Genomic DNA, 127919 nt, shown 5'->3' with positions numbered 1-127919 from the left:
GGATCCAGCGTTGCTGTGAGCTCTGGTGTAGGTGGCAGACACGGCTTGGATTGGCGTTGCTGTGGTGGTGGCAGAGGCCTGCAGATAAAGCTCCAACTCAACCCCTAGCCTGCGGACTTCTATATCCATGGGTGGAACCCTAAAAATAAAAGAAAAAAAATATATATATATATCATTAATCTTCTGGCTGACCTCCAGCTCCCCAAAATGAACATAGTTTTGTGTAATTTTTGGAAAGTCACACTCTGAAATCCCAACAGGTATCCAGAACCAGAGTTAGACACCCTGTGTCATTGGAATTAGGAAAATGAGTCAGGCCTCATTTTATATATGATAAAGTTGAGGGGGGGAGGGGTTCTATCTAAAACACTAATTCATCAAGAGGACTGCTTCTAGAGGATTCAGAGGTTGCGAGGACATCAGCTAACATGTTATAATAATAATCTAGCAAGACCTGGTAATGGCCTATATTCATATAGGAGTGGCACTTTGGCTGGAGAGCTGTGGGTGAGATCAGGAGATGGTAGGAGGTAGACTCAACGTGACACGATGCCTGATTACCTGTCGTGGGGACAACGTGGCGGGAAGAGAGAAGTTTCTGTGTTGCCAACCTGGATATTTTCTTGGTGTGTGCACGCAGGGAAGAAGAATCTCCAGACTCAAATGGAGTGAAAAGAAAGAAGAGTTTATTGAGAACAGAAACGCTGTCCGTGCAGCAGGGTGACTGCCCGACAGGGAGAGCTGATGCCAAGCTCGTGGTCATGTCTGTTTTTCTAACCCAGGGAGAGAGGAGAGTCTTTCACAAGCCAGGGAGTGGGAGATGGCACCTGCTGACCTGCTGATTGGTTGGGGAAAGAGGGGCCTTATGATGCACTTGCAGGTTGGTTGGGGCATTAAAGGCCTTAGGCCGGGTGAGGATTGGCCCACATACCTTTACTAGTAGGAGGCAGGAAGGAGTAAGCCAGGTTGCTCAAGGCAGGGGAAGGGGCATTGCAATGAGACCGGTGAGGTGATGATAAGGGTTTGGTCCTTCTTGACCAGATGCTTTGAGTTCAGTCTCCTTGAAGGGGCCTGGAAGTCCCTTGGCATTCCCATTGTACTCAGTGATTAATGAATCCGACTAGGAACCATAAAGTTGCAGGTTCGATCCCTGGCCTCACTCAGTGGATTAAGGATCTGGCGTTGCTGTGAGCTGTGGTGTAGGTCGCAGACATGGCTTGGATCCCATGTTGCTGTGGCTGTGCTGTAGGCTGCAGCTACAGCTCAGATTCGACCCCTAGCCTGGGAACCTCCATATGCCGAGGGTGCGGCTCTAGAAAAAGCAAAAAGATAAAAGGGGGGGTCTTGAAATCCCATCAGACATGGAGCCCCAAGTACCCACCAGGGTGGGGCAGGCAATGATACTCAGCTGGGCAGTGTTCTCCTGGAGAGGCCTCTGTGGTCTCCAGGGGAAAATGTAGGATTGGCAGCTAGTTATAAAGGCCTTATAAACAGAAAAGGGTTTGTAATACAGCAAGAAAAGCCCTGTGGGGTCTTCCTGGGGCTGGCCCTTCCCCCACATCCTCTGCTTTAGCTCCTTTCTGAAGTACTGATGCACAATTCCTGAGTTGTTTTACAAACATGAAAATCCCCCACCAAATGGTAGAGTTGCCATGAGCTGTGGTGTAGGTTGCAGGCACAGCTAGGATCCTGTGTTGCTGTGGCTGTGGTGTAGGCCAGCAGCTGTAGCTCAGATTCGACCCCTAGCCTGGGAATTTCCATATGCCAGGGTGTGGCCCTAAAAAGACAAAAAAAAAAAAAAAAAAAAAAGAATTGTACACGAGCTGATCACAGACCTTGTGACACCCGGCCCCCCCAATCTGGCTTTTTTTTTGTCTTTTTTTTTTTGGATCACACCTGCGGGTATATGGAAGTTCCTGGGCCAGGGATCAAATCTGAGCCACAGCTGCAGCAACTCCAGATCTACAACCTGCCAGCAATCGCCACGCCTCCAATGGTGACCCGAGCCACTGTAACTGGATTCTTGTCACTGTGCCACAGTGGGAACTCCAAGAAGAGGTGGAATTTTAATAAAACTGCCCACCAGAAGCAACTGGATAACTGTGGTGTCCTTGAATATTTTGGCGGATTCAGATGATAACACTGATCTTTCTAGAATTTCACAAATGTCTTTTTCAGACATGCTCTTTGTGTGTCATCTGCAATTCTTATCTTTCCTCCTCTTGTAGTTGCCTTTTCAACTTTTGTGGCCTCGTAGCACATCTCCCCAGGGGACAGCTGGAGCCTGTACACCACGGGAGCTGGTTGGGAGGGAGCCAGGCCTGCAGTCGCTTCCCAGTCACTCCCAGGGCTTCCCAGATCATGCATCTCCGTGGTGCCCAGTTCTCTCTGGCTGGCCACCTTCTGACTTTTGTCTGCTTGTAGGCTTTTTTTTTTTTTTTTTTTTTTTTTGCTTTTTAATTTTTTCTCTCTTTGCTCAGGGCATGTGGAAGTTCGGGGTCAAGAAATGAACCTATGCTGCAGTGGGGACCCAACCGATGCAGCAACACCACCAGATCCTTAACCTACTGCGCCACAAGGGAACTCCTGTTTATGGGCATCTTAATCTAAATGGGAGATAAAAGAAGTCTTAGTCTTTTTTCTTTTTACAACAAAAAAATTATAGAAATAAATTATTTTATCTTATTTTTGTCTTTTTAGGGCGCACCCGTGGCGTGTGGAAGTTCCCGGACTAGGGGTCGAATCAGAGCTACAGCTGCCAGACTATGCCACAGCCACAGCAACGCGGGATCTGAGACATGCCTGTGACCTACACCCCAGCTCATGGCATCACCACATCCTTAACCCACTGAGCAAGGCCAGGGATCGAACACACATCCTCACGGATCTTAATTGGTTCCTTAACCACTGAGCCACGACGGGAACTTCAAGAAATAAATTTAGGAGTTCCCGTCATGGCTCAGTGGTTAACGAATCCCACTAGGAACCATGAGGTTGTGGGTTCGATCCCTGGCCTTGCTCAGTGGGTTAAGGATCCAGCATTGCCGTGAGCTGTGGTGTAGGTTGCAGATGCGGCTCGGATTCTGAGTTGCTATGTCTCTGGTGTAGGCCGGCAGCTACAGCTCCAATTCGACCCCTAGCTTGGGAACCTCCATATGCCTTGGGTGCGGCCCTAAAAGGACTAAATAAATGAATGAGTGAATGATTAACAGTGAGAAAGGGTTTCCTAGACAGAGTGATGTTTGCAGAAAGGGCCCTCGGTTGGGAGACCCGGACTCCGTAATTACCAGTAGTAAGTCTTTGTACGATTGTGGCCAATTTAACACCATTTTGTTTCCTCACCCAGAGCCTCCCTCATTAGGGAGGATTATCTAGGTGGCCTCTTCAAAGTGAGTTAGGGTATTTGGTTCTTTTGGCTATGTTTTCTCTGTGCTCAGAGGTTACAAAGGCATTTAGATTGAGAACAAAAAGTTTAGAATAAATCCTAGGGCCTCTCAAACACACACTTCCTTTTCTTTTTTTTCTTTTTTCTTTTCACACGTGCAGCATATGAAAGTTCCCAGCTAGGGGTCGGGTCGAATCAGAGCGCAGCTGCCAGCCTATGCCAAAACTTGTGGCAAAGCCAGATCCTTAACCCACTGAGCAAGGCCAGGGATTGAACCCGCAGCCTCATGGACACCATGCCAGGTTCTTCACCTGCCGAGGCCACAATGGGAACCCTGAAACATGTACTTCTAACATGCACTAATCTTTACATCGCACACATCTCATTATGGAGCACATTGCTTCAAGGACAGATGCATGCTAGATGCAAACTGTTATATATAGATAGATAAACATCAAGATCTTACCGTAGAGCACAGTGAACTATCTTCCATATCCTGTAATAAACCATGATGGAAAAGAATATGAAAAAGAACATATATAACTCAATCACTTTTGCTGTATAGCAGAAATTAAGACAACACTGTCAATCGATTATACTTCAATAAATTTTAAAAGACGAGAAACAAGCTAGAAATAGCCCAGATCACTTTCTGGCCCTTTATCACCTCCCTGACTGTTATAATTCTGAGAAGAAAGTAGATCTACGAAAAGGCTAGAAGGAGTTCCCAGTGTGGCTCAGTGGGTTAAGAACCCAACAGTGTCCGTGAGAATTCAGGTTTGATCCCTGGCTTGGCTCTGTGGGTTAAGGATCCAGCATTGCCTTAAGCTGCGGCGTGGGTTGAAGATAGAGGATTAAAGTAAAAGCAAAAGTTTTCATAAAAAGGCAAAGTCAACCCAAAGAACAAGTTAAACTCCATTACAATAAACTGTACTCCCTCTACAAATAATGTGGTCTTAGAATTCATTCCTAATGAATTCGTAAGAGAGCATCCCTCCCCCATCACAATTCCTAGCCGAACTGCAGGAGGTACCGCACACACACCATCCTCTACAACCAGCCTTCTAAGCGCCTATATCTTTTTAAACATAGCAATTTCGTATTTGACCTGAAATGGATGACTGAGGTCTGACATTTTGAACGCGAAGGGTTCATTTTGGATGTCTTCGCTCTTTCCTTTCTTGCAAAGTGAAATTATAAAAAAGAATGGTGGCTCAACCGTTCCTATGACTTTAACAAGGAGAAGTTTTGGGGTCAATTCTACTCTCCATTCTTATGTCATTATCCAAGTTACCTCGTTTGTTTATGTATTTATTTCTCAGCTTTATTGAAAAATAATTGATAAAACTTTTCTTTTTTTTTTTTTTTTTTTTTTTTGTCTTTTGTTTTTTTAGGGCCACACCTGTGGCATATAGAGGTTCCCAGACTAGGGCTCAAATCAGAGCTGTAACCGCCTGCCTACACCACAGCCACACCAATGCAGATCTGAGCCGCATCTGTGACCTACACTACAGTTCACAGCAAGGCTGGATCCTTGACCCACTGAGCGAGGCCAGGGATCAAATCCGCGTCCTCGTGGATACTAGTCGGGTTCGTTAACCACTCAGCCAGGATGGGAACTCTGATAAATAAATTTTAACGGAATGCTTTCTTCCCACAAAAGCCATATTTATGGTAAAATAAAACCCTACAGTTCCTTACAAATCTTTTTTTTTTTTTTTTTTTTTTTTTGCTTTTTATGGCTGTACCTGCAGCATGTGGAAGTCCCCTGGCTAGGGGTCGAATTGGAGCTGTAGCTGTCAGTAGACACGACAGCTACAGCAATGCCAGATCCAAGCCACATCTGCAACCTACACCACAGCTCACGGCCACACTGGATCCTTAACCCACTGAGTGAGCTAAGGATTGAACCCGCATCATCATGGATACTAGTTTGATTCATTACAACTGAGCCACAGCAGTGGCTATTTTTTTTTTTTTTTTTTTTTTTTGTCTTTTTGCTATTTCTTGGGCCGCTCCCGCGGCATATGGAGGTTCCCAGGCTAGGGGTCTAATCGGAGCTGTAGTCTCCGGCCTACACCAGAGCCACAGCAACTCGGGATCCGAGCCGCGTCTGCAACCTACACCACAGCTCACGGCAACGCCGGATCGTTAACCCACTGAGCAAGCGCAGGGACGAACCCGCAACCTCATGGTTCCTAGTCGGATTCGTTAACCACTGCGCCACGACGGGAACTCCCAGCAGTGGCTTTTTTTTTTAGCAACATCTGTTGAGTGAGTATTCTACTGTTTTCCCCAAGAAAGGAAAAGTAATAGAAGCAGTGGGGTTAATAAGGACTAGAGTGTGGAGAATAGCCGTGCAAATTAATTCTGAAGTTTAGGTGTTTAGCTTGCTCATACCATCCACTGAAATGTCTAAAGCTTATTTAAATTGGTACTGTTGGAGTTCCCACCGTGGCTCAGTGGTTAACGAATCTGACTAGGAACCATGGGGCTTGCAGTTCAATACCTGGCCTCGTTCAGTGGGTTAAGGATCCAGCATTGCCATGAGCTGTGGTGTAGGTTGCAGATGAAGCTTGGATCCCATGTTGCTGTGGCTGTTTTGTAGGCTGGCAGCAATGGCTCTGATGAGACCCCTAGCCTGGGAACCTCCATATGCCATGGGTGCAGCCCTAGAAAAAGCAAAAAGACAAAAAAAAAAAAAAAAAAAAAAAAAGATAAATTGGTACTGTTGTAGTTTGTGCGTGTAGATTGGAAAAAAAAAATTACAGACTCACAGCCAAGTGAAAAGAAAAATAAGTTTATTGAGCTAAGAGATGCTGCTAGCCCAGTGGGACAATCAGTGATAATCAGGGGAGAGCCAACCTGAGTGTGCGGTCCTGTCTCTTTTTATAGCCCAAGGAGAGAGGAGAGGTCTTAAGACAGACCTGCCGACCTGCAGATTGGTTGGGAAAAGAGGGGTCTTCGGATACACTTGTTGGTAGGCTGGGGGTGTATGCTGTGCCTACAGGGGCAGGACGAAGAGGGGGCCACATATTTTTCCTAGTGGGGGGTAGGAAGGAGTAGGCCAAGTTGTTCAAGGTTGGGGAGGGGGCGTTTGGAGATGGAGGGGGTGGAGCAATAAGGGTCTGGTAAATCTTATCTTGGCCAGAGGTTGTTTTTTGTTTTTCATTTTTTAAGGGCAACACCCACGGCATATGGACATTCCCAGGCTCTAGTCCAATCAGAGCTACAGCTGCTGGCCTATGCCATAGCCACAGGAAAGCCGGGTGTGAGCCGCATCTTCGACCTACACCACAGCTCACGGCAACGCCAGATCCTTAACCCACTGAGTGAGGCCATGGATCGAACCTGCAACCTCATGGTTCCTAGTCGGATTCCCGCTGGGCCACGATGGGAACTCTCAGAGGCTTTTTGAGTTTTATCTCCTTGGAGAGGCCCTGAAGTCCCACAGGTACCATCCAAAAACTCAGAATCAATTGTTAATTTATAACCTCTTGGGACTGAATAGACACTGAGCATTCCAGGGTAGGGTGGGTTTCCTTATCTGTGCTCCTGGTTTGGGGAAGAAACTGGCATTGTCCAGGGAAGTGGTGGCTGCAAGCTGGTGCTAAGAGCCCCTGCACCCCAGCATCAGCAGCTCCCTTCATCTCCATCAATGCGCTCACCCCTCTCTCTTCACCCACCAGATTCTTTGTGATTCCCATGACCTTCTGGTTTTCAAGATCCTTTGGCTGCCTGAGAGGCCGGGGAGGCACACCCTGATTTTCCCTTTCGGGTATTCGAAGAAGGTAACTTGGCTCAAGGCTCTCATTTAAGTTGGGAGAAGTGAATATACCTTAGTACCCCTTATTGAGTTTCACTTTCTGTGGTCAACATTCATCTGAATATATTACATGAAAAGGTCCAGAAAGAAACAATTCTTGAGTTTTAAATTGTGGCCGTTCTGAGCAGCACCATGAACTCCTGGGCTGCCCACCCCATCCCTCCCAAGACGTGAGTTATCCTTTTCTCCAGTGTATCCAGCCTATTAGTCACTTGGGGGACATCTGGGTTACCAGATCGACTGTCAGAATACTGCAGCACTTATGTTCAAGTCACTTTTATTTTTCTAAAATGGCCCCAAAGTGCAAGAGCAGTGATGCTAGCAATTCAGAAATTCTCTCATTATGTCTAATTTATAAATTCAATTGAAGTATGTATGTATAGGAAAAAACACAGGATATATGGGGTTCAGTACTATCTGTGGTTTCAAGTTCTTAGAACATATCCTCTGAGAATAGATGGGGACTACTGTAGTGGGTTTTTTTGTTTGTTTTTTTGCTTTTTTAGGATGAAATTGGTGGAAATCTCTCAATATCTCATAGTCTAGGTTTATAGACTGAATTTGTCATCTTTAGGCAAATACCTCTTGGTCTCTTTTTCCTTCTTTGTAAAAGACAGTTGGGTAAGACCATCTCCAATCAAGTTTCAACTCTCTAGAGCATCTTCTTTTTTTTTCTTCGGGCCACACCCATGGTACATGGAAGTTTACAGGCTAGGGGTTGAATCAGAGCTGCAGCTGCCGGCCTACACACAGCCACACGGGATCCAAGCCATGTCTGTGACCTACACCACAGCTCAGGGCAATGCCGTATCCTCAACCTACTGAGCAAGGCCAGAGGTTGAAACCATGTCTTCTTGGATACTAGGCAGGTTTGTTATTGCTGAGCCAAAACGGGAACTCCTATCGTATCTTCTTATATTGTTTATTTACTCATTTGATTCTCACAATATTATTATTATTATTTTTTTGTCTCTTTAGGGCCGTACCGCACACATGGAGGTTCCCAGGCTAGGTGTGGAATTGGAGCTATAGCTGCCAGCCTACACCACAGCCACGCCAGATTGGAGCTGCGTCTGTCTGTCTGTGACCTACATCACAGCTCACAGCAACGCCGGATCCCTAATGCACTGATTGAAGCCAGGGATCGAACCTGTGTCCCCATGGATCCTAGTCAGATTCGTTTCCGCTGAGCCACGATGGGAACTCCTGATTCTCCCAAACTTATGAGCAGTGCAGTTACTGTCTTCATTTTACAATTATACAAAGTGCCACTCAGGTTAGGGGAGTTGCCCAAAGTTCAAGAGAGAAAGGAGACACAGCAGGAACGCTATTTGTCCTTCCTGCATCTTTTTGGGTGGACAAAGGAAGATGCAGATAAAATCATATACCCATTTAATCAAAGGTTTATTCAATGAAAGTATGTATAAAAACTTACAAATCTGAGAACTCAACTATACATGAAACAGGATGACGGGATATTCAGTTTTTAACATACACGTACAGCACAGTTATTAACTGCTCTTCCCTTTCCCCTTCGGTCCTTATTTTTGGCTCCTATTTTGTCTTGTGAGACCATTCTGTTATTGGCCTAAGGGAAGATTAATGGACAACGTTTATGCTTTCAGGCCAATGGAGGAAATTTCAGGTGTCGGGAAAAAATTTGGATACTGTAACATCAAAATTCAGAGTTTTCCCAAAGAGCAATTAAGGTTTTTGTCCTGATTTCTCTTGGCCATTTCTAATGCCTCCATGAATGTTGCCAGTGAACTATTAGCATTGACGTTTAAAGTCATTAAAGTTACTCTATCGGCTCATAGCTTCCCCTGTAAGATGCATTTCCTGCATCCTTTGTCCTGCGCACACACACTGATTTAAAAGCAGCTAACTGGTGCTAAACAAATTTACCACTGGCAACTGCTAGAATGGCATGTCGTTTTCTATTCAGAAAGACAACCTACAGAACAGTACTTCCAAATCTGATTTTTTAAAACAACCAACAAATTTATCAGAAACGAAAACACAGTGTTTTGTTGTTGTTCAACTTCGAAAAAAGCCAGCAATCAGATAAGGCATGTGCATTCATTCACCTGTTTACAGCCGGTATCCACACATTTTCTCTTCCAAACACACAAACTCACAGCTTGTCATGTTGTATCCAAAAATTCAGATTGCCATCACATTATTACTTTTTCCTCTTCTGTGTTTTGTTCAAGTAGATTTCTTAACTAATGATTTTTCTTGACTGGACATAATCTGAAAGGATGCATTCTGAAATAAGATACCTGGAGGATAAATACTAAGAACATGTTCTTGGGTTTCAAGTTTCCCCACACCTGGAGATTGTGCATAGTCCCGAGCCCCGCTGTATTTCTAAGAAGCATGCTGTGTTTCCAGACACTATCTTTCTGAGAAGGAAGACTTATTACCCAGGGAAAGTCATAATTTTAGCTTGGTTACCAAATTGCATTCGCGTGGTTTTGTTTGGTTAAATACCCTTCATTAGTTCCAAGGATGCTTTTAAATAATCGAAAACCTCTCAAAATCTGAGTTTATAAGTACTACTGACCATTATCTTTCCAATATCCCCTGAATTAAAGTGAATATGTTCCAGGTTTATGATGCACAAAGCCTTTCCGGAGGAGGGGGCTGGGGACGGCGCGGGGGAGGGGGGGGAGGGGCCAGGGACGCGTTCGGCTCATGCCACGTGGAGAGCTACAGTTCTGGATTGGGGGAAGGGAAGGAAGATAGTCTGTGTTAAAATGACAAGGTTTTTTAAAAAGATAAGGAACATTCAGTCTAACAACACGGTTTCCTGTTCCTTTTTGATGGAAGCTAACACCGGGTGGTCGGGTTCCGTCACTTCCGAGTCCCCACTGCCCAGGAGAATGGACCGCCCCTCGTCCAGGGCGAAGACGTCCGAGTTCTGGTTTTGGCACGAATGTTTAACCACCTCATTGGGAGTCGAGAACGTTTTGTCACACAGGTTGCATTTGTAGGGTTTGTTCGTCTGCACCAACAGGTTGTCCATCTGGCTCCCTTCCTCGAAGGTGCACAGCTCCAGAGTCTGCTTGTCCACCATGGTGTACGTGTCTATGCTCTGGTTGAGGCACACGTGCCGGGCCGCCTGGTTGGCCCTGCAGAAGCTCTTGTCACAAGTGCTGCATTTGAAAGGCTTCCCGGTGTGTATGTACATGTGCTCCCTCCAGTGGCTCTTCTGGATAAACTTGCGGCCGCAGATGGTGCACTCGTATTTGCGCCGCTTGACCTCCCGCTCCTGGTCCGCCTGCTCCAGGTTGTCAATGTCCGCGATGTCCGAGGGCGGCGGCGTCTCCGAGTGCGGCTGCCCGTCGATGATGGGCGAATCCGAGATGTGCTGCAGCTCGCTGTCGCTGATCATCCCCGCTTCAGGCACTTCCATGGCGTCTTTGCCCAGGTCCGCCGTGGTGCTGCAGAGCGACAGGGGCACGCGGCTCTCGCCGGGCTGGCTGGCTGGGAAGGGCACCCCCGTGTGAATCTGGAGGTGCTCCCGCAAGCTGCTCCGGAGCGTGAAGCGCCGCCCGCACAGGTGGCAGGCGTAGTACTTGGGGAAGCTCCCGTTCCTCTTCATGATGCTCGGCTTCACGTGGGCTATGGTCAGGGATGCGGGCTGTTCGTCAGAGGAGGAGGCTTCCAGGTTGGTCTCCTCCCCGGGGGGAGGCGGGGGGACGGGCGTGGAGACGAGGTCGGGCGACAGCGAGGTCTGCAGCGGGTCCGAGGGGGTCATGTGAGTCCGATTCACCTGGGTCAGGTTTGCAGGCAGCTGGGAGAGCTGCGAGGCCTCAGGCACCTGTTCCTGGCTCATCCTGGGGGGTTGCGGCCGGGCCTCGCGGCCAAGTTTGTCAGGTGCCGAAGCAATCTTGGTGGCTTGTCTTAACTGATGATCTGCAATCTGAATGCCATACAAGGAGGAAGCCAGCGGGAAAACTTGGTCGGGATGAGAAAAGGCTCCTTGGCTGGCCAGGCTGGCCTCCTGGATCAGCGGGTAAGCATGCAGAAACTTGATCCCCTGCTCTAATCGAACGGGATCGATTAGCTGCGGCGCCATCTTTCCCGTGTACATCAGATGCAGCAGATAGCTGAAGATGTCTGGCTGGATGTCAGTGGGTTTCAAACGGACACACTCACTGCAAGAAACAAGTACAACGCCTGTAAGCGAAGGTCAGCCCATGTCTCAAATGATAATATAAAGCCTGAAGGAAAAATGGGGAACTTACAAAGTCAAATGCAACAACATCTCCCATATCCCCTGTTAGTGTCATAAAACTGAATGGAATACTCGAGAACGGTAACGGGAACCTAGGTAATTTAACTTTGATCCTATTAAGAACCAGAAGAAATACATAAATATATGTTAAAGGTCTGAGAAAGGAAAATTCATGTTAAAAAAATGTGGCATCTTAACTCATAGACTTTTTTCAATTGAAGTATAGTTAATTTACAGTGTTGTGTTAGTTTCTAGTGTCTCATAAACTCTTGAAGCAGTTTTTCTCATAGTAATCCATGTAAAATTATATCATATACAAGACATTTTATGTTTTTCTTTTTTTGGGGGGGGGCAGTGCGCCCACAGCACATGGAAGTTCCCAGGCCAGGAACCACAACAGTGACAATGCTGGATCCCCCACCTGCTGCACCACAAAAGAACTCCAGCAGATGTTTTAAGTTAAGAGTCAAGCAATATATCTGTTTAGCCAGGTTCCTCATTTATAAAATAACAGGGAGAGTTCGACTAGTGCCTAAGAGCAAGACCACAAAAGTGAGAAAAGAAAAAAAAAAAAAACCACCACCTTGTTTTGCTAGTGCTATGCAGCCCCCTGCTCTTTCCAGCTTGGAGGTGGAAGCACTGTAGACAGGGGAAGAACTGGGAAGGCAAGCCACGGTCTAGCGTGGATGGAGTCAGATCACGATCCCAGTATTGCTGGTTTGCATTAAAAGCAGCTCTGAGACAACTCGGTTCCTTGTCAAATCTAATCATTCTCATCACTGGAACTGCAGCTGGGATTTATAGGTATTATTAGCTCAGTTAATTGCCATTAATTCTCATTTCACAGATAAGGAATTGAGGCTCAAAGGAATTTACACCTTGCTCAGTGGAATTGGGATTTAAATCTAATTTCTAAGCAGAGAAACTGAGATCCTTTGGAGCATTAAAACAAACGCATCTGCCCGTGTCAATGTGCCAGATTCAGTCATTCCCATTTGACAGATATGGGAACGGAGGTCCCAAAAGTTAGTTGATTTATCTGAGGTACCTAAAGCAGTTGTGGAAAACCGATTTTGTAACTTTTAGATGTCAGTGTTTGCAGCATTCCAGAAACATCATCCCAACTCAAGCAGCAATAAGAAAAAGGCCCCAAGAACTAGCCTTAGACCACGAAAAAGGGCAAAAGTTCTAATGCATCATTATAAATCAGTGATACCTACTTCCATATTATGAAGTATATGTGCTCTCACCCCCAAGTGAATACACTCTTCAAAAGACACACCTTCTTTGAATGCCTTTAGAAGGTATAATTTTTTTTTTTTTCTTTTTTGCCATTTCTTGGAGGTTCCCAGGCTAGGGGTCGAATCAGAGTTGTAGCCGCCAGCCTACGCCAGAGCCACAGCAACGAGGGATCCAAGCCACATCTGCAACCTACACCACAGCTCAAAGCAACACCGGATCCTTAACCCACTGAGCAAGGGCAGGGACCAAACCCGCAACCTCATGGTTCCTAGTCGGATTCGTTAACCACTGCGCCACGACAGGAACTCCTATAATCATTTTTGATTACACCACTTATTACTGATATGACCCTTTTGGGCCCCTTTAGCTGTTTATCTTATTAACAAACATTTTCCAACATGCTAAAACAGTAACAGAATACCCCGCTCTTCTAAATGAAATATTTTATTCGGATGAAAAAGGGGGGGAGGGAGTGACTAATAGCAATTGGTGCCAGAACAGATTCAAGTAATTCCTGCACTGCGATCAGTGTGTGTCTATGTCAAGCCATATTTCAGATGAGTGCACACGAGTATGGACAATGTCTGACTGCTGGAAAGTATGGGAGCCAAAGACTAAAGATCAAACGTAAAAAACGGGCACCCCTTTGACAGGACACGAGGAGGAGTTTATGCGACTCCTGTTTTTCAAAAAGACACACAGATCATTCCTGTCTTTATTTGGAGTCTTTTTATGGTCCTTTTAATTATTTATAGTCCTTTAAATAGAAATGCAAATGCAGGTGATCTTCCCTTTAAGCCTGAGGTCAATGCCAAGGGAAATAAATGTGTGTACAGAACATATTTAGATGCCGGGAGGGAAATCCAATATTAACATAAAGCTTCAGGGATTAGGTGTGGTGAAGAATACTTTTCTCGAGGTCAACAGGCAACTGCAGATTGAAGACTTGGCCTGGCCCTGGAAAGAGATCTTTCCAGGGCCAGGCCAAGGCCTAGGACACGGGAAAATCATAGGCCTTTAGAGATGCAAATCACCCCAGGAGACCACAGGGCACCTTTTGTTCTTCGGGGATGGAATGTTCCTCCAGGCAGGGTGGGGGTGGGGGTGGGGGAGCGTGAGCCCCTCTGCCCCCAGGGAAAAGAGAGGGGAAGGCCAGAAACCCAAGGCAGCGTCCAAGAGAGTTGAATACCAAGTGGGGCCCCTTGCCAGAAAACCTCTGCTGCAAGTTTTATAATTTGCCCTTGTTTGTTATTGTATATGTTATCCTCTGTCTATTGGCTGAGGACAGAAGTGACTGGACATAAACCTCTCAAAGTTTAAAGAACTACGTGTAGTTTCTGATGGCAAAGGAGGGACAAGGCTGCCTATACTTCAGGCTTAGAGGAGACTGACTCAGGGGCCCTCGGAGGTTTCTGGACACCAACTTCTCTTGATTTGTTCATCTTCATTTCTTCCCCCCTTAAAGCGAAAGCATATAGACACACTAAGATGCTTAAAAAAGTTAGTTTAAAAAGCTCCTTCTGGGAGTTCCCCTTGTGGCTCAGTGGTAACAAAGCCAACTCAGATCCATGAGGACGCGGGTTCAATCCCTGGCCTCATTCAGTGGGTTAAGGATCTGGCATTACTGTGGCTGTGGTGTAGGCGAGCAGCCGCAGTTCGATTCCAACCCTAGCCTGGGAAGTTCCATATGCCGCAGGACCTAAAAACCACCCCCCCCAAAAAAAGAAAAAAACAAAACAAAACAAAAAAACCGCAACTCCTTATGTCATGTTCCAGCCATGGCTATCCTTGGTGTCCTCCCGCCCCCCAATAGCTAGTCCTTCTGTCCATTCCTTAGCTCCATCCGGGCCACTCTGGTCATTTCCAAGTCCTCTGGGAAGGACATCTCTCTCTACAATGTAAGTACACCTAAGTGGTTTGATTTGCAGGTGTCTGTTTGATGTAACACTCTCTTTTTTGGCCGTGTCTGTGGCGTGTGGATGTTCCTGGGCCTGGGATCAAAGCCGTGTCACAGCAGTGGCCAGGCCAGATCCTTAACCAGCTGAGCCACCGAGGAACTTCTGACGCAACAATTTGATGGAGGAAAAATATAGTTTTAGCGTAGCTACAGGCCCTTTGTATAAACTTTCCCGGTCATTTACATTTTCAAACTTTGCTGCACTTTTTTGCATTTTCGAACTTTTTCTTCAAGTAAAAGATAGGCTTGAGAGATTTGAAAATAAGGGATTTAAAGATAATGTTAGACATTGTCAGAGGCTGTGTGTAGCAAAGCTATCTTTCAGTCGCTTTATTTTTGAGCACTCCAAGCCTGCAGTCCTGCAGGATTTAAAACCTTTACTTGAGTGGGGCGCACAAGACAGAGACATCTAGTGGTGCAGACATAAAACACCCTCTAAACTAAGTGCAAAAAAACTGTGTTGGTCTATTTCTACAGTAGCCAGCAGTTCATGGTGCCTTGCAAAAACAAAAACAAAAACAAAAAAACCAACCAAAAAAAACAGCGCTGGATTAAAAGCTTGGCTCTGGTGCCCGGTATTAGCTCTTCTTCCCAGGTGGGCTTGGCCTTGGCAGCCCAAATGGCACACGCCAGCTTTGTGGCAGTAACACAGCGTAGCTTCAACTTGAAGCTCCTCACTCCACAGATGCTGAGTTCCTTTGTTAGAAAGGTATTTATTTACCTACTGCTCTACACTTTAGTTTCCTGCAGCTATTTAAAACTCGCTACCTTGTATTTATTCCTCAAAAGGAAAACCTGTTCCTTTGCAAGACAATGTAATTTATTGTGTGGAGACTTCAAGTGCCCATTAGCTGCCCTGTCTCTGACAATGAAAGCAAAGGGAGCACGTTTAGGGTCACAAGATAAAGCCACCTCCGCCTGCCATGAACCCCATTAATCCCCCATTCTGCCCCCCTCGACATTTATCAAGTGGCCATTAGGTACAAATCCCCAAACTACTGGCTGTGCTGTTCAAGCACATCTGTAAAACCCAGTCTCTGCCCTTGGGCATCTTATAAGCAGGAGGGGCGGTAACGATGCAAATTACAAAAAGGGGAAAGGACATTGCTCTCACAAAGTCATATGAATAAAAGTGCTGTGACATGTGATCGGATAACTACTTTTGATCACTTCAGGTCACCTGACTGTTGGGGGGGTGATCGTGGAAGAAGGGATGCGAACTAGTGGGCAGAGAGCCAGTGACTTGGGGTTCAGGTGAGGGGTGGGGGTGTCCGGAGGGGGTGCAGTCAGAGACAGGCCGGAAGGTGGTCAGGCCCCAAGTCGGCAGGGCCTTGAAAGACAGAATGAGGCATCTGTGTATCTTTTGGTGGGTTTCCTCTAGGTTTCCGATCAAAGGAATAACACAATCTGGTAGGTTTCCTATCAAAGGCACATTCCACTCAAAGCAACGCTTGGGAAATGGAAGTGAGAAGGGAAGGAAAGAGCTAACGTGAAAGGTAATTGTGAAGAAAACACGATTTGGGGAGTGATCAGATTGATTTTGGAGAGCTTTTCAGTAAGGGTTACTCGAAGATTAAAAAAAAAAAACAAACCATAGGGAAGTCAGGAGGGACTTCGGGGAAGACTCCATTCAGTTTTAGACATGCACGTGACATACAAGAGGATTTTCAATTCTAGATGTCCAGCAGGCAGCCTGGGGCCTTGGGAGACAGAGTGCTGGAGACAGAAAGATCAAGGTCAGAGCTGTCAACTGGTTCCCAGCAGAGGGAAGATCCAGGAAAAGATGAGCATCCGTCAGGAGAGGCAGAGAGAAAGTAGCGTGGGGACCAAACCCCCCAAAACTGCAGAAGGCAGAAAAACAAGGGGGTCTCAGAGTTATCAGTATGCAGATGACAACCCTTAAGAAGGAAGAAGACCGTCGCAAATGTTGCCGAGGACAAGGGCGACAGAGACTGGGAGAAGAGCAGTGGTTCCCGCAAGGATGGAGAGGTGGCCTCTGAGGAAGGATCTCAGTGGAGTGATGGGGCGGCGACCAAGTGCCGATGGATAAGAAGAGTGAGGGATGAAGGAAAGAGAGGCAAGGCCGTGGACCATTCTTGGAAGAGCTTTCGTAGTGAAATAGAGAAGCAGCTTCATAATGCAGGTAGACAGCCTGTCAAGGAAGTGCTGAGCCTTCACGGGCAAGGCGGCCGTGGAGGCAGGAGAAGAAAATGACGAGTAGAGAATCAAGAGTAAGGAGTAGGATCTGGAAGCATGAGGACAGGAGGAAAGACTGTTTCCTGAGACAACCAGGGACCTTTTCTCCAAGATCGAAAAGAGATGGGAAGAAAAAAACCTGTCAAGATACGGAGACTGAGAAGTCTTAAGAGAGAAAAGAAGGAAAGGGGGGGAATTGATGCCATCAAGCTTCTCATGAGAGGACAAGGATAAATACCACCAGGAGGGAGGAGACTGGGGACAGGGGCTGGCGGACAGAGAGGAAGGGGTTAATGAGGTGGCGCAGCTGCCTTGGTGGTGGACCTGATCCAGCGACCTTGCAGGTGACACCCAGTGTGCAGGTGACGCCCAGTGAGGACATCGGAAGGTGGAGGGGCTCCTTGGGGCAAGTGAGGTCTCGGGGAACGGGGGACCCAGGAGCCTGGGGGGAGGCGGCGAGAGGCATGGTCCTGATGAGGGCAAAGAGCAGGTACAGCAGGAAAGAGGGTCACGGAAGTTCAGAGTCTACAGGCATTAGAGTATATCAACCACATTAGTTACCTGGTCTGATGGACAAACAACATCTTAAAGTAATTGGAGAATGAAGCAAGAACTGATTTGTGTGCCTTGAAGTACACATCGCCGATGGCAACCGTGCAGTCACACAGGAAACCAAACTCTCGCTGAGCGTTTAACTGTTGCAGGAGAATAAGTCCATGGTTGGCCAAATCCATTTTTTAAAAAATCTGCAAAGCAAACAATTTTTCTTTAAGAAAGAGGATTCACAAATAAGTATGTGTCCTTTCATAGTCACCAACAGTAATGACCTTGGCTAACATGTCAGGTGCTGCTAGAAAGGTTACATGCGTTCACGCCGTCTTCACGACAGCCCTCTGGAGCGGTTCTGTCGTTCCGCCCATTTTACAGATGATGAAACTCCTGGTGACTCTGGGGTGTGCAGGATTTGCCCGAGTTTACACAGATGGGAAGTGGAAGAGCCAGGAAATGGACAGGAGCAGTCAGCCCTGGAGACAGCAAACATTCCTGGATCATTTTGAGTCAATGCAAATTCTCAGGATCCATCGGAAGTTGTCCAGCCTTCCACAGAGGTATGTAAATCAAGGTGCTGGGGTGGGGCCACAGCAGGGCAGGGTGAAGGTCTCACTAAGCGTGGGCACTACTCCAGCTCTTTCTGTGGGGCTGGGGCTGCCCCTGGCGGGGCTGTAATGACCCCCACAAGGTGTGGACACAGGATGGTAGTTTGCCTGGGTCCTCGAGCCAGAAGATAGGGAGGCAACATTTAAATCTGAATGTTCTGACTCCCAAATTCCCAGCTCTGTGTTCCTCATACTTCACTCCAACAGAACTGCTTGGCCTCTATCCACTAGCGGGTGGGGGGGGGCTGCCTCTGGGGGAGCCGATGCAGCAAGTCAATAAACTGCTCCTTCCCCACAGCGTTGATAAAAGCTCGACACACACAGACCAACATTACACTTAACAGTACACTTAGGGGGAGAAAGGGATTTTTTTTCCCCCTGAAGATTGCGAATAAGGCAAGGATGTCCATTCTCACCATTCCACAGACTACTACTGGGTGTTCTATCCATTGCAATAAAGCAAGAAAGGAAATAAAAGACATACGGACTGGAAGGGAAGAAATAAGAATCCACAAAACCTCCTGGACGTATTAAATGATTTTGGCCACAGGACACAAGATAAACATAAAAATCAACTGTAGTTCGCCATACTAACATTGAACATGCGGACGCTGTAATTAGTACTGCATCATCTACAATGCAAAAATGAAATACAAAGAGGTAAATCTAACAAAACATGTGTAAGACTTAGATGGTGAAAACTACAAAATGCTGATGAAAGAAATCAAAGAAGATCTAAACAAATGGAGAGACACAGTGTATTCATGTTTAGGAAGACAACGTAACAAAAATCGCTTTTTCTACATCGATATATGGGTTCGAGACAATTCTTATGAAGTCTCAGCAACGTTTTCTTTGTAGAGAGAGATGACAGTATTTTAGATGTTTGTGTAAAGGTAAAGATGCCAGATATCTCAAACAGTCCTTTAAAAGAGTCATAAGGAAGAATCAGTCTACCCAATTTTGAGGTGTTCTGTAGCTACGCTATTCAAGCCTGTATGGTACCGACAGTGATAAACAAACAGATCAATGGAACAGTACAGAGAATCTACGAGTGGACCCACACAAATATGTACAATTGATTTTTGACAAAGGAACAAAAATAATTCAGTGGAGAAAGAAAAGAATACTTTTTTTTCTTTTTTTGGTTGTGCCCACAGTATGTGGAAATTGCCCTGGCCAGTGACCTGAACCCTCACCACAGCAGTGACCTGAGCTGCTGAAGTGACAACGCCTGATGTCCCTGACCTACTGCACCACAAGAGAACTCTCAGAAAGAATAACTTTCAACTAGTGGCACTCAGTCTATGAACTTCCATAGACACACACACATGAAAGGAAAAAGGAAAAGAAAAGAACCTCGATCCAGTCTCATACCTTATATAAAAATTAACTCAAAATGCATCACAGACGCCAATGTAAAACACCAAGTTATCTTTTGGGGGAAAAATGGGATAAAATCTTGGGGAATCTAGGATTAGATGTAGAGTTTTAAAACTTGACATCAAAAGTACAGTCCATAAAAGGAGAAACTGGACTTCATAAAAATGAAAAACTTTCATTCCGAGGAAGACCCGAGGGAGAGGATGAAAAGATAAGCTAAAGGCTAGGAGAAAAAAAATTGATAAAGGACTAGTATCTAGAATATATAAAGAATTCTTAAAACTTAATGGTAAAAAAAACAGTCAAATTAGAAAATGGGCAAAAGACCTGAAGTGACATTGCACCGAAGAGGATGTACAGATGGCAAATAAACACATGAAAAGACACATCATCAGTGATTAGGGAAAAGCAAATTAAAACCACAATGTGATTTCACTCCATGCCTATCAGGTGGCCAAACTAAAAAATAACAATCCAAAGCTGGCAAGGATGCTGAGAAACTGGACTGCTCAGACCATTGCTGGTAGGAATGTATGTGGATATTCACAGCACCTGTATTCCTAGGTCAAAAACTAGATGCAACCCAGATGCTTCAATGGGTGAACAGTCCTTTGAGGGTGAACAGTTAAAAGCACAGTGTGGAGTGTTCAAACCACAGGAAACTACTGAGCCTCAACATGAAATGATCTACAGATACGTGCAACAACCTGGGTGAATTATGTCCTCAAAGATTACATACTATATGATTCCATTTATATAACACGCTTGAAAATTACAGAAGTTCCCTGGTGGCTCAGTGGGTTAAGGATCTGGCACTGTCACTGCTGTGGTGCAGGTTTGATCCCTGGCCTGGGAACTAAGGTTGGAGCCAAAAAAAGGACAAAGATGAAGGAGAAATTGAAAGAAAGAAAGGAAGAAAAAAGAAAGAGAAAGGAAGGAAGGAAGGGAGAAAGAGAGAGGGAGGGAAGGAAGAAGGAGGGAGGGAGGGAGGAGCGGGCTCTGCGTGAAGGAAATGCCCTCCAGCCCAGCTGCGTGCAGGTCACTCAATACCCTGCTTGTGACGGTGCGGGTCTGTAAGGGGCTTCGTTAGAGGAAGCTGGGTAAAGGGTACAAGAGCTCTCTCTGTATTATTTCTTGGAACAGCATGTGAATCTACAGTTAACCCAAAATAAAAGAAGTTAAAAACTGGATAACTGTAATGCGACTGTGGAGAAAGCATTACCAATAAGCTTAGAAACAAACACAGACACACACCACCCATCGATCCTCACTTAGCTCGTGCTCGATTCCTCACCCTCCTCCCTGCTCTAGGGATGAGCTGGCAGATTCAGAAATGTGCCCCAAAATAAATGTACAAAGTGGAATACTACTTTAGGAGACGGAGTAGGTCACAGAGCAAGACTCCAGAACGTCCGCTTGCCTGTCTTCTACCAAGAGCTGTATCCAAGTCTGGGAGGCGCTAGAGCCGCCCGTGTCTGCAGTGATGGGAGCGTGACGACCTGGACTGCAGTCTCACTTGCAGGTGCCCATTGAGGGCCTGGATGGGAACTTGATTCCCCAGTGCTTTCCACGTAAGCCAGGGAAGGCGAGGGCACTAAGATCAGGAAGAAGAGACAGAGAAAAGGCATCGGGGCTCTTTGATGTTGTTTGTTTCTTCCTTTTTTTTTCCTTTTTTTTTTTTTTAATGGCCATACCCACGGCAAGGCATGAGGCTTTTGATGAAGCCAGGGAGGCTGCCAGGTGGCAAAGTAACCCGGATCACAAAGAAATACTGCTGTAATCTGGCCTCCACTAGGATACAACCTAAGAAACTTGTCTTCAGGTTTATCTGAAAAGTGGCAGAAATCTTCCTGTTCCATCTTTGCTAACCTGCCTTCTCTACAAGAAGTCCAACACCTTTTCGAGTACACCGGGCTGAGCTGCTTTCTCGTGATCTCTGACTGATCACGAGCACGTTCACGCAGCGTCAGGGGTCACTTGCTAAGGACAGTAACGCATTACTATTTATCTCTTGATGGTAATGACAAGTGGCTATTATTTATGGAGTGTTTACTATCAACTGCTGAACTACTTGAGGTATTGCTCCCCAAATTTTACAAAGGAGGAAACAGGCTTAGAGAGCTTGTCCAAGATGATAGGATACATAAGTATGAGAAGTGAGATTTAAACTGGGGATTTCGTCTGATTTGTTGGAACATACTATGTGCCAGTACGTTTATTTAAATTAATAGGAAAATAGGTTACTGGGTTTTTTTGTCTTTTTGTCTTTTTTTTTTTTAGGGACACACCCACGGCATATGGAGGTCCCCAGGCTAGGGGTTGAATCGGAGCTGCAGCTGCTGTCCTACACCACAGCCACGGCAACGCAGGATCCGAGGCACATCTGGGACCTACACCACAGCTCACAGCAATGACAGATCCTTAATCCACTGGAGCGAAGTCAGGGATTAAACCTGCATCCTCACTATTTTTTGTCTTTTTAGGGCTGCACCTGCAGCATACAGAAATGCACAGGCTAGGGGTCGAATAGGAACGGTAGTTGCTGGCCTACACCACAGCCACAGTAATGCAGGATCTGAGCTGCATCATCTGTGACCTACGCCGCAGTTCACAGCAACACCGGACCCTTAACCCACTGAGGCCAGGGATCGAACCCTCGTCCTCATGGATCCTAGTTGGGTTCGTTTCCGCTGAGCCACGATGGGAACTCCCCTAATGGCTACTTTAAAGTGTATACTTGTTATAAGAGATTGAAATATTACCGACACACAACAGTTAGTTGTTCCTCCACCCCCCCACCACCCTCCACACTCTGGCCAACGTGGGGTATTATCACTTTTTAAAGAATCTCTGCCAATATCACTTTTTATCTTCTACGGACTTTATGCTAGACTGAGGTATATTTTTATTTTCTCTTGTTTCTCTTCATGAGCTGTGCCCATTTTCTATCAGTTTCTTTTTATAACTTAAGGATTTGTAAAACCATTTATATAATAAGAAAATGAGCCCCTTTCACATATGTTGTGAATATTTTTCTTTCTTCTGCTTGTTTTACAGATATTTTGACATATAATTTGTACCAAACTTATCAATTATAGGATGATTCTGAGGTTTTTGGTTTTTACATTAATGGTATACATATGTGTGTGTGTGTGTGTGTGTGTGTGTATCTCCTCAGTCCAGCAAAATGTATGGCTCTCCCTTGTTCCGTAAACAAAGTATTTTATTCAGACTGTAAGAATAGTCACGATAAAACTGCAAAATGTTGCTTTTTTAAGAGAGTCTACTAGTTATTTTAGGATCTCAATTTAGGAGCATCTAGAATAGGAAATGAAATGAACACGTCTTTCAAACATAGAGGGAAGAACACATGTCTGGAATCTGAGAAATGGAAAAACCAAATGAAAGGAGGAAAAACAAAGAAAACATGTCATCGGGCTCAAAATTCACATGAGGGGGAAAAGCCCCATATACATCAATTTTTAAAAACCTTACTTTAGAGACCAAAAGACCTTTCTCAGGGAGAAAAAGCCCCCAAGGTTCTTACCTATGTGAAAGAGCCTGAGAAATGGGGGGGTGGGGGGGTGGACTGGGCCTTCATTCTACCCCGAGGGCATCTTGGGGAGCTCCGCCCCTCCCCGGTGGGGCTGACAGGACTGCCTTTTCCCGCGGCCCCCTTGGCGGTCACTTCCAAGAGGCTTGACCTGCTGTGGGCTGAGGCTGCACGTCTTCCGGGGCTGGCCCCGCTCCAGGCTACCCACTCCTTAGCGGGAATGGAAGTGGCCGTCTGCTCTTCCCACCGCCATCGACTGCTCACCCCACCAACCACATCACCCCTTCAGCCCTGCCCACCAAGGTCACCGAGGACCTCGTGTTCCCCAGCCCTCTGGACAAGTGGCTTCCTCTCCTCTCTGTGGCATCTATGCCCTTCCTCCTGCTCCATAAGTATTCGGGCCAGGCTTCCAGGTTTGCTTCTCACCTCTGGCTATTCTATTTTCATCCCCGTCAAGGATTCATTCCTTTGGCTGATACTTCTCTGCTTTGGTCCACAGCCCACGTCTCACCTTGCAGACTCTCTGGGGTGATCCGGTCCATAACCATGTGGCCGTCCCACAGGAACCCTAATTTCAGTCCAGGCCAAACAACTCAAATCCCCAAAAGGCAATACAGGCCATCGACACAAACCTGTTCTGTCTGTACCCCCGGCTCAGTGCATGAGCCACCTTCCGCCTCTCGACCAAGCTGGGAACCCAGCTCCCCTTACACTGATGCCATCAACTTACACTCTCTCACCCCAAGCCTTCACTCTGTCTCCCGACTCATCGAATTGCCAGCTCCAGCCTCTCTAATCCATCACATGGAACAGCCAGAACCTTCTCGTCAAAGGGCAAATCTGATGTTACTTTCCGGCTGAAAACCCTGCTGTGATGCCCCACCAGCTTCAGGATCAAACCCAGATCCCTCAGTACGGCTCCCAAGGCCCCAGGTGACCCGCGCCTGCTCACTCTGCACCCCATACCTCAGTGCTAATCGAAACTACTGGTTTGCAAGGTAAGATTTTAACAATATTGTTAAGACATAAAATGCTACGTCTACGTGAATTAATTTTTTTCCAATGCTATGAAACCCAAACAAAATACAGGAATAAATTTAACATTGCAATGGATGCTATATAGCCAACTTTTTTGCATAATCCCTAATTTGACAATTTTCTTTAATCAAAAAATTTTAATTCTTAGTTGATTTTATTTTGAGCAAATATGAATACACATAAAAACTTATACTAATACTTGTATCATCTGTTAAAAAAAAAAAGAAACTATTGGAGTTCCCATCGTGGTGCGGCGGAAACAAATCCGACTAGGAACCATGAGGTTCGGGTTCGATCCCTGGCCTCGCTCAGTGGGTTAAGGATCTGGTGTTGCCATGAGCTGTAGTGTAGGTAGGTCACAGACGTGGCTCGGATCTGGCGTTGTGGCTCTGGCGTAGGCCAGCAGCTACAGCTCCGATTAGACCCCTAGCCTGGGAATCTCCCTATGCTATGAGTTCGGCCCTAAAAAGGAAACAAACAAACAAAAAACCTGGGGGTCCAACAGAGTGTGGCTCCCTCTATTTTGCAAGACATAAAAGAGTCACATACCTGGTAGGAACAGAGGGCTTTTCAACATAAAAAGTAGATAGGACATAACAGTAGTACTATATTCAACATATGGAAAAATAAATTGTTTTCTAATGCAAAAAAATCACAACATAAAATTTTACTTTATAACATTAAGTTGTACCTAATTGTTTTCTTTTTTCTCTTTCTTTCTTTCTTTCTTTTTTGCTGCACACTTGGCATGCAGAAGTTCCCAGCCAGGGATCAAACCTGAGCCGAAGCAGTGACAATGCTGGATCTTTAACTCCAGCTAACTGTTTTCTTTCTTTTCTTTTCTTTTTTTGTCTTTTTGCCTTTTCTGGGGCCGCTCCTGAGGAATATGGAGGTTCTCAGGCTAGGGGTCTAATCCGAGCTGTAGCTGACGGCCTATGCCAGAGCCATAGCAACACGGGATCCGAGCCACATCTGCGACCTATACCACAGGTCACAGCACACCGATCCTTAACCCACTGAGCAAGGCCAGGGATTGAACCCACAACCTCATGGTTCGTAGTCGGGTTCGTTAACCACTGCGCCACGACGGGACTCCAAGCTGTTTTCTTGATGTGAGTGTGTCAGGTGCTCTTTACCAAGTGATTATCAAGCGTCTCATCTGTTCTCAAGTCCATGTATTATCAAAAATCCACTTTCATTTTGAGTATGTTGATAAGGGAGACAAAATGATGTATTTCATTTATTCTGGAAACTCTGGATGAACTGAGATAAACTGCAGTTTTCTTTGCCCGAAGGTCCTGAGTACCCAGGCCTTTCTTGGGCTTCCAACAGACCATCACACTCACTGCTCAGAGGCCTCCCTCTCAAAGACGAGCAGCTTGGGTACCTGACTTCTACTCACATGGTCAAGAGCGGGGGCCTGTTTCTTTTGTTTGCTTTTTGGTTTTTTTGTCTTTTTATGGCATATGGCAGTCCCCAGTCTAGGGTTCAAATCGGAGCTGTAGCTGCCAGCCTGCACCACAACCACAGCAATGCCAGATCCTTAACCCATTTATTGGGGCCAGGGATCAAATCTGCATCCTCGTGGATGGTGTCAGACTCCCTTCCACTGAGCTGAGATGGAAACACCCAAGGGGCCTGTTTGAAACTGGTCTTGGAACTCTGTGCAGGACATCTGAATGTGTCACTTGCCAAGGGACGACCTACCACCTGTCCCTCCCCTAGCTCTATTTGTCCTCTGCAAAGTTTCCCTGACCCTCAAGACTGGAGGGTTGTCTTGCTTCCAGAGATCTATGAACCTGCCGGATGCTTCTAGAAAGCTGGCACTGAGTCTTGTTTATCACATCACTTTTTTCCATGTGCCCACCATATTGCCTGATGTTCAATATTTGTTAAATAAATTAATAACCATATGTTTAGAGGAGAAGAGTGTTGAGTTCTAGTCGGGGGTTAGCCCCTGACTAGCTAGGTGATTTGGAGTAAAAGTTCAACTACTATTTTTCCTAGATTAACCTAAAATTCTCATCAATTTAATGTGTGCATTTTGGAAAAATTTTTCTGTTTTAAAATGTTACCTTGTATTTTTCTTCATGCTTGAGTAATTATGTTCTGAACAGTGCTTTATAGTTTATAATAATCCTTTTTTGGGCCCTGCCCACAGCTTGTGGAAGTTCCCAAGCCAAGGATCCAACCACACCACACCACAGCAGCGATCTGAGCCACTGCAGTGACAATGCTGGATCCTTAACCTGCTGCATCACAAGAGAACTCCTAATTTATAATACTCCTGATCAACACCATGTTTTCTCACTATTGGTATATTTTCTTACTACTTAAAAATTTAAAAAATTGGGAGTTCCCATCAATGGCGCAGTGGTTAACGAATCCGACTAGGAACCATGAGGTTGCGGGTTTGATCCCTGGCCTTGCTCAGTGGGTTAAGGATCCGGTGTTGCCCTGAGCTGTAGGTCGCAGGTGTGGCTTGGATCCCGCGTAGCTGTGGCTGTGGTGTAGGCCGGCAGTTAGAGCTCCCATTAGACCCCTATCCTGGGAACCTCCATATGCCATGGGTGTGGCCCCAGAAAAGACAGAAAGACCAAAAAATAAAAAAAATTTTGGCTGCACTTAGGGCAGGCAGGAGGTTCCAGGCCAGGGATCAAACCTGTGCCAGAGGAGTGACAACACCAGATCCTTAATACCACCAAGTCACCAGGGAACTCCTATTTTCTTCTTCCTCTTATTTTTTTTTGTCTTTTTGCCATTTCTTGGGCTGCTTCCGCGGCACATGTAGGTTCCCAAGGTAGGGGTCTAATCGGAGCCATAGCCACCGGCCTACGCCAGAGCCATGGCAACGCGGGATCCGAGCTGCGTCTGCAACCTACACTACAGCTCATGGCAACACCAGATCCTTGATCCACTGAGCAAGGCCAGGGACCAAACCCGCAACCTCATGGTTCCTAGTCGGATTCGTTAACCACTGTGTCACGACGGGACCTCCCTTCTTACTATTTATTACATCATTAATTATATTAATTAACAACCACAGCATTAATAATAAATGACCCCTTATATGTCAAGGATGAATTGGCTTCCTTCCAGAAGAAATTTTGACTGAAAGCTAAGTTATGTAACTTGCCCACATGCAGGGCTAGCTCTTAAGAGGCAGATCTAGGATGTGGCTGTGCATCTGCTGAGAGCTTTCTGAGGGGTCCGGCTCAGCGGATATAAGTATGCAGAATGCACAGAGTTTAGGGTATAATCAAATAAGTACACAAAATTTATAGTAGCCAACTCTGATAAGACCTATCAAAGAAAAATATAAGAACTACGAGGTCATAAAGCTGGGGTCTAATTTGGAGTCAGGAAAGGTGTGTGTGAGAAAATGCAAGTTGAGCAGATATTTAAAAGAGGAAGAGAGTTAACTGGGCAAAGACGGGAGTATTACAGGCTGAGGCATCAGCATGTGCAAAGGCCCTAAGGTCGGAGGGGCAAGAGGCAGCCGAGGCACTAAAAGAACATCAATGTGGCCAAAGGTCAAAGGGCTGAAGAATGAGGCAGGGGAAGCTGGAGTCCCAGGTCTTGTTAAGGATCCTGGTCAATGTCTCATGAGCAAAAGGGAGCCACCAAAGGGGATCTGAGGCAGGGTGACACGACCAGATGCCTACAGTGTAGAAATCATTCGAAGCTGATCTACATGATCTGACGGGGCAGCTGCAGGACTAACCCACTTGTGGGTGGTGGGAAAGGGGTGGGCAAGGGGAGATGTGTTAAAAGTGGTTGAGCGGGGGAGTTCCCACTGTGGCCCAACGGGCTCAAGGGCATCTTGGTAGTTCTGGGACACAGGTTTGATCCCTGGCCTGACACAGTGGGTTACAGATCCGGCGTTGCCATAGCTGTCGTTCCAATCTGATCCCTGGCCCGGGAACTCCTTATGCCATGGGGTGGCCAAAAGAAAAAAAAAAAAAGTGGTTAAGAGGGGAGGTCTTCCGTGGTCTAGAAGAGAGATGACAGGCTGGGGGGTGGTGATGAAGATGGAGGGGGAAGGACAGTATTTGAAAAACAGAAGATTAAAAAAATCAACAGAACTGGTTGGTTGGTGGATTAGATGGAGAAGAGGGGGAGATTAAGTTGTACTAGGTCACCCTTACATGTCTAACTCGTGTAATTAGATAGACAGTGGGGATCTCCACCAGTGAAGGGAACACAGACAAAAGGCCAGTTCTGTCGGGGAAGATCACAAGGTTAGGTCCCGGCATGCTGGGGTTTTTTTTTTGGTTTTTAAGGGCTGCACCTGCAGCATATGGACGTTCCCAGGCTAGCGGTCTAATTGGAGCTGGAGCTGCAGCTGCTGCTGGCCTATGCCACAGCCACAGCCACGCCAGATCCAAGCTGCCTCTGCAACCTACACCACAGTTCATGGCCACACTGGATCCTCAACCCACTGGCTGAGGACAGGGATGCAAACTGCATCCTCATGGATACTAGTTGACTTTGTAATCTGCTGAACCACAACGGGAACTCCAGGCGTGTTGGGACTTAGATACTCTGCAGACACCTGGGGAGGGAAGAAGACTATCTGTTGGTCATGCTGGTCTGGACTGTGACTTATGCCATCTTTGGAGTCTTTGGAGACGCCAGGTGTGGGTGACTGCACATCCTTAAATCATGACGTAACAGTTGAGAGGTTAAGACTGTAAACTACCAGGCATCCACTGAGCCCTGGTCTTCTGGGTGGAACGTTCATGCTCTTTCCACTATGCTACTTGCTCTAAAGATCGATCCTAGGAGTTCCCGTCATGGCTCAGTGGTTAACGAATCCGACTGGGAACGATGAGGTTGCAGGTTTGATCCCTAGCCTTGCTCCGCAGGTTAAGGATCCGGCGTTGCCGTGAGCTGTGGTGTAGGTTGCAGACTCAGCTTGGATCCCGCATAGCTGTGGCTGTGGTGTAGGCTGGCGGCTGTAGCTCCAATTAGATCCCTAGCCTGGGAACCTCCATATGCCTCGGGTGTGGCCCTAGAAAATGCAAAAAGACTAAATAAATAAATAAAATAAAGATCGATCCTAAAGCTCTTTGCAGAGGGCTGACAACCTGACAAGAAACTGAAGACTTATATGAAACCCCCACCCATTCAACACTATCTATGGAACTTAAAAAAATCATTTGTTGTGTCTAAATCAGAATAGTGCGCAGAGAGGAACTTGAGTAGAGACAAAGAGGGGAGCCAATTCTTAAAGGTGGGATTTCACAGAATGTCTTCGTTATGTATGTGTATGTGTACAGAGTGGTCTTTTGCTTAAGTGAATTCAGAGCGTAAAAGACAACGTGTTGAAATAAATAAACACTTTCCAGGAGTTCTCGTTGGGGCTCAGCAGTAATGAACCCAACCAGTATCCATGAAGATGCGGATTCGATCCCTGGCCTTGCTCAGTGGGTTAAGGATCTGGTGTTGCTGTGAGCAGTGGTGTAGGTCGCAGATGGAGCTCAGATCCTGCGTTGCTGTGGCTGTGACAGAGGCCGGCAGCCACAGCTTGGATAGGACCCCTAGCCTGGGAACCTCCATATGCCATGGGTGCGGCCCTAAAAGAAAAAAAAAAAAAAAAACTTTCCAAAACCAAATATAAATGATCCCTTATATTATTTAATGCTTTGGCTTTTATCTTCACCACTGCTTCCCCCTCTGAAGATGGGAGACTACCGAGCTGTCAAGTGTTTTCAGCTGCCAGCACAAAGCCCATGGTGAGTCCTATGTAAGTGACTCATCTTTAGGAACGGGACGAATATAATCACATTATATTTTGACAACCCAAGTTTCTCCTTCACTTTCTGTATAAGAACAGGAGACCAAAAACAGCTTTTGGGAATTGATGATTCATTTTTTAAAGATAATAGCCCTTCTAAGATACTAAACACCACTTAGACTACCCATTTCAAGGGCACTAAAAGGGTCCTCTGAAGTCCTTGATTTTATTTAAGTAAAGCATAAATGAATACTGTAATGCACAAGACATATCGGTAACAGAAAAAGCACTACCCACGAGTTAAGATTGATTCTTCCAAGTAGTTCAGACCACTTACCAGGATGAAAAAAACTGCTTTTCCAATTAGTATTATAAATAATTAATACTTGAGGGCCATAAAGTAAACTTGAGTGAGGCTGGTTGTTTGAATTTTAATATATTTTAAAACTGTATTTCAAGGCTAGGAAATGTATCTTAGTTGTGGTGACAGATTGGTATATTTTTCTTAACACTTCTTTAGCCAGTCCTCCTCCATCATAATTAGAAAAAGGACAGATACACGAACCAATGGCGCATATTTTGACTTTGGAAAGCACTGCATTCTGCAAAAGATTTGTCTTTAATTGCATTTTGCTTAAGTTAGCATTAAAATTAGTTTTAGTTTCTGGATATAATTTGAGGTCAGAAGAGGGCAGTTCAGGGATGATTTAGGTGACAAGAAGAAGCAGGTCAGAGATTTATGGCTAATAAAGAATTAAAATTAAAGTGATAATTCTAAAGGTATTATCAACAAATCTATGTGTGACCACACAGCAAATTTAAAACCTAATCTAGAGTTCCGTCTGCAGTGTAACAATGATAGAACCATAGTTGCTTCGATTTTTTGGTTAACGATCCTTGGTGGTGTGGTTGGCGTGTGGTGTTGTTGGTTGTGTGTGGTGGCTGGTGTACAGCGATGACCTGGAATCATAGGAAGCGCCAAAAAAAAAAAAAAAAAAAAAAAAAAAATAATAATTCAAACAAAAGAATGTGCTATATAGATGATATAAAAATCTAAAAAATAAACAACATTACAATGAAAAAAAAGTCCATGTATCTACTCAGTCTAACCGAAATCATTCAGGGTTCTCAAACTTTTTGGTATCACATTCTACAATTACTGAGGACACCAAAGAGTTTTCTTTACATGTGATATAATTATTGATATTTATCACATTAGGAATTAAAACTGAGAAACTTAAAAATATTTATTTTTACAGCATTCTTTTTTCTTTTTTCTTTTTTTTAAGGCTGCACCTGCAGCATAAGGAAATTCCCAGGTAGGAGTCCTTATGGATACAACTTGAATCCTTATGGATACAAGTTGGGTTCATCTCCATGGAGCCACACTAGGAACTCCTGTTTGTTTTAAACTAATTGTATTCAATTTATTTTTGTCGTTGTTGTTTTTGGCTGCACACGTGGCATGTGTAAAATCCCAGGCTGGAATTGAACCCTAGACGCAGCAACAAAGACCTGAGCCACGGCATGACAACATTGGATCCTTAACCCCCTGTACCACAAGGGAACTCCCTTAAATATTTATTAATTCAATCAGATACAGCAACAAATAAGCCTATTGCATGCTAATAGAAATAACACTTTTTTTTGTGTGAAATATTATATTTTCCGAGTTCCCGCCGTGGCGCTTAGTGGGTTAACGATCCGGCGTTGCCGTGAGCTGTGGTGCAGGTTGCAGACGCGGCTCGGATCCCACGTTGCTGTGGCTCTGGCGTAGGCCGGTGGCTAAGCTCCGATTGACCCCTAGCCTGGGAACCTCCATATGCCACGGGAGCGGCCCAAAGAAATAGCAAAAAGACCAAAAAAAAAAAAAAAAATTATATTTTTCAAAATAACAACAACAAAAATACTGAAGTGGCATTTTTTAAACATTTTTACAAATCTCTTTTATAGAAGACAATTGAAGTCTGCATGTACCCTGCTTCTCCATTTACTCTGTTGTGATATGTGTTTTGGTTTTAATGCTTACGAAAATTTAGTCTCACCCACATACATATGAGAAAAAAAAGCATTTTTAATACTTAATAGCCTTTTCACGTAACTGTGGATATTCTTCTTTGATACTACACCCAAACTTGACACGTATAGTTTCTTCAAGGTTGGCTGTACGATCTAAGTACATCAATGAATGCAATTTTCCTACTTTATTAGAGTAAAATTCATTCTGTCTCTTGCACTTTGAATGGTTCTTTTTTTACCTATGCATGACTTTTAGCATTGTCTGTTGGTCATTTGGAAAATGTCAGCTCACTGACTTAGGCTGACACATTTTGCCAACAGTGAAAAAGGTCAATAACAACTTAGCGTCATTCTGAAAACAGCTCTGACCTCTTGGAACCCCGGAAGGGTCCTGGGATTCACAAGGGACTGTAGCTCACACTTAGAATCCCTGTTCAGAATCACTTTGGAGACTTGGAGAATCTATTTTTATTTTTTAGTCTTTTTACTTTTTCTAGGGCCGCTCCCACGGCATATGGAGGTTCCAGCTAGGGGTCTAATCAGAGCTGTAGCCGCCAGCCTACGCCAGAGCCACAGCAACAGCAACGTGGGATCCTAGCCGAGTCTTCGACCTACACCACAACTCATGGGAACGCTGGATCCTTAACCCACTGAGCGAGGCCAGGGATTGAACCTGAAAACCTCATGGTTCCTAGTCGGCTTCGTTAACTGCTGTGCCACGACGGGAACTCTGAGACTCGGAGGATCTAAATGATGAGGTATGGCATAGGAGACCAGGTACCCACTTTGACATTATTCTCATGATTTTGATGTTTCCCCTTGCTCAGTGCAGAACCTAGGGGACCTGGGGAACCTAGTTGTTTAAATATTTAAATGATATTTAAGGGAAACTGTTCACTAACACTTATCGTAAAGTAGTTATTTGTGTTTGCTTCTCCCCCCAACCCTGCCCGGGGAATATGGAAGTTCCCAGGGCAGAGTTTGAACCTGAGCCCAGCTGCAACTAAGGCCTGATCCTTAAACCCACTGTGCTGGGCAGAGATTGAGACCTCTGCACCAACCCAAGCTGCTGCTTTGGATTCTTTCTTTTTGAAACTGAAGATGGCCAGATCTACTTTTATTCCATCAAATTGAGCAAAATTATTTATCTATTTATATCAAAGCATAGCTGATTTCAGACCCTTAAGCTACTGTGCCAGGACAGAAACTCCCACACTGAGCTTTCCCGACCTGAGAATGTCACTTGATACATATCTCATGCAAATGAGCTGGGGATTATGCGTTTGCATATAAATACCAGCCTCAGGAGTTACCTTGTGGCCCAGCAGAAACAATCCCTCTAGTATCCCTGAGGATGCAGGTTTGATTGCTGGCCTCGCTCAGTGGGTGGGGATCTGGTGCTGTGAGCTGTGGCTTAGGCCAGCAGCTCTAACTCCAATTTCACCCCTTGCCTGGGAACTAACATATGCTGTGGGTGTGGTCCTAAAAAGCAATAAATAAATAAATACCAGCCTCAAACTTGGCCTTTGTATGAAAGAGTGAAAGAAAGACAGAAGAAAGGAAGAAAGAGAAATAAAAAAGGAAAAGAAGGTCCTAGATGTCTTAGATTTCCAACCTCGCATAAGTGTTCTAAACGGACTCCATCTCTTAATGGCATATCAGCACTGTAAAACATTGAATCTTATTTACTGTGGATTCAAAGTAATATTTAATTACATATATATACATTTTGTCTTTTTGGGGCAGGAACTCTCTAATTACTTATATTTAATTTGCTCATAAAAATGATAACTTATTTGAGAACAAAAAATGTATTAATGTTAAATTTTGTGGAGTTCCTGTTGTGGCTGAGCAGTAATGATCCTGACTAGTATCCATGAGCATGTGGGTTCAATCCCCGGCCTCACTCAGTGGGTTAAGGATCCGATGTTGCCATGAGTTGTGGTATAGGTGTAGATGCAGCTTGGATTCCCTCATAGCTGTGACTGTGATGTAGGCCAGCAGCTACAGCTCTGATTCGATCCTAGTCTGGGAAATTCCATGTGCTGCAGGTGGGGCCCTAAAAAGACCAAAAAAAAAAAAAAAAAAAATTGTTTTTACTTTGGAAAAGTAAAAATCCTCAATTCCTTTTTTGGTTTTCAGGGTCATGCTTTGTGACCCAAAGATCATAAGGAAGTAGGAAAGGTGGCAAACACCCTTTTTGTCAGGCGTATTTTGAAATTTATGGTAAAGAATCCAGCTGACCAGCAGTTCACTATGATGCCCTGGCGCCAAGCTAACTACCCAAAGTTTCAAAGGTACTTCAGAGAAAGGTGAGTGGGTCTAGGGATGAAACAACAAGAGACAGGAGATGGCGGGGGAGTCTCCAACTCCAGAGCCGCTGATCTCAAGCCAATGCCACATACTAGGCTTTGATGCCTCCTTCACTCCCTAGCTCCACACCAGTGCTTCTCAAGCTGGGGAAAGCATATTCCCTTACACAGGAACGTGTATCTTCTGGGAGGGCTGGGGAAAATCAAATTTTATGTAACAATAAAAATTTTGTATTACAAAAGTGCAGATTTTGGAGGATAGTGTAAAGAGCATATTAATCATTAAGATTAAAAAACAGGAGTTCCCGTCGTGGCGCAGTGGTTAACGAATCCGACTAGGAACCATGAGGTTGCGGGTTCGGTCCCTGCCCTTGCTCAGTGGGTTAACGATCCGGCGTTGCGTGAGCTGTGGTGTGGGTTGCAGACGTGGCTCGGATCCCGCGTTGCTGTGGCTCTGGTGTAGGCTGGTGGCTACATCTCCGACTCAACCCCTAGCCTGGGAACCTCCATATGCTGCGGGAGCGGCCCAAAGAAACAGCAAAGACAAAAAAAAAAAAAAAAAAAAAAGATTAAAAAAACAAGAAGAAACTGTCATCATGGTAGCTTTTATTCTATGACCTAAAACATGCTTTATTCTCTACTGCTGGAGTATTTCAGTGGAAGGGTTTGAAGAGCACCAATTTTTTACACCCTCTTTGAAAAGAATTTTTAAAAATGGCAAGTAAGCAGTTGGACTGTGCGACAGGTTTAGGGGTGGTTTATCTGCTGCCCTTTAACAGGACTCCTCCACTACTGACCATTTGCGGCACTCATACCACTGGTGTGCTTTTTACACTCTGAGATCTTGTGACGGTTTCAATTAACAAGTCAATTCTTTGGCTAGAAAATAACCTTATGCAAACCACACATTTATTAAGTGAGAAACGCCTAGTATAAAGTATGAAGGAATGTAGCATTAGTCATAAACTTCCTCCTTAAAAACTACCGTTTTACAGTTTGAAAAACACCCTGGACACACACCCAGATTGCTTAGAATGCAAAATAAAAATTTAACAATTAATGTGTAATAAATCATAAAAACGAGGGTTTAAAATGCCTTAATTCTGATTTTCTATTACAATTTCAGGCTCCTAGGACTAAAATGCTGGTGATGTTTACATAGTCCAGGGACCCATCACAGTCAACATAGATGGTCTGTCCTAGAAAGGACAGGGCAGCCCATTTAAGGAAACCCAGAGCCCCTTGGAGTTCTGTTTGAGTCTGTGATTCCGATCTCCTTAATGCTTTACTTTTAAAATAACCTATGAAAATGAATCGACTTGAGACTCACACACCATTGTATGATGAAGAGCTAATGAACACTGCAGCGGGGTGGGTGTGGGGAAGGAGCGTGGGTTATTTCCCTAAGGCGTAATTAGGAGTTCAGCAGTTGAAGTTCTTGCAGTAAATTGCGTAGCAATAACTAACTGCATTTTCACCCTGTCCAATCACTTTCTTGCCCACTCTGCTGCCCTTGCTTGCTTTATTGCCCTCTTAATTCACTACCAGCTAAAAGTGACAAAAACCGTGCATCCTAAGCATCTTCTGCATTACCAGTTCCCTTTGCAGCGTTGTTTAAAAATTGATGATTTGGGGGTCTGGCTACAACGAGAAAACGACTCGGCCCCGGGAAGCAGCTTTCCTGATCCCAACCTCCCCTTCGCGGAGCCCTATGGGGGTAAAGGACCGCATCAGCCGGGAGCGCGGCTCCGAAGCCGGTCCCACCGCCCAAGGCCAGGCAGTCAGAAACCACAGCGCAGCTCTGGGTTGGCCGGGGCCTTATCGGAGGAGCAAATCGCCCAAGGAGCGGAAGCTCGAGGCCGCCGGCTCAGCGAGCCCGGAGCCGCAGCGGGCAGCCCAGACAGCGCCCAAGAAGGCCCGCATCTTTCCCCTCCCGCGGGAGGGCAGCCCAACGGCCGCCCTGTCAGCCCCGCCCCGCCCCCGCCCCAAGGGGCGGGGGCCGGGGTGGAGCCGGCCGGCCCGGCGGGGGCCTGGCGAGCCGGGGCGCCGCACCCCCCGGCCCCGCCCCCATCCCCGAGGGGCTGAGGGGAGAGGAGGAGCGACGCACTCGGGGCGCGCTGCACGCTCGCCGCTTCCCTCAGTCCCGCGTGCGCGCGCGCGCTCGCCCCAAGTCCCGCGGAGTTTAACACAATGCCGACGCCGACGCCGTGCGCAACGCCCCGGCCGGCGCAACTGCTCCGGCGCCGGGGCGGGGGGTGGCCAGACAGGGCGAGGGGAAGAGCGCGCGCGAGAGCGGGAGACAGCGCGAGACCCGAGGAGGCCGGAAGCGCGCGTGCGCGCCCCCGCCCGCGAGCGGGGAGGCGGAGCCGCAGCAGTAGCGGCAGCAGCTGTAGGAGCCGCTGCAGCTGGGAGAAGCGCCAGAGAGGCCGGGCCTGCTCCGGTCGGACCGGATCCCTCCCCTCCCCCTCCCTCTCCGCTCCCCTCCCCCAAACCCACTTCCGCAGCTCGCGGCCTTGCCGCCGAAGAAGCAGCGGCGGTAGCAGCAGGAGGCGGCGGCGAGGCGTCGGAAGGATTACGCACCTGACGGGCCCGCCTCTCGGGGCTCCAGCGCGGGACACTCACCGGCAGCCGCCGCTCGGGACGCGCTTCGCGGTGGCGGCGGGAAGGGAGGGACCGGCGACGGGGAACGGAACGCGAATCGCCCCCCTCCCCTTCCTCCCTCCCTCTCTCCCTCCCTCCTCCCCTCCGCTCCGCCGCCCGCCCTCTCGGCTTCCGTCCCCTCCCCCTCCCGCAAGGCCCCGGATGGAGCCGCCGCCGACTCGCCGCCGCCTGGCTCCGGGGGATGGTTTTGTCAGGCAGCCAGAGCCCCGGCGCCAGGCGCCGCCGCCCCCGCCCCCACGGGGCGCTCCTGCCCTCGCTTCCCAGAGCCGGGTCCCCAGGTGGTCCGGGCTCTCCGCCTGCCTTCACCCGAAGCCCCGGGACGGGGGTCATTCGTCTTCTTTGTTGCCACCGTTGCTGCCGGAACCGTTTGCGAGCTCCGGTGGCCCCCGCCCCTCCTCCGTCTTTCCGGAGCCTGGGCCGGGGGCGGCACGTGGGCACCGGCCCCGGGAGGCGGAGGCGGTGCGTGCTTACCTGTCGTCGGTGCTGCTGCGGCGGGGGGTGTGGAGGAGGCACCGCTGGGTAGCCTTGGCTGTGCTCTCCCCGCCGCCGCCGCCTCTGCCTCTCGCTGCTGCTGCTGCTGCTGCTGCTGCCGCCGCGGTCGGTGTCTCCGGCGCGGCGGCGGCGGCGGCGGCGGGGCTTTTCCTGTCCGGTTACGTTAAGGTCACATGACCGAGAGAGCGGAGCGACTAGTGCAAAGAGGCTGAGAGCGGCTCCCGCCGGGGGGAGAGGCGGCGAGAGAGCTGTGGCGGCAAGAGCCCCCTCCGCCCCCCCAGCCGCCTCCCCTCCCCCCGCCCGCCTCCGCCTCCTGCTGCTCTGCCGCCGCCGCCGCCGCCGCCGCCGCCGCCGCCTGCAGCACTAAGTACACTGCCGCTCCCACCCAGGCTCCGCTGTCTGCTCCAGCCAAACTTCTGCAAACCATGTGCAGCCGAGGCGAGGAAACTTCTCTCCACCTATTGGGGCTGGAGGCTTGAGTCCTAAGTCCCATGTTTACATAAAATGTTTAGGTAGGACTATCCTGGAGATGCTCGGAGAAGGGTGGAGAACTACTGCTTGGGTCCTTCTGCAAGCCTCTGCTTGACATCTCTTGGCCTACACCTTTGTATTTCTGTTTCCCGTGTTAGCATAAGTTTTAGCCTTAAGTCCAGAATTGGAGTGGACCTGAGAACCAGGTCGATACTTGTAAATCGCTAATACCTGTTTATCACCAGTGGGAATTGAGCAGTCTACTGGAGTAGAAATGCTTGTTTGTGTTGTATGGAAAGGTAGAAGTGCTCCTTAAGACTAGTTGGTTGTGATGTAAGACGTTTCTTTTAGGTTTGAATGGATGCATATTTCAGTAGTTGGATTTTAGCTTATGAAACTTTGGTCCAGAAAAAATCTAAGTCTGCAAAGCATGTTTGTTACTTATGAACAATTTATATTCCTTTTAAGTTTTGGTCTCTGCGGTACTCTTAGAGAGTGGATTCTAGCGTTGGCCATTCTGTTGAATTTAGAGGTCCTGAAATCTTTTAACAGGAAGGTCCTAAACTTTGGTAACATGGCAGGCATGGGGCTTAATCGTCTTTGAAGGCCATTCTTAACATTTTAAGGTTTACTTTTGCGTTGTTGTCGTTTTGCTAGAATTTATATCTTTAGAAGTATGATTTAGCCCTTCGAAGACTGCATTTAATGATTTACTTATCTAGGGTTTTGAAGACTTAAAAAAGAATATGGCTTAATTTGTAAAGAAATGAAGGCAGCAGTTCCCCAGCTCCTCTGCTTTTAAAGCATGGTGTCTTGGTTATAAGGGCCTTGATTTGATGTGGAACCCATTTTGGTTTACATAGCACAGTGCCCTGGCACATAGTTGACAAAATACTTAAGGGAAACTTACTATCTTAAGACAGTTTAACATGCAGAAGTGTCACTGCTAAAAATCGAGTGTGATTTGGTAATCTGCTTGTACCTGTGGCTAGTGATGACTAATTTCTTCTTGTCTGAAAACAAAATAAGCAGCCGTGTAACTTTAGTGGTCTAAGAGCCAATAGATTTAGTACATACCTGCCTTGAACTTTCTTTTTTGATCAGCTAGATAAATGACTTGTTGAGTGTTAAATGCCTGCCTTGCAAAACCAAATGTCGACCCCGGTATAAGTATTTCTGGTGCGGTATGACTAAAACAAAGTTGGCCATCAGACTGGCAGGCCAGGTTCCTTGGATTGACTCTGCAGTTGAGATCTGTTTCATTAGGAAACTGAAATGATTTTGATTGGAGGGACATAGTTCGAGATCTAATTCTTTTAGACTCTGACTCTGAACTTTTAAGTTTATGGTCTGATGAGTACTTACATGGAGAGTGAACTGATTTAAGAGAAACTAAAGGAAAAATTGGGCAAACTAATGCTAAAGTTTTAGATGAAGCCATTGGGCAGAAACATGCCTCTGTGTCTTGAGTATTTGGCCTTGAGTCAAAGTAATTATGCTTATTCTTATGAATAAGTTTCCCAGTACCATACTCTATATATAGTTGTGTAGAAATAAAGCCAGGATTATTCTTGAAACTGAACCTTTATTAGAGAAGAAAGCTGTCAGGAGCATCTAGGTCTTCTAGAGCTCTTGCTCTTGAATTTAGAACTGGACTGCTTTGCTTCTAGTTCTTTCAAGGCCTAATTGTGTGTACTTGGTTTTTGCTAAGTATGCCAATTATTTTGATTTTTAGTCACCCTTATCAAGTACTAGCATTATAAGTAATGCTATACAAATTTTATCTGCTTTCTACAACTGATTGAAGTAGAAACTGACAAATATGTAAAGGTTGGGGAGAAAACTCAGTTCTTGCTGAGGGATAGTAGCCTATGAGGTAAGTAATAAAAAAAAAAGTCATCTGTTTAGTGTTTCCATACTGATTTATTTGCAGTTTGCAGTTTGAAAATAAATTTGGCAAATTAGGGTTCCAAAAATAGTTTCACACATTTTACCTCAAAGAAAATCACAGTGTGAGCGAATGATCTGAGTAGATTCATCACGTTATACATAAGTATTCTATAGAGTCTTGTGTTGCCGAAAGTTTTGTGCAACCAGAAAAATAGGCACTTGCTTATGTTCTGAAGAGCACAGTTCAGTGAGGCTTGGACAGTGGGTAGAAAACAATTTAAGAGTATTGTATGTAACTTTTTTATTCTGACAAAAATTTGTGTGTGCTCAGGTTGAAGATGGAGTTTCCTTTAACATTGTTGATGAAAGTAACAGTAAGAGGAAGTAATACATATGGGTAGATCCCAAAGTAGCTTTTTCACTACATAACTTTTTTTTTTTTTGTCTTTTTAGGGCCTTACCCACGGCATGTGGAGGATCCTAGACTAGGGGCAAATCGGAGCCTACGCCACAGCAACAGCAACACAGGATCCGAGCTACAACTGTGATCTACGCTGCAGCTCATGGCACCGCCGGATCCTTAACCCATTGAGTGAAGCCAAGGATCGAACTCACTACATAACTTTTGGAAGGATGTCCTATGACATGTCCTGTAACTCTTGGATTGGGAAAAGGATGTGCTTTTTTTTTTTTTTTTTTTTTTGTCTTTTTGACATTTCTTTGGGTCGCTCCTGAGGCATATGGAGGTTCCCAGGCTAGGGGTCTAATCGGAGCTGTAGCCACTAGCCTACGCCAGAGCCACAGCAACGCAGGATCCGAGCCACGTCTGCAACCTACACCACAGCTCACAGCAACGCCGGATCGTTAACCCACTGAGCAAGGGCAGGGACCGAACCCGCAACCTCATGGTTCCTAGTCGGATTCGTTAACCACTGCGCCACAACGGGAACTCCCAGAATGTGCTTTTTTACATGCTAGATCATGCTAGGTTTTTAAGTCTAGGGTAGATACCATGCCTTCTGTGTTTCATAAAACCATATTTAACATAGAGGAAAAATGTATTTTTGAGTGTTTCTCTTTTGTTGTTTTCCTTAAAAGTTTATTGAAAATGTTTATTGCATAGTTGGTTGTTATTGAGATTATATTCCTTCAAGGATTCCTTTTAGGGATTTTTTTTTCCCCCCTTCAGCCTGTCTTGTGGCCTTTGGAATTTTCTGGGCCAGGGAGCGAACCACACCTCTGTATTGACAAGGCAGGATCCTTAACCTGCTGTGCCACAGGAGAACTTTTTTTTCAGGGTTGCACCTGCAGCATATGGAGATTCCCAGGCTAGGGTTTGAATTGCAGCTACAGCTGCCGGCCTACACCACAGCCACACCAACATGGGATTCCAGCCGCGTCTGCAACCTACGCCACAGCTCACTGCAATGCTGGATCCTTAACCCTCTGAGTGAGGCCAGGGATCGAACCTGTTTCCTTATGGGTACTAGTTGGGTTCATTGACCGCTGAGCCACAATGGGGACTCCGGGAGTTTTTTGTTTTAAATCTATTAGTGTAGGCTGGTAGGTTTCAAACCTTTTAGGTTGTGATTCTAAGAAATATATGTTATTAGGAGTTCCTGTTGTGGCTCAGTGGTTAACGAATCCGACTAGGAACCATGAGGTTGCAGGTTTGGTCCCTGGCCTTGTTCAGTGGGTTAAAGGATCCGGCGTTGCCGTGAACTGTGGTATAGGTCGCAGACGTGGCTCGGATCCCGCGTTGCTGTGGCTGTGGTGTAGGCCGTCGGCTACAGCTCCAATTAGGCCCCTAGCCTGGGAACCTCCATATGCCGAGGGAGCAGCCCTAGAAAAGGCAAAAAGACAAAAAAAAAAAAAAAAAAAAAAAAGTGTTATTAAATGCTACTTGGTATACACATATTTGTAAGGTTGAAAAAACTTTGAGGTAGTAATGTTATTTTGAATTGTATACTCTATCTTTTGTAACTTTTTATTATTTGCTAGGTTTTTAAAAAAATTTTATGGCTGCACCCATGGCATATGGAAGTTTCTGGCCAGGGACTGAATCCGAGCCAAAGATGCCTTCGCCACAGCTGCTGCAATGCTGGATCCTTTAACCCACTGTACCCGGGCCAGGAATCAAACCCAAGCCTCCGCAGTGACCTGAGCCACCATGATCAGATTCTTAACCCATTCTGCCACAGCGAGAACTCCAAAGATTTACTAGGTTTTCTTTTTTTTTTTTTTCTTCATTTTTTAAAAAATAGCTTTAAATTGATTTTATAAATCACAGATGGGTTAGGGTCCACAGATTAAAAAACACTGGTATATTCATTTTTAGTATTAGTTGCTGTTACAAATTACCCCAAAACTTAGTGGATTAAAACAGTGACCATTCAGTATATCTCAGAATTGCTGTGGGTCAGGGAACCTGGCAGTAGCTTAGGTCGTTTTGGGTCAGTCATGAGGTGTTTTTTATGTCAAGATGTTTACTGAGTTGGAGGCTCTCTGGGGCCCACACTCCAGCAGGTTAGCGTTCAGCAGTTCTCAGTTCTCCACTGGGCTTGCGTGAGTGTCCTCACCACCTGGTGGCTGGCTTCCCCTAGAGTGAGTGACCCAAGCAGGAGCAAGGAGGAAACCCCACTGCTGCTGCCACATGCTGTGGGTTCACAGAACCTACAGCCAAGGGGAGAGGCATCAAGCTCCATGTTTTGAGGAGAATCAAAGAATTTATGACATTTTAATAACTTCCATGGCCCTATATTTCCTGTTCATGGATGAATTAGGATTGAACCAGAATTCATGCTGAATCAATCTGTAAGTAATTATATCAGCTAATGACATTTTTCCTCTGAGGGCATCTAGTCTCCTTCCTCAATCTAAAATGAGAAAACAGGCATATAAAAAAGTTAAACTACACAAGCCCATTCAGTTTAGGAAAACTAAGCAGATTTTCTCTTGTTTTTGTCATGAATAATCTGTGTGCTGATAGAGATGAGAAAATTGGCTGGTGATTTTTTACCCCAATCTTTTCTAAAGTTAGAGTGTTGGACTTTTGTTAGTCTTCCAGTGTGCAACCTGCTACATGATAGTAGTTATACTTTCTATTTTTTGGCCTCTGGATGATGCTTGATGTCTTATGAATTTGCAGCCTCCTCATACAGTACCCCTGCCCCCAAATGATTTTTAAAGGAAACAGAAAATGTGCTTATGAAATGAATGTTTTTAAAATTATTATTATTTTTTGTCTTTTTGCCATTTCTAGGGCCGCTCTCGCGGCATATGGAGGTTCCCAGGCTAGGGGTCTAATTGGAGCTGTAGCTGCTGGCCTACTCCAGAGCCACAGCAACTCGGGATCCGAGATGTGTCTGCAACCTACAACACAGCTCACGGCAATGCCGGATCTGTAACCCACTGAGCAAGGCCAGGGATTGAACCTGCAACCTCATGGTTCCTAGTTGGATTCGTTAACCACTGCACCACGACGGGAACTCTGGGAACTTCTTTTAAATGAATTTAAACTACTCTTAGCTCCATGTGCTGCCTCTTACACTGACTGTAAGATTGGACTGTGTTAACGTTTCCAAGACCTAAAAGTAGATAACTAAAAGATAATCAGGGTTTGAGTGTACGGAAAACTACCATGTTTTTTGCTGTGAGATTTTCGTGGAAACTTTGGATCTAGAAGCCTTTGTTCTAAGACTAGCTTTGGCCTACTGGTACAGGGAGCAGGGTGAGTCTGACGCTGGTGATGTGAGTGAAGTCAGGATAAATTTCTGTGCCCTGCTGTGATGTTTCTCTTCCTTCCTTCCTTTTAAATCCATTAGGCTTTGCGGAGTAGTAGGTGGGGGCACACTTTACCATCTTACATGTTTTACAAAATTGAATAATGGCTGCTTATTTCTTAGACTGCGTTCCAGTTTCTCTTACCACTAGGACACCTGACAGTTCCATTCTGCCCTGAAGCACTAGGTTTACGTACTTAGGTAGTTACCCTCCTTCCTTTGCTATTTATTTGTCTACCTGTATAATGTATCCCCCATCCCACTCTAAGATCCTTACAAGGACTTCCTTTCATACATACTGCTGGTACTCAGACGCTTACAGAATTGAATACTATCTCCCATTAAAACTGAATGACGAAATAGTGTAGAAAACCTTGGGATATAGTTGCAGGTGGTGGAGATGTTAATACCTATCTGTTCTTCAGATGCTCACAGTCCAGTGGGGAACACAATATACACTTAATACCCAATTTGGTCTGCAGTACACACGTGCAGGGCGGTGGTGGTATAATGCAGCTGGTGGTGAATCTGAATTTTGAAGGCTGTTGTGGATGTTTGAAAGATAAGACATGGTCTTAGGACATGTTTGAGATGGAGCCTTTTTCAGTTTTACTCCTTGACTATATATGTCTACCTTGAGTTGTTTTACTGTTGGCAAGTTGCCATCATGGTTGCTAAGTTGCTTCTTTCTGTGGCATGCACTTTCTTGTTATTTCTCTAGAGCTGTGCTGTCCTGTTCGATGGTGTCTAGCCACATGTGCCTAAGTTCACGTCACACTGACCACATTGTGCTTCAGTAGCCTCGTGGGGTCAGAGGCCACCGTACTGGACAGCACAGATATTACTGAACATTTCTGTCGTCACAGAAGGTTCTGTTCACAGTGCTGCTCCAGAGTCATATTTTGTTCATCTGCACATTTTCATGTTATCTGCAGTGTTACATTAGGAATAGAGTGAGTAAACTTAATAGCTTTCTGACACTGGGAAAGACATTGGTTGGCATGTATGAATAGACGGGAAAGAGCCTAGGATATTACAGTGGTTAAAAATACAGCCTTCGTTAAGTTCCTATTGTGGCTCAGCAGTAATGAACCTGACCAGTACCCATGAGGATGTGGATTCGCTCCTTGGCCTCCCTCAGTGGGTAAAGGATCTGCTGTTGCCCTGAACTGTGGTATAGGTTGGAAATGAGGCTCAGATTTGGTGTTGCTATGGTGTAGGCTGGCAGCTTCAACTCCCACCCTTAGTGGGGCCCTAAAAAGCAAAAAAAAAAAAAAAAAAGCCTTGGGGAGGGGGAGGGCCGTGGGATGGATGGGGAGTTTGGGGTTGGTAGATGCAAACTATTACATTTGGAATGGATAAGCAGTGGGGTCCTGCTGTATACAAGTACAGGAACCTATGTCAATCTCTTAAGTTAGAACATGATGGAGCATAGTATGAAAAATAATACATATATATATGTATATATGTATGACTGGGTCACTTTGCTCTAGAGCAGGAATTGAACATTGTAAATCAACTACTAAATTTTAAAAATAAATAGGCTTTGGAGGCAAATTTCCTTTGGAATCATGTTCTTGTGGGCCAGTAGGTTTTGGGCATGTTAATTAACCTCTGAGCCTGTGTTTTGTTTTATTCAAACAGGGATGATATTTATCTCACAGGGTTGTGTATTTAAAAAGTGGAGAGTTCCTCTTTTGGCTCAGTGGGTTAAGAACCAGACGCTGTCTCTGAGCATGCAGGTTTGATTCCTAGCCTTGCTCAGTAGGTTAAGGATCCAGTGTTGCCGCAAGCTGGGTGTAGGTTGCAGACACGGCTCAGATCCCGCATTGCTGTGTCTGTGGTGTAGGCTGGCAGCTGCAACTCTCATGCAACTCCTAGCCTGGGAACTTCCATATGCCGCAGGTATGGCCAAAAAAAGAAAAAAAGTGTAAGGGGCCTTAGCGCAGTACTATAGCAAGTGATAGGATCATTAATATATTTAAAAAATAATCACTAATTTAAAGAAGTTTTTAGGGTTATCTTACAGTAACATTAACTTTATTTTTTTTGTCTTTTTAGGTCTGCACCCAAGGTATATAGAAGTTCCCAGGCTAGGGGTCCAATTGGAGCTGTAGCCGTCCGCCTACACTACAGCTTACAGCAATGCTGGATCCTTAACCCACTGATTGAGGCCAGGGACTGAAGCCGCATCCTCATAGATACTGGTCGGGTTCACTACCACTGAGCCTTGACGGGAACTCCAAAATTAACTTTTTTGTGTGTACAGGTCTGTGAACTTGAATATAGGTGTATATTTATGTAACCACAACGGGATATAGGACAGCTCTGTCACTGCAGAAGACTTCCTCAAGCTGTCCTTTACTTACCTCCTCCCACTCTTCGCTGGCAGCTACTGAGTGCTTCACTTGCTGTCTTTTCTAGAATGTTATGTAAGTGAAATCATGTAACATGTAGTCTTTTGAGACTGGTCAGCCAAGTTGCGTGAAAGAGTCATAAAACGTTGTATCAAGGAGTTCCCGTCGTGGCGCAGTGGTTAACGAATCCGACTAGGAACCATGAGGTTGCGGGTTCAGTCCCTGCCTTGCTCAGTGGGTTACAGATCCGGCGTTGCCGTGAGCTGTGTTGTAGGTTGCAGACGTGGCTCGGATCCCGAGTTGCAGTGGCTCTGGCATAGGCTGGTGGCTACAGCTCCGATTGGACCCCTAGCCTGGAACCTCCATATGCTGCGGGAGCGGCCCAAGAAATGCCAAAAAGACCAAATAAATAAATAAATAAAATGTTGTATCAGTAAATAGCACAACTCATTTTTAAAGACATTAATTTTGAGGAGTTCCCGTCGTGGCACAGTGGTTGACGAATCCGACTAGGAACCAAGAGGTTGTGGGTTCGATCCCTGGCCTCGCTCAGTGGGTTAAGAATCCGGCGTTGCCATGAGCTGTGGTGTGGGTTGCAGACGCGGCTCGGATCCCGCGTTGCTGTGGCTCTGGAGTAGGCCGGTGGCTACAGCTCCGATTAGACCCCTAGCCTGGGAACCTCCATATGCCGCGGGAGCGGCCCAAGAAATAGCAAAAAAAAAATAAATAAATAAATAAAATAAAGACATTAATTTTGAAACACTATTTCTCACAATAAATGGTGGTCCAAATTTTTGCTTACAGAATTGTGGTTGACTCACGGTTTTTTTGTGTGAAAGTGAAATAACTGATGAAATTTATAGGGGAAAACTACTTCCCCCAGTTAATATGTGTATATATCAACTTGTTTTTCTTTGTGGAGATGGTTGACCATTGGTAGGGGAGGTTCCTGGTTTTAGTTTTTATTAAACATCTGTAGAGTTGCAGCAGGGTCCTGATTTGAAAAAGGTGGCTGTTTCAACATTATTAATTTCTAAAATGTAGTCTGAAGATAGGATAACAGCTGGCCGCTTTGCCCAGGACTTCTCCAGGTTAACTCTGAAAGCCTGGCTGCTCCAGGAAATATAGGATATAAAAGAGCATAATGAAGAAAACTTGAGGATTCCAGTTCATCAGGTATTAAGAGTGAATTATCAGCCAAGTATTTGTTACTGGTTTGTTGCCCTCTTTAAGTCTTCATTTGAATGAGTTTAAGAAGCACTCTAGTCTGTATTTTTTTGTTAGCAATATTGTAAAAAATTGTGGTAAGCAAATTTGCAAGTTTCATGTGTAGGAGCTCAATTAAGTCAAGTTTATACTTACAATCTCTTGAGTTTTGCAGTTCAGATAATACTATCTAAATCTGAGGTAAATTTTAAGTTTTTGTTGAATTAGCTACTGGGTTCCCCGTTCTGATTTTTTTTTCATGCCATCTCTTCTATAGATTTCTTTATAGGACATCTCTATAAGCAGATTACTTATAAGCCGTTAGCTGCCGTCCTCAGTAGACTGTAAACTTCACGGAGGTAGAGAGGCCTTTAATGTCGCTGTATCTTGGAGCCTGGAAGAGCACATTCTATGGATGAGTACTTGCTGAATTGCATGAAAAAATGATTGCTTCTGTGAGTAGGTTTTTAGTCCTCAGTGCTTTCCAGCCTATTACAAATTTTGGGGATGTAGAAACATTTTGTTTGTTTTAAAAGAAATATTTAAATCTACGTTTTTTTTCAAATTGTGCAGGAGTGAAAATATAGTCTATTTGTTAACCCTCTGTGAGTGAAGCTCCCTCAAGGAATGGGAATTTGGACCTTAATTCTTAAAATGGCAATTCTGAAGCAGTGGAGAGAGCCCTAAAAAAAAAAAAAAAAAAAAAAGGATTTGGATTGGAGGTATTTGTAAAAATTTCTCTACTTCTCATCCTTATCATCTTCTCCCAACACATGTGACACACGCACTTTGTAAAGGCGGGAGAGGAAAGGATGAGGAGATGGGGTTGGAGAAAGAATTGAGTCACCTGGGATTCAGTACTTAGTACATTAAATGGAGGTGCTAATGAGTTACTTAAAATCTGTATCTATAAACCTGAATACAAGCCAGTAAGTAGGCTCTAACTTGGTGGCTCCCAGAGTTTAGTGAGGGGAAGGACTTCGGGGAGAGCTGTGAAAACCATTTCTCAGCTGCAGCTCAGAGGTTCTAGTTGTGGCACACAGGACTCACCACTAACTGGTCACCCAGGTAACCTGCTGACGCTGTTGCTCTGAGGACCATCATTTGGAAAAAACTGCTCTAAGTGGTAGAAAGACAATTAAAAATAAGTGAATGTGATTACATTTTGTCAAAAATAACACTGCCTGGTATGTGTAAACTGGGTAGAGTTTAAAAGGCCTTTTGGGGGTTCCTGTCGTGGCACAGCGGAAATGAATCCAACTAGGAATCATGAGGTTTCGGGTTCGACCCCTGGCCTCACTCGGTGGGTTGAAGATTTGGTGTCATGAGCTGTGGGGTAGGTTGTAGATAGGGCTTGGGTCTCGCATTGCTGTGGCTCTGGCATAGGCTGGCAGCTGTAGCTCAGATTAGACCCCTAGCCTGGGAACTTCTGTGTGCCATGGGTGTGGCCCTAAGAAGCAAAAAAAAAGGCCTTTTTGTTGTAAATCAACTACACTTTAATAAAAAAATAAATTAATTAAAAAGGCCTTTGGGGGCTTACACTAAGAGTCCATTCATTTTATTTTATTTTTTATAGGGCCACACCTGTACCATACGGAAGTTCTCAGGCTTAGGGGTCGAATCAGAGCTGCAGCTGTCAGCCTACACCACAGCTCACAGCATTGCCAGGTTCTCAACCCACTGAGTGGGGCTAGGAATCAAACCCACATCCTTATGGATTTTAGTAGGGTTTGTTACCACTGAGCCACAGTGGCAGCAACACCAGATCCTTAATCTACTGTGCTGAGCTGGGGATCCAACCCATTCCTCTACAGTGACCTGAGCTGCTGCAGTCAGATTTTTAACACACTACATCATAGCTGGGACTCCTGTAATTAACTATGTAAGCTCTCAGTATTCTGGTATAATGTTTTGGTCACTTTGTTCTTAGAGAAGTGGTGATTTTGAAAAACTGTTTTGCTTGTATTATACCTAATTTAGTATAAAAAATTCTTTTCTGGGAGTTCCCTGGTGGCTCAGTGGATTAAGGATCAGTGTTGTCACTGCTGTCAGGTTCAGTCTCTGGCCCTGGACTTTTGCATGCTGTGGGCGCCGTGAAAACAAACCAGCTCTTTTTCTGTAATTTGAATTGAAGCTTTTATCATAAATTCAAATACTTGAGAAAAGTGTAATTTCTGATATGTGTTCATATTTTAAAGCTATTTTATCTACCTTTAATATTCACCTCTTAGTAGAATGTAATACTATAATGAGTTGAGGTTCCACTATGATCCATTTAAATGTAAGTAAATGAAGTGTAATGTTCCCTTTTCTCCTTGAAAACTCTGTGTGTCACACTTCCCCTACAAAATGTTATCCTTACAAATTTTTATGATTGAAGGTCTTATCCTTTTGGTCTTTGTAACATAGCTGTATATATATTGAAATATTAAATTTTAATTTGCCATGACCCTAAAGCAGTATGTGTGTTCTTTTTGTTGTTAACGGAAATTTTATAATGATACAGTTGATTCAAACAACTGTGTGGATTGTACACATTGATACTTGGAGTAACATTTTATTGGGAGAGCCCCTTCTTAATAGGTGGGGATAACATGGTTTCCATTAAAGAGATTTCATTAACCAATATTTCTTTTCTTTCTTTTTTGCTTTTTAGGGCCATACCTGCAGCATATGGAAGTTCCTAGGGGTCAGTTCTGAGCTACATCTGCCAACCTACACCACAGCCACAGCAACCTGGGATCCCGAGCCATGCTGTGACCTACACAACTCATGGCAATGCTGGATCCTTTACCCACTAAGCGAGGCCAGGGATCGAACCCGCGTCCTCATGGAGAACTAGTCAGGCTCGTTACTGATGAGCCACAACAGGAACTTCCAACCAGTATTTCAGATTGTCCTTGTTTGGTTTTCTAAAGATTTAAAAATACAGGTTAAATATATTCAAAGGTTTTAAAATAGAGTGGACCAAACTAAGATTGAAGATGGGTGCGATGCCTTCTGTACATTGTGAGAGAGGAAAATGGGAAAGAACAGGCTTGATATGCTGCTTAGAGGTGTGTGTACAGGCAGAGCAATTTTATGAAGGTGCTTGTGGAACTTGAGCTAGAAAGCAGTTCTCGAACTATCCATGCCCACATGCTCTTGGAAAATCCTCAGGTACCCTGGTATAGGGACCTGGGATAGAAGACTGGTCCTGGAAGAACTACAGTGCCCTTCACGACGTCAGGATGTGTACCATCACACTGCTCCAGAAATAAATGAGTGTCATCAGTGAGGGTGTAGATGAAGTGTGTTAGGTTGGCTGAATACTGTGTAGCGGTTAGGCTGTAAACTGTCCCAATTCAGAACAGTAATACTCTGGATATGCATATAATGCATGAGAAAGTAGAGCATTTAAATTCCTTGTGGTAGGGATTATGCATAAAAAGGCAACAATAAAAAGGACTTTTTAAAAAATAATTCAAGATGGTAAGCCTGTAAACCAGATATAATGGAGAAAAAAAACCATTAAAAAAGATGGTAAGCCTATTAAAGTCTTTGTAGTTAGTGTTTTGTAATTTCTCTAAAGAATGAGAAACTAAAAAAAGTGCCTCTGTGAAGTATATTTGTATATATAATACAAATATATATAATTATATTATGTGAAGACTATTTTGAATAACTTGGTAGTGAAAGGATGGAAAGGAGTTGGGAGAAGCAGGTGAAGGATCCCTGTCACTGGGGCAGTGCCAATGAATTAATCAATGAACAGTAATCTTAAAAAACAAAACAATGGAAAAAATATTGGTTAATAAAGGTGCCAGTGAGCCATCAGGTTCAAATCATGCCATCTAAAGTAGGTACACAAAAGTTCATTTTCGCCATTATCTTATTTTACATGTATTTAACACTTTGGAGTTGTATGGTTCTCTTAGGGCCAAGATTGAGATTGCCTGGGAACAGGTTAGGAGTAGTGTCCGAAATCTAAGCCGTCCAGATGTAGTAAGTGTCTCTGTCTCAATTTCCCACATGCTAAGATTATCTAAAGTTCTTTAAAATACAAAATTAACATTGTCCTTTGAAAATGTCAGTGTTGTGGGAGTTCCTGTTGTGGCTCAGAGGGTTAAGAACCCAACTAGTGCCATGAGGATGCTGGTGTGATCCCTGGCCTTGCTCAGTGGGTTATCTGGCGTTGCTGAGGGCTGCATCACAGATGCAACTCGGATCTGGCGTGGCTGTGTCTGTGGTGCAGGCCAGCAGCTACAGCCCTTGATCCCTAGTCTGGGAACTTCCATATGCTGCAGGTATGATCCTTTTAAAAGCCAAAAAAAAGTGTAGACCTTGGAGTTCCCGTCGTGGCGCAGTGGTTAATGAATCCGACTAGGAACCATGAGGTTGCGGGTTCGGTCCCTGCCCTTGCTCAGTGGGTTAACGATCCGGCGTTGCCGTGAGCTGTGGTGTAGGTTGCAGACGCGGCTCGGATCCTGCGTTGCTGTGGCTCTGGCGTAGGCTGGTGGCTACAGCTCCGATTTGACCCCTAGCCTGGGAACCTCCATATGCCGCGGGAGCGGCCCAAGAAATAGCAACAACAACAACAAAAAAGACAAAAAAAAAAAAAAAAAAGTGTAGACCTAAATGCCAAGTTCTTCATAATTTTTATTCAAGCAGCAGTACATTTAGGAACTGAAAAAGATCACTAACAAGTTCTTGATTTAAAAAATTAAATACCTATTAAAAGATCTCTCAACAGATGCACATTTATTTTTGATTGTAGAACTTGAGTATCTCTTGCAATGACACTTCGCCTTCGGTCATCACTTAATCACAAAAAATACTCGTCCCAGCTCAAACATTACCTTACAAATAAAAAGTGGGCTTATTACTTCCATGGCAAATCATTGGTAGAAACTAAAATGACTTTTCCAAGATTATGATTAGTGAAAAATGCTGAAGTATGAGTAACTATTTGTCCATCTTACAGGGCAGGAATTCCTGTTGTGGCTCAGGGGGTTATGAACTGGATTAGTATCCCTGAGGATGCAGGTTCGAACCCTGGCCTTGCTCAGTGGGTTAAGAATCTGGTGTTGCTGAGAGCAGCATCGCAGATGTGGCTTGGATCTGCATTGCTCTGGGTGTGGTTTAGGCCAGCAGCTGAAGCTCCAGCTCCAATTCAGCCCCTAGCCAGGGAACTTACATATACCCAGGGTGTGGCCCTAAAAAGAAAAGAAACCAAAACCTATCTCACAGGGCAAACTGCAGATCTGAGCACAGGTGCTTGGTTTTGGGCTTCTATGTTATATATTCACAGCTACAACTTTCTTGAAATGCCATCTTTTAAAAACGTGGAACTTTTCCAATAATCATCTAGAATGCAATTACAAAATACTGCAGCAGTCACTTGAAGCTTGCTTCACTTCCAAAGAGACTTAGTATTTAGGACAAAGTCATGCTCTTTTCCGCCAAGTTATTTTCACGAAAGTTACCCACCTCTATGGTGATAAGGATGACAATCATCCATTCTAGACGGAGAGTCCTCTTCTCCGTCAGGTGATTCCGCATCAGATCTGTTAGCTCCATGCAATGCTGAAGCTTTTCATTCATGACCTGCATTAGAAACAGAGTATCCTGTATATTTAAACAAATCACTTAATAAAATAACACACTTCAAAATTCTAAGTTTGAAACAGGTATAACAATGAAAAATCATCCCTTCGATTCTTGCTCCTCCGCCCTCTCCCCCAAAGGCAACCTCCCTCTGTTACCTGCCTCATTCCTGCGAATCCATCTAGAGACATTTTGAATGCACAGATTTGACTGCAAGAAATACTTTGCATACCAAAGCTCTTATATTCATAAGATTTTGATGGAAGATCTAAAAATAAAGTTTTTGAGCCCTAGTTTTTCATTGCTGCCCTTGGATTTTCAGTAGTTAATAAAAACAAACTTGAAATACGATTCTTTTAACATGGCCTTGAGATGACAAAAACAAAACTTCAGAAGCTGTTTCATTGTGGAAAATCCTGAACACAAAACTTGGCCTGCTGCACACTCACCACTAGATGGCACTGCTTGACTGCAGAGGTTCTGCCTTCTGGCGCCCCACAAGCTGGTTGATGGGGTTCATAGATAACAGAATCTTTGAATTTAAGACTTGACTATGACCAATAGCAAGATATATGTCCTTAATCTCTGTATCTCTCTCTTAAAATAGTTTCTGGACTCCCCTTAACTTAAGGTCAGTGGAAACTGGAGACAAATCAGACACACGTTTGGGGACTGACTGAAGTAGTGTGATTTGATTTTGCAAAGAGCATTGCCCTGCCCTACTAACACGAGCAAACACATGGAACCACACTGATAACCTGTATTCACCCATGTTTCCAGACTTTATGGACACCTTGTAGTTTCTGACTCATAGAAATGCTCAGAATAGTGCCTCTTTCCTTTTTTTAGCGCTGCACCTGCAGGTGAGTTTCCAGCCCAGGGGTCAGATTGGGGCTGTAGCTGCCGGCCTACCTCTCAGCCAAATCTGAGCTTCATCTTTGACTTACACCAGCGCTCACAGCAATGCTTAGATCCTTAATCCACTGAGTAAGGCCAGGGATTGAACCCGCAATCCTCCATTTCCTTAGCACCCAACTTCTCCTTAGCCTGCCTGCCTTTCTTCCTTCCTTCCTTATTGCTTTTTAGGGCAGTGCCTATGGCATATGAAGATTCTCAGGCTAGGGGTCAAATCCGAGCTGTGGCTGCTGGCCCACACCACAGCCATAGCAACATGGTATCGGAGCCGTATCTGTGACCTATACCGCAGCTCATGGCAATGCCAAGCTGCAATTCGACCCGGAACTCCATCCTTAGCCTTTAGAAATTGCAGATATTACCAGAACTCCCCTGAAACTTCCAGGTGACTCCTCATCAGTAAATCTAGCACTTTTTCTTGGTTAGATTCTAAAATCTCAGTTAATTCAAGCATTTGACACAACCTTGAAATGCACACTTCCTGTGGCTTTTTCTCCCTAAGTTCTGCCTCCGACCCTCATTCTTTTCCTGAGCCTTGTCGACCTCCCCGGTCTGTAGCTGACATTCTCAGAGTGGTGATCCGTCCCTTCTGTCCCCAAGCTCTGCACTCTGCCTGCTTGGTCCTGTCCACTATCACAGACGCTTCCTGGGTCACGTCCATCCCACCATCACTGCTGTGGCACACATGTGCCAACTGCAGTTAAATTCAAAGACGTTACTTGGAAATGTTTACTTTAGAAGGAAGCCATCAGTGCCAAAATGGAAACCCGTGTGATGTGAAAAGGTGTTGGTTATGCAAAGCTGAGCTTGATGCCTGTGAAAGTGCGAGATTACACAACAGAGGGCTGGTCAGGAGCCACTGAAGCCCAACTAAGAAGCATGTCTCGACACTGAACATCGCTCCTCGACAGTTACTGCTTCAAAGGCTACATGTTACTTCAGGGTCCACGTGTTACCTAAGTTCATCTCATGTGCCAGTGTATATGTTGGGAAAGATTGATTTAAACCACTATTTTTTGCTAAGTCGCAAATATAAATGCTTAGTCTAGATTTCTCCTCTGCCTGAATTTTGAGCTGCCTACAGAACACCTTGGTTTCTACAAGCATCTTAAAACGAGCATTTCTCAAACTACAGCTGGCAGCCTGTTCGACGCTATCCCTCTTCTTGGGTCTTCAGCTCAAATCAGGTCACACTGTCTGCTCGGTCACCCAGCACAGAAAACTTTGCTTATCCTTGCCGTAAGGAGTCTTGGATCCATTCTCTCCTTCCCATTTCTTAGCGTACCTGGTAGGCCTTCATCAACTCTTCTGTTTCTTTGTTTCTAGCTGTGCCTGTGGCATGTGGAAATTCCTGGAATGATCTGAGCTGCCGCAATGACTCCACCAGATCCTTAACCACTGCACCACAGAACGCCCGTCAACTATTTGTTACCTCTTAACAAAATCGAAGTCTGTTTGGCTTCTTTTGGTAGTCGTGATGGGGGTGGGGTTTCCTTCCCTCCCCGCCCTGCCCACTGGTACCAGAGTTCTCAGCCTATACAGGATGGATCATGTCACTTCCCTGCTGACACCATCTTACCAGTGCCTTCACAAGAACAGAAAACAACGCTGGATCATTCAGTCTGATCACACTTTCATTGGTGGCATCCTCTTCAACCCTGAAGGCAAGGTCTTCTCGAAACCTTCCTGCTCCCTCTTCAGCGCTCCCTCAACACTGCCGTCTCCCTAGATCAGAACTCACTTTATTCTGCCTCCCAGCCATCTGCTCCCTGCCCGGCCCCTTTCCCTCCTGCCTCCTTTCTTTTGGGGAGTTACTCTTCTACTGTCTCCTCCAACCATGTGACGCTGCCAATCATAGTATCAATGCTCCTGTGGCACAGAGCCCCCCCCACCCCCCCCACTGCCCCCAAAAAGCCCGAGGGGAGAGGGGTCAGTACAGTCCAGATGCCAAGGCTGGTTGAGGCGTGGGCACACTGCCCAGTGTGAAGCCGCCAAGGCAGAGGGTACTGTATGCCTGGGTACCCCCCCTCCTCCCTCACCATGCCCTCCCCATCTCAGAGAATGCCACCGTGAAGGGAAGGATGTGGCCAAAGGGCACAGAAGATGCTGAGGGTCTGCGTCTGTGCGGCAGACATTCCTTGTTCCTCTCAGTCCCGTGAGGATAAATAAGATCATTGCAACTGCCTGAAGGTCAAGTGTGAACCAGAGCGCCTCAATTAACAGGTGCTTCCTCTCCCCTTTAGCTACAGAGTCATGTGTGTTTCATGCACACGGATGATGGGGCAGAAGAACACAGGGACAGTGTCACTGATGTGCTGAATGTGAGGTAGGCTCTCAAGAGGCAGGTGCCGGGAAGGACAGGTGGGGAGCAACGCGAGACGACGGCAAGCAGAGGACACCGCAGGGAGGCAGCAGAGACAGCGGAAACCTTGCACGTGAGCTTATAAAAGCTAAGCTAGGACCCCGTGTGAGAGGTACCGTGGACCAGACGTGGCCGAAGACCGATCCCCCCAAGATATTCGCATCCTAGTCCCTGGGCCCCGTAACTGTCACGTGGCAAAGGAGAAGTAAGATTGCACAGGAACTGAGGTTGTTAGGGAACCGATTATCTTAAGGAGGAAATCCCAGATGATCTGGGTGGGTCCAGCGCCATCACAAGGGGCCTTAAACGTGGGAGTCGCAGGCAGGAGCGCTCAGAGTGATGCAATGCCAGAGGGAGGAAGGGGCTCTGAGCCAAGGGGAGTGGGCGTCCTCTCAGGGCTGGAGCAGCCAAGGAAACGGATCCCACCCAGAGCCTCTGGAAAGGAAGGGCGCCTGCCAGCGCCTTGAGTTGGGCTCGATGACTCCCATGCCAGACTTCTGACCCCCAGAACTGTAAAACACTATATTTGGGTTAAGTCAGCTGTGGTAATTTGCTGCAGCTGCAAAATAAACAAATATGCCGCATGAGAATGTCGGACATTTCTTCCGCAGGTGAGAGAGTCCTTTGTTCAGTCTTCCAATTTTTCTCTTTTTTTTTGCTTTTTAGGGCCACTCCTGAAGCACATGAAAGTTCCCAGGCTAGGGGTCGAATTGGAGCTGCAGCTGCTGGCCTACACCACAGCCACAGCAATGCCAGATTCTTTACCCACTGAGGCCAGGGATTGAACCCGTATCCTCATGGATACTAGTCAGGTTCATTACCACTGAGCCACTACAGGAACTCCAGTTCTCGTTTTTTGTGCTATCTGTAGTGCCTGCATTGTGGTTTTTTTGGCTGGGCCTACAGGATGTGGAAGTTCCCCCACAAGGGACTGAACCTGTACCACTGCAGTGACAATGCCTAATCCTTAACCCGCTGAGCCACCAAGGAACTCCTGCGAGGTTAAATTCTTCTAACTCCTTCTAGACAGTCTTCACACAATCCAACTAGTCTTAACTGCCTTTGGGATGCTAAGAAAATAACTCTGAGGCACAGTTTAAAAAAAAAAAAAAAGGGATGCTCTGAGAAATGCAGATTGGGAACTTGGGGAGGTATGCTTTGTAACTCACGTGGAAGATTTACTACCGAAGGGATGTCTCAGAGTGACGTGGGGGAATGAAATTGAAGAACAATTAGTTGTAAAGACTGGATGGAGCCAAGTAACCCACTGTGGGAAAGAGAACGGGGCACCTGTGCTACCCGGACAGCTGCAACGGAGCATGAGCAGCTGAGCGGTGCTCCACGAAATCTGTCAGGTGCCAAAGAAATTCCCAGGAGCAAAAACCTTTCTTACAGAATACGTTTTCAGAAACAAAAACGTCCAAATCTGTCCCCTAAAACTCAAGGCCCCGTGGCGATCATGCACAGGAGCGTTTACCTGCTAGAAGTCACGGGGTCCGCAGCTCACCCTCCGGGCCTGGTGGACCTCCTGGACCTCCAGGCCACCTCCCCCTCCACCCCCGGGTTTAAGGAAGGGGAGGGGAATCTCATGAGCACAGCTCCGATTTCACACAAGTCTCTTTTTCCCTAATACCTGCTACTTCTACTTTTAGCTACCTTGCCCCAGTTCCTAACAGAATCCAATAAGGAAGAGGTAGAAATATGTAATTTACAATCCACCCCTCCCATGGCCACACCTGCAGGCACGTGGAAGTTCCCGGCTGGGGATCCAACCCGCACCCCAATAGAGAACCCAGCTGCTGCAGTGACAACGGCATCCTTAACCACCAGGGAACGCCTACAAAGATAAGTGAAATGAAACCTGAATTTTAGCCTCTAAAAAGCAATTACAGTGGATTTCCAGGGACTGCTGGTACTATGGATTGACTGTGTCTTCCCCAAATTCAATGCTGGAGCCCTAAGCCCGTGTGATGATATCTGGAGATGAGGCCTCTGGGAGGTGATCAGGTTCGGACAAGGTCTACGTTAATGGCTTTATAGGAAGAGGTAGAGACCCCAGAGGGGCGGGAGAGCTCTCCCCGCTGTCCAGAGGGCCCTCCCCCAGAACCCAACTGGCACGTCATCGGATCATAAGGACCCCGACGACGAAGCGAGTGAACTGCCATACCAATTTACAGACTTTTGTTGTTCCTTTTTAGGGCTGTACCCACAGCACATGGAAGTTCCCAGGCTAGGGGTTGAATTGTAGCTACAGCTGCTGGCCTATGCCACAGCCACAGCCACGGCAACGCAGGATCCGAGCCGCATCTGCGACCCACACCACAGCTCATGGCAATGCTGGATCCTTAACCCACTGAGTGAGGGCCGGGATGGAACTCACATCCTCATGGATGCTAGTCGGGTTCTCAACCCGCTGAGCCACGACAGAAACTCCTAGACCTTTATTTTTGTTCTTCAGGACACTACCGGATTTTCCACTTGTTTGCTGTACTGATTGAGTGCAAAGCATGCATTCTCCCATGTATGAAGTTAAGTATTCAGAAGTCAGCAGTACCCTAGTGCATATAGTGCACATAAGATTAAAAAAAAAAAAAAAAGGAATTCCTGTCGTGGCGCAGTGGGAATGAAGCTGACTAGGAACCTTGAGGTTGCGGTTGGATCCCGTCCCTCAATGGGTTAAGGATCTGGTGTTGCCCTGAGCTGTGGTGCAGGTCGAAGATGTGGCTTGGATCCTGCGTTGTCGTGGCTGTGGTGTAGGCTGGCAGCTGTAGCTGTTATTCAACCCCTAGCCTGGGAACCTCCATATGCCTTGGGTGCTGCCCTAAAAAGCAAAAAAAAAAAAAAAAAAAAAAAAAAAATTAAAAAAAGATGCCATGGAACTGACCTGTTCCAGCACGCTTCCAGTTTGGGGACTGAGCGAACCCTGCCCAGCTGCTCCCTGGGCTGCAGAGTCAACTTGCCAACTCTGCACTGAGGAAGCCTCTCCACTCACTGACTCCAGCGAGCCCCACGGGGCCCCCCAGGCTGTGCGCTCCCTCTGCTCGAGCAGAGCGAAGACGCAGCGGCACATTCTCTGCTTCCCCTTCCTGTCTGGTGCTGTGATCCCTGTCCCGCTAGGTGATTACCTACCTCACTGCACTTCTATGTTCCTTACCGATCCTGTTGTGACATTTCTCATCTTCAGCTGGGACTTCGATGTTGAATTACTCAATTCTTGAAAGACATGCCTGTCTTTGTACATCTCCTCCTCTGGACCACACGCACCGCACGTTTCCTGCTCATGCCACCACCACCAATGCGACCACGGCTGCCTTCTCTCGCTCCTCCTGTCCACGAGGGACATGCGGAGGACACCAGAGGCATCAGTATCAAAGCATACTGTGATCTGAGGGAGGACACGGGGGCGGGGCTGGGGGAGAGGAGGGGAGGGTGCCCCAGAGCACACTTGCCAAGCAGCTGCTTTATCTTGGTTATTGCTCAGCCGCTGTTACTGACCTAACTCAGCACGGCAGGCTGGTTATCAGAGCAGGTCTGCCTCTGCTTGGCGGCAATCATCTCTATACTGCATCCCAACCACTAGGCTTCGACCAGGTGTCTTCATTCCAAGAGAAAATGCAGAGACATCCAAGAGCTCTAACTCTCGAGCCCTCTCAAACTGCCCCAGCAAATACGGCTGCTCATCAAGGTTGGTGCTTTTGTCTGCTGTCACTAAAGAGTTCTCACAAGAGGCTTTATTTTCAAGTTTTCTTTGCAGCCGACTTTGCATACAATAAAATGCTCTTGTTTTCATCCTAAGGATATCCCATGAAGACGTCTGACAGGTACACACCCATGTAAGTGGCACCACGCCATTTCCAACCCCCAAGTGCTCTTGGCCCCTTGGGAATCTACTGCCCTTCCCTCCCGCCCCACCCCCAAGCCCTAGGGCATCACTGAGCTCTTTTCTGTAACTAGAGATTACACCTGCCTTTTTAGAACGTCCTATACATGGAACAGCATGTATTCTTTCATGTCTAGGTTTTTTTCACTCAGCATAATGATTTTAATATTTACTTGTGTTGTTGCACGGATTGGTAATGAATTGTTTTTATTTATTTATTTTTCCGTCTTTTGTCTTTTAGGGCCAAACCTGCAGCATATGGAGGATCCCAGGCGAGGGGTCGAATTGAAGCTACAGCTGCCGGCCTACACCACAGCCACAGCAAGACTGGATCTGAGTTGCATCTGCGACCCGTACTGCAGCTGGTGGCAACACTGATCCTTAACCCACGGAGTGAGGCCAGGGATCAAACTTGAGTCCTTATGGACACTGTGTCAGGGTCTTAACCTGCTGAGCCACAGTGGAAACTCCTCTTTTTATATTCTTAAAAGGGTCTTTCAAAGAGCAGTAGTTTTAGTTTTGAAGTTCAACTTAAATTCTTTCTCCTAGGTTCATGTTTTTTTTTTTTTTCTTTTTGTCCTAACAAATGTTTGTCTTTCCCAAGGTCATATGCCTTTTTCCTCTATTTTCTCTATAAGGTTTTATAATTTTAGGCTTTGTATTTAAAAGGTCTCTGATTCATTTAGAAATGCTGTGAACTGAAGGACAGGTTCATTGTTTCACACAGGGCTCTCCAACTGTTCTAGACACTTGTTGAAACGATTATCACTTTGTCATTGAGTTTTTAATTTGTCAAAATCAACTGTGCATAAGTGTACAGGTCTATTTGCGGACTCTGTTCTGCTGCATTCATCTACGTGTCTATTCTTATACCAATACTCAACCGTCTTGATTACTGGAGCTTGAGTTACTACAAGTCTTAAAAACCAGATAATAAAAGTCCTCCAACTTTGTCCTTTTTTCAAAATCACTTTGGCTAGTTTAGGTCCCTTGCATTTCCATTTTAAAACCAGCTTGTTAATTATAAAAAACAAACAAACAAACAAAAACCTGCGGGAGTTTTGATTGAGATTGTGTCACACAGCTCAATTTTCAAAAGAAGTAATAATATTGAGACTTCTGTTCTATGAACATGGTATACGCCTTCAGGTATTTAATTTCTCATCCATGTTTTTTTAGTTTTCAGGGTAGAAGTCTTTCTTATACTTAAAAAAATTATTCCTAATTAAAAACTTGTACCCTCGACAATAGCATCAAAATTCAAGGTTTTTTTTTCTTCTTCTTCTTTTTATGGCTGCACCTATGGCATACGGCAGTTCCCAGGCTAGGGGCTGAGCCGGAGTTGCAACTGCAGGCCTACGTCACAGCCACAGCAGCAATGGATCTGACCACATTTGTGACCTATGCTGCAGCTTGCAGTAATGCCAGATCCTTAACCCACGGAGATAGGCCAGGGATTGAACATGCATCCTCACAAACACTATGTTAGAACCTTAACCCACTGAGCCATAATAGAAACTCCTCAAAATTCAAGTTTCTGATGCTACCGTCAAGGGTATTTTAAAATTTCATTTTCCAATTGTTCACTGATAGCATAAAGACAAAAAATTATTATTATTATTTTTAGCTTTTTAGGCTGCACCCGTGGCATATGGAAGTTCCCAGGCTAGGGGTCAAATTGGAGCTGTAGCTGACAGCCTACCCCACAGCCACAGCAATGCCAGATCCGAGCTGTGTCTGTGACCTACACCACAGCTCATGGCAACGCTGGGTCCTGAACCCACTGAGAGAGGCCAGGGATCGAACCTGTATCTTCATGGATACTAGTGGGATTTGTTACCATTGAGCCATGATGGGAACTCTGAAAAAAATTATTTTTTATGTACTGACCTAGCATCTTGCAACCTTGATAAATTCACTTAATTAGTTCCAGTAGTTTCCTTGTAGATTCTTTAGGACAGTCTATGTACAAGATCATGGTGTCTGAGAATAAATCCAGTTTTACTTCTTCCTGTGGATTTAAAGTCTCGGGGCTCTAGCTAGAGCCACCACAAGGGACTGGTGCCTTGTTTGGATGGCACTGAAGAGGGCTTTCTCCACAGGTCTAGGGTGTCAGAGACCAGGTCAGCATCCGATTCCTCCAACTGCTAATGTCCTACAGGAGTATAGATGCCAATCCCTTCATGGAGGGACCTCACCTGAAACTGGCCTAGAAACTGGAAGAAAGAGTAGACACAGCCATAAGGTGGAAGAGGGTGAAGATGGGGCTTCAACAACCCTCTTACTCTCACTGACATCCTTCTCATGCGTGCACCCGATCTTAGCCACAAAATAGGTGACCGTTTGGTTGTCAAGGTACTTTTCACTCAAGGAGGTGACCTTAGCAGTAGACTTGACGTCAACAGTTCCAACTTGAATAGTGAGGACAGACAGGTAAAAAAGGCTGCCCTGCAGGTCAAAGATCAGAACGTTTCTTTTGGCATCAAGTTTGCCGAGGCCTTGGCTCACTGATGATTCTGAGCACAGTGACAACGGCAGTGGTGGTCAGCAGGCACTAACAGCACGATGGGCCAGATGCTGGAATTACCCGACAAGGATGTCAAAGCAGCCATCACTGGAGTTCCCGCTGTGGCTCAGCAGTAATGAACCTGACTAGTATCCATGAGGACACAGGTTCAATCCCTGGCCTCACTCAGTGGGTTAAGGATCTGGTGTTGCCGTAAGCTGTGGTGTAGGCTGCAGACACAGCTGGGTTCCTCTGTTGCTGTGGTGTAGGCCAGCAGCTGCACCTCCCACTTGACCCCCTAGCCTGGGAACTTCCATATTTATAAGCTGCAGGTGCAGCCCTAAAAAGCAAGAGAAAAGGAGGGAGGGAAGGTGGGAGGGAGGAAGAAGCCATCATAAACAAGTGAAAAAACAACCAAAAAAACAAGGCTCAGCAAAGAAAGAGAAAGCATGAAGAATCACAGAAATTTTAGAACTAAATATAATATAAACAAAATAAAAAAAACTCAATGATGGGCTCAGAGCAGAATGAAGGTAACAGAGTAATGAGTGAAACTGAAGACAGAACAATGGACATTCCCCAGTATGAACAACAGAGAGAACAGAGTGGGAAAAAAGTCAACAGAGCCTCAAAGACTTGTTGAGGATCTGACGTTCACGCCATAGAGAGAATAGATTTCTCCCCAGAAATCACGGAGCTCAGAAGAGAGCGGCACAAAGATTTTTAGGCGCTCAAAGGAAAGAACCGTCACCTTGGAATTCTCTACTTCATGAAAACAGCCTTCAGGAGTGAAGGGGAAATCTAGCCATGCTCGGATGAAGAAAAACTAAGAGAGTATGTTTCTGCAGACTTACCCTGGAAAAATAGCTAAAGAATGTTCTTTTTTTTTTGGTCTTTTTGCCTTTTCTAGGGCCACTCCCACAGCATATGGAGGTTCCCAGGCTAGGGGTCGAATCGGAGCTGTAGCCACTGGCCTACGCCAGAGCCACAGCAACGCGGGATCCGAGCCGAGTCTGCAACCTACACCACAGCTCACGGCAACGCCGGATCCTTAACCTGCTGGGCAAGGCCAGGGGTCGAACCCACAACCTCATGGTTCCTAGTCGGATTCATTAACCACTGCTCCAGGACGGGCACTCTGCTAAAGAATGTTCTTGAAACAGAAAGGAAATAATAAAAGAAATTTGGAAACATCACTGCAAAAACAAAACAAAACAAAAAACCACCAGAAAGAATAAAAATATGGGTAAATACAACAGAACTTCCTTCTCCTCTCGAGTTCTCCAAATTTTGTTTGATCGCTGAAGCCAAAATGATAACACTGATGAGGTTCTCAAAGTGGAGGTTAAAGGGAGGTAGTAGGGTTTTGACACTTGATTTAATCTGGCACAATGTCGAAACCAGTGGCTTGTTACAGATGAGCTATGTACACTTGGAGCAATCGCAGAATAGCTACGCAAAGAGATAGACTCAAAAACAATGTCGATACATCAAAATGGAATCCCCTCCAAATGCCTAAGGCAGCGAGGGATACAGGCGGCTTGGTTTGGATCTCAAAGGTATTACAGTCACTGGAAGAAGTCCATTTAAAAGGTCACACACTGCACATTGCTATTTAGAGAACATTCCCCAAATGGCAAAATTATAGAGCTGGGGAATAGACTGCTCATCGCCAGGGGCTGAGGGAAGGTGGGGGAGGGAAGGTGGCGCGACCAGAAAGGGACGAGCCCAAGGGGCATCTCTGCGGTGACACAACAGCTCTCGGTCTAGCTCTTGTGATTGCCCGGATTTACACATGGGCTAAACGTCACAGAACTATGTGCACACGAGGTACCCACGGCCACTGTGCTTTCTCCTCTCTTTCCCCGTGAGGGGCACCCCGACCCCGACCACCTCCACCCGCCTCCGGCATTCTGTCAGATGCCTCGGCTTTGCTTCCACACTTTAAATGCCTGTGCAGCAGCTCCTGCTACTCTCAACACGTCTCAAATACGGCTCCCCCCGCCCCCATCTCTCTTGGCTTTGTGGTCTCTACCTGCCCCCCAATGGGCATCTCTCTACTTGCCCCCCCACAGGCCAGTGTTGGTCATCCCTAGTCTTCCTTGGCCCTGGCCTCCCAGGACCAACCACCTGATTTTGTCCTAAAGGAGTCTTTTAAAAATTCATTTTTGGAGTTGCCGTCCTGGTTCAGCCGTAACAAACCTGACTAGTATCCACAAGGTTGCAGGTTCAATCCCTGGCCTCACTCAGTGGGTTAAGGATGCGGCGTTGAGCTGTGGTGTAGGTCGTAGATGCAGCTTGCATCCCGCATGGCTGTGGCTGTGGTGCAGGCCGGCGGCTACAGCTCTGATTCGATTCTTAGCCTGGGAACTTCCATATGCCGGAGGTGTGGCCCTTAAAAAGACCAATAATAATAATAATAATATAATAATAATAATTTCTATTCTCGCTGTCCCCAGTACATGTCTGGACCCCACAAACTCTTGCTTGAAGCTTGATGAGAACTTCCTAATGGACCAGCAGGCCTCCAAACTGACCAATCTTGTCTAGTCCACAGTGCAAATATCAGAATATCCTCTGATGCAAAAGTTGAAAATTGGGCAAGAGAAAATACGAAGGAGAAATCGAGAGATCTGAACAAAAGTCAAACTAGACATTTCTCCAAAAGCAGTTAAAGACATTTACTTAATTAAGAATTACTCTTCACACAGTCATACAACTTACAGGTGACATCATGTCTTTCTCAGTAAAAGTGCAAAATACATACCTTAACTCTGCGAGTAATGCTGAGGAACCGACATGTTTTATCATAAAGCTCTTCCAGATTTTCTCGGTCCCAGTAGAAATCAGGAGTGATCAAGAAGTCCGAACTCAAGTTTATACGGTGTCTTAAAACAAGAAAAATTACAACTTTTAATTTCTAATCTTCAATGAGGACATTTTTCGTGGTCTCTCTTTTTAAAAAAATATTTATTTAGTAACTGAAATACAGCTAATCTACAATGCATTAGTTTCAAATGTACAACAAAGTAACTGAGATACATATATCTGAATTATATATGTATTTTTAGATTCTTTTCCATTATAAGTTATTATAAGATATTGAGTATAGTTCCCTGTGCTATCCAGTAGGTCCTTCCTTTCTTAATCTATTTTATATATAGTTACGTCCATATGTTAATCCAAAGCTCCTATTTTATTCTTCCCCTCTCTCCCCTCGGTAACAGTAGGTTTGTTTTCTATGTCTGCGAGTCTATTTCTGTTTTGTAAATAAGTTTATTTCTTAATTCCATGATGTTTAAAGAATATATGTTTTAATGCTGATTCTTTTAATACTTCTGAGAAACACGTAAATAAAAAATTTCAAATCTGCACCAGTAATCAATTTTTATATTAACATTTAGAAGTTACCTGCCTCATTCCTGCGAATCCATCTAGAGACATTTTGAATGCACAGATTTGACTGCAAGAAATACTTTGCATACCAAAGCTCTTATATTCATAAGATTTTGATGGAAGATCTAAAAATAAAGTTTTTGAGCCCTAGTTTTTCATTGCTGCCCTTGGATTTTCAGTAGTTAATAAAACAAACTTGAAATACGATTCTTTTAACATGGCCTTGAGATGACAAAACAAAACTTCAGAAGCTGTTTCATTGTGGAAAATCCTGAACACAAAACTTGGCCTGCTGCACACTCACCACTAGATGGCACTGCTGACGCAGAGGTTCTGCCTTCTGGCGCCCCACAAGCTGGTTGATGGGTTCATAGATAACAGAATCTTTGAATTTAAGACTTGACTATGACCAATAGCAAGATATATGTCTTAATCTCTGTATCTCTCTCTTAAATAGTTTCTGGGGAGTTCCGTCGTGGCGCAGTGGTACGAATCCGACTAGGAACCATGAGGTTGCGGTTCAGTCCCTGCCCTTGCTCAGTGGGTAACGATCCGCGTTGCCGTGAGCTGTGTGTAGGTTGCAGACGTGGCTCGGATCCCGCGTTGCTGTGGCTCTGCGTAGGCAGTGGCTACAGCTCCGATTAGCCCTAGCCTGGAATCATATGCACGGGAGTGCCAAGAAATAGCAACAATAACAACAACAACAACCAAAAAACAAAAGACAAAAAGACAAAAAAAAAAAAAAAAAAAAAAAAAAAAAAAAAAAAAAAAAAAAAAAAAATAGTTCTGGACTCCCCTTAACTTAAGGTCAGTGGAAACTGGAGACAAATCAGACACACGTTTGGGGACTGACTGAAGTAGTGTGATTTGATTTTGCAAAGAGCATTGCCCTGCCCTACTAACACGAGCAAACACATGGAACCACACTGATAACCTGTATTCACCCATGTTTCCAGACTTTATGGACACCTTGTAGTTTCTGACTCATAGAAATGCTCAGAATAGTGCCTCTTTCCTTTTTTTAGCGCTGCACCTGCAGGTGAGTTTCCAGCCCAGGGGTCAGATTGGGGCTGTAGCTGCCGGCCTACCTCTCAGCCAAATCTGAGCTTCATCTTTGACTTACACCAGCGCTCACAGCAATGCTTAGATCCTTAATCCACTGAGTAAGGCCAGGGATTGAACCCGCAATCCTCCATTTCCTTAGCACCCAACTTCTCCTTAGCCTGCCTGCCTTTCTTCCTTCCTTCCTTATTGCTTTTTAGGGCAGTGCCTATGGCATATGAAGATTCTCAGGCTAGGGGTCAAATCCGAGCTGTGGCTGCTGGCCCACACCACAGCCATAGCAACATGGTATCGGAGCCGTATCTGTGACCTATACCGCAGCTCATGGCAATGCCAAGCTGCAATTCGACCCGGAACTCCATCCTTAGCCTTTAGAAATTGCAGATATTACCAGAACTCCCTGAAACTTCCAGGTGACTCCTCATCAGTAAATCTAGCACTTTTTCTTGGTTAGATTCTAAAATCTCAGTTAATTCAAGCATTTGACACAACCTTGAAATGCACACTTCCTGTGGCTTTTTCTCCCTAAGTTCTGCCTCCGACCCTCATTCTTTTCCTGAGCCTTGTCGACCTCCCCGGTCTGTAGCTGACATTCTCAGAGTGGTGATCCGTCCCTTCTGTCCCCAAGCTCTGCACTCTGCCTGCTTGGTCCTGTCCACTATCACAGACGCTTCCTGGGTCACGTCCATCCCACCATCACTGCTGTGGCACACATGTGCCAACTGCAGTTAAATTCAAAGACGTTACTTGGAAATGTTTACTTTAGAAGGAAGCCATCATGCCAAAATGGAAACCCGTGTGATGTGAAAAGGTGTTGGTTATGCAAAGCTGAGCTTGATGCCTGTGAAAGTGCGAGATTACACAACAGAGGGCTGGTCAGGAGCCACTGAAGCCCAACTAAGAAGCATGTCTCGACACTGAACATCGCTCCTCGACAGTTACTGCTTCAAAGGCTACATGTTACTTCAGGGTCCACGTGTTACCTAAGTTCATCTCATGTGCCAGTGTATATGTTGGGAAAGATTGATTTAAACCACTATTTTTTGCTAAGTCGCAAATATAAATGCTTAGTCTAGATTTCTCCTCTGCCTGAATTTTGAGCTGCCTACAGAACACCTTGGTTTCTACAAGCATCTTAAAACGAGCATTTCTCAAACTACAGCTGGCAGCCTGTTCGACGCTATCCCTCTTCTTGGGTCTTCAGCTCAAATCAGGTCACACTGTCTGCTCGGTCACCCAGCACAGAAAACTTTGCTTATCCTTGCCGTAAGGAGTCTTGGATCCATTCTCTCCTTCCCATTTCTTAGCGTACCTGGTAGGCCTTCATCAACTCTTCTGTTTCTTTGTTTCTAGCTGTGCCTGTGGCATGTGGAAATTCCTGGAATGATCTGAGCTGCCGCAATGACTCCACCAGATCCTTAACCACTGCACCACAGAACGCCCGTCAACTATTTGTTACCTCTTAACAAAATCGAAGTCTGTTTGGCTTCTTTTGGTAGTCGTGATGGGGGTGGGGTTTCCTTCCCTCCCCGCCCTGCCCACTGGTACCAGAGTTCTCAGCCTATACAGGATGGATCATGTCACTTCCCTGCTGACACCATCTTACCAGTGCCTTCACAAGAACAGAAAACAACGCTGGATCATTCAGTCTGATCACACTTTCATTGGTGGCATCCTCTTCAACCCTGAAGGCAAGGTCTTCTCGAAACCTTCCTGCTCCCTCTTCAGCGCTCCCTCAACACTGCCGTCTCCCTAGATCAGAACTCACTTTATTCTGCCTCCCAGCCATCTGCTCCCTGCCCGGCCCCTTTCCCTCCTGCCTCCTTTCTTTTGGGGAGTTACTCTTCTACTGTCTCCTCCAACCATGTGACGCTGCCAATCATAGTATCAATGCTCCTGTGGCACAGAGCCCCCCCCACCCCCCCCCACTGCCCCCAAAAAGCCCGAGGGGAGAGGGTCAGTACAGTCCAGATGCCAAGGCTGGTTGAGGCGTGGGCACACTGCCCAGTGTGAAGCCGCCAAGGCAGAGGGTACTGTATGCCTGGGTACCCCCCTCCTCCCTCACCATGCCCTCCCCATCTCAGAGAATGCCACCGTGAAGGGAAGGATGTGGCCAAAGGGCACAGAAGATGCTGAGGGTCTGCGTCTGTGCGGCAGACATTCCTTGTTCCTCTCAGTCCCGTGAGGATAAATAAGATCATTGCAACTGCCTGAAGGTCAAGTGTGAACCAGAGCGCCTCAATTAACAGGTGCTTCCTCTCCCCTTTAGCTACAGAGTCATGTGTGTTTCATGCACACGGATGATGGGGCAGAAGAACACAGGGACAGTGTCACTGATGTGCTGAATGTGAGGTAGGCTCTCAAGAGGCAGGTGCCGGGAAGGACAGGTGGGGAGCAACGCGAGACGACGGCAAGCAGAGGACACCGCAGGGAGGCAGCAGAGACAGCGGAAACCTTGCACGTGAGCTTATAAAAGCTAAGCTAGGACCCCGTGTGAGAGGTACCGTGGACCAGACGTGGCCGAAGACCGATCCCCCAAGATATTCGCATCCTAGTCCCTGGGCCCCGTAACTGTCACGTGGCAAAGGAGAAGTAAGATTGCACAGGAACTGAGGTTGTTAGGGAACCGATTATCTTAAGGAGGAAATCCCAGATGATCTGGGTGGGTCCAGCGCCATCACAAGGGGCCTTAAACGTGGGAGTCGCAGGCAGGAGCGCTCAGAGTGATGCAATGCCAGAGGGAGGAAGGGGCTCTGAGCCAAGGGGAGTGGGCGTCCTCTCAGGGCTGGAGCAGCCAAGGAAACGGATCCCACCCAGAGCCTCTGGAAAGGAAGGGCGCCTGCCAGCGCCTTGAGTTGGGCTCGATGACTCCCATGCCAGACTTCTGACCCCCAGAACTGTAAAACACTATATTTGGGTTAAGTCAGCTGTGGTAATTTGCTGCAGCTGCAAAATAAACAAATATGCCGCATGAGAATGTCGGACATTTCTTCCGCAGGTGAGAGAGTCCTTTGTTCAGTCTTCCAATTTTTCTCTTTTTTTTTGCTTTTTAGGGCCACTCCTGAAGCACATGAAAGTTCCCAGGCTAGGGGTCGAATTGGAGCTGCAGCTGCTGGCCTACACCACAGCCACAGCAATGCCAGATTCTTTACCCACTGAGGCCAGGGATTGAACCCGTATCCTCATGGATACTAGTCAGGTTCATTACCACTGAGCCACTACAGGAACTCCAGTTCTCGTTTTTTGTGCTATCTGTAGTGCCTGCATTGTGGTTTTTTTGGCTGGGCCTACAGGATGTGGAAGTTCCCCCACAAGGGACTGAACCTGTACCACTGCAGTGACAATGCCTAATCCTTAACCCGCTGAGCCACCAAGGAACTCCTGCGAGGTTAAATTCTTCTAACTCCTTCTAGACAGTCTTCACACAATCCAACTAGTCTTAACTGCCTTTGGGATGCTAAGAAAATAACTCTGAGGCACAGTTTAAAAAAAAAAAAAAAGGGATGCTCTGAGAAATGCAGATTGGGAACTTGGGGAGGTATGCTTTGTAACTCACGTGGAAGATTTACTACCGAAGGGATGTCTCAGAGTGACGTGGGGGAATGAAATTGAAGAACAATTAGTTGTAAAGACTGGATGGAGCCAAGTAACCCACTGTGGGAAAGAGAACGGGGCACCTGTGCTACCCGGACAGCTGCAACGGAGCATGAGCAGCTGAGCGGTGCTCCACGAAATCTGTCAGGTGCCAAAGAAATTCCCAGGAGCAAAAACCTTTCTTACAGAATACGTTTTCAGAAACAAAAACGTCCAAATCTGTCCCCTAAAACTCAAGGCCCCGTGGCGATCATGCACAGGAGCGTTTACCTGCTAGAAGTCACGGGGTCCGCAGCTCACCCTCCGGGCCTGGTGGACCTCCTGGACCTCCAGGCCACCTCCCCCTCCACCCCCGGGTTTAAGGAAGGGGAGGGGAATCTCATGAGCACAGCTCCGATTTCACACAAGTCTCTTTTTCCCTAATACCTGCTACTTCTACTTTTAGCTACCTTGCCCCAGTTCCTAACAGAATCCAATAAGGAAGAGGTAGAAATATGTAATTTACAATCCACCCCTCCCATGGCCACACCTGCAGGCACGTGGAAGTTCCCGGCTGGGGATCCAACCCGCACCCCAATAGAGAACCCAGCTGCTGCAGTGACAACGGCATCCTTAACCACCAGGGAACGCCTACAAAGATAAGTGAAATGAAACCTGAATTTTAGCCTCTAAAAAGCAATTACAGTGGATTTCCAGGGACTGCTGGTACTATGGATTGACTGTGTCTTCCCCAAATTCAATGCTGGAGCCCTAAGCCCGTGTGATGATATCTGGAGATGAGGCCTCTGGGAGGTGATCAGGTTCGGACAAGGTCTACGTTAATGGCTTTATAGGAAGAGGTAGAGACCCCAGAGGGGGCGGGAGAGCTCTCCCCGCTGTCCAGAGGGCCCTCCCCCAGAACCCAACTGGCACGTCATCGGATCATAAGGACCCCGACGACGAAGCGAGTGAACTGCCATACCAATTTACAGACTTTTGTTGTTCCTTTTTAGGGCTGTACCCACAGCACATGGAAGTTCCCAGGCTAGGGGTTGAATTGTAGCTACAGCTGCTGGCCTATGCCACAGCCACAGCCACGGCAACGCAGGATCCGAGCCGCATCTGCGACCCACACCACAGCTCATGGCAATGCTGGATCCTTAACCCACTGAGTGAGGGCCGGGATGGAACTCACATCCTCATGGATGCTAGTCGGGTTCTCAACCCGCTGAGCCACGACAGAAACTCCTAGACCTTTATTTTTGTTCTTCAGGACACTACCGGATTTTCCACTTGTTTGCTGTACTGATTGAGTGCAAAGCATGCATTCTCCCATGTATGAAGTTAAGTATTCAGAAGTCAGCAGTACCCTAGTGCATATAGTGCACATAAGATTAAAAAAAAAAAAAAAAGGAATTCCTGTCGTGGCGCAGTGGGAATGAAGCTGACTAGGAACCTTGAGGTTGCGGTTGGATCCCGTCCCTCAATGGGTTAAGGATCTGGTGTTGCCCTGAGCTGTGGTGCAGGTCGAAGATGTGGCTTGGATCCTGCGTTGTCGTGGCTGTGGTGTAGGCTGGCAGCTGTAGCTGTTATTCAACCCCTAGCCTGGGAACCTCCATATGCCTTGGGTGCTGCCCTAAAAAGCAAAAAAAAAAAAAAAAAAAAAAAAAAATTAAAAAAAGATGCCATGGAACTGACCTGTTCCAGCACGCTTCCAGTTTGGGGACTGAGCGAACCCTGCCCAGCTGCTCCCTGGGCTGCAGAGTCAACTTGCCAACTCTGCACTGAGGAAGCCTCTCCACTCACTGACTCCAGCGAGCCCCACGGGGCCCCCCAGGCTGTGCGCTCCCTCTGCTCGAGCCGAGCGAAGACGCAGCGGCACATTCTCTGCTTCCCCTTCCTGTCTGGTGCTGTGATCCCTGTCCCGCTAGGTGATTACCTACCTCACTGCACTTCTATGTTCCTTACCGATCCTGTTGTGACATTTCTCATCTTCAGCTGGGACTTCGATGTTGAATTACTCAATTATTGAAAGACATGCCTGTCTTTGTACATCTCCTCCTCTGGACCACACGCACCGCACGTTTCCTGCTCATGCCACCACCACCAATGCGACCACGGCTGCCTTCTCTCGCTCCTCCTGTCCACGAGGGACATGCGGAGGACACCAGAGGCATCAGTATCAAAGCATACTGTGATCTGAGGGAGGACACGGGGGCGGGGCTGGGGGAGAGGAGGGGAGGGTGCCCCAGAGCACACTTGCCAAGCAGCTGCTTTATCTTGGTTATTGCTCAGCCGCTGTTACTGACCTAACTCAGCACGGCAGGCTGGTTATCAGAGCAGGTCTGCCTCTGCTTGGCGGCAATCATCTCTATACTGCATCCCAACCACTAGGCTTCGACCAGGTGTCTTCATTCCAAGAGAAAATGCAGAGACATCCAAGAGCTCTAACTCTCGAGCCCTCTCAAACTGCCCCAGCAAATACGGCTGCTCATCAAGGTTGGTGCTTTTGTCTGCTGTCACTAAAGAGTTCTCACAAGAGGCTTTATTTTCAAGTTTTCTTTGCAGCCGACTTTGCATACAATAAAATGCTCTTGTTTTCATCCTAAGGATATCCCATGAAGACGTCTGACAGGTACACACCCATGTAAGTGGCACCACGCCATTTCCAACCCCCAAGTGCTCTTGGCCCCTTGGGAATCTACTGCCCTTCCCTCCCGCCCCACCCCCAAGCCCTAGGGCATCACTGAGCTCTTTTCTGTAACTAGAGATTACACCTGCCTTTTTAGAACGTCCTATACATGGAACAGCATGTATTCTTTCATGTCTAGGTTTTTTTCACTCAGCATAATGATTTTAATATTTACTTGTGTTGTTGCACGGATTGGTAATGAATTGTTTTTATTTATTTATTTTTCCGTCTTTTGTCTTTTAGGGCCAAACCTGCAGCATATGGAGGATCCCAGGCGAGGGGTCGAATTGAAGCTACAGCTGCCGGCCTACACCACAGCCACAGCAATACTGGATCTGAGTTGCATCTGCGACCCGTACTGCAGCTGGTGGCAACACTGATCCTTAACCCACGGAGTGAGGCCAGGGATCAAACTTGAGTCCTTATGGACACTGTGTCAGGGTCTTAACCTGCTGAGCCACAGTGGAAACTCCTCTTTTTATATTCTTAAAAGGGTCTTTCAAAGAGCAGTAGTTTTAGTTTTGAAGTTCAACTTAAATTCTTTCTCCTAGGTTCATGTTTTTTTTTTTTTTCTTTTTGTCCTAACAAATGTTTGTCTTTCCCAAGGTCATATGCCTTTTTCCTCTATTTTCTCTATAAGGTTTTATAATTTTAGGCTTTGTATTTAAAAGGTCTCTGATTCATTTAGAAATGCTGTGAACTGAAGGACAGGTTCATTGTTTCACACAGGGCTCTCCAACTGTTCTAGACACTTGTTGAAACGATTATCACTTTGTCATTGAGTTTTTAATTTGTCAAAATCAACTGTGCATAAGTGTACAGGTCTATTTGCGGACTCTGTTCTGCTGCATTCATCTACGTGTCTATTCTTATACCAATACTCAACCGTCTTGATTACTGGAGCTTGAGTTACTACAAGTCTTAAAAACCAGATAATAAAAGTCCTCCAACTTTGTCCTTTTTTCAAAATCACTTTGGCTAGTTTAGGTCCCTTGCATTTCCATTTTAAAACCAGCTTGTTAATTATAAAAAACAAACAAACAAACAAAAACCTGCGGGAGTTTTGATTGAGATTGTGTCACACAGCTCAATTTTCAAAAGAAGTAATAATATTGAGACTTCTGTTCTATGAACATGGTATACGCCTTCAGGTATTTAATTTCTCATCCATGTTTTTTTAGTTTTCAGGGTAGAAGTCTTTCTTATACTTAAAAAAATTATTCCTAATTAAAAACTTGTACCCTCGACAATAGCATCAAAATTCAAGGTTTTTTTTTCTTCTTCTTCTTTTTATGGCTGCACCTATGGCATACGGCAGTTCCCAGGCTAGGGGCTGAGCCGGAGTTGCAACTGCAGGCCTACGTCACAGCCACAGCAGCAATGGATCTGACCACATTTGTGACCTATGCTGCAGCTTGCAGTAATGCCAGATCCTTAACCCACGGAGATAGGCCAGGGATTGAACATGCATCCTCACAAACACTATGTTAGAACCTTAACCCACTGAGCCATAATAGAAACTCCTCAAAATTCAAGTTTCTGATGCTACCGTCAAGGGTATTTTAAAATTTCATTTTCCAATTGTTCACTGATAGCATAAAGACAAAAAATTATTATTATTATTTTTAGCTTTTTAGGCTGCACCCGTGGCATATGGAAGTTCCCAGGCTAGGGGTCAAATTGGAGCTGTAGCTGACAGCCTACCCCACAGCCACAGCAATGCCAGATCCGAGCTGTGTCTGTGACCTACACCACAGCTCATGGCAACGCTGGGTCCTGAACCCACTGAGAGAGGCCAGGGATCGAACCTGTATCTTCATGGATACTAGTGGGATTTGTTACCATTGAGCCATGATGGGAACTCTGAAAAAAATTATTTTTTATGTACTGACCTAGCATCTTGCAACCTTGATAAATTCACTTAATTAGTTCCAGTAGTTTCCTTGTAGATTCTTTAGGACAGTCTATGTACAAGATCATGGTGTCTGAGAATAAATCCAGTTTTACTTCTTCCTGTGGATTTAAAGTCTTGGGGCTCTAGCTAGAGCCACCACAAGGGACTGGTGCCTTGTTTGGATGGCACTGAAGAGGGCTTTCTCCACAGGTCTAGGGTGTCAGAGACCAGGTCAGCATCCGATTCCTCCAACTGCTAATGTCCTACAGGAGTATAGATGCCAATCCCTTCATGGAGGGACCTCACCTGAAACTGGCCTAGAAACTGGAAGAAAGAGTAGACACAGCCATAAGGTGGAAGAGGGTGAAGATGGGGCTTCAACAACCCTCTTACTCTCACTGACATCCTTCTCATGCGTGCACCCGATCTTAGCCACAAAATAGGTGACCGTTTGGTTGTCAAGGTACTTTTCACTCAAGGAGGTGACCTTAGCAGTAGACTTGACGTCAACAGTTCCAACTTGAATAGTGAGGACAGACAGGTAAAAAAGGCTGCCCTGCAGGTCAAAGATCAGAACGTTTCTTTTGGCATCAAGTTTGCCGAGGCCTTGGCTCACTGATGATTCTGAGCACAGTGACAACGGCAGTGGTGGTCAGCAGGCACTAACAGCACGATGGGCCAGATGCTGGAATTACCCGACAAGGATGTCAAAGCAGCCATCACTGGAGTTCCCGCTGTGGCTCAGCAGTAATGAACCTGACTAGTATCCATGAGGACACAGGTTCAATCCCTGGCCTCACTCAGTGGGTTAAGGATCTGGTGTTGCCGTAAGCTGTGGTGTAGGCTGCAGACACAGCTGGGTTCCTCTGTTGCTGTGGTGTAGGCCAGCAGCTGCACCTCCCACTTGACCCCCTAGCCTGGGAACTTCCATATTTATAAGCTGCAGGTGCAGCCCTAAAAAGCAAGAGAAAAGGAGGGAGGGAAGGTGGGAGGGAGGAAGAAGCCATCATAAACAAGTGAAAAAACAACCAAAAAAACAAGGCTCAGCAAAGAAAGAGAAAGCATGAAGAATCACAGAAATTTTAGAACTAAAATATAATATAAACAAAATAAAAAAACTCAATGATGGGCTCAGAGCAGAATGAAGGTAACAGAGTAATGAGTGAAACTGAAGACAGAACAATGGACATTCCCCAGTATGAACAACAGAGAGAACAGAGTGGGAAAAAAGTCAACAGAGCCTCAAAGACTTGTTGAGGATCTGACGTTCACGCCATAGAGAGAATAGATTTCTCCCCAGAAATCACGGAGCTCAGAAGAGAGCGGCACAAAGATTTTTAGGCGCTCAAAGGAAAGAACCGTCACCTTGGAATTCTCTACTTCATGAAAACAGCCTTCAGGAGTGAAGGGGAAATCTAGCCATGCTCGGATGAAGAAAAACTAAGAGAGTATGTTTCTGCAGACTTACCCTGGAAAAATAGCTAAAGAATGTTCTTTTTTTTTTGGTCTTTTTGCCTTTTCTAGGGCCACTCCCACAGCATATGGAGGTTCCCAGGCTAGGGGTCGAATCGGAGCTGTAGCCACTGGCCTACGCCAGAGCCACAGCAACGCGGGATCCGAGCCGCGTCTGCAACCTACACCACAGCTCACGGCAACGCCGGATCCTTAACCTGCTGGGCAAGGCCAGGGGTCGAACCCACAACCTCATGGTTCCTAGTCGGATTCATTAACCACTGCTCCAGGACGGGCACTCTGCTAAAGAATGTTCTTGAAACAGAAAGGAAATAATAAAAGAAATTTGGAAACATCACTGCAAAAACAAAACAAAACAAAAAACCACCAGAAAGAATAAAAATATGGGTAAATACAACAGAACTTCCTTCTCCTCTCGAGTTCTCCAAATTTTGTTTGATCGCTGAAGCCAAAATGATAACACTGATGAGGTTCTCAAAGTGGAGGTTAAAGGGAGGTAGTAGGGTTTTGACACTTGATTTAATCTGGCACAATGTCGAAACCAGTGGCTTGTTACAGATGAGCTATGTACACTTGGAGCAATCGCAGAATAGCTACGCAAAGAGATAGACTCAAAAACAATGTCGATACATCAAAATGGAATCCCCTCCAAATGCCTAAGGCAGCGAGGGATACAGGCGGCTTGGTTTGGATCTCAAAGGTATTACAGTCACTGGAAGAAGTCCATTTAAAAGGTCACACACTGCACATTGCTATTTAGAGAACATTCCCCAAATGGCAAAATTATAGAGCTGGGGAATAGACTGCTCATCGCCAGGGGCTGAGGGAAGGTGGGGGAGGGAAGGTGGCGCGACCAGAAAGGGACGAGCCCAAGGGGCATCTCTGCGGTGACACAACAGCTCTCGGTCTAGCTCTTGTGATTGCCCGGATTTACACATGGGCTAAACGTCACAGAACTATGTGCACACGAGGTACCCACGGCCACTGTGCTTTCTCCTCTCTTTCCCCGTGAGGGGCACCCCGACCCCGACCACCTCCACCCGCCTCCGGCATTCTGTCAGATGCCTCGGCTTTGCTTCCACACTTTAAATGCCTGTGCAGCAGCTCCTGCTACTCTCAACACGTCTCAAATACGGCTCCCCCCGCCCCCATCTCTCTTGGCTTTGTGGTCTCTACCTGCCCCCCAATGGGCATCTCTCTACTTGCCCCCCCACAGGCCAGTGTTGGTCATCCCTAGTCTTCCTTGGCCCTGGCCTCCCAGGACCAACCACCTGATTTTGTCCTAAAGGAGTCTTTTAAAAATTCATTTTTGGAGTTGCCGTCCTGGTTCAGCCGTAACAAACCTGACTAGTATCCACAAGGTTGCAGGTTCAATCCCTGGCCTCACTCAGTGGGTTAAGGATGTGGCGTTGAGCTGTGGTGTAGGTCGTAGATGCAGCTTGCATCCCGCATGGCTGTGGCTGTGGTGCAGGCCGGCGGCTACAGCTCTGATTCGATTCTTAGCCTGGGAACTTCCATATGCCGGAGGTGTGGCCTTAAAAAGACCAATAATAATAATAATAATAATAATAATAATAATTTCTATTCTCGCTGTCCCCAGTACATGTCTGGACCCCACAAACTCTTGCTTGAAGCTTGATGAGAACTTCCTAATGGACCAGCAGGCCTCCAAACTGACCAATCTTGTCTAGTCCACAGTGCAAATATCAGAATATCCTCTGATGCAAAAGTTGAAAATTGGGCAAGAGAAAATACGAAGGAGAAATCGAGAGATCTGAACAAAAGTCAAACTAGACATTTCTCCAAAAGCAGTTAAAGACATTTACTTAATTAAGAATTACTCTTCACACAGTCATACAACTTACAGGTGACATCATGTCTTTCTCAGTAAAAGTGCAAAATACATACCTTAACTCTGCGAGTAATGCTGAGGAACCGACATGTTTTATCATAAAGCTCTTCCAGATTTTCTCGGTCCCAGTAGAAATCAGGAGTGATCAAGAAGTCCGAACTCAAGTTTATACGGTGTCTTAAAACAAGAAAAATTACAACTTTTAATTTCTAATCTTCAATGAGGACATTTTTCGTGGTCTCTCTTTTTAAAAAAATATTTATTTAGTAACTGAAATACAGCTAATCTACAATGCATTAGTTTCAAATGTACAACAAAGTAACTGAGATACATATATCTGAATATATATATGTATTTTTAGATTCTTTTCCATTATAAGTTATTATAAGATATTGAGTATAGTTCCCTGTGCTATCCAGTAGGTCCTTCCTTTCTTAATCTATTTTATATATAGTTACGTCCATATGTTAATCCAAAGCTCCTATTTTATTCTTCCCCTCTCTCCCCTCGGTAACAGTAGGTTTGTTTTCTATGTCTGCGAGTCTATTTCTGTTTTGTAAATAAGTTTATTTCTTAATTCCATGATGTTTAAAGAATATATGTTTTAATGCTGATTCTTTTAATACTTCTGAGAAACACGTAAATAAAAAATTTCAAAATCTGCAACCAAAGTAATCCAATTTTTATATTAACATTTATGAAGTAGCTAGAAAAAAACCCCAACTTAATTTTCTAAGCTTTTTTCATTAAAATGTGTTACAATGTACATGCATATATTTGTATGTGGGGGGACAGGTCACACATGGCTCAAAAATAAAAAAGACAGAAAAACATAAGAAGTGACTAATTTTACTCCTAGCCTTATCCCCATCTTTCCCTTTCTCCTACTCTCCACGGGCAGCCACTGCTGGTTTCCTCAGTATCCTTCCAGGGTTTGAGCAAATGCTGGACAAGCAAACACACACACACACATACACACGCTCTCTCTCAGTTTCTATCTTTTTCATAGATGAGGCCTGAGCTTGCTTTTAAATGAAAATCTAAGCTGCACAGGTAACACATGAATAGCTGTTCACTATGACAAAGAAAAACCCTAGAGAAGAATTTAGGAAGCACTGGTAGAGGCCGTCTTACCTTAACAGACAACTCAAATCCTTTAGGCCCTGCCAACACTCTGCTGTGCCCTTCCAGATCTGTTCCCATGCATACAGTCACATGTGTGCATGTATGTGTGTGTGCGCACGTGTGTACACACCTGCATGTCCGGTAGTGCATCCATATCAAGATAAAGATGAATATTTATGTTTGCATGTTTACAAGTGGGATCATATTATACCATGTGTGTATACACGTACACACACACACACACACCATGTATATCAAATTATACCATGTATAATTTGTGACTTAATTTCTCACCTAATATACCTGCCACATTTCCACTTCTATTTCTCTTCACAGATTTCCCACATTCTTAATAACATAAGCACTCTTATTGTAAAGAGAAGAACAGTTAAGGATAAGAACGGTAAGCCTCTATAGAAACTATTTACAAACCTACGTATATCTAGTCCTAACTTCTGAGTTGTGACACCTGAATTTTCTGTATCAAATTCTGCTTGCATTACCAAGAGGAGGAGAGAAGAGGCTCTCTACCCTGCTTCTTACAGAGCTCAAAGGTCTATGTGCTGCAGGATGCGCCTCACCCAGGGTTTTTTTGTTTCTTTTTAAAAATTTTTTTGGCTGCACTAGTGGCACGTGGAAGTTCCTGGGTCAGGGACTGAACCTGCATCGTAGCAGTGACAATGACAGATCCTTAACCTGCTAGGCCACCAGGGAGCTCCATTTTCTGTTGGTGCCCTGAGTAAGTTATGGTTTCTGAGCTATAAGAAAGGCACGGGGGATGAAACCCTGGACCGCTTCTCCCCTCCAGGCCAAGTATCTCAGGAGAATGTGGAAAAACAACTCCTCAGTCAACTACTGATAACCAACTCCAGGAACTCGGCCCACACAACACAAGGCTGAAACGCTGATGACGCTGGCTAGTGAGAAAAACACCAAGATTCAGGATGTTTCACTCCATAAACCCTGGGAAAATTACAATCACCTAAACTGAAATTCTTTCAGTTTAACTTAATTTTAAATGACGCACTATTGCATTTCGTCATTTTTAAGACGCCGTTCTTTCCATTTTAACATCTCTGAAAATGAGAGGCCTCCTTTAAACTGATGATGTCTAGAGGGGGCAGGTGGGACTTGGCTGTCATTGCCTTAGACAACTTTTGTCCTTGACGCTTTCCTTTTTACGAATGCCCAAGAGGGAATGCAATAAAATCCGTATCCAGAAAAGACGGAGAGAGCTACCGCACTAAGTGCAAAACTAAAGTTCTGTGGTAAAAAAGCATTGTCTTATACATTAGCTGCCAGCATTTTTATTTTCCTGTGGCTTTTATGGTGTCTCAGAACCAATGAAATATGGTATGTAATTTTTCTAGAGCACTTAGGTCTACTCAGCATTATGATACAGTTTATAGTGATGACTAAGTATTGCCTGTTGTTCAAATTTTAGCATATATATCTTTTCACCTTCAAAGAACATCTGCCATGATGCAGGTTTAATGCAGATTAGTTATAGCCTTTTTTGCACATGCAGAATTTCTTCCAGTATAGTCTGAATATAACCCAACTGTTTCTAAGGGGTAAGAGTTCTCCGTGCTCATAATGAATGAAACAAAAAAAAGCTGCAATGCCCATAAAAATACAAATGTTTGATCTTCACTATACAGCTACAGGGACATTTTCTGGAGACTGTCAAAGAGATGAGATATTTTATTTACAGAGAAAATTTTACCTTAGGGCAAAGAGTTCACCCATTTTCTGCATAACTTCTTCATGAGATAGTTTCACTTTCTTCCCAGCTTTTAAAGCCTATTTGGGAGGGGGAAAAATAGAGACATACATACACACATTTCCCTTCTCACTAGCATTTTCTGTGAGATACACTCCTAATCTCTCAGGGAAAAACCAGGGCCTCCATTCCTGAGTGGAATTATCCTTCCACAGTAAAAACAGAGTTAATTACAGTAAGTATGATTTTAACGTACTTAAAAATTTTGATATAAATTTTATTTTTTATTTTTTAGCCACCCCACAGCATGTGGAGTTCCCTGGCCAGGCGTCAAATCCGAGCCTCGGTCACGATCTAAGCCATAGCTGCGGCAATGCTGGATGCCTAACCCACTGTGCCGGGCATCGAACCTGAGTCCCAGCGCTCGAAAGACACCGCTGATCCCATTGTGCCACAGCAGAAACTCCTGATATCACTCTAGATGCGTTTTTCCTGCAACTATTTTCCTTATAATTTGTCAAAACACTTTTTAATTGAGAAAAGTGGTCATAATTTCCTTCCTTAGAGAGGAAACATTTCATCTTTTTTTTCCTTCAATTTTGTTACATTAAAAATAATTATACCGTTAGAAGAAAATAATTTCAATTTTAAGTGTTAAAAGGTTTATTTCATCATTTTATATGTAACTGGTGGTCCTTTTTCTGCTTAAATTCAATGTAGCTTTCTCAATGTTTACTGTTACTTTATTGTATCCCCGAGTTCATTGTTATAGTGGGAAATTTCTATTTTTCCGCAATAGAACTCAATCCTTGAAGACAAGCATAAAATTGGTGTAATTACCTCTGGAATCGACTGAATAGATTCAATAAATTTATCCAGCGATGCCTCCCAGATAGCCAGTTTCACTGGGGAAAAAAATTAACACAGGATATTTCTTTATCATGATGTTCATGTGTCTACAAAGTGCAAAGTGCACAGTGCTCCCTGACATTTCAACAATAGCTTAAGGAGACGTGCACAAAATTTGAAACTGCAACTTAAGAAGTTTTTTATTACTGTAAGAGATAGTGCTAAGGAGAAAGAGACAGTAGGAAGTCAATTTCCAAGCCCTGCTGGCAGACCAAAGTGGCACTGGGTAGAAGCCCTGATTTTATGATACTGCATCTCAGAAGCACAGAGGATAAGCTCCACTCTGGAACTGCAGGTGGCTCTGCAGGCGGGGCAGGAGTCAGACTTTCTGGGCCTTCCCTTACACTCCCAGGGCTGTGGGTGTAGCTCAGAGGTCCCCAAGCCTCCTGCATGGGGTGGCCAGGCCACGCAGCAGCAGCCTAGTGTAGACGGGTGGCAGAAACATTTCTTAGAGAACGTCTACAGTTTTACTCAGGTGCATGGATCTTTCTGAAAAAACTGGGAGCCACTGCGACTCTCTGTCCTACTCCTGTGAAAAGCCAGAGAGCATTTTTCTACACAGAGGTCTGTGCCCAGTCACACAGGGCTGGGCTTTCTCTGCTTGGATCAGAGACAACCTAAGACTAAGAGAGAAGGGGACAGGAAAACAAAGGAGGTGGTGGTAATAATAATAATATAATATATTTTTGCAGAGGTTAAGCTTTATTCGTACAATTAATACAGAATGAATAACTAGCACGGATACTATATTTTACACTCTATACTATACATATGCGTGTACGTATTTATTTTTTTAGGGCCACACCTGCAGCATATGGAAGTTCCCAGGCTAGGGGTCAAATTAGAGCTGCAGCGGCTGGCCTACCCAACAGCCGCAGCAACTCCTTGACCTACTGAGTGAGGCCAGGGATTCAACCTGCATCCTCACAGATACTAGTTGGGTTCATTTCTGCTGAGCCACAATGGGAATGCCTCTATTTCTTTTGGAAGGAAAAAAAGGGGAGTTCCCATTGTGGCGCAGCAGAAACGAATCCAACTAGAATCCATGAGGATGTGGGTTCGATCCCTGACCTCGCTCAGTGGATGAAGGATCTGGAGTTGCTGTGAGCTGTGGTATAGGTTGCAGACTCAGCTTGGATCCTGAATTGCTACGGTTGTGGCCAGAAGCTGCAGCTCCAATTTGATCCCTAGGCTGGGAACTTCCGTATGCCATGGGTGTGGCCCTAAAAAAGAAAAAAGAAAAAAAAAAAAAAAAAAGGAAAAAGAATTCTAAGGTTTTGCTAAGTAGTCTGTGAAGATTAGTGAGTATCTTTACTAAATGCTTTGACTTCCCTGGATGAAATGAAAACCGTGTGATAACTTTCTCTGAAAACTAATAGTAACTTACCTGAAAGGCAAAGAGCATTTGAGAAAGCAAATTTCTCTAGGATGGCGTCATCTATATCTAGCTCTGAATTTAACCTGATTTCCCCTCTGTGAAGTTTTGACTGTCCCCTGAAAAAGTAAAAAAAGGATTTTCTAAATCTTAAGAAGTAATTTTTTTTCTTTTGACAAAGTTACATTATATTCTTTCTAGAGGTCCTTTTGGCAATTTGTATCAAGAATCTTTTGATGTTCTCATACCACACCATCCAAGTAATGCCACTTCTAGGAATTGATCCTAAGGAAATAATCAAAGACGCAAAGAAAGGAGTTCCCGTTGTGGCTCAGTGGTTAATGAACCTGACTAGGAATAATGAGGTTTCGGGTTCGATCCCTGGCCTCGCTCAGTGGGTTAAGGATCTGGCATTGTGGTGAGCTGTGGTGTAGGTCGAAGACGCAGCTACATCTCTGATTAGACTCCTAGCCTAACCTCCATATGCCCCGCGTGCAGTCCTAAAAACAAACAAAAAAAAACTAAAAAAACCCCCAAAGATGCAAAGAAAGATTTGTGTACAAAAAAACTTCTTATGGTCAAACGTTTAATAGCAGGAAATTCAGAAAGGAGCTAAATGTTCAATAGGAAAACAATTCATTTAAAGGAATTCCAGGAATTCCCATCATGGCGAGGCAGAAATGAATCTGACTAGTATCCATGAGGATGCGGGTTTGATCCCTGGCCTTGCTCAGTGGGTCAGGGACCCGGTGTTGCCATGAGCTGCGGTGCAGGTTGCAGACGAGCTTCGGATCCCACATTTCTGTGGCTGTGGTGTGGGCTGGCGGCTGTAGCTCTGATTCAACCCCTAGCCTGGGAATCTCCATATGCGTAGGTGCGGCCCTAAAAAAGCAAAATAAATTAAATAAATAAAGAATTGCACACAACAAAAATGAACAAGCACTGTTTTTGTTTTTTGGCTGTTCAGCAGCATACATATGCTGGGCCAGGGATCAGATCTGAGCCACACTTGCAGCTGCAGCGACGTGGGTGGGGATGGAAATTGCGACCTGACACTGCAGAGATGATGCTGATCCCACTGCGCCACAGCGGGAACTCCAACAAGCAAGAGAAGACAGAGGGAGGTGCCGGAGAGGAGGCTTGGCGAGGCAGGATCTGCGCCGACAGCCTCAGTGGAGGGAAAAGAGAAGAGATGCTTTGGCAGGAGCTCAGCCCGTGCCCAGAACCAAGTGAGGCAGCAGACCCCTGGGGACACAGGAGGACCTGCACAACCACTGCAAGTTGGTGGCAGCGAGGTTGGTCTTTGTGATGAAACTAAATCTCTGACTCTGAGATCCGAGTCGAGACCCTAATCCTCTGCAGATGATTAGGTGGTGAGAGAGAGAGGGCGGGTGTGGGCATGTGTCTGTGCGTCTCTGGGGGTGGAGCGGGGCCAGACCTGGGGAGCCTTAGCTTGATGGGGAGGCAGCGCACAGGAGGGGAACTCATGGGAGTCACGAAGTCCAGGTCCAGGGCGTGATAATGAACCGAATGGATACAGTTCTACTGGCTCTTCACCTGCTGTGCCTCCAGCTCACAGCATCACTGCAGCCCCCCGGGGCCCAGGTCCTCACTCACGAGTCAGGTGCCTCACATCCCTGAACTGCATCTAAAGGCTCATTAGCTGCCACCCCAGGGTTTCTGTCAGGTGAAATCAGGCAGGAGAGCTCATCCCTGGCTATCTTCACTTAGCTCTTGGTCCTCCTACAGCGGGGGCCTCTTCCAAGTTTCCCTGAAGCTCTGCTGTCTTCCTTTCTTAACACAAGGATTTTTGTTTTGCCTCACATTCCGCCAGTCAGGTCACTTCATGAGGAAAAAGACCTTTCAATCCTGTTCACACTGGCTGCTCTCTCTGCCCTCCTCTTCTCCGCGACAGGAAAATCAGCCAGTATGGTGCCCGCCGACTCCTATATTTAACCTGAGGGTGCTGTGGAAGTCCCCCACTTCCTGCAGGCACCCCATTTGCACAAGTGGTTCTCTCAGATCATCCCTCATTATACTCTATACTTTTGATACTCAAAATCAGTGGGAAAAAGGCAGAAAGGATTTACTGAGAGAAAACATTAATAGAATAATGTGACAGGTTCACTCTGAGGAAGACACCGTTTTACTCATTTGGCTACTTAGGAAACTTACTATTTTGGGGTTACACTACTTGTTGTAATTTATGGGTGCCTTGATAAGTTAAAAGAAATAATCACTCCCCACCTAAATTTATTAATTGTTTGGGCTTTGTTTTTGCACCAATAACTTTTTCCTTAAAATTAGTATTCAAAGGCATAAACAATGTATCTCCTCTACTGCTCTACCTAGTTATTCTAAGAGCTTCTTTCAAAATTTGATTAAAAAGTTGCTTACTCTGGGAGTTCCCGCTGTGGCTCACCAGTTAATGAATCTGAGTAGCATCCATGAGGACGTAGGTTCGCTCCGGGGCCTTTCTCAGTGGGTTAAGGATCCGGGGTTGCAGTGAGCTGTGGTGTAGGTCGAAGACAGGCTTGGATCCCGAGTTGCTGTGGCTCTGGTGTAGGCCGGCAGCTACAGCTCTGATTCAACCCCTAGCCTGGGAACCTCCATGTGCAAAGGGTGTGACCCTAAAAAGACCAAAAAAAAAAAAAAAAAAAAAAAGTTGCTTACTCTGTTTTTATGTAGTTAAGCTCTTCATTCTCCCAGTGTACCAATGCCACTTCGTAGGGCTGAATTTCATGCTTTTCTAGAACTTGCATCACATGCTTCATCTAGAAGAAAAGGAAGATCAGCCTGAAATTATACCTGACTCCGGAGTAGATAAGAATGTTACAGAGTTAATGATTATGACATTTCTTTTTTTTTTGTCTTTTGTCTTTTTTTTTTGTCTTTTTGTTGTTGCTATTTCTTGGGCCGCTCCCGCGGCATATGGAGGTTCCCAGGCTAGGGGTTGAATCGGAGCTGTAGCCACCAGCCTACGCCAGAGCCACAGCAACGCAGGATCCGAGCCACATCTGCAACCTACACCACAGCTCATGGCAACGCCGGATGGTTAACCCACTGAGCAAGGGCAGGGACCGAACCCGAAACCTCATGGTTCCTAGTCGGATTCGTTAACCACTGCGCCACGATGGGAACTCCGATTATGACATTTCTTATGACATTTGATGACATTTCCTCTGGTCTTCAGGTTTTAGGGAAAATGCAAATTCATGCTGACATAAAACTAATTGGAATGATATATACATCTGCTTTTACATTTGAGCTTAAAGAGGCAAACGAAAAACTATTATTATTCCACAATCCGAAGAGAACCCCTACTGACATTATGGTTTGTATTCTTTAAATCTTCAGAAAAAAATGTGTAAGTGATACACTTGTAAAAATGTGAACAGCACGGAGGTGTACAAAGTGATAATCTCTCTCTGTTCTCCCAAATTCCTAATCCCCCAAGGTAATCATCACTATCCTTCCAGACTTTTCCCTGTGTGCATATGTATGTACATTTAGTTTTTATATAAACGGGATCATATTCTACACAGGAACATTTCCAGCGTTATTCTCCTTAACGGAGGAACAGCAATTAATTTAACTATCCTAGATGTCCACCTATGGGGGATTTTTTCCTACTCTCCACTATTACAATGTCTCAATACACCCGCCTTAGGTGTGTACCTTCAGGGCCTTGTGGAGATATTTCTTTAGGATTTGCTAGACCAAATGACATGCACACTTACAATTTTGATACATGTTGCTAAAACACTCTCCAGAACAGTTCTTCCAATTTTAGAATGCAAACATTTATGAGAGCATTCCTGAGAAACACTTGTCAGGCTTCTACATCTCTGCAACTCCAAAGAGCCAATTTGCATTACATTTTTCACTCATTTCTACTTCCTTTTCTCCAGGAACCCCCTCCCCAGTTTCCCTCTCCCCACCCCCATGTCTGTGTCTTCTATTTTTAGCAAAACTGGGGTTGTATGAGGCATGTTTTTTTAACCAGCTCTGGTAATTATATTGGCTGTATTTTGTAACCTGCTCTTTTAATTTAACTGTATCTTATACACAGGCAATACCCCAGGAATAGGTTTTTTTTCACATGATTTTTAAGAACCGCAGCATATTTATCCCATGATTTATTTAACAAACATCCTATTATTATATGTTTTGGTCACTTCTCACTGTTGCTACTGTAAATAATATATTGATGAACCTTTCTCTACATCATTTACCATGTATAACTGTGATTATTTCCTTTGGATAACTTTCTAGATATAAAACTGCTGAGTTAAATATAAAATTTTGATGTATTTTACTAATGGGCTCTGAAAAGTCTGTATTAAATAAATCCTGAAATGGGATACTGAAGAAATTATTTCCAGTGAGTAAACAAAAGTTCTAAAAAACTTGATTCCTAGCCTAAGAACTCTGGCCCTAAAAAGCAAAAAATACAGAAACAAAAATAATTTATTCGCAGAAAACTGAATTTCTACTTACAGTTTTGTCTTTCACATTCCAGAACACAGCAGCTCCTTCCCTGATTTCAAAGAATGAACTAAGTTAAAGGCAGAATACATTCTGTAGGACCATACGTAAAGCCAAGCTTAGGAAATTTCTAGAATGTCATTTTTAAAAATATGATTTACTACTGATTTGATATAATGGTCCCTAGATGGATATGATAAACAAAAGCTATTTTCTGAACTTCTGATTAAAAAAACCCAACCTCCCCCAAATTCACGGGTTTCTCACATGGTTTGCAGAATAGTAACTATTGTTGTGATACTATGTGGCTTCATGAATCCAGGCAATTTTTTTCTCCCGTCTTTTTAGCGGCAAATGGAGGCTCCCAGACCAGGGGTCGAATCAGAGCTGTAGCTGTTGGCCTATGGCACAGCACAGCCGCAGCCAACATGGGATGTGAGCTACATCTGCAACCTACACCACAGCTCACGGCAATGCCGGATCCTTAACCCACTGAGAGAGGCCAGGGATTGATCCCACATCCTCCTGGATACTAGTCAGGTTTGTTACTGCTGAGCCACGATGGGACCTCCTTTAATAACTTTCTAACAGAATAAAGAGACAGAAATAAATTGAGGCCTCAGATAGCTCAGGCAGCTATGCAATAATACCCCTCACCCTTCCAGGGCTCAGGGCAGACTGGCCATGAAGCCACAGGAGGCCCTTTTGATCTAAGTCTGACTTTGACAGAATTTAAAGTCTAAAGACTACAAGTGAACTTGCTTTCATCTCTGAAATTTGACATGTTGAGCTGTTCTAGGTAGTAAATTTAAAAATTAAAAAAAAAAAAAAAAAAAAAGAGTTAACTATCGGCTCTGGGTTATTGCACCAGACGAAGGAAGGGTGGAAATGAAAGAAAGAAAAATATGATTTCCACGTCTGGCTTCAAACCTTCTCAAGTAACGTGCTTAGTGTGTGTGGGTCTGTGCTGAGCATCTGGGATGCGAAGATGAGCAGTGTCTAGATCCTTTGCTCAAGGAGCTCCCAACCCAGAGCAGACTGCACTGGGCACCAACAGCGCCGCCCTCGTCCTCACGACACAGATGCACGTGGAGGGACACAGCTCCTAATGGATGAGCAGAGCCAAATGAGAAAACAAAGAGCAAAACGGCAGAGGAAACACGCCGGGCTCTGGGAGAAGGTGTGAGGGAGCAGGTGATGTCTCAGGCTAAAGAGCCAGTAGTTTGAACAGCTGTGGATCGGGGCAAGCAGAGGGTGACCAGGTCAGAGGCAGGGAGGAGCCGACCTCTGGAGGAACTGTGCTGTGCTAAGTAAGGAGTGGGGTCAAGGTTCACAGAGTTTTAAGCAGGAGAGTGAGCGATCAGAACTACCTACTGTAACATTATGCTGCGTACAATAAACTGGTGGTGGGGTGAGAGGACAGGGAGGGAGCCCAAGCAGTGAGCTGCTGCAGAGGGCCAGGGTGGGGTCTCAGGATATGGACTTGAGAGGTATTTAAGGCCACTGCCAGAGCATTATTAGTTCAGAGAAGCACTTCCAGGTGACAAGAGGTCCCAGGAAATGTCTGATGGGGCGCTAAAGCCATGTGTGGTTACGGAGCACCTGAAACAGGCCTGTTCCAAAGAAAGAGGTACTCTTAAGTGTAAAACACACACGCTAGGAGAATGTAAACCACACTAGCTGTTGACTGATTATATGCTGAAATGATAGCACTTTAGATGTGTTGGGTTAAATAAGGTACATTAGGTGATATCTGATATTATTAGTAGTGTTGTTCAAAATTGAATTCATTTTTTTTTAACATTAAAAATGTGCCATTAGAGGAGTTCCTATTGTGGCTCAGTGGGTAAAGAACCTGACTAGTACCCATGAGGATGCGAGTATGATCTCTGGCCTCACTCACTGCGTTAAGGATCCGGCGTTGCAGTGAGCTGTGGTGTAGGTCGCAGATATGGCTTGGATTCTGTGTTGCTGTGGCTGTGGTGTAGGCCGGCGGCTACAGCTCCGATTGGACCCCTAGCCTGGGAACCTCCATATGCCATGGGTGCAGGCCTAAAAAGACGAAAATAAATAAATAAATGAATAAATAAATAAATGAATGAATGAATGAAAAATAAAAGAGAAAAAAAAACAACAAAATGAATGAAAAACCCCTGATCTTATCCCTAGGGAGAAATATTCTTTATTTTATGAGGATTTACCAGAAGATGCCTATAACTGACAAACTCTCCTATTCAAGTAAGAAGTAAAGGAAAACTTCAAATCACAAGTAAATTCTGAACATATTCATTGCTAAGAGAGGAGGTACACCTGTACCTTTAAGAACCACATCACCTGACCACGGCCCGTCTCCCAGTGGGGTTGTTTTCTTGTATTACCTGAAGAAGAATATTGTTCCGGGATCACCTTCTTTTGCAGAATTTTCCACACCCATCACCAAGATATTGGCTGCATCTGCGATAAATTAGCAAAAGGCCATGTCACAAGATGACACAAGATTTAAGAGTCACCTCTCAACTTTTTTTTTTTTTTTTTTTTTTTGTCTTTTCTAGGGCCCTTCCTGCGGCATATGGAGGTTCCCAGGCTAGGGGTCGAATCAGAGCTACAGCTGCCAGCCCACACCACAGCCACAACAACGCAGGATCCGAGCCGCGTCTGCAACCCACACCACAGCTCGTGGCAATGCCAGATCCTTAACCCACAGAGCGAGGCCAGGGATCGAACCCGCAACTTCATGGTTCCTAGTTGGATTCGTTAACCCCTGAGCCACGATGGGAGCTCCAGGATTTAAGTCACCTCTCAACTTTTAACAAAGTATTTCTGACCGTTTCTTCACAGTAACAATGAGGTGCTCTATAACTCGGGATCTGAGCAGTGTCTACGACTCACACTACAGCTCATGGTAACACCAGATCCCCGATCACTGAGTGAGGCCAGGGATCAAACCTGCTTTCTCATGGATACTAGTCGTATTCATTTCCACTGCACCAGGAACTCCGACAACTGTTAAAGTCTTAGTTTTAATACAAATGAAGTTCAAGAATTAAACGTCTTTCTATAAAATTGACTTAAAATTTAAAATTTAAAGAGCCATTAATATATTCTCTTCCTTTACATACCATTTTATTAATAATACAATTTTAATATTCTCAACTACTCATTTCACTGAATTTTAAATTGTATTGCATAAAGTGTGGAAAATAGAAAACATACAGAAACAAAGATACCAACAATTTCAAAACATCTGACTTCAAAGTTAATTGAGAAACTACCATGGGAGTCACCTGTAAGTATTAAAATGTTTTTATATTGTACATATTAAATATACACACACACAAATATTCACCAGTAAGTAGTTATTTATACATTAGTTTAGTAATATTTTATTAGTACATATTCTATAATGTAAATTATAAATAACATGTTAATATATTAATATGCTGCTATTAATGTGTAAAAAGTCATATAATTTCTTAACCTAAAATGAGGATCCTCAAAGCTGCAGAGTTCCTGGTAGAGGATGAGGAATAGGAGATTCAGGGAGAGAGAAAATCCTATCTCGTTGAACTCACACTTCCCTCATGTGACATCCTGTGGAGGCGGTCACCCATACAGCTGAGAGCACCGCAAGCCGGGGGAAGCTGCAGGGCAGCGAGAATGGTACAAAGAGCCCCCGAGGGTGAAATGGACAGGGCCGCCCAGACCGCCTCTGGCATCAGCCAAGAATACCCCAGGGCAAGTTTTCATCTCAGGGGCCCTGGACACAGCTGTTTTCCTGAGTCAGTTATGTCTTTGCCACCAAATAGTACAAATAATCTGTTTGGATGATCAAGGCTGAAAAAGCACTCCATTTTGACTATTTCTTATGGGTTCAGTGACTCTTTGAGGAATTTTCTTGGAGTTCCCCCTGTGGTGCAATGGAATGAGCAGCACCTTGGGAGTTCTTGGGTTTGATTTCTGGCTCGGCACAGCAGGTTAAGGATCAAGGGTTGCTGCAGCTGCAGCTTAGGTTGAGACTGCAGCTTGGATCTGATCCCAAGAACAGATCGAGAACCCTATGGCCCAGGAACTCCATGTGCCACGGGACGGCCAAAAATGAAAAAAAAAATTTTTTTTTTCTCTGTAGTAAAGTTTTCAATCTGTTTTTGCCACTCTGAGATAAATTCATGAATTTTCCATCAAAGTGTTCCAAGTTAATTTTTTCTGGGGGTGGACACTTCATGGAAGTTCTTGGGCCAGGGACTGAATTTGAGATCCAAGTTGCACCTGTGACCCCTGCCACAGCTGCAGCAATGCTGGATCCTCAACCTACAACACTGGGCCAGGGATCGAACTGTTGCCCCTGAAGCAGCCCAAGCCACTGCAGAGACAATGCTAACCCTGTTGCACCACAGTGGGAATTCAAGTTAATTTTCCCTTCCTCACACTGTCCTAAAATCCTAAGTTTATTTCATTTCATTTTATTTTTTTGGCTGTGCCCGTGGCATGTAGAAGCTCCCAGGCCAGGGACTGAACCTGTGCCACAGCAGCAACCTGAGCCACAACTTTGGATCCTTAACCCACTAGGTCACCAGGGAACTCCCAGTTAAGTTTACTTTAATTCTCTAAGTATTCATTGTGTTTATCTCTTAATTGATTTTGTTAGCTATAAAGCGTTTGGCTGTACTGGCAAATTTTTCCTTAAGGGCTTTCCCCAACATTTCTATCAATTTTAAGGTTCTTTTGTAATACTAAAGTAACTTTTTCTTTTTTTTCTCTTTGTTTTTCTAGAGCCACACCTGCGGTATATGAAGTTCACGAGCTAGGGGTTGAATCAGAGCTACAGCTGCTGGCCTACACCACAGCCACAGCAACACAGTATCTGAGCCGCATCTGTGACCTACATCACAACTCACGGCAACACCAGATCCCCAATCCACTGAGTGAGGCCAGGGATGGAACCCACATTCTCGTGGATACTAGTCGGGTTTGTTACAGCCGAGCCACAATGGGAACTCCTACTAAAATAACTTTTTTTTTTTTGCCTTTTCTAGGGCCGCTCCCTCGGCATATGGAGGTTCCCAGGCTAGGGGTTGAATCGGAGCTGTAGCCACCGGCCTACGCCAGAGCCACAGCAAAGCGGGTTCCAAGCCGCGTCTGCGACCTACACCACAGCTGACGGCAACACAGATCCTTAACCCACTGAGCAAGCCAGGGATGGAACCCGCAACCTCATCGTTCCTAGTCGGATTCGTCAACCACTGAGCCACGACGGGAACTCCTAAAATAACTTTTTAATGTAAGAGAAATGGAGTGTCATGGTCTTTGATCATGCCAAGTAAGAATGGTCCTATAAATAATGCTAAGTCATATTGATTTTAATCTGCAAACCAAGTTCTCTGTAAATATATTTTAATTTCCCATCTTCGTAAGTCATTTTATAAAGAGATCTGACACCACTTTTACGATACAATCCTTTAAATAGAAAGTGAAACGTAAACGAATGCACATTTAAGACAGTTATCGTAGGAAAGTTATTTTCTAATACATTTTGACATACTTGGCCCCAGGTTCAAGAAGATGTACCTCTAGGCAAGCTTGTTACTTCCACATATCCATGGGCGGCCAGATCTTGAGAGAGATTTCCAAGATGATATTCATCTGCAGTTGCAAACGCAGTGCAGTGCATCAGGTCCTGTGTCGGTGAGATTAGCATGACATGGGTTACAAGGGGCTCAAATGCCTGTGATGCTTGTCGCCCTACAGGGAGGACTCCGAATGCAAAGCCAGCATGTGAGTTTTCTTCAAAACACCTCAAAGGTTCAAACAAGGGATGTAAGAAGGGATGTTGAGAAAACAGTTACAGGGAGGCAGATTTCAGCTCTATCTATAAAAGAACTTTCTCCTGCAAGTCAAAAGGACAGGATGGGCTCTCTGAAAGGGGAGCCACCCCACTGGTTGTGTTTCAGGAACATGCTGAACGAAAGATACAGAGATGATGAAGGCACCCCTCGGGCGCCTGGATGCAATGCTATTTAAAGTCTCTCCAACCTTGAGTTTCTATGACTCTTTTATCTTTTTTTCTTTTTTGTCTTTCTGCCTTTTCTAGGGCTGCTCCCACGGCATAGGGAGATTCCCAGGCTAGGGGTCGAATTAGAGCTGTAGCCACCGGTCTACACCACAGCCACAGCAACGTGGGATCCAAGCTGCGTCTGCAACCTACACCACAGCTCACAGCAATGCCGGATCCCCAACTCACTGAGCAAGGCCAGGGATCGAACCCACAACCTCGTGGTTCCTAGTCAGATTCATTAACCACTGAGCCACGAAGGGAACTCCTCCATGACTCTTTTTCACAGCAGCATGACTCTTTGAGGTCATCTGATAATTGGTCACTAGCTTTGTACTAGTGCAGAGATTACTCTGAATCCACAAGGAGTTACAGGATTTTTACGCTGGTTAATTTTACTCTGGTTAAAAGTTCTGTGAGTCAATGGGTAAACAATGAGGTCCTGCTGTACAGCACAGGGAACTATATCCAGTCTCTTCGGCTAGTCCATGATGGAAGATAATATAAGAAAAAGAATGTATATATATGTATGACTGGGTCACTTTGCTGCAGAGCAGAAATTGGCGCAGCATTGTAAATCAACTATATTATAATTAAAAAAAAAAGTTCTGGGAGTTCCCACTGCGGTGCAACGGGAACAAATCTGAGTAGTAACCATGAGGTTACGGGTTTGATCCCTGGCCTTGCTCAGTGGGTTTCTGTGAGCTGTGGTGTAGGTCGCAGATGAGGCTTGGATCCTGTGTTGCTGTGGCTGTGATGTAGGCCAGTGGCTAAAGCTCTGATTTGACCCCTGGCTTGGGAACCCCCATATGCCATGGGTACGGCCCTTAAAAAAAAAAAAAAAAAAGTTCTGTGAATCTGAGAATGTGTCCAGGTTTGGTGAGTGCTCTGGCTTCTGCACTAGGAGTCTCAGCAGTGTGTACGTGCATGTTTATGTTGTGTGTGTGTATAGTACACACATGGTAAGCAATGTGGCACAGCACGTGGTGTTTGTCGAACTGTACGTCACAAGCTGTCAGTGAGTCCTGATAGCCAGTGAGTTGGCCCAAATCAGATTCAAAAAACAAACAGAATAAAATAGAAAATATTAGAGGACGGAATTCATAGGAAAGGTAAATTTTATTTTATGACATCTGTCACATATATGTCTATGTATGTGTATACTGGATCACTATGTATAATGTAAAATAAATTTCTCACTACGGAATATGGTCGATAAAGTTCAAAAGCTATGGGCAGAGGTGTTAAAAGAGTTCAGGCACAGAATCAGATTCATGTAAAAACCATCAGAGTAACAATAAGCCTTACATGATAGGGCTGTTGTGAAGTTTAAACAAGCTGATGAATGATGAATAAACAACTGCGCAGAACAATGAGTAGCACAAATGTTCATCGTTGGTTGTGGTGATTATTACTGCACATACACATTTTTCTTTTTTTTTTGGCCTCGCCTGTGGCATGCACAAGTTCCTGGGCCAGGGAATGAAACTGCACCAGAGCAGCGATCCCAGACACAGCAGTGACAATGCTGGATCCTTACCCTGCAGAGCCACCATGGAGCTCCAGACAGGTTTAAACCAGCAAAATTTATGGGAGGTTAAAAACTTTATCAAGTAATTTACATTTGTTCATAATTTTCTATTTCAGTATCTACCGATCAGAACATTAGTGGCTCTACTGTCTTCTGAGACACATGGTGCTTTGGCTCACTGTTGGTCAAAAGAAGTTTATGAGTCACTAAATCAAAGTTTATTCCTAGGATTTAGTCATCCTGGCTCCTAAATTCTTTCCCTTTCTGTTACATTCCTAGTATGAAATTCAAAAAAGGAGTACATTAATTCCTTTCTTCCTTGCACTTTTGTTACCCAACGCTTGGCCCTTTTTCAAGATACGGCCTAAATTCTGCTTTCTCTTTTCTTCAGTCCGTTAGGCAGGTCTAATGTGTGGTTTAAAAAGTAGCAGAGGAATAAATGGCAGACCTGAGGAGACACACGAACTAAAACACCTAAAATCCATAAGATACCCACTTAGGAGCAAAACAATCAAATTTCTAATGGATCTTAATTCAAGTCAGAGTCAGACAAGCTGAACTTGTTGCCCAAAGGTGAGATAAGTGTATGCAGGACCCTCCTATTGCAGAGAGCTGATAAGCTGATTTTTATTGTTATCACAGCAGTAAGAACACACTGATTTACAAAAAATGCAGATCCACAGAGTCAAAATAAAGACCATAGCTGTTCTTTGAAGGCTTCACGGAGTTAAAAAGAGCTGGCAGGATGGGCTGAAAGAAAGGAATCCTGGTAAGAGGCATCATGGAAGGTCATAGCAGGGAGGCTCTACTCTGCAAAAAAAAAAAAAAAAAAACAAAAAAAAAACATACTCAAGTTTTCAAAGCACCATCCCAGTGCATGAGGTTGGATGGCAGAGGTACTTCTGGGACTGCTGTAGCCGACATGCTTAGCTTAGCTGGAGTGGGAAGAGCAGGAGGCACAAAGGAGATAAGAAGGTCAAGACCAGGGAGGGGCCTTCCTGTAACTGTACCGGAAATGGTACTGGTTGACTATCTCTAGAACCAGAACCCAAAACTGGCAGTCCGAATCACGAGTCAGTGAACATGATGTTTTTAAGATCTGAATGATATGTGTGTAACTGATTCGCTTTGCTGTACAGCTGAAACTAACACCACATTGTAAATCAACTATACTATCAAAATGTTTTTTTAAAAATTTGAACAAACTATCAACAGTAAACTGCAATTTCACACAAAATCCAGATTTCTACCATCTTTTGCTCAAGTGGAAGACTTGACATTAATTGGCCATGGTTCTCCAGCCAACATGGTCCCTTCCCAGTCCCTACGGTTTCACGCCTGCTTCACCATCATCTATGCTCCTGATCAGGCCCATCTGTGCTACCAGTTTATACTATTCTGCACTCTCAAAAATGGAACAAGTCAAAGCATTCCATCACTACATCCACGAGAAAATACATGCTGAGCTCCAGAGAGTCAGATTACACATTTTAAAACACAATCTGTTTTTACTTAGTCATTCCAAGGACCTTTGCAGATTTTCTGAAGATTGTCACCATTCCTTCTTTCACCATCTCTTATTTAGTTGGGCTCAAAGTTCTAGTCAATGTCACACAGTTTGTGTCATATATGTATATATATGTAGTTGCTACACCACTTTCTGTATCCTCCTTAAACATCTGGAATCTGAGTCTAAATCATGCATCTTCTATGAGTAAATGATTCACAAAGTTTCCAATTTGACTTATTAAATAGACATATCTTTTTTGGGGGGAGGGTTTATTTGCTTTTCAGTTTCAATACCTCATTTAAATCCATTTGCTAAAAGGAAAGCGCGTCTCTGCATTTTTTTCCTATTAATTAAAGATGTTACTTTGTAAGAAGGTTTCATTTTCACATGTGTCTTTTTCTGGATTTTTACAATGAACTACTATTTTTAAGCACTAAATACACATACATACACAGCAGAGTTTTTGTTGTTGCTCAGTGGTAACAAACCCAGCTAGTGTCCACGAGGAAGCAGGTTCAATCTTGGCCTCATTCAGTAGGTAAAAGGATCCAGCGTTACCATGAGCTGTGGTGTAGGTCGCAGATGTGGCTCAGACCTGGCATTGCTGTGGCTTAGCTGTGGCTCTGGTGTGACCCCTAGCCTGGGAACTTCATATGCCCTACCTGTGGTCGTAAAAAGCAAAAAAAAAAAAAAAAAAACAAAAACAAAAACAAACCCATACATATGTCGAATTCTGGGTTTTAGGGTAGGGATCAACAACTTGTTCTTAAATAATGTATCAAATCAACCTAAAATAGTAATTCGATTTAAGACCTAAATTTGGGCAGGCCTTTCTATTTTGAAATGTTGGGAAAAAAAACCAAAAAAACAAAACTCAAACTCATGACCTAGAAAACACCATGTTTCGGTATGTTTCATTTTCTGTCCACAGAAAACATTCCAGCAGATGGGGCTAGAAATTTATACATGATTCTTGGTTTTAGAGCATCGCACACTCTGAAAGAATACTTTTCTTAAAAAAGAGTTTATTTTTATTCACTTTTTTTTACTAAGGGAAAAATGCACGTTTTTCCTGTTATGTACAGATTATAGGTGAAAGTTATAAAACACAGATTTTACATTACTAGTATAAAGCTTTAGTTTTTAAGCTTTTTTTTTTTCCCCCCTTTTTGGCTATACTCACAGAATGTGGAAGTTTCTTGGCCAGGGACTGAACCCATGGCACAGCAGCAACCCAAGCCGTAGCAGTGACAACACTGGATCCTTAACCTGCTGAGCCACAAGGGAACTCCAGCTTAAGCCTTTTGACTACAACTCATGGAGAGAAATCCTTTCACATACACAATATGTATACACACATAGGCACCCACACCAATAACTGACACAAGAGCTTCACAAACAATATTTACCTTTACCAAGAGTAATGCACTGATACTTTCTATTCTATTTCACCAACCAAAAAAGCCCATTAACAACCCACAAGTTAATTTTACAACATGTGGTTGTTTTAGCCTGAAAACCACTGCTGGGCATCCTGGCACCCACCCTTCCCCGGCCTGCACCTGCTCAGAGAGTGGCCCTCATCCTCCAGCATCACTGCCCCCCCCTCCCAAAGTCAGGGCAGACCAACAAGCAGCACTGTCCTTGCCATGATAAACAATGAGCCACTGGGATGTGGGTTGAATATCTCAGTAGGCTACGACAGCGGCAAATGGGACCGGGTGTAGAGTTGATTCCACTCCAGAGTAACTAGAGAAGAGTTAACACACGGTAACTCGCCCAGTCATTCCAGGTGCATAAGGCAAAGCAGAGGTAAGAGGGTGAGCTCAGGTGCACGCCTGGGGAACGGGACAAAGCGTGCCTCTTCTGGGACAAAGAGGAGTCCTTTCCTGACTCAGTCCAGAGAGGAAGGAAGGGCTCTACCACACAGGGGAGCCCACACTGTCCAGTGGGAAATGGAGTGGCCCTCTATTCCAGGCAGTCTTCAGCCCCAGGAATATATGACCTCAACACACTTCAAGACTGTGTTCGCCAGTAAGATCATTAGAAAATAAGGTTCCAGGAGTTCTCGTCGTGGCTCAGCAGAAACGAATCTGACTAGCATCCTTAAGGATGCAGGTTCGATCCCTGGCCTTGCTCAGTGGGTTAAGGATCCAGAGTTGCTATGAGCGGTGGTGTAGGTCTCAGATGCGGCTTGGATTCCATGTTGCTGTGGCTGTGATTCAGGCCAGTGGCTGCAGCTCCGACTGGACCCCTAGCCTGGGAACCTCCATATGTTGCAGGTGTGGCCATTAAAAAAAAAAAAAAAAAAAAAGAAGGTTCCCAAGTCATATTACCTCAGATCTCTTTAGAAATGCTTTCAGAAATAGAAAACATTTTCTATTATTTTCCTGTGCTTCCAGAGAAACAACATACTGCTTCTGTTTTTGCAAAACTCCAGCTGAAGTCAAATCTACCATGTTATATATGTTATGTACAGACCAAGAAAATAAATGGGTCCTGTATCAGGACCTAGGAAATAAAGGACTCCTTAAATTTGGTGATGGAAAAAGTTATTTCCTGTAAGACATTCTTAAGTGTTTCTTTTCCTGTTAGACAACAAAAAATGTACAACCTAGGAGGATTTCTGCCTTTAATCACTGGGCTTCTTGGAGTTAAATGTTCCAACTAGATTATTCATACCAAGTATCTGATAATATTTATCTCTCTGTTCATGGCAACTGTTTTCTCTACTTAAATGTAATGCTTTTAGTATCTCAATTTAAACTTATTAAATTCTGAAAATCTACTTCAAATCTTTCCTGGAAGCAGGAAAAAAAATCCTAACAAACAAAACAAAACAAAACAAAACAAAATTTAGGAAAATTTCTTTCAAGTCTGAGGACAGCTCCCCCCAAAAAAATAATGCTTTTTTTTGATAGTTTACAACCGACAAGTACCAAAAAAAGGTGAAATCTCTGACCTTACCAGCCTCTTCATAAGAAATTTAATTCTGTTCTAGGCTGCTAAAAGTAACAAAAGAAAAAAGGAATTTGATTTTCCTCTTTTTTGGATCTGCCATGAATTCAGGTTTCTACACTTAATTTCATCTCAGTCACTTAAACACTGAATTTCTCAATCACAAAGTGAACAATGCAATTAAAAATTCAAGAGCTAGGAGGAAAGGGGTGAGAGCAGAACATGCCCCGAACTTCCATTCTTTATTTTATTTATTTATTTTGCTTTTTAGGGCGCATCTGCAGCATATGGAAGTTCCCAGGATAGGGGTCGGATCCCAGTTGCAGATGCCAGTCTACACCACAGCCACAGCAACTCAGGATGGGAGCTGTGTCTGCGACCTACACCACAGTTCACGGCAACACCGGATCCTTAACCCACTGAGTGAGGCCAGTGATTGAATCTGCATCCTCATGGATACCAGTTGAGTTTGTTACTGCTGAGCCACAACAGGAACTCCCAAACTTCCATTCTTTATATCCTGAGTTCAGGGAAACCAAACAAAAACTTAAACAAAGCTAGAATCCAACATAAAAACCATTAACCAACTTCTAACTTCACAACCTGAGAATGAGAAGTGAAGGACTATACAGTTTTTCCAAAGAAGTCAACTACACCATTTTAAAAAACCACCCAACCAAGTTAAATGCTCTCAGGGTCTACTCAGAGTTGAGCTTTAAAAATAGAGATCCTAATCTGTTTTCTGATAGATTCAGAAAGGCTCATCAAATTTAAAACATTTGGCTTTTCCTATTTTTTTTTTTTTTGCCATTACCTGGGCCACTCCCGCGGCATATGGAGGTTCCCAGGCTAGGGGTCGAATTGGAGCTGCAGCAGCCGGCCTATGCCAGAGCCACAGCAACTCGGGATCCAAGCCACGTCTGCAACCTACACCACAGCTCACAGCAACGCTGGATCCTTAACCCACTGAGTGAGGCCAGGGATAGAACCCGAAACCTCATGGTTCCTAGTCAGATTCACTAACCACTGAACCACGACAGGAATTCCGACTTTTCCTATTTTTTTTTTTTTTTTGTCTTTTTGCTATTTCTTTGGGCCGCTTCTGCGGCATATGGAGGTTCCAAGGCTAGGGGTCGAATCGGAGCTGTAGCCACTGGCCTACAACAGAGCCACAGCAACGCAGGATCCAAGCCACGTCTGCAACCTACACCACAGCTTACAGCAACCCACTGAACAAGGGCAGGGACCGAACCTGCAACCTCATGGTTCCTGGTCGGATTCGTTAACCACTGCGCCACAACAGGAACTCCCAACTTTTCCTATTTTTAATGTTAATGAATACATACATCAAAGATCCCTTTGCTTCTCCTCTACCCATTCTAATTTAACAAACATTTATTAAGTATAAGGCACAGTCTTTAAGTATCATGCATAATATACCATTAACAAAGGGCTTGGTTGTGACCTTAAATATTTCTCATTTAGAGGAAAACACAAACTATAGTTGAGAAATTCCCATAAGCCTCTCAGCAGTGAATGAAAACACCCCCTTCAACCTTCAAAGAATAAAAAAGCAAAACCCTTCATTTTTTTTTTTTAATGGCCACACCCAAAGCATATGGACGTTCCTGGGCCAGGGATAAAACTCACGCTGCCACCTCAGCAGCTCAAGCTGCTGCAGTCGGGTTCTTAACCCTCTGCACCACCTTGGGAACTCCCACTCTGCTGTGTTGGTCGTCCCTTGCCGTGCCCTCTCATCGCCTCCTCCTATGCGATCACCATCGGCTAATGGATGTTCCCTGTCTGTACTGTTAATTAAAAATTTTTAAAAATTAATATAGAATTTCTACAGTTTGATTTTTTTAAAAAACTTAATTTGGGGGGAGGCATGCCCAGGATATGTGGAAGTTCCAGGGCCAAGGATCAAACCCATGCCACAGCAGTGACAACACCAGATCCTCAACCTGCTGAGCCACCTGAGAACTCCTTGATGTTTTTTTTCTAAATGAGGGCTTTTTATAGCATCACTCCTAGAATGGACTTAATACTAGCCTTTTTCAAAATTTCTTTAGGCTACAAACTAATCCTTTTACAAACTACATTTTCATATTTAATTGCCTATATTTTGCCTGAATCTGTATCATTAATTCTTAAAATTAAGGTGTTGATTCTCTTTGGAGGTAACAGGCTTTATTATTAGGCTTCAAAGATCTTACAAAACAGTGCTGCGCAGGTCACCAGCTCTCCCACGTGAGCCATGAGGCTGAGGAGTGGGGATATATGGGGGTTTAGAGTGATTTTGAAGGAACAGAAGTGCCACCACCACATGTGTTTTTACCTCGTTCACAGACAGAACTGGAAGGTTGGTCCTGGACGGCTGCCTGGTCCTCGATGCTTTCAGTGGTCTCTTGATTTTTGGAAAGTCTTGTTTGGGAAATGTTTCCGTTGATACAGAAGAGGAATGTCTCCCTAATATCTTTACAAACCTCTTAGAACCTAACAGATTTGGTCTGTGAGTCACTTTCTGGTGAGTCCCAAACAAGCTCCCGGTTGGAAAGTGTGCAGCATTTAATGGAGAGAGGACGCTTGTACTGGCTATTTTCTGGTTCATTTCCAATATCCGGGACTTATTCAAACCACCAGCCGCTGTATCAGGAAAGAACATATCCAAGCTCTGACTTTCGGTGAGGGAGCTGCATGTTGTCTCAAGTTCCTTAAGTGGTTTCAATGTTCGATGAACAAGTCTTTGGCACTGACACGTTTTTGATAAAATGCAGTGAGATCCGGCCAGGGCTCTGAGAAGTCCGGCTGGCATTACCACATCCCAAGCTAAAAGACAAAGAATTCAAAGTTCAAGTTTAAAAATTTTTTAAAAATTTTATCTCATGTTTTCCTAGGTAATAGGTATATTTCTGCAAAGCCGTGTGCAAAATAGATACATCTTAACTTAAACCTAGTAGTAGAATGAGGTTAAAAAAATAAATACAAGTGTTTCCACCACCTCTCCTTTAGTCAATCCTTGGCCTTCTTTCTGAGGCTTACAAGATTATAAAGCTATTGACATGACAAGGACCTTAAAAAAGGAAAAACAATGATGGGATGAAACACTCAATCCTGGGAGTTCCTACTGTGGTGCAGTGGAAACGAATCTGACTAGTATCCATGAAGATGCAGGTTCAATCCCTGGCCTTGCTCAGCAGGTAGGGAATCCAGCGTTGCCGTGAGCTGTAGTGTAGGTCACAGACATGGCTCGGTTCCTGAGTTGCTGTGTCTGTGGTGTAGGCCGGCAGCTGTAGCTCTGACTGTACCCCTGGCCTGGGAACTTTCATATGTTGCCATGGGTGCAGCCCTAAAAAGAAAAAACCAAAAAAACCACTCAGTACTAAAACGCAGCTATGGATCAATCGCTGTGGGGTGCAGAGAAGGGAACTTCTGGGTGAGGGTGGATGGGGACTATCACAGAGGTGACATCTGAACTGTGCTGCTTAAGGGCACAGGGGTCAGGTCAAACACCCCAGGTACACAGTGCTGTTTACCTGACAAAACAGGGTCCAATTTCGGGGCAGGCAGGAGTAAGCTGTGGAGATGAGGCTTGAAAAGCAGCCTCTGGCTGGAGCACGAGTTCTGATCCTAGAGATTCTACAGGTAGGGGCAGTCAGGGCTTTTCATGTGAGACTCACGTGGTCCAAAGGATATTTAAGAAACACATCTTTTATAAAAACTTAGAGGAGAAACTGAGAGAGACAAAGACATTACTTTATTTATAGTTTGTACCCCGAAAGTGCTCTGCTTCACCTCACAGCACCCCTAAGAGGCACTTCACACGGGAAACTGAGGCTTAGGAGGGCTAACTGCTTACAGTCAGCCATGCAGAGATGGAGTGAAATCCCAGGCTTTTCCAAGTCCAAGGACGACCCTGTAACCAGTGTATATACTGTTTCCCTTTAAAAGAGCAAGGATGAGTCACAGTGATATTCAGGAGGTAGAACCTGAGACTTTCAAAATATCTTCAAAAGTTGGAATTCTCTGTTTAGTTCTGGCCCAACTAGCTATTTTAGTTCAACTTTAATTAGTACTATTCCCTGCCAGCTGAACCAGTCGGTTTTGAAGAACCTAATTATATAATCTTTCAGGAATTTCTATACACAGACCTGGATGCTTCCATTCTCTTCTAGGAAATTCTAACCACCAAGCGCTAAAGCCTGCCTTCACACGGAGGCTGGGACCAAGAATGTCAAAGCTACAGGACAAACAAGAAGTGTCTTTTTTCTCCATCTTTGCTGAGAAAAACAGAGTGCTAGCATTTAAGGTGTAAGCAGACATACACACAGACATTACTTAGCTTTGTTAAAAATTGGAACACATCTCAGAGAAATAAAATCTTAATTGTGCAAACTAAATTTAAAGATAAAAGTACGCTAGATTTTGAATTGCCCTAAGGGCTTTCTGTAACATTTGGGGCATAGAATTCCCGTGCTCCACGGTGGCCTTGTCCTAACTCTTGCTGGCTTCTGCATCCATGCAGATCGGTGAGGGGCGTGATTCTTCCACCCCCCTCCCCCTCCCTGAGTGACCATCCCCCCTCAGCCACTCACTCCCCGGGTCACACGTTCCCAGCTGTATCGTGGCCATCAGGCACACGTGGCTATTGAGCACTGGAAACGTGGCTCAATAAAATTAAAAAAAAATTTTTTTGGTACCTTGTCTTTTATACCTAACATAAGAAAGTAAAATATCTTGATAATTTTTATATTGATTACTTGTCTGAAATAACCTTTTTAGATACATTGGGCTACATAAATTAAAATTAACTTCACCTCTTTATTTTTTACCTTTAAAGCGTCTGGAAAACTTAAAAATGCCCTGCGTGGCTTGTACCGAATTTCTGTTGGAGAGTTCTGCTCTAGACCTGCTACTGCCAGTAACTGCAACCTCACATTCTCCATCTCAAGCATTCCACTCTCCAAACACCACCTCTCATCTTTCAAACTCACTCCTTCTATTACCCAATTCCAACAATTCTTCAACCCCAACAGGACCTACAATTCAATGATCCAACCACCTTTTCACTGTCCCCACTTCACTTCCTCCACACTTAAGAGTCCACGGTCTACCAGTACTCTCTCTCTCTCTCGCTCATACACCTCAAATCTCTTGCACCCCTCTCTCTTCCACGCATCCATGTATATAACATCAACCCAAATTAAATCTAATTCACCCAATTTGTGCCTGGACTTGTGCATCGTAATGTGGATGGAGAGAGACGACCAACCAGGAGAGCGACCAACCAACCAGCTGGTCTCACTTTAAAATCAGGATCACTTCACTCCAGGTGGGCCTTTCAGGATGCTCAACACTCTCTACTACATTTTGCTATTGTATTTTACTCTCTACTCCCTCATCATACCTTCAATGTCTCCTTCTTTCTCATTCTCAATAATGACTCCTCCTTTTTTTCTCTCTAGGGCGGCACCCGAAGCATATGGAAGTTCCCAGGCTAGGGGTCCAATCGGACTCTACACCACAGCCACAGCCATGGCCAGATCCGAGCCGGGGGTGCAACCTACACCACAGCTCATGGCAGCACTGGATCCTCAACCCACTGAAAGAGACCAGGGATCGAACCCACATCCTCATGGATACCAGTTGGGTTCTTGATCCGCTAAGCAGGGAACTCCTCTCGACAGAGATCCTGCTTCCTCCTTTCTTGACAAAACAATTAGAGGTGAACGAACGTCTACCAGCTCTTGCCATTATCCACCTGCCCACTATTGCTTTTGTGCCCACATACTTTGTCTTCCCTTCTACTGCTACAGATGAGGTGCCTGTGGTCCCAGGTACAGCCAGGTCCTCTGACCACCGAAGGCCTGGTTAAGCCCTTCTCCCCTCTCCCTCCCATGCTATTTATTTTTCTCTTCTTACTGGCACATTTCTATTAGCAGAAAACTAGGTTCCAACTTCCTCCATCTTATCCCAACAATTCTCCCTGACCCCATCTTCCCCTTCCATATATACCTTTTCTTTAAGCGTCTTTCCTTTTAGAGGCGTTTTACTCTCTGTCTCCATCTCTCTTTTCTTTTTAACTCACTCAAATCAGGCTTTCATCCCACCTGTCAAGGCCAGCAGTGACCTCCATATTTCTAAGTCCAATGGTTACTTCTCAGTCTTCATTTTACCTGACTTACCAGCAGCATCTGATGCAGCTGATCACTCCCCCCAACCACCCCCATGTGCTTCTAGGGTACCACACTGGCCATTTCCATCCTACCTCACTGGTTGGACCTTCTGTCTCTTTAGCTGGTTTCCCATCCCAAGAATGTAATGCACCAAGGCTCAGTATTTGGGTCACTTTTCTATTCTCAGCTCCTGGTGCTCTTACCCAATCTCATAGTTTTATATACTATCACGCGTTGATGAAGAGCAAATAGTTGTCCCTAAACCACTCGGATAAGCATGACAATGTGCAACATGCTCAAAACTGAGCTTTTGAAAACTTCCTGCACACCCTATTCTTGCCAGAGTCTCTCTGACTCAGGAAATCCCAATCACAGCTTTATCTTTGCTAAAGCCCCAAACCTGCAATCCCCCTCATGCTTCTCTTCACTCTCCATACCCGTGTGTCAGCAAATCCTCCTGGCTTTGTGTGACCTCAGCACCAGCACTGCCACTACCCTGGTCCAAGCCGCTGTCTTTCCCAAGAATCATTGTCACAGCTTCTGAACTTTTTTCTCAGCTCTGTTCTTCAGACTCTTCTCGACACAGCAACCAAACGTCAGTCAAATCACATCTTCCATCTTCATAAAATGTGATGCCAGCCTCATATTTCCCTTGAAATAAAAGCCAAAGACCTTAAAATGGACTGTATGGCCCTCCATCCTCTGGTCCTTTATCATAACCCTAACATCTCCTACAGCTTTCTTCCCTCCTTTATTTTGCTCCAGTCACTCTGGCCTCTGCATCTTTACACTTACTTTGCCTTCCACTCTTCGCCCACATATCTCTAAGCCTCATTCCCTTATCTCCTTCAGACCTTTGCTCCCACGTCTCCTACCCAGTAAAGTCCTCCTTCCCCAACCACTTCATTTAAAATGCACATGAGAACGCACATTCTGGCCTGCTCCACTTTTTATTTCTCCATTGCACTTAACATTACTTGCAAACACTTTGTTTTGTTTTTGGCTTTGCCTGTGGCATATGAAAGTTCCCAGGCCAGGGATCTAACCCAACATCAGATCCTTAACCTCTAGGCCACCAGGAAACTCCAATACTTTGTGTTTTAAATTTATTAAACAAATTATGAACCGAGTTCCTACCCTGTGCCAGACATTGTCCTCCCTGCTAATACAGATGAAAATAAAATAGATAAAAATCCATATCTTTTGAGGCTTACATCACAGTGGGGGGAAGAGAGATAACAGACGTGGTAAATAAAATGTACATGAGAGTGACAATGCTAAAGGGGAAAAAAACAGAAGAGGGAAGGAGATCTTTGTCTCTCTCCTGTAGCACAGAAGTTTCTTGAGGATAAAGATTTGTCTATTGTTCATGCTGCGTCTTCTGTGACCACAGTGCCCAGCACACAGGAGGTAATTCAATTCATATTTTCTGAATGAGATACAAGGCAGCTATTCTGTTCTTGGACACACTGTCTACTTTTTAAGAACAACATACCAACTAAGAACACTGTATCAGCCAGGCTACGATTCAATGGATAAATGGCGCTAATCTTTGCGAGCATGTCTTCCAATGCTTTACGCCGTTCAAAAGTATTTTATCTTTGCAGTTACCGCTTGCATTGGTTCAAAAAAGGGTTCAGTATGTGTGCATTGATGGAGTGCTTTTTTTACTCCCAGCCAAGTCGACCAAAGATCACTGTAATAGGCAAGGGCCATCAACGTACCGGTGAAACCTGTGACGCTAGAGGTTCAGGTCTGCGGGAAGCAAAGGCGGGGAGCGTTATGCCGGGACCGTGCAAGCTCCCAGAACAAGGCAGTGGCACTAACCTCTCCGCCGGAAAAGAAGAGGGACCCGCCAAGGGTGCAAATTTCCGCGACCCCGCCGCAGCCAAGTGTCGCGAGGCAACAGCCAGTATCAACCCGGACCTCCCGCCCCTCCCAGCGCCAGGCAGTGCGCAGGCGCACAGAACTCCAGACGCCGCCGAGCGTAAGGCGCTGGCTCCACGTGACCACAGGACCACGTGACCCCGTGCCACCGTGACCTTTTCCGCTCCCGAGTCCCTGAGACCTCCCGGTCCCTGCTTGCTTCCGCCTTCCGCCCGCTTCCTTATTCCGCTTCTCACGTCGCCCTCAGCTGTCCCCGCCTTCGCCCCCGGAAGATCTCCGCGTCCTCAAGCTGGCCATTGTTTGTCTCTGCTATGGGCACCAAATAAAGTTTTTTCATTCAAAAGCATTTTTTAACCCGCCTCCCTCCTCACCTCAGCTCCTCCCTCGCGCCGGCACCTCCTGCTTTCCTGCGTCTGGTGAAACCCGAGAGTTGGCGCGGGGAACGCGGATGGTGATGGCGGGGCCTCCGAAGTCTCTCTCGGGACAGGACGTAGGGTTCGTGTCGCTTTCCTCGCTCACTCCTCTTCCTCCTCCCCGCTTTTGCGGAAAGCTGGGCCCCATCGGGAGCCGTCGGGCCCCAGCGGGGAAGCGGCGCTGTGCGGTAGGCGCCTGCTCCCCGCCGCCCGCGAGTTCCATCGCACCGTAGGTCCTGCTTTGCGGCGGCGGCGGCTGGGTTTCTAAGGACTCGCGTGGAGGCGAGGGCAGGGCGGCCGCTCGCTGGGCTCCAGGCTCGGATAGGCTTTGTAACTTCTTCCTTGCAGTGATTCGTGATTTCTTCCCTGCCTGCACCGGCACGGACTGCGAACCCTGACTGAAGATCTCCGTTTACCCCGGCGTCTCTGCAGTGATGGTTCGCGGGTTTTTAGCCTTATATTAATTTGTATCAAACAGTTATGTTTTTAAAGCGGTTCGAACTGTGGTTTTTTTTGTTTTTTGTTTTTTTAACTCCCGCATGATTGTCTTGAGAGTGTATGCCCGCTTTTAGAATGTTGCAGCGGCTGGTTTTAATTATATTTTATTTAGTTAATGAACCTACTTTGCAGGGGGTTAAAGTTCTCTACAAAAGCTGGGGGGGGTCCTCAGATCGCTGATCAGATTAATTCATAATCCCACTAAAAAATTACTGTACCTTCTTGCCTTTTAGGCTTCATGTTATAGATTCCATTAAAAATATATCTATCTGTATAAATTGAAAGGCCTAATTTATATTTGAGATATGTCCTTACGGCAAAGTATTGCAAAACCCAAGAACACTTAGAAGAAATTGTACCGGCAGTAGAGGGAGGTGAGAGAGGCACCAGTGTCCCATGATTTAAGCATGTGCTCAGCTTCAGGGTCGTGCAAATATAGGGGTTGTGTGTGTCTAAATACTGAGCCCGGGCGCTCTGCCTTCACTCTAGTGCTGACCTGAGACCTTAGCCTTAGAGATGCAAGCCTCTGGAGACATTTAGTAGGTGGAAAAATAGTAATACTTTCCAAATAAGTAAACCTCAGAGGACTAGCACTTCTTTTTCTATCTGCTGCCTTGGGAAATTCAAGTGTCATTGATTTAGTATTCTTTCTCTTCTTCCAAGGAATTAGTAGTAATTCTTAAAAGTTAAATTCTGATCAGAGCAGTTAACTCTGCATATTAAAATCTACTCGCTGTAAAACACCACAGAATCAGGAAGCATTTTTGCAATTTTCTTTGTTTTATATTTAACATTTGAGGAAGTCTTTTAAAGAAATACTCAAGGTATAATCCTATTTTTTAAAATTTGCAATAAGGTATTTGAGTTTTTAAGAAGATCCCGCATTAAAGTAGGAGATTTGGGCAGCAGTATTTCAACTTACTTTGTTTTTACTTTGCCTCTGGTGATCTGAAGATATAAATGACCTGATCAGCTAAGTTTTGTGCTTTTGATTTAAAAACTGCACAGAATTTCATCACTTACTGAAGTCTTTTTTCTAACTCATTCATGTATTTCCTTAAACTAATTATGATAAAGTGATAATCGTTAAATCTTTTTGGGGGGCTGACATCGTATAGTTTTTTAAATTGAAGTGAAGTTGTCAGTGTTGTATTAATTTCAAGTGTGATAATCTGTACATCTTGATTTTTGTATGTTTAAAATCAGGAATATCTTTAGTTTTTAATTCAAGTATACCCAAGTCATCTCCAGCTTTCTTCATTCTTTGACACTTCTACAAAAATCTCTAATTGGAATTCCATCCTGGCTCAGTGACAACGAATCTGACCAGCATCCGTGAGGACTCAGGTTCCATCCCTGGCCTCACTCAGTGGGTTAAGGATCTGGCGTTACCATGAGCTATGGTGTAGGTCGTAGACACAGCTCGGATCTGGCGTGGCTGTGGTGTAGGCTGGCAGCTATAGCTCCAATTCGAGCCCTAGCCTGGGAACTTCCATAGGGCTGCAGGTGTGGCCCTAGAAAGACAAAAAAGAAAAGAAAATCAAATTTTCCAGTTGGGAGAGGAAGATGATAATATGCCTTAATTTTATTTAGGGTAGAAGAGGATGGAAGGAGTTATTGGGCAGATAGAGAAGACAGCAAGAAAACCTTTGGAAAGAATTAAATTTGACTAAGAATATAACACAAGAGAGAAGCAGGCTCATAAATGTCTTTCATTCTTTATGTTTTTCTAGCACAGTAGAGTCTTTCAGGCAGTCTTACATCCATTGCCTCATCTTTCTAAGAAGTCACTTAGTAAGTAATAGACCTGGGAGAAAAGTCTGGATAATTCTTTTTCTGTCTCTCTCTCTCTCTCTCTGGTTTTGTGTGGTTTTTTTTTTTGCTTTTTAGGGCCACTCCTGTGACATATGGAAGTTCCCGGGCTAGGGGTCAAATAGGAGCTATAGCTGCCAGTTTATGAGATCCACTTAGAACATTGCTTACTGCTGTGCTGGATGCTTAACCCACGGAGCAAGCCCAGGGATTGAACCCGCGTTTTCATACTAGTTGGATTCATTTCCACTGCACCACAGGGAGATCTCTTCTTTTTCTGTCTTATCACATTGTTAAACTAGTTTCTGATTAAGGAAAATAAAAGGAATACAATGAGAGAAGAACGATTAAACAGATTCTGAGAGTCTGGGATTTGAGGCACAAAGAGTTTTATGATACACCAGAAAGGCTTTCAGATTTTCCTACTTTTTGCTATGAGAGTCAAGCAGTGCTGGTTTACCTTGCACAGTTGTATGAAAAGGAGTTTGAATTTAAATCAGGTGTTCCGGTGACCAATCTTCTAGTATTAATGCTGCTGAGTAATATACTGTGTATATGATCCTCTTCTCTAGATCATTTGCCTATATTACAATTAAAGATAGAATACCACAGATCTTAACCAAGGCTATTGATACACTGCATCGACACAAAAGTGAATTTTTCGAGAAACATGGAGAGGTAAGAATTGTGTTTTAACTTTTTTTTTGGGTTTTTTTTTTTTTTTAACTCTAACTGAAACACAGAAAACAGTTTTCCTTCTGTGGTAATGGTTAGCCCACCTGGAGATAGAGAAAAAACTCTAGTACCTAAGGTGAAAGTTTAAAAAAACAAAGGCAGAAGAGATAAGGCAAGATAATCTGATATGAGATGGGTCTGTGTGTGTGTGTGTGTGTGTGTGTTCTTTGATTTTTCAGCTTCAAAATTCTAAAATTCTAAATTTAAATGCTTAGGAGTTCCATTGTGCTGCACCAGAAACAAATCCGTACCAGGAACCATGAGGTTTCGGGTTCGATTCCTTGCCTGGCTCAATGGGTTAAGCATCTGGCGTTGCTAAGAGCTGTGGTGTAGGTAGCAGACGCAGCTCTGATCAAGCGTTGTTGTGGCTGTGGTATAGGCCAGTAGCTGTAGCTCCGATTCAACCCCTAGCCTGGGAACCTCCACATGCTGCAGGTGCGGCCCAAAAAGACAAAGGACAAAAAAAAGAAAGAAATTTAGGTGCTCATAATAGTTTGTGAAAGACTAGAATGTAGTTTTTAAATGTATTCTTTTCCTTAAGTTTAGATATATAAAAATGGGTCACCCTAGAGAAATTATGTGTATATATGTGTGTACATATATCATTTATATATAAAACAGTTACATATAGATTATTCATATATAAATGTTTTCCCATATTTCTGCAGAAAGGCATGGAAGCTGAAAAGAAAGCAATTTCTCTTCTGTCTAAATTACGGAATGAATTGCAAACAGATAAACCAATAGTTCCTTTAGTTGAAAAGTTCGTTGATACTGACACATGGAATCAGTACTTAGAATATCAACAGAGCCTTTTAAATGAAAGTGATGGGAAACCAAGGTGGTTTCTTTCCCCGTGGTTGTTTGTGGAATGCTACATGTATCGGAGGATTCATGAAGCAATTATCCAAAGGTAAGTATATAACCATCAAATAACAAATGTCTAGGTAAATGATGCTTTTTCTGAGATTATAAAATCGTGAGTTTTACGGTAAAAAACAGTGGAATCTTGAATTTAGTTAGGCAAATATTAATGGCACTATTGGATATTTTTGCAGATGTTATTGGTACAGTGGATTCTTGGCAATTACAATCCACTTACCTAGAAGAGACGTAAGATTGACTATCTGAAAAGGCTTACTTTTTTGTAGAGTAAAACACATTTGTATTTACTGAGCAAAAAAAAAATGTTAATTTGAAATAATTTTTTGTATAAAAATCAAAATGGGACAAACTAAGCATATGTTTTGTTTATAAAAATAGATAATATGTCAGAATTAATTTGGTAAGAGGAGTCAGTGGTGAGTCACCACATTGTTTTATGCACTGTCTTAATCTTTAGCTCTTTTTTTAATGGCTAGGTTAGAAAAAGACTAAAAATTAAACATGAATTCAAAATAACTTTGTGTGTGTTTTTAGGGCCTCACCTGCGGCATATGGAGGTTCTCAGGCTGGGGTCAAATCGGGGCTGTAGCTGCTGGCCTACACCATAGCCACAGCAGCGCAGGATCTGAGCTGTGTCTGCGACCTGCACCACAGCTCACAGCAATGCCAGATCCTTAACCCACTGAATGAGGCCAGGGATCAAACCTGCGTCCTCATGGATACTATTCAGATTGTTTCTGTTGAGCCATGACAGGAACTCCCAAAATACCTTTTTATAGGAGTTCCTGCTGTGGTGCAGTGGGTTAAGGATCTGACTGCAGCGACTTGGGGCACTGCAGACTTGCAGGTTTGAACCCTGGCTAACACAGTGGGTTAAGGATCCTTCTTTGCTCCAAGCAAAGCTGATGCTTGGATTGAATCCCTGGCCTGGAAACTTACATATGCCACAGTGCAGCCATAAAATTAAAACAAAAACAGAAACAATTTTTAATAGGTTTGTTTATGCTAATCAAATTTTCCCTTGGACAATTCTAATGTAGAAATGATCTAGCAGAAGAAAATGTAAATTCAGATCATTCTTTTACCTCACAGGTTATGTGGGATAAGACGAATTTGCTGGGTAAGAGGCATTCTTTGGTATCTATTCCTAAACATAGCATAGGATAATATAAAGCAATTGATTAAACTAACACTAATAGTAAAATAAAAAGATTACTTTGGAGAACATTCATAAACTTGAGTCTATTCATTAGTTTTTTTTCTGTCTTAATTTTTTCTTTTTTTTTCTGTGCCATATGGAAGTTCCCAGGCTAGGAGTGGAGTGTCCGCTGCAGCTGCTGGCCTATACCATAGTCACAGCAGCGTGGGATCCGAGCCACGTCTGTGACCTACCCCTCTTGCAGGAATATGAGGTCCTTAACCCACTGAGCGAGGCCAGGGATTGAACCTGCATCCTCATGGATACTTTCGGATTCTTTTTTTTTTTTTGCCTTTTCTAGGGCCTCTCCCACGGCAATATGGAGGTTCCTAGGCTAGGGGTCTAATCGGAGATGTAGCCACTGGCCTACGCCAGGGCCACAGCAATGCGGGATCCAAGCCGTGTCTTCGACCTACACCACAGCTCATGACAACGCCGGATCCTTAACCCACTGAGCAAGGGCAGGGACCGAACCCGCAACCTCATGGTTCCTAGTCGGATTCGTTAACCACTGTGCCACGACGGGAACTCCCCCAAGTTTGATTTTAGAGGTGGATCAGGTTCAGAGAATGAAAAGTCTAGGTTCTACAAACCTGGCTGCACCTTTGTCACCCAATTGGGCAAAAGTTTACTGTTTTGTTTTTAAACATGCCAATTTTGAAATGGTTATATGAAACACTGATGGTTTGTCTATGGTGAGCCCTATGCATCAGTTTTTCTCTCTGTGCCCCAGGGAGATTCTTCACAGCCCATGCTGCTACCCCTTGGTCCAGGAATAGCTTGATAAAAGGGGTAGAGGCAACACTTAGCTTTTGAGTTCCAGGAACAAGAATATTTGTCACCCATGGATGTGGAACTCCCCTAAGGTGATCTCTGTGACAGATATTGGAATCTCTGGGGATTTGATGATTCCCTACTCAGGTTTTAGGGCAGTGCAGGGAAGGACTGTCCTACAGCAGAAGTAGCACTGTAGTAGGGTTTTTCCCCTGAATTGAAGTGTGGTTGATTTATAATATTGTGTAAGTTTTAGGTGTACAGCAGATGATTCATATATACATATATAGTCATATATATATGTATACATACTTTAGGTCATTTTCCATTGTAGGTCATTACAAGATACTGAATATAGTCCCTTGCGCTCTGTAGTAAATCTTCGTTGTGAATCTTTTTCCTATATAGTAGTGTGTATCTGTAAATCCCATGCTCCTAACTTCCCTCCCCCTTAAGTTTTTAAGTGTCCAGTTCAGGAGTTCCCATTGTGATGCAGTGGTTAGCAAATCCGACTAGGAACCATGAGGTTGCAGGTTCGATCCCTGCCCTTGCTCAGTGGGTTAAGGATCCGGCATTGCTGTGAGCTGTGGTGTAGGTTGCAGATGCGGCTCAGATCCTGCGTTGCTGTGGCTCTGGCATAGGCCAGTGGCTAAAGCTCTGATTGGACCTCTAGCCTGGGAATCTCCATATGCCGAGAGAGTAGTCCTAGAAAAAGCAAAAAAAAAAAAAAGTGTCCCATTCAGTAGGGTCCTTAAGTCTGGTCAGTTAGACCTGCAACTTTTGCAGGATCCCAAAGCACTCATTGGTTTTAGGATACCTTTCTGTCGATGTCGCCACTTATATTGAAACATACTTCTAATTCTTTGTCAAGATGTATGTATATGTGTGTGTGTGTGTACATTTTTTTTTTTTTTTTTTTGTCCTTTTAGGGCTGCACCCGTGGCATATGGAGGTTCCAAGGCTAGGGGTCGAATTTGAGCTGTAGCTGCCGGCCTACACCACAGCCACAGCAATACTGGATCTGAGCCACGTCTGTGACCTACACCACAGCTCACGGCAACACTAGATCCTTAACTCACTGAGTTAGGCCAGGGATCGAACCCACAACCTTCTGGTTCCTAGTCGGATTCGTTTCTGCTACACCACACAGGAACTCCTATATTTTGGTTTTTATCAGAGTTAAATGGTTGAAGAGTCTGCAAGTCTAAGTTAAGACTTAAGAGTTTTGGCCATATGTGAGTTTAAATACATTAAGTAAATATACTTCAGATATTGAAAAATGGAAGTCTGGAGAAAATGGCAGACATTTTTCAGCTTTTACTAAAGTGTGATGTGTGACAGAATAGTGCATGTGTCTCAAGTGTTCAGCAGTCTTTACCAGAATGTGCTTGTGTCCTGAGTGCCCAGATCAAGAGGCAGAACCTTACTGGGCCCTCCACACCCACTTTCTCCTTCTGGTAACCACTATCTGGGCCCACGTTGGTTTGCCTTTTTTTTTTTTTTTGCTTTTTAGGGCTGAACTTGGCGGCATATGGAGGTTCCAGGCTAGGGGTTGAATCGGAGCTACAGCTGCCCGCCACAGCCACTGGCCACAGCCACAGCCACGCCAGATGTGAATCGCATCTGTGACCTACACCACAGCTCATGGCAACACCAGATCCTTAACCCACTGATCAAGGCCCGGGATCGAACCCGCAACCTCATGATTCCTAGTTGGATTCGTTTCTGCTGTGCCACGATGGGAACTCCTGGTTTGTCTCCTTTCAAACTTCATTTAAATAAAATTGTGTGGAGTTCCCTGGTGGCTCAGCAGGTTAAGGATCGGCATTGTCACTGTTGTGGAACAGGTTCAGTCCCTGGCCTGGGAACTTCCGCAGTGTTGCAGGTGCAGCCAAAAAATAAATGAAATTATATGAATATAGGTTTGTATCTGGCTTCTTTTACTCAGCATTATGTTGGTGAAATTCATTCATATTATTGGATTTAATTGTAAATTATTTGTTTTCATTGCTATGTAGTATAGCATTAAATGAATATATGACAATCTCTTTACCTGTTCTGATGGATATTTGAACAGTTGTCAATTTGGGTTTATTATGAAGAGCGCTGCTGTGAACACTCGAACACTTACTCTTGGTGAACATACATGTGTATTTCTGGTGGGTGTGTGCCTAGGAGTAAACCCCTGGATCAGAGTGTGTGCACATATACAGCTTTAGTAGATTCTGCAATAGCAAAACATTTGAAAATCTGTAGTCATATATAGTTATGTGAGTTTGCTCTCTTAAATACAAGGAACACATCTCATTGTTAGTGTAGGGCGTGACTTTAAATTATCAATGATTTATTAATGAAACACTAAAACAAGAGTCCATGAACTTTGTCTGTAAAGGGTCAGATAACCAGTGTTTGGGGCTGTGGGGGACACTTGGTTTTTGTTGCAGCCGCTCAGCTCCAGGTGCAGAATCAGCCACAGACAGTGTGTAAATGAGCATGGCTGTGTTCCAGTAGAGTATCAGTTGTGGACACTGAAATTTGAATTTCTTGTGTCACAAAATCTTCTTTTCAATTTTTTTTCAACTCTTCAAAAATGTGCAAACCGTTCTGAGTTTGAAGATCCTATACAACAGGTGGGATCTGCAAGCCTCAGTTGCAGGGGGCCAGATGGGATCTGTAAGCTGCAGTTTGCTGACTCCCTGCATTTGAACCTGTGCATCCAATTTTTTTTTTTAATCCTTTTATGTTACCTTGAGAGACTGATTGATTTCAGCAATGCTGCCATTGCAAAAACATCTTTTGTTTCTTTGGAACCTCTTTCAGAGCCAGTTTACAAACCTCAAAAAGAGATTGATGTCATTTTTTGCTGGGGGCTGAACCCGAGGCATGCAAATGTTCCTGGGCCAGGGGTCGAACCCGTACCACAGCAGTGATCTGCAGTAACAACACCAGATCCTAAACTGCTAGGCCACCAGGGAACTCCAGTCACTCCTCATTTTTGGCTGAAATGGTTTTATTCCATTTGATTTACACCCTTCATTCTGCTGAAATTGCTCTGAGTGACTTTTGGCTATTTCCAAAAATAAATTCAGTCCAAAGGATGAAGATACCCTATCACTGACAGGATGTTTATACTGTGCCACAGGTTCTGAAGAAAATTCCAAAAGAGGAATTCCAAAAGCGCTTTGAGCAATGGCAGCATCCTTGGACGCAGGGTGTAGCTTCCCAAGGGGCCTGAGTGACAAGAAGGAGGCAGCAATCATTTGAATGTATAACTTCTGGTACGTTTTTGGTTTTGATTTTAAATCCCATTGCATCAGTCATACTGTCTTTATCCTAAGGTGGATGACCCATGGAAGAAAGGGCTAATTTTTTTGTGATCTGAACGCTTTTGATACTTGATTCTGTAGAGGCTCCTATGTTACTATCTACACTTCTTAGTTATGGTTTTTAGGCCAATATTAATATCATTGATCTCTCATTGGGTAGCATGAAGATGTAGCCTTGGCACATACATCACCATTGGTCAAAGTCAACTTGGGGATAAAAGTTGCCAAAAAAAAAAAATGTATAAAATCTACACATACATGATTAAAATTTGTCAGTATAATAAACTTTAGTATTGTCTGATTTATCTCAAGTGATCATTGGGTTCCCATAATATTCTGTGTTTGACTTTATTAGTAATTGCTACATTGTATTCAACTATTCTGTTTATATCCATATGTTTGAAATTTTGTTTCTCTTTCTCCTTTTGCCCTGAAAACCCACTGGGTAAATAATTATGAATACAGCCTCTATAATTATTTAATACTTCCCAGTAAAATATTTGGTTAAGGAACTGTTTTTTTTTTTTTTTTTTTTTTTTTTGTCTTTTCTGGGGCCGCGCCCAAGGGATCTGGAGGTTCCCAGGCTAGGGGTTTAATCAGAGGTGTAGCCAGCAGCCTAAGCCAGAGCCATAGCAACACGGGATCTGAGCCATGTCTGCGACCTATGCTACAGCTCATGGCAAAGCTAGATTCTTTTTTTTTTTTTTTTTTTTTTTTTTGTCTTTTGTCTTTTTGTTGTTGTTGTTGTTGTTATTGTTGCTATTTCTTGGGCCGCTCCCGCGGCATATGGAAGTTCCCAGGCTAGGGGTTGAATCGGAGCTGTAGCCGCCGGCCTACGCCAGAGCCACAGCAACTCGGGATCCGAGCCGCATCTGCAACCTACACCACAGCTCACGGCAACGCCGGATCATTAACCCACTGAGCAAGGGCAGGGACCGAACCCGCAACCTCATGGTTCCTAGTTGGATTCGTTAACCACTGCGCCACGACGGGAACTCCGCAAAGCTAGATTCTTAACCCACTGAGAGAGGCCAGGGATCGAATCCTCAACCTCATGGTTCCAAGTCAGATTCCTTAATCACTGAGCCACGACAGGAACTCCAAGGAACTTTTGACAATTAATTAAAATGACTTTGGGGATTTATATTTGTGTAATTCGTTTATTTTGTGTAATTTGACTATTTGTTTTTGTGTAACTTCATCTGTGTTCTGTCTAGTAAAGAATTACCAGTGAGGAGTTCCCTTGTGGTGCAGCAGGTTAAGTATCTGGCCTGGTCACTGCTGTGGCTCTGGTCACTGCTATGGCATGGGATTGATCCCTTGCCTGGAAACTTCCACATGCTGCATGTGTGGCCAAAAAAAAGAAAAAATTACCAGTGATCGTTCAGATGAGATGCTACTGTTTTCTTTCTTTTAAAAACTGCAATTACCCAAATGTTAAAAAATGATACAAAGTTATATAAATGTTTTATTTTTGTTTTTCTCCTACTTTTAGTCCGCCAATCGATGACTTTGATGTATTTAAAGAATCAAAAGACCAAAGTTTCTTTGAGTCGCAAGAATCTATCATTGCTTTATGTACTCACCTGCAAGAGTTGATGAAAAGTATTGAAGACCTAGATGAAAATCAGCTGAAAGATGAGTTTTTTAAAGTTCTTCAGGTAAATATAATAATTAATCTTCTGAGTATACTTATTTAAACAGTTAAAAATAATAAACTGGTACACAATGGCAAAGCATGATTCTATATTATCATTTAAGTTATAGTTGGTCCTTTTTTTATCATTTTAATAATTCTGTTATACAAGAGTTGAAAATCCATTAAATCTCTGGAAATGGGTTTTGAAATCTCTTCTCCTCCAACTGAAGGTGGTTTTAGTGGCGCAGGAGTCATCTGGCTTCACAGCTTCTGTCATTCTTGAGAGAACACTGAAGTTCACGGACATTTGACCCAGCCTATCTTGGCTTTGAATATTGGCTGGGTAGCTTAGTTGTGGTTGGACTTGAGGCAAGGTATTTAACTTTTCTGAGCTTCAGTTTCCTCATCTGTTAAATGGGGATGGTATTATTTACCCCATAATTTGATGTGAGAAGTAGATTTGATCCTGTCTGCATCGGCCACAGAGTCTGGAACCCAGATCCCTTGTGCCGTCATCTTCAGCAGGTGGAAACACTTGGGTGGTCAGTGGCCTATTTAATGTGGTTTTATTGCATTTCTTCATCTTGTTACAGGTTGTTTTTTTGTTTGCTTTTTTTTTGTCTTTTTGCCTTTTCTAGGGCCACACCTGTGGCATATGGAGGTTCCCAGGCCAGGGGTCTAATCGGAGCTGTAGCTACTGGCCTACGCCAGAGCTACAGCCACATGGGATCCGAGCCGCGTCTGCAACCTACACCACAGGTCACGGCAACACCGGATCCTTAACCCACTGCGCAAGGCTAGGGAGCGAACCCACAACCCCATGGTTCCTAGTCAGATTCATTAACCACTGAGCCACAATGGGAACTCCTAGTTTTTAATTCTCATTCAAAATATCCTGAAATTTAAAATACATTTTTATAATCAAAACAATTCAAAGACATATAGTTTAACACAGCAGTGTCTCCAGTCTTCACTTCCCAGCAAAGTTTAGAAACATTTCCAGAAGGAGACGTTAGAAAGTGCCGGGAAGTGAAATAAAACAGGGACAGGACCCCGGGGTGGTGGGGGAGGGGAGCAGGAACAGCAGTTTTAAGTAGGGGGCCGGGGAGGGGCCTGCTGAGGTGGTGACCCCGGCAGGACCCCAGGCAGGGGAAGCAGGCCGGGTGGAGCATCCTGCTGAGGCCCCGAGGGGGACCCTGCAGGTGTGCGAGACAGGCAGAGGGGACCTCGGAATGCGGAGCAGAGGGGAGGGGCTGCAAGGGAGCAAAGGGAGAGACTAAGGTTTTTACTCACCGTGAAACAGGAAGGTGTTAGAGGGTTTTGATCAGAGGAATAACATTAAGGGGCTTATTTCAGGGATTGCTTCTGAGAACAGACTGAAGGTACAGGAGTAGAAACGGGGAGATCTGGTATTAAAATGACTCAGGGGAGGGAGAACTGGACCAAGTTGATGGCATCAGAGGTGGTAAGTGTCACCAGATTCCGGATGTACTTTGAAAGCTGAGGTTGTGGAATGTGCTGACAGGTTGTGGATGTGAGAAAGTCCTGATGGAACTGAAGGTGAGCGAGTAAGCTGAATGATGAAGCGCCAATGGGATATTTTGAGTTTGGAAGAAAAGTGGCCTTGGTATTGTTAACTAACAAACTTGTGTGTTGTTTCCCCCCCACTATTATTTATGCTTACCTTAGAAAAGGAAAGAAAAAGATGAACCTAGAGATTATCATACTAAGTGGAAGTAAGTCAGAGAAAGACAGATACCATATGGTATCACTTACATGTGTAATCTAAAATATGACACAAATGGAGTTCCCGCCATGGCTCAGTGGTTAACGAATCTGACTTAGGAACCACGAGGTTGCAGGTTCGATCCCTGACCTCACTCAGTGGGTTAAGGATCCAGCGTTGCATGAGCTGTTGCACGAGGCTCGGATCTGGCGTTGCTGTGGCTGTTGGGTAGGCTGGTGGCTACAGCTCCGATTAGACCTCTAGCCTGGGAACCTCCACATGCCGTGGGTGCGGCCCTAAAAAGACACACACACACACACACAAAAAAAAAGTGACCCAAATGAACTTATCTACAAAACAGAAACAGGCTCACACACAAAAAAACATTTATGGTTACCAAAGGGGACAGGGGATGGGGGAGGGATAATTTAAGAGTTTGGGGTTAGCAGATACAAATTAATATATATATATATATATATAAAATATATAAAAACAAAGTCCTACTGAATAGCACAGGGAACTCTATTCAGTATCCTGTAGTTGGGAGTTCCCATTGGGGTGCAGTGGAAATGAATCCGTCTGGTATCCATGCGGATCGGGTTCTATCCCTGGCCTCACTCAGTGGGTAAGGATCCAGCATTGCTGTGAGCTGTGGTGTAGGTCACAGACACAGCTCAGATCCTGTGTCGCTGTGGCTGTGGTGTGGGCCAGCAGCTGTAGCTCTGATTTGACCCCTAGCCTGGAAACTTCCATATGCTGCGAGTGGGGCCCTAAAAAAGCAAAAAAATGAAAAAAATCTTATAATAAAACATAATGGAAAAGAATATGAAAAAAGTTATGTATAACTGAATCACTTTGCTGTACACCAGAAACGAACACAATATTGTAAATCCACTATACTTTAAATAGAAAACCAGTGTGTCACTCTCTGCCCCTAGCTAGGCTGTTGTCACTCTCTGCCCCTAGCTAGGCTGTTCTTTTGGGAAGTAATCATTCAGTGTGCTCTTCGGTCCCTAAGTATAGAAGTTGTGAAGAGGAAGGCGTCAGTCTACTTCCTGTCATCTAGCTCGGCCAGCTACCCCAACCGCCCATATCAAGGAAGCCGAAGTTGTCCCTTGTTAGTGCTCATGACCAGTGGGTTCACTTCCTATAAGCAGCCTGAAGGTGTTCTAGGTGGCAGGGAATACTCATCTTTTTTTTAAAGCAAAGTATACTTGATTTACAATGTTGTGCCAGTTTCTGCTGTACAGCTAAGTGACTCAGTCATACATATATATATCCTTTTTCTTTTTTTTTTTGGTCTTTTGTCTTTTTAAGGCCACACCCAAGGCATATGGAGGGTCCCAGGCTAGAGGTCGAGTTAGAGCTACAGCTGCTGGCCTACACCACAGCCACAGCAACTCGGGATCTGAGCTGCGTCTGCCACCTATACCACGGCTCACAACAACGCCAGATCCTTAACCCATTGAGCAAGGCCAGGGATCAAACCTGCATCCTCATGTATACTAGTCGGGTTTGTTAATCACTGGGCCATGAGGGAATTCCCGTTACTTTATTATTATTACTGATCTGTTTTTTAAAGCCATAGCATTCCACCATGTCCACACAAATATTTCAGTGCCTACTCCATCAAACACTGTTCTAGGAGTTCCTATTATGGCTCAGCGGTTTAAAAACCTGGCTAGTATCCATGAGGATGCGGGTTTGATCCCTGGCCTCACTCAGTGGGTTGGCGATCCGATGTTGCCATGAGCTATGGTGTAGGTTGAAGACATGGCTCGGATCCTGTGTTGCTGTGGCTGTGGTATAGACTGGCAGCTGCAGCTCTGATTCAGCCCCTGGCCTGGGAACTTCCATATGCTGTGAATTCGGCCCTGAAAAAAAAAACCCAACACAAACAAACAAAAAAAACCCCACTGTTCTAGATGCTGGGCATATGATAGTGAGAAAAACAGACCAGTTCTTGCTGTGGTAGAACTTGTAATCTTGAGGGACTATAGACAATGAAATAATGATACAAATAATACAGGATTACAAACCGGAAGATGATTGTTTTTTTTGTTGTTTTTTTGGGTTTTTTGTCTTTTTGCCATTTCTTGGGCCGCTCCCTCGGCATATGGGAGGTTCCCAGGCTAGGGGTCTAATCGGAGCTGTAGCCGCCAGCCTACACCAGAGCCACAGCAACACGGGATCCGAGCCGCATCTGTGACCCACACTACAGCTCACAGCAACGCCGGATCGTTAACCCACTGAGCAAGGGCAGGGACCGAACCCGCAACCTCATGGTTCCTAGTCGGATTCGTTAACCACTGCGCCACTACGGGAACTCCCCATGGCTTTTTGTTTTTGTTTTTGTCTTTTTGTCTTTTTGGGAAGATGATTGTAAATCAACTATACTTTGTTTTAAAAAAAAGATCAGTATTCCCTGCCAACAACGTGCCTGACAGAGACCCTGACCCCAGCTGGGGGTGTCCTCACAGGGCACCATTGTATGTGTCTTCATCAAATTTGGACACTCGAGCTGTTATTTAAGCTTTACACTTAAATCCATTCTTTTTCTTTTTCTTTTTTGGTCTTTTTGCCTTTTTATAGGGCCGCTCCCTCGGCATATGGAGGTTCCCAGGCTAGGGGTCGAATCAGAGCTGTAGCTACCGGCCTATACCATATCCACAGCAACAAGGGATCCAAGCCACGTCTGCAACCTACACCACAGCTCACTGCAATGCCGGATCCTTAACCCGCTGAGTGAGGCCAGGGATCAAACCTGCATCCTTATGGATACTAGTCAGATTAATTAACCACTGAGCCACGACAGGAACTCCCAAATCCATTCATTTTTATCTTTCTTTTTAAAATAATGGTTTTGGTTGAAGCATGTACTCTCCTCTTATTTTGAGTCACAGAATACCAGGGCCTGTTTGGGCTCATAGTTAATGAATACTTATATATGCCAGCTTTGGGGTACATTACTTAGATGCATTATGTCAATTCTCAAAATAACTCTACAAGCTACATGCTTTTACTATCTCATTTTTCACTTGTGGAATCTGAGTCTGAGAGCTTAATTTACTAGTGGTTGTTTATTGGCAATGCTAGAGTTTGAAGCCCAGGTCTGTCTGATTCCAGAACCTGCAGTCCTAAATGTGTAATTTTAGTTATAGCTTAAAAAAAATAGGGCTACATACCATGTCCTAGAAAATAAACCTGAGTTTATTCAAAGTGGAATAATAGATTGTTAGAGTTGGAAGTCTTTAGACATCGCCTTGTGCAGTTTCTTTATTTTACAAGTAAGAAAACTAAATCCCAGAGAAGTTGCCATGTCCTAAGGATATACAGCTAGCAAAAGAAACTGAGAAGTTTTATGGGGAAAGGGAATTTTTTTCCCTTGACTCTGGATTATCAAGTAAACTTCATAGCTTTTTTTATTTTTGCTTTTTAGGGCCACACCTGCGGCCATATGGAATTTCCCAGGCTAGGGGTCGAATTGGAGCTACAGCTGCTGGGCTACACCACAGCCACAGCAACACAGGATCTGAGCCTCGCCTTTGACCCACATCACAGCTCACAGCAACGCTGGATCCTTAACCCACTGAGCGAGGCCAGAGATCACACCCGCAACCTCACGGTTCCTAGTCGGATTTGTTTCCGCTGCGTCACAGGGGAACTCCTGTAGCCTTTTTTTAATACCATCTGATCATGTTCTAATATCTGCAAGTTGCAAAAACTTCATTCTAGTTAAATGATACAGGTACTCAATTCATTCAGACTTTTAAAGTTCATTACATACAGGCTAATTAAAAAGGTTTCATTGTTTTACCTTTTTATACAGCATACTTAGAAAAAAATGTAGATTGGATGGACGTTTTTATATTAAGAGTTTTAGGGATAAATTTAATGACTATTTTTAGCAAGCCCTCCTCCCATTACATCCTTTGTAATAGTTTTTGTTGGTTATTCAAAAGAAGGATAAGTGTTTTGTGCTTTTTCTTTTTCAGATATCACTGTGGGGAAATAAGTGTGATCTCTCTCTATCAGGCGGGGAAACTAGCTTTCAGAAGACCAATATAGTAAATTCTTTGGAAGACCTAAAACCTTTCATTTTAGTGAATAACATGGAACAGCTTTGGTCGTTGCTCAGCAATTGCAAGAAAACAAGAGAAAAAGCATCTGTTACTCGAGTGATTATTGTTCTGGACAATTCTGGGTTTGAACTTGTTACAGATTTAGTATTAGCTGACTTCTTGTTGTCCTCTAAACTGGCTACTGAGATCCATTTTTACGGAAAAATGATTCCATGGTTTGTTTCTGATACTACTGTGCGTGATTTTAACTGGTTACTCAAACAGCTGAAACATTCTAATCATAAGTGGATGTCCAGGTGTGGGGTTGACTGGGAAAACCATATAAAAACAGGCAGGTGGGTTTACCTGGATCATATGTTTTGGACTCTACCTCATGAATTCAGCGCAATGTCTCAAGTTGCTCCTGACTTATATGCCGCACTACAGAAGGCACATTTAATTTTATTTAAGGGGGACCTGAATTACAGGAAGTTGACAGGTGACAGAAAGTGGGAGTTTACCATTCCATTTCATGAGGCTTTGAATGGCTTCCACCCCGCGCCCCTCTGCAGTATAAGAACATTAAAAGCTGAGGTTCAGGTTGGTCTGCCGCCTGGGCAAGGGGAACAGCTCACAGCTGCTGAGCCCACCTGGCTGACCAAGGGGAGGTATGGAGTGTTTCAGTTTGACGGTCCGCTTTGACTTGCTGTCGGAGCTCTCCGCTGAGTAGGAAGGTCTGACAGGCACTCTTCTTCATCTCCGGAACAGCAGCGTGTGCATTTAGGCGCTTGGCTGCTCCGCGCAGCTCTGGGCCGCTTGGCTTCTCAGTGCTCTCTTACCTCCGCTCTGAGGCTTTCTCCTTTGGACATGTTGCCCCACTGCTTTGTTTTGGGGAAAGACGGGTTACACTAGTTACAGCTACTTAGGTTTATGTCGGAACTTTAGTAACTTATTTCAAGTTAAATGCATCATTTCAAATGGTTTTCATGAACTTAACTGGGCCGAAAACAAAGTTTTCTTACAACTGTGATATTTGAACACATGAAAGTTAAAACTTAGCTCTGAAGTTAATTCTAAATTTTATTTCTCCTTGAATTTCATTTCATTTCATTTCAATAACCTGTATTATTTGCACGTGTTTGCCTTTTGATTGGCCTGTGGAATGGATGGAAGGAAACACAGAATGAAGTTCCATAATACTTGAAGAAATGTAACACCTTTTACCTTCTCTTTGTGATATTAATAATCAACTGGGATATGTTATTTTAACACATAAAAGTGTTTTAAATGAACAAGATTGCCTTGCAGTTAAACAAAAAACTTTAGATAGAAAAGGTTCTTATGCCTTGATTTTGGAGTACTACCAACAAGTTAATTCACTTTTTGTATTCTTAAGTGTTTATTGGTAATCACCAGCTATTAAAGACTCTAAAGTTTCAGGTCAGTTTGTTTTGAAATTGAAATTGGAAATAAACCTGGAAATGTTTTCTTGCACTAGAATAATAAAATGAATTGTACTGAAAAATTTCATTGGTTTTAATCTTCCGATGGGGGAAGGTTAAGAAGGGAAATTAATTAAAAGTGAGGTTTATAGGAGTTCCTGCTGTGGTGCAACAGGATCCGAACGAGGTCTCTCTGTAGTGGCAGATGCAGCTTCAGTCCCCAGCTCTGCACAGTGGGTTAAAGGCAGCTGTGGCTTAGATCTGATTGCTGGCCAGGGAACGCCATATGGTTGGTGCGGGGTTGGGGGGGACAAAAAGAAAAAAAAGGGGGGTTTGTAAAATGAAGAAATTTGCATATTATAGATGTTGTCAAAGCACTTCTTAAATCATGTCATTTAAATGAAGTTCTAGTCTGTGCCCTTGCTAAAAGTGCTTGAAAACGTTTTGGTAAAATATTTATATAAAGCTGCACACTTTGGATTTACTCTTTCTTTATCTACCTACGTGTGCCTATGTGTGTTCCTGGTTTGGTTTTTTTGTTTGTTTTTTCTTTTGGGGGCTGCACCTGCATCATATGGAGGTTCCCAGCCTAGGGGTCCAATCAGAGCTGTAGCTGCTGGCCTACACCACAGCCATAGCAACACCAGATCCGAGCTGTGTCTGTGACTTACACCACAGCTCGTGGCAATGCCAGATCCTTAACCCACTGAGTGAGGCCGGGGAGCGAACCTGTGTCCTCATGGACGCTAGTTGGGTTTGTTAACCGCTGAGCCATGACGGGAATGCCGTGTTCCTGTTTTAAATGTGTTTACTAAAATACTGAGCCTATTAGAATTATTCGTAGACACTTGCTGTGAGTTAGGATGTAATTGTCTATTTGTATTGACATCATAGCCGCAGCATGAGCTATGGTGTAATACAGTTTCTGAAGCATGTTTTTTTTTTTTTTTCTGGTTGTTGTTTTTTCTATTTTTACCATGTTTTATAAAGAGCATGAGATTAAGATGTATGAGGAAGGAGTTCCCGTCGTGGCGCAGTGGTTAACGAATCCGACTAGGAACCATGAGGTTGCGGGTTCGGTCCCTGCCCTTGCTCAGTGGGTTAAGGATCTGGCATTGCCGTGAGCTGTGGTGTAGGTTGCAGACGCGGCTCGGATCCCGCATTGCTGTGGCTCTGGCGTAGGCCGGTGGCTACAGCTCCGATTCAACCCCTAGCCTGGGAACCTCCATATGCCGCGGGAGCGGCCCAAAGAAATAGCAAAAAGACAAAAAAAAAAAAAAAAAAAAAAAAAGATATATGAGGAAGGAGTTTACCCTCTCCTGCAAGAAAGAGAGATGGCCCTGGGGAAGAGGAAGTCAAGATGGCATTTTCAAAAAATGTGTAGCAGGAGGAAGGGGCTTCCTGTCGTTTTTTCAGTTGATTTTATTTTTTTAAAACCAGCGTCCTTGAGATAAGATTCACACACAGTTCACCCATTTGAGTGTTTTAGTATATACACAGAGTTGTGCCACTGTTACCAAAATCTAACTTCAGAACATTTTAACCTGCCCTAAAAGAAACCCTGTCCCTAGCTTGCTC

General features: G+C 44.6%; 3 protein-coding genes across 10 annotated transcripts; 1 reads left to right on the top strand and 2 right to left on the bottom strand.

Annotated features, from left to right (window-relative positions):
• Positions 7811-44622, bottom strand: ZBTB2 (zinc finger and BTB domain containing 2). Of its 5 annotated transcripts, none has more exons than XM_021086753.1 (3): positions 37184-44622; positions 17411-17595; positions 8597-11374 (listed from the first exon to the last, which is right to left on the bottom strand). In XM_021086753.1, exons 2-3 carry the CDS (start codon positions 17581-17583, stop codon positions 10003-10005), a joined length of 1545 nt encoding a protein of 514 aa, XP_020942412.1. In that variant the 5' UTR covers positions 17584-17595; positions 37184-44622; the 3' UTR covers positions 8597-10002. The 5 variants fall into 5 exon arrangements, with proteins under 5 accessions (XP_020942426.1, XP_020942412.1, XP_020942421.1 ...); XM_021086762.1 differs by lacking the exon at positions 37184-44622 and adding an exon at positions 36632-36783; XM_001929201.4 differs by lacking the exon at positions 37184-44622 and adding an exon at positions 17677-20220.
• Positions 51529-107923, bottom strand: RMND1 (required for meiotic nuclear division 1 homolog). 4 transcript variants are annotated; one of them, XM_005659141.3, is made up of 13 exons: positions 107773-107923; positions 106383-106596; positions 102108-102598; positions 93287-93395; positions 90100-90175; positions 87734-87773; positions 85907-86007; positions 83246-83352; positions 81790-81854; positions 80953-81029; positions 78158-78278; positions 52380-52496; positions 51529-51748 (listed from the first exon to the last, which is right to left on the bottom strand). In XM_005659141.3, exons 3-13 carry the CDS (start codon positions 102582-102584, stop codon positions 51707-51709), a joined length of 1332 nt encoding a protein of 443 aa, XP_005659198.1. In that variant the 5' UTR covers positions 102585-102598; positions 106383-106596; positions 107773-107923; the 3' UTR covers positions 51529-51706. The 4 variants fall into 4 exon arrangements, with proteins under 4 accessions (XP_005659198.1, XP_005659197.1, XP_001929250.1 ...); XM_005659140.3 differs by having other exon boundaries at positions 107670-107900; XM_001929215.4 differs by lacking the exon at positions 106383-106596 and having other exon boundaries at positions 107773-107916.
• ARMT1 (uncharacterized protein C6orf211 homolog) lies at positions 108232-126424 on the top strand. The gene is given in 5 exon segments (NM_001243637.1): positions 108232-108327; positions 111128-111233; positions 111959-112203; positions 118969-119134; positions 124834-126424. Coding segments are annotated over 5 exon segments (1332 nt in total). The 5' UTR covers positions 108232-108280; the 3' UTR covers positions 125602-126424.

This window comes from Sus scrofa, chromosome 1 (assembly GCF_000003025.6).
Source record: "Sus scrofa isolate TJ Tabasco breed Duroc chromosome 1, Sscrofa11.1, whole genome shotgun sequence".
Classification (NCBI taxonomy): domain Eukaryota; kingdom Metazoa; phylum Chordata; class Mammalia; order Artiodactyla; family Suidae; genus Sus; species Sus scrofa.
This window is presented reverse-complemented; position numbering and strand designations above follow the sequence as displayed.

Excerpts from the sequence above, each read along its gene's own strand:
- ZBTB2 (XM_021086753.1), bottom strand. The coding sequence starts at position 17,583 with ATGGATTTGGCCAACCATGGACTTATTCTCCTGCAACAGTTAAACGCT. Across the intron at positions 11,375-17,410 it reads TTGTTTGTCCATCAGACCAG|TGAGTGTGTCCGTTTGAAAC; the intron begins GTAACTAATGTG and ends TGTTTCTTGCAG.
- RMND1 (XM_005659141.3), bottom strand. The coding sequence starts at position 102,584 with ATGCCAGCCGGACTTCTCAGAGCCCTGGCCGGATCTCACTGCATTTTA. Across the intron at positions 90,176-93,286 it reads AGTAACAAGCTTGCCTAGAG|ATGCAGCCAATATCTTGGTG; the intron begins GTACATCTTCTT and ends AATTTATCGCAG. Across the intron at positions 78,279-80,952 it reads GGTGAACTCTTTGCCCTAAG|ACACCGTATAAACTTGAGTT; the intron begins GTAAAATTTTCT and ends TCTTGTTTTAAG.